Source organism: Harpia harpyja, chromosome 6, assembly GCF_026419915.1.
Source record: "Harpia harpyja isolate bHarHar1 chromosome 6, bHarHar1 primary haplotype, whole genome shotgun sequence".
Lineage (NCBI taxonomy): Eukaryota > Metazoa > Chordata > Aves > Accipitriformes > Accipitridae > Harpia > Harpia harpyja.
Window position 1 is genome coordinate 46,568,424 of NC_068945.1, and position 144,179 is coordinate 46,712,602.

The 144,179-nt window shown below is 37.5% G+C and overlaps 1 protein-coding gene across 4 annotated transcripts; it reads right to left on the reverse strand.

Annotated features, from left to right (window-relative positions):
* Positions 1-22,000: 22,000 nt before the first annotated feature.
* On the reverse strand, positions 22,001-105,118 carry POT1 (protection of telomeres 1). Of its 4 annotated transcripts, none has more exons than XM_052789276.1 (20): positions 105,076-105,118; positions 95,599-95,732; positions 91,177-91,249; positions 89,575-89,666; positions 82,953-83,063; positions 80,913-80,960; positions 79,587-79,701; positions 66,821-66,951; positions 55,396-55,686; positions 51,378-51,533; positions 44,944-45,104; positions 40,956-41,044; positions 39,784-39,828; positions 39,183-39,339; positions 36,022-36,227; positions 33,134-33,269; positions 30,263-30,357; positions 28,568-28,659; positions 24,947-25,052; positions 22,001-23,917 (listed from the first exon to the last, which is right to left on the reverse strand). In XM_052789276.1, the coding sequence occupies exons 2-20, from the start codon at positions 95,719-95,721 to the stop codon at positions 23,805-23,807; spliced, it is 2,340 nt and encodes a 779-aa protein (XP_052645236.1). In that variant the 5' UTR covers positions 95,722-95,732; positions 105,076-105,118; the 3' UTR covers positions 22,001-23,804. The 4 variants fall into 4 exon arrangements, with proteins under 4 accessions (XP_052645236.1, XP_052645238.1, XP_052645237.1 ...); XM_052789278.1 differs by lacking the exon at positions 105,076-105,118 and adding an exon at positions 104,528-104,694; XM_052789277.1 differs by lacking the exon at positions 105,076-105,118 and adding an exon at positions 104,447-104,694.
* Positions 105,119-144,179: the final 39,061 nt, after the last annotated feature.

Here is a 144,179-nt window from a genome sequence, read left to right on the forward strand (position 1 = left end):
GATGTTGCTAGTTAATGTAGTGAATATGTTTCTGTATGTGTTTCATCTCTGTGGTTTAGGCTGTGTTGAAATCACATCAATTTGCAGCGTTAACTGTTATGCAGCATAAATAGGGCCTGCACAGAAATTTGAATTGGGAACTAAATGAAAGGAGGCAGAGAGAATTCCAGCTGTCTCTATCAATATTTCCAAATGTGTTTTTTTAATGCACACTTCTCCCATTTTAAATACTACTTTGGGGCTACATATGGAGAAAACAGGAAACCATTTTTTAACTCAGGTTTTGCTCCCCCAGACACCACACAGGTGGATGAACTGATGTACACACAGAGCGCAACCAACGTTGCCCACATTCTGACTTGCACAGAAGGCACTTGCTGTCTGCCCTGCAAGAAACACCTGTAATTTGCCCAAAGAGTTGTGTGCTCCTGATACTACAGATAAAGGCATTACCAATATACAAACAGCTTCTCCTTCAGCACTTTGTGACTTTCCAACTCATAGTTTAAAGGCCCTTACTGCAGCCTCCCTGTGGGGACAGACCAGCTGAGAGGGCATAAAGCTGGGATGGAAATCTTTTGCCAGGTGCCAACAAATAGCCAGGATTTGGTAGAAGAACTATATATATTTTTTAACGTTATATTTCATTTATGTTGGCAGTAAAAGATTGTGGCATTAATACCATCAAATATGTGCAGACGCAGTTACCTGTGAACAGACCAGAAGGCTCAGCTAAATATTCCTTCCTCCCTAGACGAGGTGGGGATGTAGAGACAAAGCAAGTGGCTGGAACATGCTGTTAGGCTGAAGGTCTGCAGGAAAGAACATTTCCTCTGTTATTATCATCTCTATTTATCTGTTTTAATCTTGGAGGCAGAACAAAACAATATATGTTTCACAGGCATCCTTAGCCTACTCAGCATAGCTGCACTTGCTGCATGTTTCTCTAGCACACTGAATGATTTTTACACATCCACATCCTAAAATATGTAGGGAATGGCTCCCTCCCCTGCAAAATAGAAGGTATTGCTGCAAGCTGTAGAGAACCAATCTTGTACTTATTCCTTAAGCGTTAAAGGGAAAATCAGCCTGTTTAATTGGATTGCAGTGGTAAATTGCACTTGCTGATCCATTTGTACAGTATTTCCTGTATATAGAGCATGTACTTTGTGATTATAATTAGACATTTAGGTTGTAAATTCATTTACAAATATAATAAGAGTCTTTAAGAAACACAATAGAAACAGCTCATTAAGGAAATTCTTCCCTAAGAATAGACAAACTTTGCATGTCTTAGACTTCTCTGACTGGAGAACTTATACATTCTTCCAATAAAAAGAAGATAAAAAAAGCATCTGTTCCATAGTCAGCATGTAGACAGCATAATAGTGTAAGAATACAAATAATACAAGAACTGCAGATGCTGGGTCAGTCCATCTATCATAATATCTTGTCTCAAAAGTATTTGATGTCCAATGCTTTGAGAACCGTGTAAGACTAGCATACAGAGAGCAGTCTTTTCCTAAAAAAAAAAAAAAACCAAACCCAAACCCACTTTCCTGCAAGACCAGGGCTTGATGCTTTAGAGTTCATTTTCACGAATTCTAACATGTCACATGTTTGCAAGAAAACATATGAAGTAGTTTAACAGATTATGCATCCTCTGTAAGAGGTATGGCCTAAGAAGTAATTTAATGGGTTTACCAAAGATGAGAATTGTTTTATATAAGATTTTCTGCTTGCATTTGCTTAACTGGTGTTTGGAAATATCCATACTAATTGGGACCCCTGGGTGCAACAGCAATACAAATAATAAATATAATGTGAGCACTGATCAAAGTCCCCCTCTTCCCCTAGTGCTAAGATTAGAAGTATGAAATTGCAAGAAACACTAGAATGGATTTCAAAACATTTGAAATAATATATACAATAATAAACCTCTATGTTGTCATCCAGCAAATTTGTAGCGGTATTTTAATGCTCAACAAAAGGTGCCAAGGCAGATTCAGACCAGCAGCTGAGAGGAGGCTATTTCCAGTCAGAATTTGGAAATTCTTTTTCTATCTGTCCCTTAGGTCACAAGATACTTCCGCATCTGTTTTTTTAAGGTACATCTGATCTTGGAGAGCTACTGATGTTAATAAACATATCATTAAGAGTCCGTCTCTCCTCCCACATGCATTGATTACACTGTAAGTAGCCCACAGCTGAATTCAAGTCCCTGGCATGCGGTCTGGGGTGGCCAAGAGTTTGTAAGGTGCTAGTCAACTGCTTACCTAAAACCATTCTAGTTCAGTTGTATTCTTGATCCAGGCTTAGTCCCTCATATCAAAGACCTTCCCAGAATTACCAAATTAAATGAGAAGACTATAATCTTGAGTATACTCCACTGATATTTGGGGAAGTTTTGCCATTAGCTTCAAATAACACCAGGATTAAGATCCTAAACAGCCAGAGTCCTGGTGTAAATGGGCAGGTCCAGCTATGTGGCATAAAAGCCTGCCCACCCCAGAATCAAAATGGTCCCCTTCTGGTGTACAGTGGGCAGGAGGAGTGAGACACTTGGATTTTAAAACTGAACAAAGAAGTTTATACGTTGACCTTAGTTAGAAATTAATATGATAAGCTTGCCAGATCTTATGTATTTTGCAGGCCCACAGCTGTAGAAGAATATTAACCTTGCTATATAGCACCTACTGAAGTGTCCATTATTTTTACTCCCACTAGTATCTTTCTTTTGGTTCTGAAAGTATGATTGTAAAGAAGCATTTCTTTACCTTTAGAAATTTAAACATTGGCTTTCAAAACATCCTCCTCAGAGTTACACAAGTGGGAATTGAGTCTGCTTTATTGAAAACAGTTATTAAATGCCAATTTCAGACCCTTTTGCTTGATTTTCTAAAGAGACTCTTACAGTATTTATATGCATCATTCTCAACATATGCTTAATAACAAACAATGTGCAACCCACTAGTACTAAAATGTAGATCCAGACATATGTTATTTTGATAAGAAGCCATTAAAACTGTCTGTCAAATATGAATGTCAATCATTTTCCAGCATTTGATCTGCAAAAAAGCAAGGCATGTTTCGAGCAAAAGCAAACTGCTAAGCTTGTTGTTTTGACCATGATATATGGCACAACAGTCCTTGTGAAATCCTCACTTTTGCAATTGGTAAAACATGCACATTTATGGAGAAGTTAGCAGAAGGAAACTTGACTATTTTAAGAACAATAAAAAGATCGTGATGAGCTAACAGGTTTCATCTCTATTCTCATTTCCATGAGAACTGGCTATTAGGCAAGGTGCAGGATATAAAGCACTTCAGGTCTCCACCTGTCACTGCTGACATGTAACATTCTCTGACTTTTCTTTGCTTCCTGACGAATCTTCCCAGATGACAAAGATGCAATAGGAATTAAGATCGGATCAGAGTCATTACCAAATTATTACTGGAATAAGAGAAGTAAACCTGGCAGAATTAGTAACATGGAGTTCTTGATGGACTTTTCTTTGTTTCCTTTTCTTTTTTCATCCAGCAAATATTTTAAAACCCACAATTACTTTTTGGTGGTGTTGGTACTATTTTAGTGGGTTGCACATCATATTTCTGGAGTCTGATCTGTTGGCCACAATATAGGGCATAACGTTACTGAGATTGATTATGCTGTCCCAGTTTCTTTCACATGACACACTGGCCCATAGCTGAGGACAGTATGTATACATATAAATTTATCTATAGCTTGCAGTGCTGCATATCTGATCTTTCAAAGATATCCCTTTAGCAAAGACAAAATGGTGAGAATAGTTGTTCATACAAGAAGCCAAACACATTTTATAACACAAAGGAAGTCTTTTTTAAGAAGTTTGAATAGATGGATGGCCATTTAGTTTATTAACTGTTGAATAAATACACTATAGTCCTGTAAAAAAAAGGCAGTAATGTCTCATTAAGAATATTACCTTCTTTTGCATTATAAGAACCAGTGGTAAACTCTAATGGAATATGCTGAAACTTACGAGGAGTGGCTGAGGTCACTTGGTTTGTTCAGCTTGGAGAAGAGAAGGCTGAGGGGTGACCTCATGGCAGTCTGCACCTTCCTCACAGGGGGCAGCGGAGGGAGAGGTGCTGATCTCCTCTCTCTGGTGACCAGCGATAGGACATGAGGAGATGGAATGAAGCTGTGACAGGGGAAGTTCAGGTTGGACATTAGGAAAAGGCTCTTCACTGAGAGGGTGGTTGGTCACTGGTACAGGGTCCCCAGGGAAGCAGTCACAGCACCAAGCCTGTCAGAGTTCAAGGTGCGTCTGGATGATGCTCTTAGTCATATGGTTTAGTTTTAGGTAGTCCTGCGAGGAGCAGGGAGTTGGACTCGATGATCCTTATGGGTCACTTCCAACTCGAGATATTCTATGATTCTATGATTGTAAGCAATGTGAGCTAAAGGAACAATAGGTACACTCATCACAAAGTTACAAGGAGAATTGTAAATTCTCAACCTTTTTCAGTTTTCCTCCAGATGTAATTGCAAGACAATTTCAAGTCAATTAACTGTAAAAATCTGATAAGATATAGCATCTGACAAAAACTGAGGAAGACTATAAGAAACAGTGCTAATGAATAATGTCCTTTGATGTGCCTTAGTGGTTTAGGGATATGCTGTGCCAGAGAGTTCATATTTCTAATTAGTCAAGAATAGCCTGGAAGTAGAAACTGCTAAACAATTAACTGTGGGCATAAATCCCACCAGGAGTTAAGCACAGGCAAGCTTTTGGTGAAATCCAGCCCTTCTTGAAATTGAAAGCAAAACACACCTATTGATTTCAGCAGCATCAGCAATGTATTGACTACATCATTTACCAGTTCATCGGCCATTTTGCCCTCAATCTGTTTGCTTTTCTCATCCTTAATGCATCCAGTGTGAAATTCACCTGCCATTTCATGCTAGAAAGGTGGCATGACCAGCGGCTTTTTTAATTCACAAGAGAAAATGTTGAGAGTTTCAACAGATGGCCTAAAATGATGGCTAAATTCACCTAATGTCTCCTGAAGTCAGGTGGTGTGGTTGCAGTGGGGTAACACCAACCTTGGCTGCGAAGCAATCTTCATTACTTGTGGCCTTTGGAACTGAAAAAAGTTAAAACCAAAAGGAACAGGATGAACTTAAGAACTATGTCACCTCTGGTGCGTTGCCTGAGAAATCATTCCCTGTGACACTGAGTAGACGAAGGACCCTGTGCTGGGAATAAAAGGACTGGTGGGCTTGTGTCATGACAGCATTCAACTAAAAGTTGTTGCCTTCTAGTTTTTTTGTTGATGGCAACATCCAGAAAGTCCCTAAATATTTAAAGGAAAAGTGAAATGTGTTACAGATTTTTCACAGTCTTTACACTGGGAAGAGTTATGTGCAACATTAAGCTCAAACTGATTTTCAGTGTTTGAGCACTAGCCTGGACAGTGGGTCTAATTAGTATCTGCTGTTATTTAAATAACAGTATTGAATGCCTGGGTTGCAACAGTTCCCATCTTGGGTTAGAATTATGTTTTGTTATGGAAACTCTTCTTGTTCTTCTGAGAAATGAACTTAATGGGAAACTTTAAACATTGAACAAAATTTGCTTTTGTTATTTAAGCTGTGATAGTTTTGCCCAAGTACTCAGCTTAGAAACAAGCAATGAAAACAGAAGCTGAGCCACAGAAAAACCCGGCTGCCATAAAATACATCTCATGGGAACCATAAATCTATATTTATAAAGGGCTTAAATTTGCCATGATCCTTTGTTAATAGACTTGGCCTTTGGATGTCTTTTTCACCAGCTTTGTGCAAAGCAGGCAGAAAACTGGTCTGAGTGGTTCCTGTGGATCATCAGGAAATGCAAATCCACTAGATCCTACATCACAAATCCTTTCTCCATCCTCTGTAAAGAAGGTATTTTGGGACAGAAAAACTGCTAAGGTGGGGCCTGGGAGGGCTGTGGGTCTCTACTTTATGTTCACCTAAGAAAACAGTCCCATGGGAGCTGGCACATGTTAAATGAACCAGTCGAATCAGAGAAGAAAGACAGCTGTCTCCCCTGCGTTGCACTCCTTAGCCACTAGTCACATTTAGAAAAAAAATTCTATGTGGCCATTCATGCTCATTTCCTTTCAGAGTGTGGAAACACGACAGATTTATAACTAAGTACGTATGACAGACTTCTCACCTAATCCTCCAGCTTCTGAGTACCCTCAGTTCCCATTGAGGGCATGTGAAGTACAGGAGTGATAGCACTTTGCAAATGCACATTAAGAAAGAGTGTTCAGGGGTTCAAGTTCAACAGAAGCACTGACAGAGCTTTGGTACAGAGGTAATACCAGGGATGTCACACATTTTCCTTATGTTGTTGTTGCATTTACTTTCTGAATGAGTCATATTTAGATTTTTTTTTTTTTCCTCTCCACGAGTCATTATGGAATTATAATGGTAGAAAAGTGTAATTTCAGCCTCTGTGCTTTGAGTGATGTTCCTCTAATTTGCAGTCACTTAATTAAGGTCTGACATGGCTCAGCTATTCTTTACACTTATAGTGGCTGGCCATCTGGGCTTCACTAATAAATAAGCACTTTAATGGCTGAACTACTTAATAAACTTTCAGTGAGAGAAGAGGGAAATTAAGTCAATTCTTTCATTATGAAAATATGCTGTGCCATCTAATTGTTCAAAAGCAGATGTCACTCAAATTCAATTAAGCTGTTTAATGACCTGCGTGCTTATTAGTAACTTGACTGAAGGTTTGACACAGTTAAAGTAAATACAAATGGCTGGTAAAATTTTAGCTTCTCGCATTTCTGCTCTTTGCTACTTCCCCAAAATATCCACTTCAATCTGTGTTTTTTTCTTATGATACATGACAAATTTGCACTGTCTGGTCTGAAATCAGGGTTTATGCAAATTGTTAACAAACATATTTTTCTTATTTTCACTTCCAAATGTGTAGTTTTGGTCTCACAAAGAATGTGTCAAATGATTAAAATGTAAGGCAATCATGAATGTTGTTGGTTAGATAGACAGCAAAGCTCCCCAAGCAAGATCTTTGTTTAGTGATTTAGCTTTTTTTTGCTAGTGACAGACTGGGAGAGATATTAAGGCTGCTTTTTCTCTGTAAACAATTTCTTGTAATACGCCAAGTTTTAGAATATGTTGATGAAATCTATATATAAATTCCTCCTGGATTATTAAGAAAAAGACATGCAATATTCACTGATCATTAAAATGTTATTCAGCACTTCAGTTTTTCTAATGTGCTTCCCTCATGCTTGTTTCCCTCATCCTCCTGACTTTTTTAATTAGCTAATTATTGCTTAGTACTTATTACTTACACAAAATTCAGAATGGATTATCTCTGTCACAAACTTAAATCCCTGTTGCAGATTTCATGGACAGATATGCATTGTAAGGTGGCTCACCCAGTCTTTCCCAACAGAAATATCAAGTTGTGTTGATTAGATGCAGGTCATCCTGGCTATGCAGTGGTATAGACTTGAAGAAATTCTACAGATGCTGTGCCTCCCACAACAACATGTACATGTTAACTGTTGCCGTGCTGCATAACTTTACCTCACAGTATTTACTGTCCAATTCCTTTTCTTGACCTTGCCATGGCCAGTAAGGTCAGTTACAGCTGGGCAAAGGAAACATTTGTAGGAAAGGTCTAGGCATATCAAGTCCTGCCTGGAGGCGGGAGAAGGACTGGATGGCCTTTTCAAATCTGATTTTCCACTGGATCCTATGCAAGTGTCTATTTATTATAAACAAATGAAGTTTTTCAGATGTGCTGATATTTCCAAAATGGTGACTTAAAACCAAACAGAAATGCTGAAGTAAACCCTACTGCTGATGCTGTGGATGGATGGCTTCCTGCTAAGGAGCGAGAAGCCTATCCTTCAGACACTCAGGTCAAGGCACTTTTGATTTCCAGACCCCAGGATGGGAAGCAGATAACCTGGGAGCCCTGGAGGCCCAGAGCCTTCCACATGGTGATGCAGCCCTAAAGCAATAGACCCTGAAAAACAAGGCTCTTCAGCATCTGGTGCTGCCAGGCAGCTGGCAAGCCTCCAGCTAAGCATTGTCTACGTTCCAGCAGAAGGGTTTGAATGGAAGGCGTTTCTGCAATATGTTTTTGTTTAGAGTTAGTTGGCATTTTCCATTTTACTAAGCAATTTTTAGCTTACTTTTGCCACATCACAGCTCGTATTTGTGTTGAGTCAACAACCCAACTTCTGTCCATTTCTCTAGCCTTGCAGGAATATGGGGCTACCTGGAAAGCACTGCTCCACCCTCTAATCCTTAAATGTGTCTGTGTGTTTCAGAAAATAGCCAAAGGTACTCCTTGGATAAGGGCTTTGCTACATAGATTTTGAGGCCACGGCAATTTTTTTTTTTTTTTTTTTTTAACTGGCTGTAAGCTGTTTGGACTGGAATTCACCTCTTTTGTGTTTTCCAGTGTTCAGAAGTCATCCATCTCTGTTAGGAAGTAGGTACGTTTATTTCCCTATCAACATACTAAAAGCAAACTTGTAATTGTGAGGACTTTACAGTTCAGACAAGGCTAAAACTTGTGATGTGGAAAATGTTTTAAGTTGCTCTGGAGGAAAATACAGATACTTTAACTTGGAAACGTGAAAGAGCATAGCCAAACCCAACTCACTTGACAACCAAGTACCAGAGATTTGCTAGAAACCCTTCTGAACAGCTAGAAAATGCAACAAATCAAGAGCAACAAATCCAGTGACTCCATCAGTGTATAACATTTTCCTTCACTTTGTCACTTCTGTGGCTACGATCATTGGCTGCAAGTCACAAGCTTTTTTTGGAAGGTGAATCACAAGCACATAAAATGTAATGGTCTCTTTTGCTCTATCATCTCCTCTGTTTTCTCTATTTTGTACAGTTTATACTTCAGTGAGCTTCTCTGAGGTTTAGCCAATACAATCCTACTGGATTATTCTAGGACACAGATGCTCCTTAAGAAAGTTGTTTTTCTTTCCTTGTTTACATTCTCCTTATATATACTCATCTGGGTGAAATCTCGCTTATATGGACTCATCTGGATGAAATCTCACTCTGCCTTCTTCAGAGTTCAATGCAACAAGGCTCTTTTCCTAGGGCAAGGCTACCCACATCTTAAAAAAGACAATGCTTTCTGCACTAAGTGCTGTAATTATTCAGCAGAGGAATCAGTCTTTCACTTGAGGTATTTCATAGGAAAATGCAAAAGTGTCCTGCCAGTGCTCTGAGCTGAATGAAATCCATGTTGGCATAGTTAGTACAGTTCTGAGCTTGATCTGATCATTCACTGTCCTAACATATTCCTGTGGCTTTTGGCCAGCTCAGAGTAAGGCTGGTGTATAGCCTGTGAAGCATTGTAAAACACTGTGTTTTTTCAGTCTGAAGAGAAGGGTTGATATTATCCAAGAATATTCTTTTTGAAAACCACTCTGAAATTAAGAAGGACAATTTTGAAACTTGAACAAATCTCCAAACGTCCTCCAATACAACAGATTTTAAGAACTAACCAGGAGTTAAAACAGAAAATTAGTATGCATGCTTTGTGGTACACTAACCAAGGCTTGCCCTATCTACTTTGTCTTTCTAGATGTGGTTACATTTCCCTATATGCTCATCAGCCAATCCAGTTTAAGAAGTTACCTCCACTATTGCTGTTACTTACTCCTACTGCTTAGTTCTGGTAACCCAACATTTTATGTGACTTCCCACAGCTGCACTTGTGGAATAACATAGACTAAAGTGATCACTTTTTAACATTTCTTTTTAAGGATTTTTTTTTTAAGCCAATAAATTTAAAAATTGTTTGGCGAGTTGCCATGCTCAAATCCAGAGGAGATGATAAACTTTCAGAGAGGGGATATAGGAGAACACAGCTGGGTACAAATATAAATCTGGAAATGGATTTGCTGCCAATAAAATAGCAGCTTGTGTGGAGAGAAAGCGGCTTCCCCTTAGCTAGTAATTCACTGTAATTTAAAAACTGAAAATTCTCAGTTAAGCCCTCTTTTCACCAGGTTTTGATGGGGAAATTCTCAAAATTCAGAAAGAATTTGCAGAACAGAACAGTAAGGAAGAGCTGCCAGGCTCTTAATGGCCCCTGGAAGTGAGAAATAATCCGGCAGGTTCTGCTTATGAATGAACCCAAGACATTAAAGATGAAACCTCTTTCTCTGTAGATTGTCAGGACAACCCTACTAAATATGAGTACCTAAGGAAAAAAAGTCACATTTTCTATTCAACAGTGAAGGGAAGTGCACAGATCTTCTAAGTGCTATTTTGCCCTTCACTGTGCAGCAAAGGAGAGAAGAGGTAGAAAGAAAGAAGATTCAGTATGAAGAAGCTAGAAGTCAGAGGCTAAGGACTAGGCTCAATAAAGAACTTCAGGCCCTCAAGATTATCTCTGTATAAACACTTGCATTCCCACAATCTCAACTCGGAATGGCTCATGGCGGGTGCACTGCTTGCAGCCAGCTGATGAGAACCAGGTTATATGTGACCTCCTGCTCTTCTAGTGCAGCACCAAGAGGGTCCTAATCTCTGCTCTCTAGACTGTTTCTGTTTTTTATGTAATAGTTGTTCAATATATATGCATGCATAGAACTAAACTCCTTATTGAACTTAGCTGTAAAATATTTGTGTTTCTTCCTGCAGGTCAACATCTGAATACAAATATTTTCTCTGATATTCAGTATCAGGTTGTTGAGAGAGTGTCTAGCACAGATTTGCTTTTGGCCTACAAGAGAACTCTCTTTTTGTATTGACCAAATTTTCGCTTTATATTGGTGATGATTTTGAGAAGGCTGTTTTTAAGGTATATTGTATATAACTTATGAGATTGTAGAAATTAATTCAGCAATTGCAGTTGCTGAATCTCTTGCAGACATCTGTCATCATCAAGAAAAACACCTTAGCTAGTTATGATGTCATGAATAAGCAGCTGGGACAGTAGTAAAAGGTTTGCTCTAGGTTAAAACATTCTTTGATTTTGAAAAGTGACTGTAAAACTGGAATCTTGAAGCTGTGTGTGTACTGGGAGAGGACTTTAAGAGCAGAGATGGATTTATAGGTAGCTGCTAAAGCCATTGCAGGACATGGAGTTACTGTGCAATAGCAAGGACAATGCAAGCAGAGTATTTGCCTGCCTGTTATCCTCCAAAATTTAGGTTCTTCTCCCTACCTCCAAAATTAAATAGATAGATAGTTAATAAAGAAAAGAAAATATCTAAACTCTGTAGATGAGAAGTGAAAGCAAGACAAATATAAAGCAGCACAAGAATTGCTCCCTCAGTTTGCAGGAAGACAACGTGAAGTAAAAGTCCCGAGACATGTAAGTTGCACTCATCTTGGCTATGACAAGTTAATGGGAGCAATTTATGGTCATATTCTCAATGACTTTACTGTTGATCAAATCACACTAAAAGGAGAAATCATGTTGCACAGTCCACTGTGAACGGCAAATCTTTCCGGCAACAAGAGGAGGCAAATCTCAGCTTTTTCCAGGAGCTCTGGAGAGCCAACCATTAGTACTATTTCTCCTATAATGGCCCCTGGCTGGACACAGTTTCATAGATTTCTTAATTGCTTAAGTCCTAAGACAGTAATGCTGCCAAAATGGATGGTTGCTCCCTGCATCTGCCTCTTCCCTCCTTTTCTTTCTCCCTGAAAAGATTAGTTTTGAGCTACATCAGGGAGCTGATGAGCCAGATCATGCAACCCTACTACTACCAGCATGAAGGATGGCTTAGGAACTTATGACCAGAGACAAACGCAGGACTCATCATTTTGGTAGCATCATGGACTTGCTGGGTCTTAAGTGATTTATGAAGTTGCATCTTCAGAAAGAATTGTGTCTGTGCACAGCCTGCTGACGCACAGGGCTTTCCGTGGAGATGTTAGAGAGGGCAGCAATTGTTTTCAGGATCCAGTGGTAATATTTCAGGGTATCAGTGGCGGTGTCTGAGAGCAAAGCTGTAAGCTGGATTCACAGAACCCTGATGAAATTCAGAGGACCTACCATCTAACGTTAAACATCAACTAAACACTGTCAGTGTGGGATCCTTGAACCTGTGCTGTCCCTCCCAGACCAGGAAGTGACTGCTACACTTCCACCAAATCGCTTCTCAGAGTAAGGCAGCATTTCAGAATGCAGTCGGGTAAATCAGACAGAGGCAGCTCCACAGAGCTTGCTATCAAGCCAGGGCTGTCAGCTCCTCTTGCATTCAGGTGCACCAATTCCATCCATGTTCTATGTTACAGATGAAGCGATTTTAAATGAATTTCTGCAGGAGCACTAAACCTATTAAATATATACACACAAGCTCCTTTTTCTCAAAAATGTAGAATGTAATGGATAACTTATCTGTTAAAGGGATAAATCTGTTGGATTGTTTTCCATGTACCAAACCAACACATAATAGACTAGAGGGTTTGAGATACAATAGTTGCTTTCTGTATTGGAAAGAATTGAGCTCTAGCCTTTTGCCAATGAAATAAGTTTCAAAGTTCTTTTGTCTGTACTGGTATAATAACTATATTTACTTTCTCATTATGATTTTGGTAACTGTGCCACTCTAACAAGATTAATAATCATAATCATGAAAGCTTTTCTGTGTGTTCACATAAGGTTTTGTTTTTAAGGCCAAATGTCTAATTAGCAATCAGCTGGAGCAGTCTGAAGCCAACAGTAAATCTTTGCTATAAAGGGCAATACGTTTAGCTCTTCTTTCCATTATCTAGAAAGAGCCATACATTGGGGAATCTGATTCACATGAGTGGTCCAACCTATCTGTAGTGTAACTGCTTTAAAATTGCCATAATTACACAAGGGATGAATAAGGCTCACTGAGTTTAAGGATGCAACAAGAGGACTCATCTCCGTATTTCCAAAGATAAAATGTTAAAGATGGTGATCACTCATCAGCATTCAAAGAAGGGCTAAGTCAATCTCAACTCAAAGTCTAAGACTGCTGGCATAAAAAGGTGTTTGAAAATGAAAACCAGTACTGGACACTTTGGGCAAACTTTCAAAAATTGATTCCTGCCTCACTTGGATGTGCACAAAAAGTGATCACAAAGTTGTAAAGATCCAGTTTTTAGCTACTTTTCACACCCACACAGCATTATGCACAAGGTCAAGACTCTGGTGTATAATCCCAGAAGTTAGGAGCTTTTTCTATTGCTTTTAGAAGTATTAAGTGTTGAACTTTAATCAGACTTGGTTTTCTCCACATACAATAGTTTTCCTGCTATATTTCTAACACAGAGGAAAGGTCTATTTCATACTTTGTGCATGATACCCTATTGCTTTAAGTCTGTTTCCTTAGGGAAAAGGAATAATTCACTAGTGTTTCAGAGCTCTGAGTGAAAGCTTTTAACAAAGTCATTGGGCAAAACCCTTGCCACCTTTTCATAAGACAAGCTGAACAGCTCTCAAAAAAAGTGCTTCTGAAAACCTAGTTACTTTCTCAAGTGGGAGATGAGCAGTATTTGAAACCCTGTTGTGTAGCAAAGCTAAGAAAGGAAACTAAATCTCTCGTACTCGGTGGACTTGAAATGGAATGACTCTCCTTCTGGGAAAATGGGCATGATGAGCTGGCCTGTAACTGCTATGCAAGTCTGTTAATTACACTGTTATCCTGACATCCTTTCTTTCACATCCCCCCCCATTCATCTGTTTCATTTATGTGTTGCATCTGATCATAAACATGCACAATCTACAACAAGGACTGTCTCCATATGCCTGTCTGTGAGGGGCATAACACACATGATACCCAACTCTGGCTGTGGTCCCTTGCTTGACTGGCTTAAAAATAATGTGTATTAGTCAGATGTTTTCTGTCCATGGAGATCAAATAGCAAATACTTCAGATACACTTCTAACAAGATAACATGATTGCTCAGGCTGAGGTCTTACTCTTTTAAGTAAGTTAATTACAGTGAAATATGGTTGCTATTGTGATTGTCTAAAGGCAATTTTTCTGACTAATCCCTGTTCCCTTTCAGCTCATTGTGTCAACTCATTTTTTCATTCCTGTTCTGTGTTTGAATCTCACTTGATGTTCTCAGCTAAGTTTGAAGTATGACTACAGTGAATTAAAATGCTTCTCTATCACTATGCTGATGCTGGTAAAAAAAAAGCAAGTGAAAATCTTGCTTTCCAAATAGTATTAAATCTAACACATTTTTCAATCAGAGCTGTTATTGTTTACTGCAGATATTAGCAATGTCTTCAGAAACTGAGGAATAGTTTCACCTTACTACTTGTTTCATTCAACTGTCCTGAATGACTATCTGAATTTACTGGTACACCTTGAAGCTTCTTGTTCAGGTTCACAAAACTCTTTGTATCTCAAGTGGCTGCGAAAGATAATAGCTGAATAAATGGATTGGACTGCCCAGATGATAGCCACCGCCTTAAGAAATACTGCATAGGTTTTGTCTTTGGATTTTACCTAAGTGGACACATGGCTAGCCAAATGAATGAGTCTGTGGCAAAACTTAAAAAAAAGTCATAGTCTTGTTGGACAGTACTGCAGAAGGACTCACAAAAGGCTTACTGGAATTGTATCTATGCTTGTCTCCTCTCTAGAGCCAACTTTCAGTCATCATCTTCAATCTGTGTATCTTTAAAATAGGTTTCCATTTGAAAGCATCTTGATGCAACCAGAACAATAAGAGTAAACAAGAAAAGCTTAAACATCCTCCAGATATATGCCGAAGAGATTCCCATTACAGAATAAAGGGAAGAGTAAAAGGCTCATGCTAGAGAGTTTGTCATGAAGATCTTCTTCACATGAAAAGCACTTATTATACAATATCTGCAAATAATAATAAAATCCAGATTAAGAGAAATCTGTGGAGAATTTCCCAATTCCTTCTTTTACACATTTATAAATGAAACAACATTTTCTGTCAGTGAATACATACGCCTTTAAAGCTGCAGTAGTTCTAGTACCATTAAAAGAGGAGATGTGATAATCATTTGCCCAATTATTTGAAGTCCTTTCCTTCCACTTGCATGTTGCTTAGTACTAGATGAGTTAATGGATAGTAGTGCCGCTGCCTGAAGTACAGCTGGGTAGAAGTGGCAATAGATTGTCTAATTTCTAAGGGGTTGATTTAGCCTTAAAAATATCACTCTGGTTCTGCACTGTACAAGACAGATGGGTTATCTGTACGATTAGACCTTAAGTGTTAAGTTCTTCTCTTGATGAAAATGCCCAAGTCCTCTGTTGCCAACTACCATTTGTGTGCATCTAGTACAGGGAAGAATATACCCTTAAGTGTTTAATAATGTGTTTTTCAGATAGCTGGGGAAAGAAGGGTAGAACACTGCACTTTTCTGTCCCACATTATTTCTGCTCTTCATTTGGGAAATTGAACTATTTATGGATCATAACCAAACATATTTGTGTTTACCAAAACCGCACATCTCATCAAGAGCCTGGCTCTGCTCCATCAGTGAACAGGCTGGAATTTGGGGATTAATAACTTTCCACATTATTTATTATGCCGTCAATTTTCGTGCTGTTCTCTTTAACTAAAATCAGGCCATCTCAGCTGCCAATGGCAAGATGTCAGCTGCTTAGTGTGTGTGAGCCTGCTCCTGTGCCTACAAAGTCAGATGTTGTGCAGGTGCCCAGGCGCTGGCAGCGGGGGCGGTGGGGCGAGCAGCCTGTGTGAGGAGAGGCCGGGGCTGCCCCGTGCCGGACACAGCCGGTTCCAGCCGGCTCCAACCTGCCCACCTCGGGGCACGGAGTGAAAACGTATTTAAGAAGGGGCAAAATGCTGCACGGCCGTGAGGAGTGAGGGGGAGAGAAAGTGTGAGAAACAGCCCCGTGACACCAAAGTGAGAGAAGGAGGCGGGGAGGAGGTGCTCCAGGCGCCGAAGCAGAGACTCCCCCGCAGCCCGTGGAGAGACCGTGGTGGAGCAGATATCCCCACTGCAGCCTGCGGAGGACCCCATGGCGCAGCAGGTGGGTATTTCCTGAAGGAAGTCTGGCCCGTGGAGAGCCCACGCTGGAGCAGGCTCCTGACAGGAACTGCAGCCCATGGGAAGGACCCACACTGTGGAGCAGGTTTATCCCAGAGGACTGCAGCCACACTGGAGCAGTGGGAAAGTGTGAGGAGGAAGGAGCAGCGGAGAGGAGCTGCTATGGACTGACCCAAACCCCCATTATTCCCCTGTGCCGCTCAGGAGGGGAGGAGGTTGAGGAGCCAGGAATGGAGGAGTGAAGTTGAGCCTGGGAAGAAGAGGGGGGGGTGAAGGTGTCTTAGTTTTTGTCTTCGTTTCTCACCATCCAACTCTTTTTTAAATTGGCATTAAATTAAATTAATTTTTTCCAAGTCAAGTCTGTTTTGCCCATGATAAGTGACCTCCCTGTCTTTGTGGTACCTACGAGCTTTTCCATCTTTTTTTCTCCCCTGTCCTGCTGAGGAGGGGGAGTGAGAGAGCAGCTGGGGAGGGCTCTTGCAGCCAGCCAAAGCCAACCCACCACAGCCAGGCAGGGAAATGGGAGCTCCCCACCCGTTCCACTGTGACATCAGCATAGGTGTAAAGGTGTGGAAATTCATACAGATGCAGATTTGGGTACTCTGTATGCAAAGGTGAATAAACCTCTTCCTTCCTAATTTGATTAAAAAAAAGCCTCATCTTTTCAGAGTAGGGAGGCTGGGTCATCAGGACGTTCACTGTGATAAAATCTCACTGTTTAAACCAAATAACTCCATCTCTCATTTCCACCAGCCTCTCCAGTCTCCATTAAGCAATAGTACCAGTCAGACTGCTGTACTGTTTTCAGGTGCCTTTGCATTTGCTGTCAGTACTATGCCTCTATGCCTTATGCACGTCCACATCCACCACTCCAACTACAAGAAGCTTGAGAAACTTTGATGGTTTTTTTTGTTTGGGTTTGGGTATTATTTGTTTTTTAATTTTTTAAAAATTTTAACTAAAAAGGGTAACTAGTGTGAGACAGTGGGGAAACATTTGTTCTTTCAGCCAGGACATTACTGTGGGAGACAGGAAGCACTGGTCCATTCCTGGCTTGAAATAAATTTGTTAAGAAAATATGACTAAGTCATAACATTGTTGGGCCTGAGTTTCACTTGTCTGCAGTGAGAACGCTGCATGTAGCCCATCCCCCCACTCCAGTCTGCAATGTAATATGGTGGGATACTGGGTAAGCTTATTGAAAATATATCTATTACCACTGATCCCACCTGTTACGGCACCTAGTTCTTTACAGTCTTCTAAAAAAATAAGCTCATCAAGACTCAAACAGTGCCAATTGGCAATTGTTTTCCTCTACTCCCTATGCAAAGATTAGAAATGTAATTTTTTAACCAAGGAAATTGGTTAAAAGTAATTTTTTACCCAAGAAACTTCTTTTACAACAAAATAACACCTGGAAGTAAGCACAAATTGAAAAGGAGGAATTAAGGGCTGTATTACCACAGTACCACCTGGCATTACGCACGCTCGTCCATACATGTTTTGCAACTGTGCAGACACAGCTATTGTAAGTTGCGATTTAATCTGCTGCTGCTATTTTGAACTTGTCAGTGTTCTCTTTTTGATCAAGACCAACTGTTGCATTTTTAAATATTCAGGCTTTGTGGATGAATTTGAGGAAAAACTGGGGAGTACTGGTATGTTCTATGAGAAGTGATGGTGTTTTGCACTGAGGAGGTGCCAGTTCTTTTGGGATCTCAGTAAGAAAGGCACTGACACTCAAAGCTGGTTAGATGATTTATTCAGAATGGAAATTATAGAAAAGGTGACAGCAATCTTATGTCTCTCTGGAGGCTGGGAAGTGCATCTGTTGCAGAACCAGATGAGCCCCTCCTTGTGGGTCACAGCATGCTGCACAGCGTTGTGGTCCATGGTGGGATTCACCAGCTCTGTGTTCACTGGCACTCTTAGGTGCAGACTCATCAGTCACTGACAGCTGTCAGGTTTGGAATCTGGACTCAGCTTTGATGAGTCCCTTGGACAGTGCACTCCAATACTCTTGTCTCAATAAAGGTACGGTTCCCAAAGAGGTGCATATATTATTTGAAGTGCACAAGATAAGGCACTATACATATAATTATGATTGAATACATATCAAATATATGCAAATTAGTTACTTGTGTGTTTATTATGTATACCTTCATCAGTTATGCTATTGTATAAAGCAGTTGCATGGTATCCACGGTACAGAGGTATACACATGAGTAATCACGGATTACTCTGTTGGTAAGCATAGGCTATTCAGAGTGCACTTTTATACATGAGAGGTGTCATGGTTTAACCACAGCCAGCAACTAAGTGCCACGCAGCTGCTCGCTCACTCCTCTGCCCGCCTGGTGGGATGCGGAGAAGGATTGGAAAAAAAAGTTAAACATGTGGGTTGAGATAAGAATAGTCTAATAACTAAAATATAATATAAAATAATATTAATAGTAATGAAAAGGAATACAACAAAAAAAAGAGAGAAATAAACCCCAAGAAAAGACAAGTGATGCACAGTGCAATTGCTCACCACTCGCTGACCGATGCCCAGTTAGTTCCCAAGCAGCGATTCCTCCCGGCCCCACTCCCCCCAGTTTATATACTGGGCATGATGTCACATGGTATGGAATACTCCTTTGGCCACTTTGGGTCAGCTGTCCTGCCTGTGTCCCCTCCCAACTTCTTGTGCCCCTCCAGCTTTCTTGCTGGCTGGCATGAGAACCTGAAAAATCCTTGAATTGGTATAAACACTGCTTAGCAACAACTGAAAACATCAGTGTTATCAACATTCTTACGCTGAATCCAAGACATAACACTATACCAGCTACTAGAAAGAAAATTAACTCTATCCCAGCCAAAACCAGGACAGATATTTAAAGGGCACTCCTCATTCCTAGCTGTCCTCTCATGTGTAACTTCTGGCCTATCCGATCCCTTCAAACGAAGCTTTTCAAGCTTTCTTTTCTGCTGCTTTTTCCTGCAAGAAGGACCCAAGCTGCAGCACATTGCTAACAAATGCTTTGACTAACCTGTAGGGGAAAAGCAATTCTTCACTCTTCTCCTTACTTTTAATGCTAGTTGGCTTACCCGCGACAGAACACAGCAAATAGTGGAAGTGTAAAGTAGTCGCCTCCCTTTAAGAGAACTGTAGCTTTATGAGCAGTGAGACCTTATGCCTATCACTATACGTACCAGGGTACCTATGCGCGATGAGAAGCCAAAGGCCAGCATGTCAAGATGACCTTTGACATCTCTTTATACTGTGGATTTATGTCAAACTCAATCACTGCAACTGCTTCATTTTTTTTCATGGGTTTTTGCACTTTTAGCATAGTAAATGGTGATAGGAAAAGAGTGTCCTTCAAGATGGAGTATCATATGGATGTATGCCAGAATAACAGCATTACACACTGATGCCTGGTGCAACCCCCCTATTAAAAACAACAAAAAAAAGTCCCTCTGGTAATACACATCCCGCCTGTGACTGATCATAGTTGTCATTTGAAACATTGCTTCAGAGGGGCTTTGAGTTTCTTAAGGGGTCATTTGTAGACAGAAGAAAAAAGAAATAAAGTCTGCACTTAAATCTGTCCCATCAGCAGATTTCAGTGTTCAGTTTTGCCACTTTTAGTCACAAAATTCAAGCAGCATTCTAAACTGCTGTCATTTAGAGAATTCCTTTCAGTGAAGTAACACCTCCATAATTCAAAGCTACCTGATAGTCAGTCTTCAAAATTAAACACAGACTCAATTATAAAGGTATAGCTTGTACTTCACAAAACTGTATTTTTTTAACAGTGTTTGTCCACAGGCTGTACACACACAGGAGAAGGTACAGAACAAATTTATGCTCAGAGCTTTGCATGTAATAGAACAGTTCTGAGACAAAAAAAAAAAAAAAATCATTTTTTCCTCTCTGGCACATATTTCCATATTAAGCGTATTTCCTCCTAGTTTCCTTGCAAAAATTCAAATTAAAACAAGTTATCTTCTAAAAGTAGATTTATTCCTAGACTTTCAATTTGCTTGGTTTATGCAGACAAATTGTAATATTGGAGTAGTTTTATGGACATACCACTGTATGCATGTGTTGGAGTTGTAGCAGAAAACAAGAAGGAAGAACACATTGTAGCACCATTTTGGGGTGAAGTCCACCCATAGCTTTACCACAAATATGAACTCATTAATTATAGCATAGTTCTGCTCTACATTTTTCAAGCACTTTGGATCTGGTAATCCTTCATCAGATGGATGTTTCCACAAACCATAGTTCTTACTGGGAATTTCACATATAGGAAACACTGTGAACAGCAGCTGCAGCAAACTGTCTCATAAAGACTCTCTATTACCACTTCTTGCCTTTGCTACTGTCCTCTGAAACTGTTCTTTCCCTCTCTCTCCATCTTCTGCTGAATGTCCTTGTTTCCAATTCTTAATATTCACTGCTCAGTACACTTGGAATAATGCTTATTATTATAAGTAAATTCTTATTTGAAATTTTCTCTCTCCTCTACAGAAGAAAATTTTCCGCAGTGCTCCCATTCCATCTGAAGAACTTGAACATATATATTTGCTTAATTTTTTCACAATTCCATTTCTATAGTTGGCCTTGCCCCTTATTGCAGTGCCCCAGTTCCTGCTGCTCAGTAGCCAAAGGATTAGTATTAAGCAAAGCACTTCAAAGTCTTGTCTGTAAATCTCTGGATCCCGTAAGAGCAAAAGCTGATTGCAAAAGTTCAGTCACAACTGAACAGCAGGTCACCTGTCAGGAATGCTTCCTTGTTTCTACAATATATGTTATTTATTTACATTCTGTCTTTCCAGTTGAAGTTTCAAGAGAGTGCGAGGCATCCAAGAGCTTAAATTCAACTGACTTGGGAGAGACTTCCAATCTTAAATTTTTAAACCCCCTTAAAACAAGGACTTCAAGGAGCCCAATCATACAGGCACCCCCGAAACCACTATTCCACATTGTTTTCTGTTTTGTTTTGTTTTTCCTGAAAACTCTCTTTTTTTAAATTACAATTTTACCACTTTTATGGACTTACTTGTGTAACTGGGGGTGGGTGGGTTCATGTTCCTTTATTGTTCTTTTATAGTTTTATTATTTCCCCTCACAGCTCCTCCTTTACCATCAGATATTCTTTGCCCTTGCCCATGGTGATGTTGCTGTGTGCTATATATACTTCACATTCCATACATATTTGCCATTTAGCCCACATTTCTAGTAAAAAGCTGATGTTTTGATGCAGTTACCTGTATGCTCAGATGTATGTGGATAGAGGAAGAAGATGAGACACCAGGATGACATGCCTGGAGTTTTCATTGGATCTGAGTGTACCAAGTACTTATGATCTATGTCAGTAATTTTTTTAAACTATTAAAATAGACATTTAACCTTTTATTAATATTTTAGAAATTTAAATCACATACCTGGTCAAGAAACTGACCAATGGAAATGTGACTTTTCTTTCTATTATGGAGGCTGCCAGTAATGGCTAAATGCCATTGATGCCCGAGATGCTCAGCTTTCAGACACTGGAGCCTCTTGGTGCTGTAAGTTCAGGACACAGCAATCTCAAGATTTCCATCCATCAGTCAGCTATTCACAGGCCTCAGCATTGACCAGGACAAGTAACTAAAGGTCTGAGTCCCATCTCAGTGACTTCCATTGCTCCATAAAGGCTACCAATGAGATACAGACATTTTCAACTGTCTGTGCACTAATTCCTTTCTGTACAGTGATCTTTAGTATTGCCAAACACATAATTTTTAATTACTAATTAAAATTATTTCCATGAATTGTATTTAGAAAGAGAATTAAACATGTACTTTTCAATCCAACAAACTATACAAACATTCATTTGGAACATTTTGTTGGATAAAGGCTACTGATGACAAATTTTTCAGAGTCTTATGAACTAGGAACTAAAAGTCAAGTACAAGAAAAACTCTGTATTTGGAAAAATCTTTATTAAACATTTTAATACAATATTCAATAGTAAAAAAATCAAGTGATGCATATGCAGAGTTTTCTGGCAGGGATCTCAGACAAGAGATGTAGTGAAATTGATTTATTTTACACCAAAGTTCAAAACAAATTCTTATTTATTACTTTACAAAGACTTAATTTAGAAAAAATGTGCAATATCAATATCTGAGTTAACAAAAATCTAAAAATAAAAACATTCTATTCCAATGTTTTCATACACTATTTACAAGAAAAGCAAAAAAGATTGCCTTCAATTTAACCCCTAGATTCTGAAATCCTCTGGATATGGCCAGTGTCTAAAGTTCTGTAATATTAATTTAACAACTTTGTACAACTTTTTTTTGTTTATGCATTTATTCACAGATTCAGGCAAGCTTTCATAAGTCAGTACTGCTCTTTAGTAAGCTGCTTGTTCAATTCCAAAGTTGATTTTTTTCATACTATTTAAAGGAAATATCCACTAAGCACTTTTAATATTGGTTCTCCCTATACACCAGTCAATAAAGAACAATCTCCTGGTTTATGACAGATAAACCCAGTATAATTTTTTTAGAGTACCAGAAAATTATCAGAAGATATTTAGATGAAATTTTAAATGACAAATTGCATAATCTACTTAACAGCCCTGAAAAATGAATAAATAAAATGTCATCTACTATCAAAATAATAATCTACTTACAAGTATTCCATCTTGCTTCTGAACTCCCTTAAAAAAACAGCTGTTGTAAATATTAAGTAATTTTGCTCTGATGGAAAGCATTTGATTTGTTGGGGATTTCTACATTAATTATCCTCAGAGAAATGTCCTGAATTTGTCCTACAGACTTCTGAATGCAAAGTAAAACCATTGAGTAATTTTTCTACTCCAGCAGTATTTTCAAGTCATGATATCACTAGATTAGTTCTGTATCTTTAAATTTAGTCATACAATCTATGTAAGACAGAAACTGCAGATCTGGGCAGTGTAATCTGACAGTAAATTTAGCCAGATACATGAGAGCCTTTGAAAACACAGACCCAGCTAATAAGCGTGCTAACAACTTTGGTACCCAACAGGGCCACCTTAAAAATCATTATGACCTAGCGAATGTCAATACTCATTTTACAATTTTACACTACCTTACTTTCATGGTTTGACTTTAACTTCAGTGATAAACATTACATGGTCGCATTCATAAGTCCATCAAAATCTATAGTAACTGGTACACATAGCAGTTACCTTGGTATGATTAACAGGAAGAGTTCTGTCTAAATGTACCTATCAGTGCAAAATCAAAGAAGCCTCTAAAAACGGACAACAACCCTGTTAAACTGGCCGAGAACAGCAACATATGCTTGCACAAAGTAGTCTGAGAGAAAGTTTACTGAAGAGCTCCTTTTCCGTATCTCTGCTGAGATCATTTAACACAGAAATGAACAAAGCAGCATCATTCTGACTATATTTTCTGAGTAAAACTCACCAGTTTAGAGTAACCTCATCACTGCCTTTCTGAAGGACAGATGGATACCAGATTGCTTCCATCAGCCTGAGCCAAGCAGGCTCCAGTGAAAAGCTTAGCACCTCCATTTGCACTCAGATCATAAGGCTGTACACCAGGAAAGTAGTAAATACATCAAAGCATAATTGCCATTCACATTAATATACAAACTAAAACTTCATACATACAGGTTGAATTCCTAAGAAAGGAACAAAGATTCTTTTTATACAGTCTCTGATTCCCCCAAATCGTATACTTACTGGATTACTTCCTATTAGCAACACATCACTATACAACATCTTCAGCAACTGTAGTGTCAAAAATTTGGTAATAAACTTGATGTTTCATTGCATCTCTGACATTATAGGACTTGATGAAGCATTCCAGCCATGGCAAGTCATCTACAAACAAAACCCAAATTACTGTTTAATACTAATTTCTAACTTTTATAGGAGAGAAACATAACTTGAGCAGGATCTTAACTAGGATATCTAAACGTATACAACAGTTAATGGGAAGAAAACTAAATTACTAATTTTAAAATTCCAATTTGTATCTTAAAATTTCCCGCAGCATCTGAAATGGTGTTCAGTGACAATCTTTCAAGCCTCGCCCTCCTCACTCCAGCGCCCCTCCCAAAACACTTGGTACCAGTAGTTGTACCACAGTATAGCACATATAAAGACTTTCCAATAATAAAAACTTATCTCCATGGGTCTCAATGAGACAATTTCATGGGTCTCAAAGGGAACAACCTTTACAATAGGGCCACTTTTTGTAAGCATGGTCAAGACTCCAAGCGTGGTTGTGGTGGTCACTGACAGCCATGTACTTAGAGGGAGTACACTGCAGAGGTCAGAGCTGCGGCAGAGACATATAGCTACCTTGGACGTGTGTAGTTTAGGCAGAGCTACTTCCTGCCACAACAGAACTACTGCACAAAAACCTCTGTGACTGGATTTGGATTAAGGTTTTGCTCAATTTTCATGGACGTTTCCTGTAGCAAGGGATGCTCTAAATCAGCATGTGCATTCAAAAGTAGAATCTCACCCAAAGCATGTGCCAGAAGCTGAACTCCCTTTCAGTTTTCCCTAACGTACTGTGACATTCAGTATGAAGGTGTTCTGGTTAACTTCCATATGAATACAAATGACATGTTAGTGCTTGCATAATAATGACTGTATTCACACATCACTGCATGCTACATGAGAATTTACTGAACTATTACTTTTCTTTCTCAAAAGGGAGTTCTACTATTACAGAAATGTATCAAAACAAATTAATTGGAACTCTCCTTACAGACTCCTGCATTTCTCTGTTCTGAGTTTTGCCCACACATAAGTTGAATTCTAAGACTTTGCATGTGCAATGGCAGATTGAAAGACCCCTTCCTTTCCCCTTCCCCCCTTTTAAAATAATGGCAATCTGACCTAATTTTCTTCCTGGAGGACAGAGCGTATTCATGGTCATCTGCATCTTTTGCTGAAGAAAATTATTAGTTAAGATTTCAGAGGCAGGAATTTGGAAAAAATTTTCCTGGAAGAGAACAGGAAGGTATGAGGCATTGGAAGAGGGGTAAGAAATCATTAGCCAGAACCCTGACTGCATGTTCTTTTACCATTTAAGGAACTTAAAATTATCCAGATAGGCAACGCAACAGAAGAACAATACTATTTCTAAAACTGTTCAGATACAGAAGAAAACCAAAGCTGTCTGAAAAAATTAATAGTCTGTAGTTCAGTACCCCTAAGTATTCAGGGACTACAGCCACCCAGAAAGCACACATGTAGGTCTGTATACATAACTGGCAGATATTCCTCATAAACCTCCATAACCAGACAATGTTATGGCCAGAAAGGATGGTCAGTCCTCCTCAACAGTCCCTTGCTGCAGTGAGCAGAACATTTTGAGAGGAACAAAGTCACTTGAAAACAAGGGGGCACTGCAACCTGGCTTCATAGAATTGGAACTCCCTTAGTTTGAGTTTCATTTTTTGATAGTTTTAGAAACTATGGAGAAAGGCTTATACTGTGGGATACATTTCTGAATGAAGGAGCAAAATAAAGAATGGAACACTGAAACATTAAGTAAACCTTTTCTGTGTATTTTTAAACCATATACAGTAAGCATGACTGACATAACTCCCATTTTATTCTTTCCAAGTTTGTTACCTGATTTTGTACCTCTAACGGCTCATCATCTTACACCTTGTCAAAGTGAGCTAAAGCTTCTGATAGCAATTTCTCCTTTTTGTTAAAAGATAAAAATACAGAATAATCTGCCTTTGTATAATTTTTGTCTGCTACATTTAATGGAAGTGATCAGAAGTTAGCAGATAATCCAGCAGCAAAATTGACAGAGATAACTACTTTTTCCTCTCACTCTTCCAATTCTTCTTCTGACTATAGAACTTTTCAATTTTTTCTTTCAATGACTTTTCCTATAAAGAGGAGAGGAAAGAAAAGAACTGAGAGTGTTCCTACAGAAGTGTGACTGGAAGCTAGTGTAAAGCTGCACTTCAAAGTAGCCCAGTTCTTTCTCAGGTGGTGCTGAAGGACCCAAGTTAAGGCTTGGAAGGTATTGGCTTGTCTTTGAAGTACCACCAGCAGGAATGCTAGCAGCTGGCACTTCAGAAGATATTGTGGGGTTTTTTTCTGCATCTAAACTGTAGTACTGAGCAGTATCTGATAAGAATCTGAGCTACCATGAAGTAGAGATTTTTGGAATTCTGCATCAAGAGATGGTTTAAAATCTTTCCCCCCACCTTCTTTTTGAAGTTTAGTTTCTTGATATAAAAAAGAAAAAAGGACAGTAGAAGGAAAAGATGACTAGCTGAAATGGGGATTGCAGCCTTTGACCTCCTTTGCTGCTAATACACCATGTATTTTAAGAAAACATACTTATGTTTTTTCCAATATTGTTTTTACTTACAGTCTTAAAATTAAACAAGGAAGAGTACTCCCTTCAAAGTCCCACTCAAAGTCATTAAGTACAATGGTGGAAAATATATACACATTAAATACAGTTGCTGTGGGGGAAAAAAAATTCCCAGTGAATTGTTTCTCTGTCCCATTTTGGACAAAGTTATAACTCTGAAGTGCCACTACACTGACTATTTTCCACTGGGGTAAATAGATTACTCCGAATGTGTATTGTGAGGTCCTGATATTCCCAGCCATGAACTGCTGGAATAAGAAAACACACAAATGCACTTATAGAAGGAAAAAAGGTACAATGTAATACTAATGTATTTTAGATAATAATTCTATTCTTTACCAAGTTCTTCTCACTTTTTTATTATTTTCTCTTTTCAAAACGATTGACATACCATCTCAAAATTTAGGATAGTAACTAAAATGGGTGTGTGTATGTGTGTGTAAAAACCAAAACAAAACCCCCCAAAACCCCCAAAGGTAAAACAAAAGGAAAAAACCCACGAAGTACATAGTAACAGATATTTCTACTGCACGCAAAAATACATGTAAAGGAGTAAATTCAATAAGAAGGATACTAGACTTATACAATTCATATTCAGCCCTAAACTGGAGATGTAGGAAGCAATGGCCAGCTCTTGTCAGCCAGAAATCCTCCACCTTCTGCATCACAAAAAATTCTTACTCAAAGCATCTTTGTGCATTAAACTGCTAATCTAATAATAAAGCTTATGAATTAGAGTAAAAAGGAAAGAAATAAAAAAAATTCCTGAAGACTAATTGGTAGTTTACTGTCAAAATAGGAGATGTCCAAAGTGGATTCTGCAGGCGATTGTCCAAAGTCTGGTGATTTTGAGAATTTTCAGTAGTGACATGCTTTATGGAATAGCAAATAGGCCCACTATGTTTACAGACAAAACCAAGCTGGGGGAACTGCAAGTATACAGGAGTAAAGAATTAGAATTAATTTTTGACAAACTTGAAGGCCAGTAGGACAAAAAAAAAAAAAAAAAAAAAATCCAACGAACAACCAACCCCCCCCCACTTTCCACCAGATACATGTATAAAATACTGCTTTTAAGCAAACCAAATCAACAGCTCAAAGAATGAGGAATAATTTCTTAAAGCTGAGGTTCTACTCAGAGATGAAGGGATTATACCATGAATCAGTAAGCAAGAAATTAAGTGATCCCCATACTGGTTTATACATATAGAAGCATTATCTGGCAATGCCTCATGCTAGGGTACTGTTTTAGCACTTTAAGGAAGATGTGGGCCACCTGGGAATAATCCAGAAGAACAACAGTGAGGATGGTCAGAGTTTTCAAAGAACTCTGACACGTAAGAAAAAACTGATATGAAAAAAACTCATATGGAAGAAGATAGAATGAACGGGGTTTTTTTAGCCTTCAGAAGGTAAAATCATTATACAGTATGTAGTGACAGGAAAACCATCCATTCTTCAGTGTCTCAGGTAGCAGGAATGGTCTTAAGTTGCTTCAGAGAAAACTGAAGATAGGTTAATTCTAAGGTTAGCAAAGTAGTTGAATAAACCGCTTCTGAAATCAAAGATGAATATCTGCATAGCTATAGTTGAGTCCTGCCTAGGTTCAGGGGAAGGAAGGCATCTTCTACCTCATTGTCATATGAAACAAAAATCAAGAATTAGTGAATGGATAGATTCTACTGAGAGTTAAAAAAAAGAGGTAATAAGATTTTGAACTAATCCAGAAGTTACCTGCATAAATCCTGAAACGCTCCCATCATTCACAGCATTCAGGCTGCACAATTTAACATTGCCAATAAAAGAGAAATTCAGCCATGGAAATGTATAGAAATCTATGGAAATACCAAATATCTATCTATAAGCTTCAGTTTTGTCTTTACGCTTTGATATTCTGTACTCTGATATTTGATTGAAAAATTACTAAAAATTACATTCTGTGCATCTTCATTGATGGACAGTATTAATAACATTACAGCACTTGTAACTGTCCCTGCAAAACACTGCAGGTAAGATAGAATGAGTATTTCTATACATACATTTGCTATTTTAAAAACAAATAAAACCCAAACCCATATAATCTGTAGAGTCTACCTTCACCTGGATTTACTTACATAATCAAAAAGGTATACATTTAGTGCTCCTGTTGCATCAACCAGTGTAAACTTCATAATAAAAACATACTGGAGCGGCACAATACCTAAAACTGGAGAAAGAAAAAATTGATCTGTTTCTTAGAGTGAATATGCAAGACAAACCATAACAACTCAAGCTCACAATATCCCTCCTTTAATAGTAACTGACTTTGAATACTGTCATTAACAGTATAAATTGACAGGCCAAAATATAGAGCTTCTGAATCACAAAATGTGGTTCTATTTTGACAGCACATTGCAATCTGCCTAGAAACACTTTAATAGACGAGTCTATAAAAATGCAGAAGGATTTTTAAGTATTTATTCTCATCCTAGTAAAAGAAATGCTAATACTTGCTTAGATCTTAGATCCTACACTGGTAGGATCCTCCTACTCCTTTTCTTTTATCCATGGAAGATTAAAGGAGACTTGCTCTTAATTCAGTGATAATAAGATAGCATTCCACCTGAAAACATATATTCTGAGGAAAACAATTTGTTTCATATGATGTAATAAAAGCTACCAGACAAAGTCTTACTCAGAAAAACTTTGCTGGCAGTTCTGAAAATATTCCAGCTTAAGTAAATGACTATAGTAATTCTCTCACTGGCAGCAGTAACTGTTATGCTGCAAACATAAAATATCTTAAACATACAAAGTTAATGCAACTCTGCATCAGTCTCTTTCGGGTATATTACTTAAATTGGCTAGTCATTTTATGTTCAACTGATCTGATATACTTGCAGGTTACCATTTAGTCTGAAAATACAGATGGTAAAAGAATAATATACATAAAATAGTTTAAATGCCAGAAAGCATTTAATGAATATTGTTTTCATTTTGAGAATTAAATGTCAATCACAGGTGTTGTAACACTGCCAGTTATATATTACTTTACATTTATTTAATAGAATATAATTATGACAGTTTATTTAGGAGAACTACTGTATCGCTTGAATAGTTTTTTTCTTTTATAAAGTCTTTACCAAGCTTAGATACTGCTAGATATTCCAACTTAATGTTAGAACACGAATTGATAAACTTGAAAATATTCTTTCTCCTTCATATGTTGTGAAGTTTTAAGCTCCATTTTACCTCCAGCATTTGAACACGTTGACTACATAAAGTAAAGCAAGGAACACACAAAGCATAGAACACACATATATGTTACGGTATAATTCCTTTCATTTGAATATTATTTCTTGCAGACTCTCTGGAATATGCTTAGCATTGACAAGGCTTGCAGGAGATAAAAGTCTAACTTGTACTAGTAATTAAATAGGACTCTCTTTAGTTCAGGTCAGAAAAACTTCATCTTCAAAAGGGAAAGCAAGACTAAATTCTAGGACTGCAAGCATGTACATAGTTTAAAAATGACATCTGCAACCAAAAATTCATCACATCTGTACTACGATAGATGTTACTAGTGACACCTATGGTAGAAGAAACTATTCAACATATAAAATCCTTTAATTCATACTGTAATGATTTCAAAAGTAAATATGCTATTTCAACTGGTAAAAGGTGAATAAATTTTACAGCTTTATACTCAAGCATAATAATAAATTACATGCTTTCTGTACAAAACTGCAACCCAGAAACCAAACTATTTCATATAAACACTTCAGAATTAAGGCACAAAAGTATTTCAGGGCAATATCATGTCAGCTGACCTTGTGCTATTTCAGTTGGTTCCCATGATGGTCGTTGCTCTGCTGCAATGGAACTTAGACTCTTGATAGGCTTTGGAGTTGAACACTGCTTGCACCTAGCATTTAGAACAAGAAACTGAGACTAACCAAACACTGATTTATTTATACTAGAAGCTTTCTGAAAAAAAAAAAAAAAAAAAAAAAAAAAAAAAATTCTGATTTCCTTAATCAGTGCGAGTGCAAAAATATTTCTATTGCTGTTTAAAATAACTATTTTACTAGACACACAAGCTTTAGACCACATCAAAACCCTTAATGCTGCTTTTGTATTATGCCCAAGAAGAAATAAATCATTTTGGTCTGGAAAAGACCACCTCAGTGAACAGAAAGAAGGAAAACTGTACATCAAGGCTGAGAGCTGGGGTTGTTCAGCCTGGAGAAGGGAAGGCTGCAGGGAGACCTTATTGCAGCCTTTCAATATATAAAGGGGGCTTATAAGAAAGATGGAGAGAGACTTTTTACCAAGGCCCTTAATGACAGGACAACGGACAATAGTTTTAAACTGAAAGAGGGTTGATTTAGGTTGTACAGAAGGAAGAAGTTCTTTACTGTGAGGGTGGTGAGACACTGGAACAGGTTGCCCAGAGAAGCTGTGGATGCCCCATCCCTGGCAGTGTCCAAGGCCAGGTTGGATGGGGCTTTGAGCAACCTCGTCTAGTGAAAGATGTCCCTGCCCATGGCAGGGGTGTTGGACTAGATAATCTTTAAAGGTCTCTTCCAAGCCAAACCATTCTAAGATCACTACATTGCTAAACATATATTCCTATGTCACTGCTAAACATATATTCCTATGTCACTATTTCGTTGTTTAGCAATACAAACAACATTTCACTTTGTAAAAGCAGGAATGAATCTGAACTTGTAGCACACTCTAAAAACACAACAGGGTTAGAGGAGAAATTTGGCTTTACCTATGTTAAAAAATATTAACTATGAGTTATTAAAACAATCTCTTTCATTACTGGTATATTTACACCAGTAATTATAAATTTTACACGTGACATAGTAAGCAAATGCTGCAAGTGGACGAAAATATTGAAAAACTGTTTTCAAAGTTGTTCTTATTTGCCTCAAGGAATAAAATTACAGAACAACTGTTTTTTCCAAATTAAGCTTCTGTGCTAGTATATTACAATTAGAACTTAAAATAGACATTTATTGTCTTTTAGAATTACATGCAAAACATGTCATAAAAATCAATTGCACTAGTTCTGCTCAAGTGATATAAAGGAGTGAAGTTACTTTTTTCCTATAAAAAACCCACCCAAACTCCAATAAAGTAACTTAGCTATGAACTTTGTTTTTTATATGCAAGTGTGTGTGGGTTTTTTTTTATATATATATATATATGAATATACATGCATACGCACACACGCACATAAATATTTATACGGGTATTCAAGCTCATTCCTACAGCAAAAATAACTTTGCTTTTCATTCTACTATACAGAATTTTTTTTAGACTTTGCTAAGTATATGCTACTGATAAAAAAGTGCGTGGAACAAAGCTCTGAAATGCCAACATCCTTGTGAAGTTCCTTCCTAAATATCCTGTAAACAATCATGGAATATCTTATAGAGTGTTGGCTTTTACAGTACAGCCATTTAAACAGAGAACGATGTCTGAAGGCGAGTTGCGCATAGCTGGGGAAATACATGGATTATGAAGTACAAGGGGAAATACTTTGTACTGGTGAAGATCCAGTCCCAGTAGGAATATCCATATATTGCCTTTATTTAAAAAAGCTGTGGACAGCCATATCTGGAAAGGTCAAACAATATAGGACAAAGAGAAAAAATTATCTGTATTTGTTTTATCAGGCCCTTATGGGAAACTTTAGGGTTCACATGAAACATGAAATATTTCTGCACAGAATTTTTTTTACTGCCTACAGGACTGAAGTAGTGCAACACAGTGCTCTGCTTGAACTTATTAGGGCTGCTGAGAGGGAGGACTCAGCTTGCATGAAGTAGACCGTTATTTCTGAGCTCAGTAACTGCATGCTGCTGCTGCGCAGTACTGGGAGAACATACTGCTGCTAGCTCTCATTGAGCAGGAACATGGTATTGCATGGCATAGCACAGATACCAGACCTAGATATGTGTACCATATTCCACAGCCTTGAAACTGTGGAATTCAGAAACCTGATGAAGTCATCTCTACAGTGACTGACATCGACAATCAGGTAAAGGCACTTTGCAGTGTTGTAGATCTCAATAAATGGCAAAGGCTGAGGAAAGGCTGTCCAAAATCCCTCATTTCTTCCAAACCCCAAACTTTCCCAACACCAGGAATGAGAGAGAATGAGACATGGATTGACAGCCTGAAATTATTTTCTGGGTCTCTATTTAAATATTACCTGTGTACAAAAAAACCCCAGCATACATTTTTAAAGCAACATATGTTTTGGCTTTAGTCTAATGAGTAAGACCTGAAAATGGTATTTTTCTGGCCAGAAAATGGAAGATCTGGACTAAAAGAGGAAGATTTAGGCATTTTGCAGCCTAAAGAGACTCATATGTGCACTTCCATCTCTGTAGTATATTGCCCTACCCACACACCACAGGCAAGACTGAACCTGGGGTGCTGTGTAATTAAGGGCATAAGATTTATAGAGCAAGATAGAGCCCAACTGCAGTTAAGTCCTTTGATACGAGGTAGTAGTATGGCATTTCAATCCTGATCTCAGTACTGCTGATCATGTTATGTATTTTGCATCAAAGAATCTTTGGGTAAGTTATCCCTTGAGCACTGCTGTTCGAATTACTGAAGAAAATGATATCTATCTATTGCTGCAACTATGAAAATATCAACAAATACTTTGAACCTACCCATAATATTTTATGTTGCCTTGTAAAAGAAAAGGAGCTGAAGGATCTAATAATTCAAGATCATCTTCTGTGGATCTCACAGGAATAACACATTTAAATCTTTTTGTAAGCTTCCAGACTTCTTTTAGTGTTCCACCTATTAAGAACAGAAAAACATGTCTTTTTAAACTGTAATCAAGAATAAATTGAACAGCTTGCATTTCTTGGCTGATTAGATGTTGATTTCAGGACCTTCAATAAAAATTGAGACCCACTATTGAAAACTGAAAAAATGGTCCATCTTACTCAACAACAGACTCAATAAAGAATCAAAGATAGGCATTTATCAGAGCAGATACCTTAATAGCTATCATAGCCATCACTGTAACAATGAGGTTGTATTTTGCTAGCATGACTTTCATTTAATTTCTCCTATGATTTTATTAGCAATTTTCTTGGGGGAAAAAAAGAACAAACTGACTTTTTGTAATTGCTCCTAAGTAAGTGTTTTTTCAGCTTTTAACCAGCAGTTTATGAAAAAGTATTCAACCACATCATAATTGACATGAGGTAGGAAATGCAGAACCACCAAACTTCATGCTAATTTGAATGCTAGTAAATTGGGGCCATGCTAGGAACACAGCAGAAATTTAATGTATTACAGCTGGAACCCTGAGATTTTCCAATTCCAGTGACAGGAAAAAGTTTTTTCAAATTTATTATAAATCACAGGATAACTTGCCTTCAGTCTCTGTACTATGGACTGCAGAACGGATTACGGAATCTTTTTGACAGTTCACCAATTCAGTGGAAATGTGGTAAATTTATTAATTTAACACACAGAGAACAGTTATTTGGAAATAGTTCAATAAATTATATGATTTAATCAGCTTGTGAACAACAATTAAAAAAAGCGAGCAAACTGCTCTAAAATAAATATATTCTACAACTGTGTTGTTTACCACCAACTATAACTAAGATGTTTCAAAGACTTTATGACAAGTAATTACAACACTGGATTCTAAAATATTTATTGCATATATTTGTTACTTCTATTGCAGAGGTAACTAGAGAAGAAAATAAAATCAATAAAATTGCATTATTACTGGTGATGAAAAAATGCACAACATGAAACCTCCTCAATGAACTTCTAGTAAAAAAAAATAAAGAAACCAGAGGCACAGATATTTGAAATTACTTCCCAAAAAGTTAGAAAACAAAGGTCCTCCAAGTACAGTCACACAGATAACACATCTCATATACATTTCAACTGTCATTCAAGGGATTAACATACAAAATTCAGCATAGTTTTAACTGACATTGCTAAAAGGTCTTCAGAATTTCAACTTTCCTGTAATATGAAGTTACATTGAGCAAATGTATTCTGCCTTCAAAGAGACTGGCATAAAACACAGAGAATTACTAGGGGTTGACAATCAGAGTGATTTCATGCACAAATAACGAGGATATGCAAGGACCATTAATCTACTTGTTAACTGTAACATTTCACTCTTCAGTTCAACTAATCTATAGCAATGGTTATGGAATCCTCTCACTCCCTGTCAAGGGTCACATAAAATTCTGTCCATTATCCAACTACTTCCTCAATTCCAGCCCCATAGATGCCAAACACTCAAAAAGAAGTCCTTGCTTCAGCATAATGATTATGGGGAAGAATAGAGTATTGTGTTGTAGAAGAGCAAATTGCTTGTGTTTAACAAATGAGTAGAATCTAGACCACGTCTGTCTTATAAATGTCATAATGTGTTTGGCCTTTGAAGGTTGTCTATATTTGGAAAAGTGCTGGGAAGATTTCTAGGGAGACTTCAAAATCTCCACATCCAAAAACTTAAAGATAAAAATTAAAATAGCATGTAGCTTTGGCAAGGTTCATGATCAATGTTCTCAGAAAGAAGTGCTAAAACACTGATTATGCCTTTTCCTTGTGCTCCAACATGAAGCACATATATCCACATACACACATACTGAGCTGCTGGCACTTTAATATCTGAAAAAAGATTTATCAAGTTATATTGTTCAGTTATTTTGGGAAAATAGAGTAGAACTAGATTCTTTTTTCTTTTGTTTTCACAAAGATAAGGTTAGATTGAAAAAAAAAAAAAATCCAGTTTGGAACATGTCAGAAATAAAGCAGCTATCAGAACTAGTTGAATGTAAAACAAAGCAGAAAACAGAAGGGGTTTTGTCATTGACCCTTACACAAAGGACCACCTGACTTACATTTGCTTATTCATACCACTACTGGAGCACAACTGAAGACTTTGTTTTAAACTCAGAATGGTACTACATGCAATTATTTATTACTTTTATTCTATGCAAAACATTCCTTATAAGTATTCTTGCTAAATTGCTTTGTTTAAAGTTCAGTGGCTATTTCTCTTCCCTGAGGAAATCTGATAAAAACCAAACCAAACCAAAAAAATCTCATGCTGTGAGAAGCTCTATTAATCTGAAACAACACTGACATCCAGAGGCTGACAAAGTTAATTGTAGGCTTGCATTATGAGAAGCCTTCCAAAACTTTTCCACTTCAATACTAAAAATAGGGTTTTTTTAGAAGACTCCGCAAGTTTTCAAATCAGAACTGAAAAATCAGTAAGCACAGCTTGAAAAAAAACATATTCAGATGTTATTTTGAGCAGAATCAACAATAAACTTATTGGTATGGTTTTAAAATAGACAGAAGCATCTTACAAGACCTTCACAGATGACATTTTTCTGTTTACCCAACAGTAACTTAAAGTTCCAGCTGAGTTTTTCTTTTCTTTGAACACGCCTTTATGATCATCACTACTTACACTGAATACAACTTCAACATATCTTAACTTTGTAGATACTTAGAGTGGACACTGTGACATAAGCAGCGGTATATTTGCAATTTATCTTACCTTCTATCATAAGCAAAGTATCTTCAGGCTGTTGAAGCATTTCATCATGCTTTACAAAATGGATAGCTATTTTCCTTTGTTTCTGGTCTTGTGTAGTCCACATTACAGAATCATACCAGGATGTATTGTGTAATTCTGGGTTTGGGGCAGTAACAGCAGAGCCTTGTAAAATAAAGTCAAAGTCATCTCCATCTGGAACTTCTTGCCTAAAACCATTTCCAAAATGAATAAGTAAATTCTAACAGCTTCTCCTTAGGCAATCTAGCAACCAGGACAACAGTACTCCAAATAAACATTAAAATATAGTCATGAGAGTTAAAGTATATACAGGAAAAATAACTTTGTTGTTATATCAGTTTAAACATTTGGAGCTGTATAGCAAATTACGACAAGATTATTCATTTCCATGTTAATAAATATGCTAAGTAATCTAATCTTACCTAGGAGCAGAGGCAGCCTAGTGGCTCCATCCACACATATGTAAATCCATGGAAAAACAAATATATCAGATTTATGTTATTTCAGTTGGGCCTTAAAAGAGCCACACAACTGCATACCACTTCACCAGAGTGAAAAGACTGTATAAGCTCATATAATTTCAAGTTTTATGTTCTAACCTATTTTACTTTGCATATTTGGGGGGGGGGGGGGGGGGGAGAAAAAAGGGCAGGAACAGAATAGCTTCACGTATGTACTGTAAAGGGAAAACCTGCAACTCTATGCTACAGTTTCTTTCCAGTCCTGCTGGAGTGCACCATTTGTGCATTTCCAGTTGTGATCCACAGAGAAGTAATGCAGGCCATTCAAATTTTACCAGTACTATCAACAACAGGCAAAAAGCCAGTGGTTGGCGTGCAAATTAAAAATACAGTAGAATGTTTTCTCCTAAGCAAGACAGACCTGCTGGCTTCAGGTGGAATATGAACCGCAACAAAAAAGATAATGAAAAAAAAAGGCAAAAGCTTGGGCTGTTTCATAAAACACTGAAAGAAAGTAGGCGCCAAGCGTCAGAGTGGAGTTGAGGAAAAAATACCATCAACTCCTGCAGATTATTCTGATGATTTCACTTTCAAACCCAAGAGCAGCTGCTTCCACCAGTGAATAGAACAATTCCTGCCTGTGAAACCAAACTTTGATATTATTCTGCTATTGACTGTAGAACTGGCACACAAGAAGTCCTACTGAGCATGAACTTTCATTTTATGAACTGTTCACACTAACTCTTTCCACCTGTGTTCCTGGATTACTATTTTAAATGCAAAAACAACGGACCTAACATAACAGGTCATCTTTCCAGATATACCTATTAAACTCTTCCAGCCCCTACAGCCTGCCTGTAGATTTCCCGCAGAGGCAGGAACAGAATGAATTGGTTTGAACTAAGCTACGCATGAGGACTGAAACTTCTGTAATGTGGATACATGAATAAAACTACATACACATATATCAATATTTTGCTATTTACAGGAAAGCTTCCACTTGAAGTCTAAAAAACAAAAATACATCTCTCACAAGGATTTTATACTCCAAGCGTTATATGCATCTTACTGCATACAGCGTTAAAGGATCAAACTTGCATTGAACTTTGTTCAGTCAGGCTCTTCAGCATATGCTAAAACATGAAACAACTTCTTCTGCCACAGCAGAACATGTAGGAGAGAAGGACGCCCCTAAAGCATATTTCCTTTGTGGGCCTCTTAACTCACCCAATCCAGGCTGCAGTACAGCTCCGCTATATTTCACTGATTCCATCCACCTGATACACATGGTTGAGAAAAGAGAAGCTAAATTTCTGGGAAGCACTGCAAGCAGTCCTATCACTGCAGCAGGACAGTGGCAGTAGTACTAGCAAACAGGCTAACTAAAGCCTCACAAATCTATCTGGTTAAAAGTCTACCCTGTTTTTGTGGCAAAGAGAAGGCAGCGATATGTGAAACAGGAGAAGACTCAAATGAACAGAAATGAAGATATTAACAAGTCAAAAATATATAAAAAGGCTATAGTAGTCATGGAAAATTGTGGAATAAGGATGAATTTCATAAGGAACAAAAAATTCTATCAATTGTATCTGCTTATTACTACACAGAGTTGGCAAATATATCAATTATGTGACAAAAGTGGCAGAGAGAGTTGGTAATTATCTCCTTTTTACACTTGGTAATAAAGACCATGTACTTGTATGTTGTGAAGACGATGAAGCACTTCCTCTTACGTTAGCAACCAAGAGAACGTTATAACAACATCTGATAAGGACCACTATTTTTAAAGCTGCAAGCATGCTACTTTGCATGCAAAAGCTGTAAGAGAAGGATAGTAGGGGCATTTTCTTCTCTCAGTGATGTTTGTATCTAATAAACCTTGATTGTGCAAAAAATTTCAAAAGGCCAGGAGAATGTTAATGTGCCACCATATTAAGAAAGCAATAGTTTACACCAGTAACAATAAAGCTGTTTGCATGGGACCGATGCTAGGCAAGTCAGGCAAAAAAGGTGATACAGGATTCAGATGATCATGAATAAATAGCACTGTAATTCATGTCACTCAGTAGTTTAATCAAAAATAGACCGTTTCAAATAAACTTTCTTTCATTTTTAGATGAATATACACCATAAATGGTGTATGATTATTTGACTGAGCATTATTTGACACAATGACAAACTGTATTAAAGTGGAAATAACAATGCTAAAATGGTCAGCGAACTGACTCAGGTCAGAAAAAAGACAAAAATACCAACATGAATGGTGTTTCCCTGATATTTCAGGATCCAGAAAAGATGCCTTCTCTGGAAGATACACTTTAGTCAAAGATATTTTATTCATTCATTTGGAGACTATCATACCTTTTTGCTTATCTTATTTTAAAACTGCAATACAGAAACAGGTACTTAAATACAACTTTGGTATGGGAAAAAACATACTGCTATATTTGAAAATAAAGAAAAATTATTGTTTTGAAAGCAAAAGGTTCTGTAAATGGAACTCTTCTGACGATTTAAAGTTTTCCTACCTATTACCAGTGAGTGTCAAATCTTTGCTCAAAATGAAATGCATTTACATTCAGCTCATTTTACACAAGAAAGGATGAAAATACACTGAAAAATCTAGGCATCCCAAAACATACAGAACAATTTGTAATCACTTTTATTGTGTGAAACACTTACAAAGAGTTGCATTTGGAACAATAAAGTTTAATAGACTGATAGAGCTTCTGGGGTTTATAAGTTCTCAGCTTTGCTCTAATGCGATACTGTTGAGGAGCCGTGCTGTTCAGAATGGTTTTCAGTTCTGTGTTATTCAAATCCTGATGATCTGTTAATACTGCAAAATAACAACACACAGAGAAAAGGCTGTGCATACCTATTAAATATCATAATATTTGAAATATGGGAAATGGCCATAGCAGGTATGCATTCTCCCTTAGTTCCCAACTTCTCTTTCCTTTCCAGTTGCAGCCTCAGTTTTATCAATACATGTTACTGTAGTCTTTAAGATAAATCACAACAGGCTGTGGGAGCATGGTGTACTTCAGTGTACAGAAAGTCAACATGTAGAAAAAAAACAAATGAAAGTACACTATATAAATATGCTCTATTCCTTTAAAAATGGAATAAAACCAAAGTAACATTCATAAACTTATACTCTTAGAATAGCTCTTCCTATAATAAGTAGAATATATTATTTCAACCTTTGAGCTGACGTCTCAAAATTATTTTTGTTCTTTAGTAAAAATAAAATTCACCTTGAGGTCAAAATGTTTCCTACCTGTAACAGGTAACTGCTGACATCTCTGTAAGTGTGACTCAAGATCTAAAATCAAGAAGAATTTCTTAGTTATTTTCCTTCCTTCTTTTTCTTCTTTATCATGTGGACACACAAAACCAGATAGATAGGCAGATAGATACACACACAAACCCAAAAGCTGAACAAAGGAAAATGGAAATCCTAATGTATGAAAACAATATAGCAAAAGGGAAAAGCAAAGTAAGCAGAAGACAAACATTAGATATCAAGAGTTTACATATTTGAGGAGGAATTAGTGTATACATTAAATAGCAATGCTCATCAAAATGAACACTTTTCAAATGTATACTGTGAATGATACTGCTGACATAAACTGTATTCATCCCCCTGTAATCCTTCTGGACAACAGCATCAATACATTATTCTAAAAACAATATGGACTGCCTGGTCCCTCCTCTGAACAACCTCTACTACATATACACAGTGCAGTAAATATGTGCAAAATTCTTTCTAAATTTTGCAGTGTTATGGTCTAGACATGAAGTATTTATTTATTCTTGACTTTTGCACCCTCTTAGAAATATCCTATCAGAGTATGTTAATAATGCCTAAGTAACATAGGATTTTAAATGCTAGAAGCAAAGATGCAGGCTATGTCCAGCCAGCTTTAGAGTTTAATTCACTTTTAGTTATTCTTATTCTGGGCTAAAAATACCATCCAAAGAATAATACGGGATCTGTAGAAGTGCCTGTAAGATACTACATTTCCATGGCACTGCACCTTGCAAAACTCTGCCACTGATACAACCTTCCATCCAATGGCTTTAGAAGGGCTCCTCAGCAAGCAGCTGTTTAGTAGCATTTTCAGTGCCTGTCTCTAAGAAATTCCCCTTTAGAGGGAGGGAATTACGTCACTCTGCTTTATGATCTAATATAATATGATTAAGAACACAGTGTTTAATAATTTATTCACTGCCTCCTATGAAAGTATTTTTCCATGTATATGAAAGGCTTCTGCTGTGAGACAGAAGGACAGGGTAATGTCAGTTTCCAGTCTAATAATCACAGAAGAATTCTCTAAGGCTTTGTATGTGAAAGTAACATTACACACTTAGAGAAGCAGTTAACTGTGACCTTATCTTGACCATACATATGTTAGAAGAAAGAGCAAATCAGCTTTCAATTGCTCTTACCTGTAACATTGTTAAAAGTGCTGTCTAATTCCACTGAAGACATGCTTTCCATATTCTGACTGTCTGCCAGATCCACAGATTCTAAGAATCTAAAAATAAATGACTAAATATTTTATAACCTAGAGAAGTCTTTCATATACACACACACACATATATATATATGGGACTATACGTACACTTACATAAAACCTACTGTTTATCAATACACAGGTATAATGTTCAGACATAAATTTTCCAGCAGACACATAAAACTCAATTGAGCCAGAAGCTGCAGGAGTGTGTACTAATGATGCAGATGAGACACTCCTCTTCAAATCACTTCTGGGACTTTAAACACAATATAGTGCCAAAAGAAGTCTGTACTACAGGAAATGGAATTCCTGATAAAGGAATGTGGACTTTGGTTACTTGGCCTTTCCTAGGAGGAAAAAAGAGACTTTATAACCTTTGGAAGAAGGGGCGGGCAACTCGGGAGGACTACAAGGATGTCGTGAGGTTATGCAGGGAGAAAATTAGAAGGGCCAAAGCCCAACGAGAAATTAATCTGGCTACTGCCATAAAAGACAATAGAAAAATGTTTCTATAAATACATTAGCAACAAAAGGAGGGCTAAGGAGAATCTCCATCCTTTATTGGATGTGGGGGGAAACATAGTGACAAAGGATGAGGAAAAGGCTGAGGTACTTAATGCTGCCTTTGCCTCAGTCTTTAATAGTAAGACCAGTTGGTCTCGGGGTACCCAGCCCCCTGACCTGGAAGACAGGGACAGGGAGCAGAATGAAGCCCCCATAATCCAAGGGGAAATGGTTAGCAACCTGCTACACACCCAGGTCTATGGTGGTGGATGGGATCCACCCAAGGGTACTGAGGGAGCTGGCAGAAGTGCTCACCAAGCCACTTTCAACCATTTATCAGCAGTCCTGGCTAACTGGGGAGGTCCCAGTTGACTGGAAGTTAGCACATGTGACACCCATCTACACTAAGGGCTGGAGGGGGGATCTGGGGAACTACAGGCCTGCCAGTCTGACCTTGGTGCTGGAGAGGGTTATGGAGCAGATCATCTTGAGTGCCACCACATGGCACATACAGGACAACTAGGCAATTGGGCCCAGTCCACATGGGTTTATGAAAGGCAGGTCCTGCTTGACTAACATGATCTCCTTCTATAAGAAGGTGACCCACTTAGTGGATGAGGCTGTGGATGTTGTCTGCCTAGACTTTAGTAAAGTTTTTGACACCATTTCCCACAGCATTCTCCTGGAGAAACTGGCTGCTCATGGCTTGGATGGGCCTACACTTTCCTGGGTAAAAAAACAGGCTGGATGGCCAGGCCCAAAGAGTGGCGATGAATGGAGACAAATCCAGTTGGCAGCCAGTCACAAGTGGTGTTTCCCAGGGCTCAGTATTGGGGCCAGTTCTGTTTAAACTCTTTATCAATGATCTGAACGAGGGGATTGAGTGCACCCTCAGCAAGTCTGCAGATGACACCAAGTTGGGTTGGAGTGTTGATGTACTTGAGTGTAGGAAGGCTCTACAGAGGGATCTGGACAGGCTGGATTGGTGGGCTGAGGCCAATTGTATGAGGTCCAACAAGGCCAAGTGGTGGGTCCCGCACTTGGGTCACAACCCCATGCAACACCACAGGCTTGGGGAAGAGTGGCTGGAAAGCTGCCTGGCAGAAAAGGACCTGGAGGTGTTGGTCGACAGCCGGCTGAATATGAGCCAGCAGTGTGCCCAGGTGGCCAAGAAGGCCAACATCATCAGAAATAGCATGGCCAGGAGGACAAGGGAAGTGATCATCCCCCTGTGCTTGGCTGTTGTGGTTTAACCCCAGCCAGCAACTACGCACCACACACAGCTGCTTGCTCACTCCCCTCCAGTGGGATGGGGGAGAGATTGGAAGGGTAAAAGTAAGAAAACTTGTGGGTTGAGATAAAGACAGTTTAATAATTAAAGCAAAAGCTGCATGCAACACACAAAGCAAAACAAGGAATTCATTCACCACTTCCCACTGGCAGGCAGGTGTTCAGCCATCTACAGGAAAGCAGGGCTCCATCACCTATACCAGTTCCTTGGGAAAATAATGCCATCACTCTGAATGTCCCCCTGCCTTTCTTCTTTTCCTCATGGTTTTATATACTGAGCATGATGTCACATGATATGGAATATCCCTTTGGCCAGTTGGGGTCAGCTGTCCCAGCTGTGTCCCCTCCCAACTTTTTGGGCACCCCCAGCCTACTCACTGGTGGGGTGGTGTGAGAAGCAGAAAAGGCCTTGACTCTGGGTAAGCACTGCTCAGCAGTAACAAAAACATCCCTGTGTTATCAACACTGTTTTCTGCACAAATCCAAAAGAGCCCCATACTAGCTAGATGAAGAAAATTAACTCTATCCCAGCCAAAACCAGCACATCGGCACTGGTGAGGCTGCACCTTAAATACTGCATTCAGTTTTGGGCCCCTTGCTACGAGAAAGACATTGAGGTGCTGGAGCATGTCCAAAGAAGAACAACGAAGCTGGTAAAGGGTCTAGAACACAAGTCCTATGAGGAATGGCTGAGGGAACTGGGGTTGTTTAGCCTGGAGAAAAGGAGGCTGAGGGGAGACCTTATCGCTCTCTACAACTACCTGAAAGGAAGTTGTAGTGAGATGGGGGTCGGTCTCTTCTCCCAAGGTACAAGCAATAGGACAAGAGGAAACAGCCTCAAGTTGTACCAGGGGAGGTTTAATAGGATATTAGGAAAAATTTCGTCAAGTGTTGTCTTCAAGGGTTGTCAAGCATTGGAACAGGCTGCCCAGGGAAGTGGTTGAGTCACCATCCCTGGAGGTATTTAAAAGACGTGTAGACTTGTCACTTAGGGACATGGTTTAGTGGTGGACCTGGCAGTGTTAGGTTAATGGTTGGACTCGATGATCTTAAAGGCCCTTTCCAGCCTGAATGACTCCATGATTTCTTATGCATACAACGCAGTTCAGTAAAGCATTTATATTATATGTTTCATTTTGAATATCTTTAAGTCTCACCATTTCCAAGTAACAGATATGCACATGCTTAAAATGTGCTCAGTTTATTTGCTTAACCTTAGCTTTTATCTTAAGAGATTATATGCCAGTATAAAACTGAATAAGTATGTTAATGTGGCCAGGCCTTATTATTACAGCACTATAAAAGAGAAATCTAAATCCCTACTGTACTTTAAATTTGAAAAATTAGCCTTTATTTACCTATCCCCCCAAACACTTACTCTTCATCTTAGTGGTGCTAAAGACATATTCTGTTCCAGAGTTTCTCGTTCTTACATACTGTCCTGGTTTGGGCTGGGATAGAGTTAATTGTCTAGTAGCTGGTATGGGACTGTGTTTTGGGTTCTGTATGAGAAGAATGTTGATAACACTGATGTTTTCAGTTGTTGCTAAGTAATGTTTAGACTAAGTCAAGGATTTTTCAGCTTCTCATGCCCAGCCAGCGAGAAAGCTGGAGGGGCACAAGAAGCTGGCACAGGACACAGCCAGGGCAGCTGACTCAAAGTGGCCAACAGGGTATTCCACACCATGTGACATCATACCCAGTATATAAACTGGGGGGGTGTGGGGCCGGGGGGAACTGCTGCTTGGGAACTAACTGGGCATTGGTCAGCAGGTGGTGAGCAATTGCACTGTGCATCACTTGTATATTCCAATCCTTTTATTATTATTGTCATTTTAATATTGTTATTATTATCATTATTAGTTTCTCCCTTTCTGTTCTATTAAACTGTTCTTATCTCAACCCATGAGTTTTACTTTTTTTTCCCCCGATTTTCTCCCCCACCCCACTGGGTGGGCGGCAGGGGGCGGGGGGGGGAAGTGAGGGAGTGGCTGCGTGGTGCTTAGTTGCTGGCTGGGGTTAAACCATGACACATACGTTTACAATTCTAAACTGTACAGTTGTTACATTAGCCTAGAGTTTTCCAGAATCATCTAGGAAAAAAACCTACACATAGAACTTACGCTTTTAGTTCCTTAACATCCAGGTTACTTTCTGGTAAGACTCCTATTCCTCGACCATAACAGGTGCCACCATGAAGATGAAATTCTATATGTGAGACATCTTCATCGACAGCACTTGCTTGTTTTGTATGAATACTGTAAATTCTCAGAAAACTTCCAATCTTAAAGAAAAAAAAAAAAAGATAACACAAAATTAGCTATTTACTTGGAAAAATCTAGGCCTCATAAACCTTCTTCACCGGTTTCACTGAATCACAGAATAGCTGACATTGTCAGGGACCTCTGGAGACTGCCTAGTCCAACCCCCGTGCACAAAGCAAAGTCAACTAGAGCAGGTTTCTTAGGGCTGCCTCCAGCTGGGTTTTGATATTTTCAGAGATGGAGACTCCAAAACCTCTCTGGGCGACCTGTTTGTTTTGCTTTATCAGACAACATTACTGGCAGCAAAGGCTGATTCAGAACCAGCATAAGCCTTCTTTACTAAATCTGATTCTCAAGCAGACTTCACAAGACAGATCAAACGAGCCAATATATTCCTTTCCTGAGGGCACAATTTGTCTTCTATATTCACAACACAGCCCTCCAGAGACTGACATGCTGTGATTTGTCCATGTATGATTGCACTCAGCAACTGACCTCATGTCCATCATCATGCATGGCATATTGTCTGCTTATGTACACACATAAACACATCTGCTTACCCAGATTTGTTTATCATATCTTACTCTTACATTACAGTTAGCATTTTTTCAGCACCAGGACAAAAGGCAATGCGTGTTAGAAATTCAAAAATTTTGGCACTGTTCCTAAGTCTGTTAGATTTTCTCCTCAGGTACATGGAGGATATGCTTCTTGTTTTGCTTAGAATTATTTTGTGTTCTCTGAAATGGTTTTGTCCAGTTACACAAATGGACTTAGGCTAACTTATACAAGTACCTGTTAAGAAAGAAGTTATGGAGTGCTGAACATCGAACGCATCTTTTAACTTCGCTTTTATTTCAAAATACCACTCCTATTATCCCTTCCCCCCACCGCCCTGAAAAACCCAAACTAAAACCAAGGTTCTAAAGGTAGATAATCTGGAGACTTAATTATATAGTTAACTTCCCTTTGATGTGTTTTAAAGGCCTTTCAATCAAATTAACTAACACCCAAATATTTTTTTTAAAGTATAATCTAAGATCCAGCTGATAGCTGGCAAGCTACACATATTCAATAACCTGGATTTATGTTCACACTAAGTATCTTTTAAATAGCCCTATATAAATGATAAATTATTTTAAATTGACTTCAATTAACATTAATATTACAGCAGCCAGTCTGTTAAGTCTTATTTCAGCTTCAGCTCCTGCTTTAACCAGTAGAAACCTAAATCCTATTAGACTAGATTGGCCAGGTCTTAGTACAACACTTATAAATGTATGTATATATGCAGAAAAGCAGAAAAGCAGATAGAGCAGCATCCTTATTCTAGAATCCTCCTCTGTGTCAAGGAACAGACTACAACTATATAATGCTGGTATCAAACTGCTCTTTTAAACAATAATCACACATGGAAAAAGGCAGCATATTTTCAAATTCAGGCACCAGGGACATAAAAAGTGCACTTCAGGCTGCACCTATTTTGCTCCTGGCATGGAGCTCTCACCAGAGTTTTAATTGATCTGCACCATTAGAGGGCTGCTCATTTTGTTCATTTAAAGCATATCAACAGGACAGCTTGTGCATTTAGATGGCAGTTAAGAGGCTTATCAGGAGGCTTTTTGTTTTTCTTCTTTCCAGATGCTAAATTTCACTTAGTTATGTTGAATATCCAAAAATACAAGGGACAGTCATATTATAAAACTAAACTAATGACTATGACAAATGCTTTTGGAGAAAGTTTTTTTAGAGTTCTTAGCTAAGTTCTGCTTATCGAATTACCTTATATAAATATAATGGTGCCAAACCACTTTTTTTTTTTCCCCAAGAGTAATTTGTATATAAGCAGGAAAAGGTTGATTATAATTGAAGAATTTCTTTCTTTAGAAAACAATGTATGAAAAAACTAAGCATTTGCTGTAAGTACAAACATGAAACATTAAACATGGGAAAGGAGAGCCCAGAAGCCAAGAATACAAAATGCTGGTTTTGCCTTCTAAACTTGTGTGCTGAAATTCATGCAAAACTCAACTGAATTACATGTTTTAGTGCAATACTCAACTTCCCAACATTTATGATTACTATCTTTCTATATATGCATTTTATTAGATGCCTTTTCTGAAAATGTTATTATTTTATATATTTTAATATCACTTAGAACTATACTAAAAAGGTCCATTATAATCGGCATTGCCAAATACTGAAAAAGTACGGAAGGTTATGAATGTCACCACAGACCATGAGACCTGACTGTGCAAGACGGAGTGCAATTTCCGTGAATTCCTTTGGGAGGCAGCATTGCTTACTGTTAACAGTGGCAAGCAAATGTGGCTGTTGCGGCTAAAAGTGTTACTACTGTATTTTCTGTTGTTTACAGAAAGCCTGCAGACCGAGCACACTTTATATACTTGACTGAGAAGAAATTATAATCTAAATTAAAGTAAACACCATGATTTACAGAGCCATCACTAAAATCTCGTACAAAACCAACTCCTTTCTTGACTTTACAGCAGTTTTGTTTATGAGCTACCTACCTCATTCAGAACAAGTTCATTCAAAATGAAATTAAAGCAATAAGAACACGTCTTGCAGTAATATAAAATATACTAATACTCTATTTGCAGTCTAAATCAAATATGACTATTTAAAAATACATATTAAGGCTAAAAAGAATTAAAATGAAGAAGTTACTTATGCAGTTCCCTGGAACCAGCCAACTAAAACAACTTTTTAACATAGCAAATTCTCATAGTTATTTCAAAACATACAGGATTGTGTTCGCATTTAAGACACTAATGAATTCAGAACAGTCGTTTATCATAGCAGTTAAACGTTCACGTTTGGCCAGAAAGACACTCCTGACAAGAGGCTGTCTTGACCTACAGGAATCACTTAAAATCATCTGTACTGATTTTATGCCTATTTTATGGCTGATGATATTAAAAATGAGATTTCTTTGTCATCATTTTATCACATAAACAGTCTAATCTTACTGAGTAAATTGTGTACAACTTTTTGCAAATGAGGAAGCATATACGCAACATTTGGGTGTGGTCCTTTGCAATAAAAAATACCAACTTAAATCCGTTAAAGGGTTTGGAGGACTTGGGGTGGGATGGGGGGGTGTTGTGGTTTGTGTTTTTTTTTTCCTTTTAATGACTACAAAGACAGAAGTGGGGAAAATACCACTGACACGTCAAAGGAATGCTACCCAGGCCTGAAAAATATAAGGCTAGATCTTACAGCCATGTAACTCATTTAAGTTGCAGGTTGGAAATGCGACTCTAGACACTAGAAAAGCAAGCAAGACTTCTCAGTCCAAACTACTATCAAAAAAGACAGGACATTGTATACAGCGGGAGGAACAGCTGAAAAATATTCAAATTCTGCATCTGAAGATACATAACGCAAAACGAATACTGTGAAACTATGGACCAGGACTTGTATGCACACTCAAGGTTAATTGTTTTAATTGTAAAATCCAGAAAATGCATGGCAACACAAAATTGATGGTATCAAGCCATTGGAGGAATGCACAGTACCACATATTCAATGAATGACAGTACATAAGGAAATCTCCAACCAGCTGTGGACAGCTGGACCCCTACCGTGCACTGACTGACCACTGATGCTCTCTCACCTTGATGCTTACCACATAGCAAAATACCCCAGATGGAGAAACCCATGTCACAGACCTATTCCTGAGTTGTACAGCAAGGTCTGAGCGAATCCTGAGAACCTCTGGAAAAACTGGAATAAGAAGGGCTGAAAAATAACAAACTATAACCTATGGGGAGCAACTGTACTCTGGAGACTTAGTTGCAGGCTGGGGTTCCTAGAGTAACGAGAAAGCCTCATGCACCCCACGTAGCCAGAGGAAGAGGGAAATTCAAGAAAAAGCAGTGAACACCATTGTCTTTGCTTAGTTGTAGCTCTTGCTTGTGTCTTTATGCCCCAGGAAATAATCTACTTCAGAGATTAGACTTCTGAAAATTCAGTTTGTGTCCTGCTAAGGCAGCAAATGCTGAAAAGCCACAATCTTACCCAGCAGGAAATAGAGGCCAGTAAATATAGGGGACAAAAAGTCTAGTTATGGTATCAACTGTAGCATACCTTCAATATTACTGAAGTTCTCTCCATTGAAAATTGTAAATAATATTTGACTGTCTTGGAAAATGGGATAGAATGCTCATATCTTCAGAGTTCTCTGGACAGAAAACCCAAACAAGAAGCTTTTAACAAACTTTGCAGGAATATCCCCGACACTACGCTCCAGGATTTGCTAAAAATTCACTGTAATACATTACCCACTTTCTCCAGACTGTAGTGCTTACTCAGAGCTTCCTTGTCTGAACATGTGCCTACAGATACAATTTTAAAATAAGAACAAATATTTCAGGGGTTTTTTTGATCTGCCCTTCTTGGTATCAGGGCCATGTAAAACAGATTGTTCCTACATAAAACATCATTTCAGAGCTGCAACTGTCATCACAAATGGTACATGACAACATGGGTGAGTATAACCTAACAATTCCATGACAATTTACATTAAAAAAGGCAATTCTAAGCTACTGTCAAATGCAGAAGAGATGGCTGAAAAATAGTGCACTTTTTTTGTTTCTGAAACCATAAACTGGCAAAACATCTAGTGCAGTTTCTGTCCACACTGTTCTCATGTTCACACTCAGGAAGGTGCACATCCATACACTAAACGCTCTCCAGTTTTATAAGTTTACATAAATGATTTTTTTAAAAAAATCTTTGCATAACAAGACCCTGAACTAAATAAAATATTATACAGATTAATATAGAGTATTTCAATTATACTTTCTTATGATATGACATGATTTCCACTAGTATTTAAAAACAAACCTTTTTTAAAATCTTCCATTTTAGGAAGAGTCCCACAAAATTTTATTGTCTTTGGGTTATTCTCTGAAATAAAATTAATTGCATGTATTGCAACCTGAACTTAACAAATCCTCCTGAAGTTTAATTGTTAGGATATCAGCACTTTTTCTTCAATAATTCCACTAAGACAATCCACTAAAAAGCAGTGTTCAAAAATGATCTAACTTAAAACTTCTACAGCTTGCATGAGTTAAACTACTGCAACTTTGGACATAGCCAGAAGGAAAAAACCAGCCCGTGTTGCTCAGTAGGTCAAACCAGGCTTCCTAACAGTTTCCTTTGACATTAGAGCTTCTGCTACACAGTGCAGTATCCAGCAAAGGCACAGATGCTTTAGAGATAAGAAAGGAAGGGCTTATAGGAAGGAAAAAAAACAATTGAGAGCTGATGAAGACATCCAGTGTACCACACATTCAATAGGAATTCCTGAATATAAATAGGAGAGAGTAATAAAGGGAGTATCATCAGCTACTCGAGAAAATATGTTTTATTAAAATATATTTTTCCCTTAATTTTCAAAACATACTGCTTCACTGGAACATCAGCAGTTATTTATATCAATAGATTACACCAGTTAGCAAGAGAACAATTCTGGAAGAAAACCTGTAAGTAATGAAATACTTCTGTGAGTAAGTTTTGTTATGAATTCTTACACAAAGGCAAGTTATTTTGCTATCTGCCATTTACTTATGAGCAGGCATTAATACATCAAATTGATTTCATGCCTGCTGATAGCCCCAGCCTAACAAATGGCTATCACTTACCTTTATTTTCTGGTAAACACTTTCTTAAAAACGACGCTTGGGTATAGAGGGCAAGGCATAAAATGTAAGATGTATTCTTTGCTAATTTACTGTATTCAGAAGCAAGATGGCAGTATTGCTGAAGATCAAATGTTTAATTATGTTGTTGTTTTCTCTATCTAAGCATAATCAACATTACTGACCCACTAAATGAAGATTGCACTGCAAATTGTAGAAGTTTATAGAACAGAAAATCTTTTATTGACTTTAGAATTACAGGCCTTTAATGGGACTACAAGTTTAACCCCACTTTATGTAATTTAAAAAATAATTCTAAAGTATAGAATACATTTTCTGAGTGCATAATTTTCACAGGATTATATATGATATTACAGTGACTGGAAAGAACTGCTTAATTTGGAAGAATTTTTTCGTGGCAATTTTAGGGTAATGAGGCTGTTTTACACGTGTTGAAGGAGTTTTGCTTTCAAATAAAAGGTATGGAAAATACAATGAAAGATAAAGAGGAACATTTGAAACTAATTAACAGCAGAACTGAATTGATACATTCTCTGAAGTGAGTTCTAAGCAGAAAATAGGCCACAAAACGAGAGTTAGAAACACCAAACTGTGCTTTACCTTAAGTGATTTTGCCAGTTGTACATGGTTATCATAGACTAGAATGTCCACCGTTAGATTTCGCAGCTGATGAAGAACAACTTTTTCTCCTTCCAGGTCTCTTGCTTCCACAGGCACCTTCCATGTTGGGTAGGGACATTTTGTGCCATCCCATACCTGCAATGCAAATGAACTATTTCGATATGCTCAGAATAATTTAGATTGAGATTTTAAATAACTTTTTTTTTTTAACAAATTTGTTGTTTATTTAAAAATCTTAACTGGAATCTCAGTCTTAAAGTCCTTAATCCCTTTTTTGGGATTTTTTTTTTTTAATTATTATTCCTCACAGAGTATAAAATAACCTCTAGAGAAAACATGATCAAGTGTTAAAACCTGGGTTTTGTTAATATTTAAAAAAAAAAAAACAAAAAACCACCAGCGCTAGCAAAACCTCAACTCTTTATCCAGCAGTTACAACTATTAGAATTCACCATATGCAGAACTGTCTATATTTAATATTTTAATCCTGCTATAGGTTCTTTTTAACATTCCAGCTACAGTATGTGAAGACTGAGTACACAGCATATACTCCCTTAATTACTGATGATCTCCTACATCAGTATACACTGCTAGTTATCCAGAACATATTAGAAAAACATCAGTATTTAGCATATACTTAAATAATGAGTATTCTAAAAATTGTTTGCCTAAAGCTAAATTTCTTGATACACTTAAGTACTGAAATATCAACAGAGTTATTTTTGAGCTATCAAAGTTATTGTGAAAAAGTAACATTACCAACAGACTTAGCACTTTGGAACCAAAATCTTACTACTGAAACAAAACATTAAAATTTCAGTGATAGCTGCTTACAATATATTCTGTAAACTATGGTTTCCTGAGTTCCTGAAGATACACTCTTCTCAAACACAACAGAAATAATGGTCTCAAATCCTGGCATAGAAAAAGAAAAATCTAGAGGCATTTCAACTATAAGACTGAAATGCTGCATTTCATAGGATTTCATGCATATAGGTTCAACAGAAGCTAATTTTCAGAAAGTTTGTGATACCAAGGCATTTTGTCCCAAGTTAGGCACTGCAGAGGGGGAGAAAAAAAAGACACCAAAGCTTAATTTTTAAAGGGTTTCTACCCCTTATGCTTAACAGCTGTGGAACAAAGGACCCACAAGAAAAGATCTAAGAATCAGCAAAGCCATGTGTAAATACACTGAGAATAACTCATGGTTGAAATACTCATCTCAAATCAAGAGATAAAGGGAAAAACTGCTCACAGTGAAAATGACCCATAACATCAAATTAATGTTCCCAAATAAGAGTGTATTCTGAAGGACCCAGATAATGACGTGGTACACGCTGCCACAGATTAAAAAAAAAGCCTATTATCTTCCGATCCTGTACCATGAAATACTTAAAACCACCTTTGAAAGATAGGTTGCCCATTGCTTGAATTATCAAACCTTTTCCAGACCTGAGCTTGAGAAACATAGATTTAGTGCATATATATTATGAATTTAGCCACTTTATTTTGTCAAAGAACCTTAAGTTTGCCAAGTTTCCCATTATTTTTCAACTGACTTTACTTGGGATACGTTGGTAGTTCTACACTTAAGAGATGGGTCTGACAAATGGATTAAAATAACCTGAATGCTCCCTGTCAGATACAAGGATGACTACTTAGCTTTAAAATGTCCTTTGCCAGAGGAACTAATGGGACTAGCGTCAGGGCACCTTTTGGAGGAATTTGTAAGCCAGTAAGCTTTCTTTACAAGAAAAAAAAAATCCTTAGAAGAGTAGTTGCTTTTGTTTTTCATATGCACAAATATGAAAACAGATCAAGCTGTCTACCTCAGGAGCTTGCAGCTTCACTTTACTCAGATGAAAACACAGAAGCCCTGGTTTCAAAAGCCAACACTGATTAAATTAATTCTGGATAAGAAACAGCAAATGGTTCCATTACTAGTCATGAACAGACTGGAGCTAAGGGTTAGTAGCAACCTTTGATCACAATGGTCAGCAAAACACTGAAAAAACCTGTTTCTCTCTTCAGCAGAGTATGGCACTTGTGTGACATAGCTTAACATAGACAATTTAACCAACAGACAGAAGGAAATAAAAGAATAATAGTAAAACTCCTGTGAAAGGCATAAATGACAGAAAAACTTCTAGTGTGAGTTTTTTAGTCTCCATCAATTTGAATAACAAAATTATCAGAAAAAGGTAAGCACTAACAAGTTAGTGATACTGTCTTTATGCCATGTCAGCCTCAAGTGCTGTACATATCCCAATTAATTTATCAAGTGTAATATTAAAAGTTACGCTATGGGTGATGCACAGAATCACTGAAATTCATTTTACTTGTCTTTAAGCAATCCCCAGTACTTACATGAGCTCAACGCTTAAAATAATCATTATATTTTATATTATAACCAACCATTAATATAACTAATACACTTGGAATGACGTGATTCATTTAAATCATTATTACAAAACATATAACCAAAATATCATAATCACCATCACTCCATTTGAGCTGGTATTGAATTGTTTGCTTGTTTGTTTAGTGGATCAACAAAATAATCAGAGATCTGTCTACAAATTTTTAAAAAGGCTTCTCTTCTATCATGACCAACTTTTCATATGAGAAAGGGATTGTGCCATGCTTGTAAAATGGAGGAAATTAGCAACAGCATATCAATGTTAATCTACCATTTTTAAGCTTGTCTGATATATTTTAATACAGATTTAAGTTTTTAGTATTTTATACTACTAAAAAAAATACACAAAGGAATTACGTATCAGAAAAATTGATCTACCATTATTTGATTTCAAACTTTTACCTTCCTAAATCTATCCTAAATTTTCCCCCCCCAAGTCATTATCTTTACTATACAAAACTGACAAAATTGACTTCGGACCTTAAAACACAGAAAAGAGTGTAAAGAAATATTAATAATTTAAGAAAGCACTTGTCTCTGTCCTTGCAAAGGGTCCTTCAATGCTGAACATATACTTATTAATGAACAACTTAATTACAGCCCACAAAGTTCTGAAATTTTACTGGGTGTCATTTGACATCTATTTCACAAGGGATAATTAAATGGAAATATTTGTAAGAGCTGCAAAGTATATTATCAGATGACAGTTAAGGTTCCTTTCTGTGCAGTGCATGCATTGCTCTGCACAAGAAAAATCTTTGCTGCTTTAATGAAGGAATAATGCAGTGTGCTGTTTCTAAAAATGTTGTAACAATACAGTTTAATACAGTAGAACCAATAAATAATTTTATGAAGTCATAAAATGGAAAATAACAGACTGTTCATCACTCACATTTTAACAATCAACTTATAAAAGAAAGAAAAAGAAATACAGAGGAGTTTCAGAATAATACCAGACTGATACATCTGGAGCTAAAACCAGGAGAATTATGCAGACCTCCTTTTTATTTAGCTCATGTTAAGGATCACCCTTGGAAAGTACTCTCCTGTTGTGTGGCACTATGCATTTTGTACTTCCAGTGAGCACTGATCCCCAGAGCGCTTATGTATAACTAAAATAAGCTACCTAAAATCCATCAAGATAGATAAAATAATCCAATCATTCATTTTCTAGATAGTGCTACTTACTGCATTAATTATATCCAGCAGATCTAGAAAAAAGAGCAATAATTGCTGCTAACTAAAAAACGAGGTTAAAATTTCAAACTAACAATATTTTTCAACTTAAGAAATCTTGCAATATTTATCTACAATTGTTTGTGAAACGATGATCCATACCAATGCCATCTTATAAAACTAAAGAAATAAATCAGATGAACAACTTTAAAGAGAACTGGGATTTCTGTTTTGTTTTCATAGAAATAATTTGGTCAAGGATCATAAATTTGCTTAACCTCAAAATATTTACCTACATAACATTACTTAAATCAATGAATATGTTTGTTTCAGCAAAAAACTGAATCACAATGTCTTAATAAATAAATCTAACAAATTACTTTAAAAAAAAAAGAAATCTACCTTTAGAAGAAAAGAAGATCCATCCACTTTTGCTTTTCCTACCAGCTGGCAAGTGAGATCAAAGAACAGCATTGGCCTAACACCAGACAATTTTGCTGCTGGTCCAGAGATGGAAAGATTACTGGCTGCCCAAACACGCAATTCTTCTATTGTTTTCTGTTCTTCATCCATGAAAGTGTACACTTTGCTAGAGGATCGAGGAACTACTGGCGCTCCCACAGTTCCATCAAATGTCAGGGATGCAAATCCCGCACCGGTAATTCCCTGCATCTGTCCATTGTATTCCCTGATCTGTAAAAAAAATGAGGGAAAAAAAAAAATGGTTGCACTGCATCAAAATACACATACATTTTTGTTTTAACATATGCATGAAGAATGGACCATTTATCATTTTTGTTCCTGGTGCTATTAGGAGAACAGAGTCAAAATAAAAACAAACAAAAAAAAAAGGAAATTAACATTAACAAGAAAACAAAGTGAATAAGCACAAAATCCAACACACAAAAATTTTTAGAGGCAGACTAGTACCTACCTGTAAATATACAGCATCAGTGCAGAGTATTTTATTCACAAAACTCAAAATGTTTGTGTGGGGAACACATCAGGATTGCTTTTACAGATGGGGAAACTGAGGCACAAGAGAAATTCATTTTTAGGGGTCACACAGCAGAGCTATGGCAGAGCAAAGTTATTATGGATTCCTGTTTTCTGCCTCTCAATAGCCTCATTTCCTGATATGGAACTTAAAAAGAAAATATCAGTTCTAGGAGGTATTTTTTTTTTTTCTATAAAGCAACAGTGACCAGCTTTCATCCCTTGAATTATGAATACAGCTTTCATAATTACTCTTGTGTCTGCTGCCCTGCACATGGCAGGTCCCCTGTATCCTGCTGATTTAGCTGCGTATCTGCTACCATATAAAACACAGTATTCAAAGTCTGAAGCATTCCTTCAAGGATCTAGTCTAGTTTTACTGTTCCCTGCACTTTATATATATATATCAAAGCACTGCATGACTCATTATCCAGAAATCCCAAACTGTCTGCTTTGATCCATCCTTTTTTAATTAAGATTTGCTTACAAAAAAAAGCAACAAGACTTCTGAATATAGCATTTGTGAGACGATCTAGTTTAGGATTCCCAGTGCTCAGTTTTCAAATGGTTAAAAATCCTACTGATTTAAAAGTGCAGAAGCTGAAAGATGTGACTGAAGTTCTAAACAGCAACATTTTTTTATGAAAATATTGCCAATGGTTTAGGCCTATATTTTATAAACACACTGAAATTTAAAAAGCACACAAATCAAGTATTCCTTGGAAATTCATAAACAAGGCAGTTCAATCTTGGTGACAGGAACTCCTTTAATCCCTGATACTTTCACATAATGCATAAATGCACTAAGGATCATCTCTAGGATAAACTTTCATTTACTTAAGCATTCTCCAGACCTGATCAACGGAGCACATCAATTCATGATGTAGTTGTTCTTCATCGTAACACTGAAAAGCTTTAGTCTTTTAACGTTTAGGCTTAAATATTGAAAATACAAGAAAACCCAATGGACAAATCAGGAGAATACATAGTTTCATAATCAATTTGTGCCCATTACCCATGATCTGGAAAGAAATGTTCCACTATGACACTAAGATGTTATTTAATATAAATACACAGATTTACTTCAGGTGCTGCTACTGGCATTGTATTCCACAGCTTCTCAAAATAGGTAACATACAGAGGGGAGAAAACCTTACTTATTCATCTGCTATCAAAAGATACTTCAAGCATATTTTTAAGTATCTTGTCCGATGTCAAACGTTTCTCAAAGTGTTTTAATTTCCAATTTACCTATTTATTTATTTCTCCACTAATTCTTTTAAATCATCATCAAAATATCTTGACTTCTTCCTTACTAAAAATTCTGTCCTAGACCTCTAGCCTATTTATGACAGCTCTAAACCTTTCAAGAAACCAGTTCAAGAAACTACTTTGTCTCCATGGGCTTCTACTAATATTTCACCAAAGACTATTTTCCCCATTTCCCAAACCCTTTATGTCACGTTTTAAGCATTCATGAGGCTGTGCTTGAACATGCTGTACTTCCATCATCTCTTAGTACCCTCATTTAGTGGATTTGAAATCAGCCTTAATGCAGTGAAAAGCAGTTATAAAATAACAAAAGAAATAAAACACATAAGAAGGTAAACCTGAAGTGTCATGATGAGAAAATTACCAATGGTCTTGAAGCAAAACCAAATGTCCTTCGGCATAAGTATGTGGAGAAGCCACTGAGTGGTCTCAAAGGTAAACAGCATTCAACAACGTTATTTAGTGAACAACAGAACAAACAGGAGAACTAAATGTAGAATGGGTTATAGAACAAAATATTTCATACCTGGAAAATTACTTGTGTCAGACCCATAGAACAGATGATGGTCAACAGAAATTCCCTGGGCTTGTTCTTTAAAAACAAATCATTACTAAAGTGATGAGGAATCACTGGAGTGTAAGATGAACAAAATCCATGGGCAAATGTTGTTTCATTATGGCACTCTTAAGTAGATCTCAGATCAAGTTAAGCAGTGATACTGTAAACTAGTTATATTTTCCACACACAAATGATTTTGAAATTGAATTAAACTTAGGGAAAAGAGCTAATCTGAGACTTTTGTATATGATGACAATTCCCCCTCAGTAGATTTTGTGTCATTCTAGAGGTCTTGGGGATTTTTTTTAAATATCAGCCTGGGGCAGGGGGGGAGAACAGGGAAGGGGGGCAGATGGCTATCACTTCAAAAATTCCCCGAGAATTTTAAATAAATTCAATAAATAATGGTTGCTAAACAAAAATATATTCTGGGACAAACACAAAGCAGATACAATACATTTGGCTTGTTCTAAGCAGGCAAGTAAACTCCAATACATATTGCAGCAGCCTTTGGCACAGTTTTTATAAACTAAAGAACAAAAGGTGAAATGCCACCTCAACAAACTGTGTGGACAATAAACTCTAGTGATTTCTATGGGGTACAACTCTATCCTGAATATGCTCATTGAAAAGAAGCTAATCTTGAAATATTTATAAATAGATTTACAAGAACCTAAACCACCTGAATTTTATTTTTTTTTTTAACTGAAGCCGGTTTTATTCACCTCACTCAATGGAAAAGTGCGATAGTAAGTAGGGTATAAAGCTGGAATAATAGTATCTCCAAGGTAGTTTTCCATCAAACCTGATTGTTAAATTACAGAAGGAAAGGACTATTATGAAACCACTGCAGTCACAGATCATCTTAGAATATCAAAAAATGCCTTGTAAAACAACATATACTAAGCTAATGTCCACGTTCTTATACTAAGAAGAAAGACTTCCTAAAATAAATTTAACTATTGATTTATGGAAGGATCAGGAATTCAAGATAATATTTTGAAACATTAATACATTAAGCTTAAAACTTCTTCATTATTTATACATATAAAATTATTTCAAGACGTCAAGTTGTGTTGTGGTTTGGTTTTTTTGTTACTTGAATTATTGCATCATCTGAAATGTACTGTCCAAACTTCTATGTCAATTTGAGTATACATTCAGCTGAAGACCTCATTGTAAGGTATCTTTTACCTAAGCAGAAGTCAAAAAATTATGATCCCTGTGATTCATGGTTGACAACAAAAATAATAGAAGATCAATGTTCAGATGCTGCTACCCAGCCTTCCCGTAACTGCAGAAATGTAGTATATGTGAGATGCTAGTGAAAACAAAAGAAAGAGTGCAAAATTGTCTACAGGCAATGTATCTGTAAGCATTACAGTTACTGTGGTGAGCAATGTATTCCCCTCAGTTAAACACATGTATATAAGCACATGCCACTCTGTATGACACAAACAGGGTTCAGCTGACACAGCAGCAGTGACAAAAAAATCCCCTCCTCCTCAAACACAGCATCTGATCACAAGCCTCCAGGAGCAAAAAACTTTATGAAGGGGTTACAGCTGGCTGTCACAGAACTGTAGGAATTTTGGTTGGCAGGGACCTCAGGAGATCATGAAGTTCCATCTCTTCCTCAGGTCAGGGCTGTTGTCAGCACTGTGTCACATCAAGCTTTGGCTAGTTGAGCCTTGAAAAATTCCGAGCATGGAGATTCCAGAACCTCCCCAGGTAACCTCTTTCAATAACACACTACTCTTAGTCCACAACTGTCCACGGAAATACCCCCTTTGCCATCCTAAGTCTTATCACGTCTAGATGCATAAGGTTCCCCAGCACTGATTACCAAGTATTTTGATTGTATTGAACGTTTAAAAAGATCTGTAGGAATTTGGGGAAAATACCTAATACATGGATTATATTTCAAGTGAAACTCCATGCGAAAACCTAGACGAGAACTTGGGACAGTGCCAAAAAAAAGAACACAATATACTAGGTGCCACACACTCTTCTAATTTGTTCTTATAAATGATGGCTATGAAAAAGGATTTCCTTCTAGAGGCTGGATAAAAAAATTTACCTTATGCTAGGGGATGGGGGTTCCAAGTCACAAACGGATGACCTTTAATTCTCCCCATTCACTCACCACCTTACACAAAGTTTTAGAGACAGATCACTGCAATTTAACTTGAAAAATGGTCTAGAATAGCTGGACCAGACACTTGATGGAAAAACACAAACAAATAAAACATAGGTTTTCCATTGTGTCAAGACAAAAAATTAGTTCACTTAGGTATTCAGCTTATTTCCTTGGGTTCTTTCTTTTCTATTTTTGGCTGCACAGGTAGCCAACACAGAATGGAATAGCATCTAAGAGCCACTGGTCCAAGACAGCATGGGTTTCAGACCTGTCTGAACTGAACCACAGAGCTTTTAAAACTTGGAAACACTCCATAAGTATTGTTTGCCATCTGAGCAGTGATGGGTTATAAACAAAGGTTGCTTTCTCCTGTTAAATGCTATTACTTTATCAGTGGTTCTGACATTTTAAATAAGAAACAAAACAGAAGCAGGTTGAGAAGGTGTCTTGTTAAGAAATTATGTTTATATGCCTCAAACTAGCTGAAAAAAATCCCAAAAGAACTGTCCTGAAGTCTTAGGGTATGAAAAGCCTCAACAATTTCATTCCTAAACATCCTTTCTATTAAATGGGAGTTGCTCCTTTGTGTTATGGACCTCTTAGAGAAAAATCAAAATCCTGGATTTATGATGATGTTTCTCACTAGCCCTCTCCAGACTTGGCAACATGAGAACAACTTCAGTCCTACAATCTGGAAACCTACATTTTTAAAACTAATCTGGAAACAGGAAATGCTTGCTTTCCATTCTGAGTGTCATGCAGTGCATGAAGGTGGGATGGGATGGAAGGCAAAAAACCCATCACAAACACTGATGACATACTTCCAAGCTAAAGCAAAGTTGCAGATCAAGCATTTGAATGATATACACATCCCATAACAGAACATGCAAACAAATACTCCCAACACCAAAAAAAATGACCACGATTCGTTAAAATTGTTATTAATTTAATAACTTATTGCTAAAAAATATGCTAGACAACTGAACTTGAGCCTTAACACTGTATCAGATCCAAAGATTAATTTCTTTGTAAAAGTTTGATGACTATCACTGATGCTGTTTATATGGAAAAAAAAAAAAAGTTTCCTGTCAAAAAACCACCCAAAGTCACTTGGTGTATTTCCTTATATCTTGTAAATGTTTTCTCACATTAAAGTAAATCACAGTCTAAACAACTTTGGATAATATGGTATGCTGATTATATTTTCTTGTATTTAATAATGTAATCCTACTGTATGTGTACCTCCAGCTGTATGAACAGAGAGGTAATAATGAAATAGAGAAGCAATTTCAAGTAACTTAGTAAATCTCTGTCCTTATATAAATTAAACCATTTTGAACATGTTTAAATATAACAAGAAAACTGAACTACAAAAATTATCTGCAGGCACCTTCCAAAAGAAAGTTAACAAGGCTAGTCATATGGAAGTCAAATTAATTTTTATGAAGACATGAAAAATACACCTAGCTATTAGGACCGTAAATTATAGCTTATCCTCTACTATTCCTGAGAATTGCTGCCTGCAAAATAAGATTATCAGAAACATCTGCAGCAATAGAAATACAAATTAAAGAAGAAAATGAACAATACATTGTACATTTTGTTTACCAGTTCACCTGAACATATTGTAACTATTTCGTGGAAAAAAAAATTGTATGCAAAAAGTGTATATAATTAAACCACCTGAAATAATTTGTTTTGATAATAATTTAAAAAAAGCCAGCAGGCATCGTAGTACTGCTTTAGAAATATTCCTCAGAAAAAGTGGCATAGTATATTTGAGAAAATTCTAGTAAAGTAAAAAACTACTATTTTGGAGTATTTCCTACATATTTAAGACATGATCAGGTAACTTAACCACAAGTACTCAGATGAAAATTTCAGAAAACATATGTGCAAAATTCTAAGACTTCAAATTATGGAGAAACTCTATCACTGTCTACAGTCAGTATTTCCTGACATTATTTACTTTAGGACAAATATGTGTTTTTAATTTAAATTCCATCAAAACTTCAAAGTGAGTTGCATGCCTTACATAATTTTTGAAGAGAAGCCAAAAGCAATAGTAATATTGACATCTCTGAGAAAAATCTCTGTGTTAAAAAGAATCTCATAATTGTTTAGTAAAAAAATTTTAATTGCCTCCACTCTTCAGAGCAAGAATTGGAAAACAGGGTTGCAATGCTGCAGACAACATGTTCTTTGACATCCTTTTTAGCAAAAAGTCTCAAACCTAACTTTGGCCAAGTTTTTATATTTTGGATGACATTTACTCAGAGGACACTAGAAATCTGGCAGCTAAATTCTGCCAAAGTTTAATGTTCACGCAGTATGTTCCGTATCTAAGCTCCAGACTTTCCCCTCTCATCCTTATCAACCTGACAGCTATGGCCAGAGCTGCCTAGGAATAAGAAGTGAGCAGATACTTCTCCTGTGTGTCTCTCTCAGTGCCTTCCATATTGCATCAAGTAGAAAGAAAGAGAAGGAATCCACTTTCATGGGACAAATTGGATTAAACTAAAGGAGGGAATACACAGAGACAAGGAAACCGCTAGCAAACTGCAGAAGAGTGCTCCTAGAAATAACAGCAGACTGGTTTAAAGATCAGAGTAGGTAACCTAGTGGAACAAATGCTAGGTTAAGTATTATTAGGTTAAGGAGCGTGATGCACAAAAAGAGAGACAGGACAGAACTGTTAAGGATAACAAAAAAGGGAGTTTGATTGAGCCTGCTATGTTTTTATGATGCCACGTTCCATATGCTTGATATTCAGATTCCCACTCCTCTGTGGACAGGCAAACAGCTTAGAAACTCACTAGCAAAATATATATCTTATACTTGTCAACTGACTGATCTATGGAGGGAATAACCATCTATCATGACTATAAAGTACTTATGCTCAAAGCAGCAATGCATTTCTATTGTAAATCTAAAGAGTTTGAAGCAGATGAATATGCAATTGGTAGCATGCAAGAAATTTGGGGTTTTTTCTTGCTGTTTTTCTCCATTTTGTTATTCTAAAGGTCTAGGATGCCGCATCTAATTGCAAAGCTAAAACACTAGAATTATAAACCGTAATTATTCCAGAGTTAGTAGATGACACAGTTACTGTTGTCTGTGCAAACACAGTTCAGCTCATGGTGCATTTCTATCATGATACCCCATTCCATTACCCTGTTTTTCTACACGACATTTTCCTATTCAGTGCACGACTTGAGAATTGCAGTGGTGATGAATTAGTGCTGTGTAACAAAGAAGCTGTCATCTTTAAGACTCCTACTTAATTTGTTACAGCAACTAGAGCCTATGTAAGGAAGGAGTTAAGGCATGAAAGTAAGAGAGGAGAATAGCATCAAGATTACTATAACAAAAAGCTAGAGAATTAAGACTTTGAAATTGCTACAAAGATTGCATTATGCTGAGGAAGTCATATAAGTGAATTTTATGAGAGGTCACTCCTTTGCTCTTCATTCTCCAAGTGTTCCACATGAGTCACACAGCTCTATAATGCTGTGTATTCAGGAAAAAAGACCCATCAAAACACATCCTAGACAGTGATTCTATCAGACAACTAGAGTACACTGAACAAGACGAACACCTAAATAAGAAAGTGCTTCACTTTTCTCCAATTCTCAAACATTAAAATGGAAATCAAATACCAATTCATTTCACTGGGAATGAGGAAATAAATTCTTGTTTGCAAATCACTAAGAGGTAATCAGGAATACCAGAGAAAAGCCAATGAAGAAATTAACAATCCTGTCATCATGCAGGGTTTGAGTAATACAAGAAAGGCAGAATACATGCCAAAACTCCTAAGTCAAGCGAGGATAAAATATTGCAGATTCAGTCAGTACCAGCAGGTTGCCTCTTCCCTCTCTTTAACAGCTTAAACATTAGGCATTAAGTCTTAAGATATTAAGAGCATCCACAGTGAATCATAAAAAAAGTTCCAAGAAAACTCCACTTGAGATAACTCCTTCTTTGCCATGAAGATAGAGGGAGGCTAGACAATTAGGCCTAGCTTTTACACTGGGGGGTGGGAGGATCTCCCCCATCATCTCTGCAGAGCAGTGACTGCAGTTCAAGGCCCAAATACAGTACTGCAAATCCCTAAGTACTGTAACTCACGAGAAATCATCATAAGAAGTCATAAAAATGCACTTCAAGAAATATTAACAGAAATGTAATTAAAACTGGATAATCTTTCAGTTCTGTTACTAAGACACTTAAAATTTTCATTCTCTGCAACAAATACTGAGCAAATAAAATTATTCTCTATGCAGAGTAATCCCAACAGAATCCTCTCCATTAAGTTATTACCTCTGAACCATCAGACCTTGCCAACACCTGTGTTACTATGAAGAGAAGTTATTCATTAGTAGCTGAGAGTGTAGCTGGGAGCAGTCATTTTTAAAATGTGTTTGCTATCAATGTCAACTGGACATTGGAAGCCTCTCAAAAGCATATTTGGGACAGGGAAATGTGAATACACACTGTAAGGACTATGCATATCTGTCACCATTGGTAAGCACAGCTCTGACAGACTATGGCCTCTGCTACTCTCAATTGCTTTCCATTCAGCAAACTAAGAGAAGGTGATAAGGCCTGAAGAGAAAAGGAGAAGAGAGCAAAGGAGGAACTGCAGACAGTGTAAGTAGGACTCTAATTAGAGCTGATTTCTTTTTTTAATTGAAAACTGTGTACACAGCAATCACACACACTATGCTGGTTGCAGGTGAAAGAGATGAAGAGGTAACACCCCTCCCAGTTCACTCCCAGCAGTTGGCACCAGGCTTCTACATCAGATTTTTACCTCCTCAGATCAGATAAGAAAACTTCCAAAGTAACTGTTTGTTAGTAACTCTTTGGGGTAGTCAAAACATCCCCATGCAGAAAAAAGACAACTTAGTGACTCTAGATCATTCTGACATAGAAAGTAATTAAACAAGCTGTCAGCTTATGCATCTGAGGAGATATGGATTGTGAGCAGCTGGAGGTCAGTTAGGGCTGGAAACCACTTAAAACAGCTCAGCTGCAGTAAAAAAAAAAAAAAAAAAAAAAAAAAAAAAAAGTAGTGTATTTGAGGAGGGAATTAACAGACCCTATCTTTAAATACTGAAACATCATCTTGGAGAATGATGAAAAAACAATTGACAAGGATTTTAGAATTATCTCCTAAAAAATTTGATGCCAAATCAGGAGAATGGTGAGGTTCCTTACATGTGATATATCAATAGGTTTCCTTAATAAGTTTACATTAAAGATAAATAGTGGAGCTGAGACACTATTATGTTTGCATAAAGTGAATACATAACTTCCCTGACAGTGGTCTTGTTTGTTTTTTTTAACCTGTACTTCCCACATCTCAAAAAAAATCCAATATTAACCTACCACAGATGTGCAACTTCTCAATTCTTTTATTTTGACCAGGCTCCTTTCTACTTGCTCCTTTTTCACACATATATTATAAAATATGTATTTTGATTTCAGAAGCAATAAACATGTTTCTACCTCCACTGAATTTCAGAAATGGGTATATCTGTGTAACACCCACCCTGCTGGATTAAGAGAGAAGTTAAAATATAGCATAAGACTATCCCATCTGAAGTCAAATCAATGAACTTCCAAGACTAACACCACATCTCAGGTATTGATTAGCAACACAAGCTTCAAAATCTAAATACATTTTCATTCCACTCTAATTATACATAAAGATGACCTTATGGAAGCTTTATACTAACCCAGAATAGGTTAGCTAATTTCTCCCTCAATTGTAAATATTTATACTATACAGGAATAACTGAAGACTGTTTCTGAATCTTAACAAGTTCTTTCTTAATAATCTCAGTGGTATGAATTTCAATTACTGGCTAAATCTTACCACTTTTTACATTTATTGTCATGGTTTTTTTTATTTTGTTCTCCTGCTACAGCGTATCAAAACATATATGCTTAGTACTACTCATCTTTATCCCTTTCATCATCCTTTTGTACAATACTAAATTTTCTAGATCTCTCAAGAGTGTTCAAATATGCAAATAGTTTTTTTTAATTGGCCTCTTTCAGGACATTTACTCATTTCTGCTATAATTATTTTAAGCAAAAAAAAAATATGTATGGTTATCTTGCAAATTAATATGTAACATGGTATAATGATGTCTTTGGTACTATTCTGTACCTCTTTAAGTATGGTCCAGCATTACAAGACTTCCATTCTGTCTCTGTAGTGTGGTTCCTCTTCCCTATACAGTTACAGCAGGCATAAGAAAAACATCCAGCAGAAGCAGTACCAAAGCTATAAACACTGTTTCCTTCATGGCCTTTGATACAGATAAATATGGGGTAAGGCAGGAAAACATCAAAGAAGCCGCTAGAGCATATTGCACACTAACAACCCCAGGTAGATTACATTTATTTGAGTAACTCTCCAGCTGATCTAAACTGCTCCACAACAGAAGGTCTAAAGTGATCCCTCAATTCTATTACTTTGAAGAGGAATAAATTGTGCACATTTATGTCTGTTAAATTCTGTTCATCCAGAAGTATTACCACGTGATTTTTGCCAACTATTTTAACAAATATTCCAAAAAAATAATGCTGTTCTGGAGTTATCATAACCACATCTAACACTTTTTTAAAGAGAGATATCAGCTTAGTGCTCTGTTTTTGTTTAAAACATTTGATAGTTTATTTCCACTTTTGGTCCATACCATACCATAACCATAGCTGTTTTATCAATCAACTGCTTTATCCAATGTCTCCACGTGTTAATTTCAGTACATGAAGAATTAAATTATTCCTACAGTCCTCTCACTGCAAAAGAGAAGCACATAAACCACCCACATTGTAGTACATACCTTTATTCTATGAAATCGAACAATATCTCCAACTTTGTAAATTTTTGGTAGGGAATCTAGATTTCCATTAAAAAGAGTGCACGTTAACTTCACATTTGATGGATCCACAAGTGTTACAACTGAGCAATAATCTGTAAAATGTAAAAGTGAATGAATAATAGGCATTATGGAGTCATTAATACACAGATATTAAACTTGGGATGAACAACCACATGGCCAATTTTTTTCTGCTATGATGTGTGTAACTCTTCCAAAATCTATTTAGTTACAGCAGCATAACAACTGAAGCGTGGCCCATCTTGCTGATAATTAGCCCAAATAACTGAAAATGAAATGGGTGATTAAGCACAGGTCTGTGAGCCAGGAACACACAAAACTTTTTCTTCCGTCTGCAACAGGCATGATATTTTTTCAGGTTTCAGTTACTTTCTCTATAAAATGGGGACCATATGTACAATCTTGTACAATCTTGTACAATCCTTTTCTAAGATTTATTTTTGCACTGTCTTCTAAAGAGGTAAAGAGTTCTACAAGTTCTAAAAGGAAATTAAAGCATAAACTACTTATCTTTCACTTCAACACAATATGCAAGATATATACTGCAAGGATACAGTCACACTGTGGTAGTTAGAAAATATAGTAAGAATCTGAAATGTGCCCTTCTGAAGTTAAACTTCATTAATAGAATTTTGCTTCTATTAATGACCTAAAAAGTAAATTCAAAACAAGACACAAATATGACAGAGCAAACCAGCCCAGAATAGAGCAGTATTTGCAGATGACATAAATGAAACCTGTGTTTTCCATTTCAGCTTACAGAAGCATGTGTGCTCAGATACCTTACAAAGGTAAAAATGGAGTGAGAGTAAACTTGCTCTTTCACAGCATGGTAGCTGGTTAACCTGCTTGACAACTTTTCAAATACCCAATATCAACTTGGTTGTATGTTTAGAACGTCAAGCATCCACACATCTTGTCCTAGTTGCTTTTAATCAAGATATAGGGCTTCTGTTTTCTATACTTATTATGCTAGCATTTACTGAAAATTAAAGTTCAAGGCTGAATTACAACTTTTTCAGCAGATCAGTAGAGCAATGACATCATAACCTATTATTTTTACCTTGATGACAACCTTGATAAATTTACGTACACAAAATTTTGGCTTTTAGAAAGTTAGCAAGATCCTCAAGCAAAAAGCAGAATTTTTAGGCATTAAATTAACAGTACTCAATGATTTATAATTTAAAATTTCTAAAGTTTGAACTCTTGCAATGGTGAACTCTCCGTTGGTTTTCCATTTGAGCACACCATTCTTAAATGTCAGAATGAGAAAGCACAAAACCAGTACTGGTAAGAGTGGCAAAAAATTTTAAACCGAATAGTTTTGTACTTTCCCCCACTAGTATAACACTGATTTACTATTTCTCTTAGCATTTTTCTGTACTCTGAAAAGAGTGGATATATCTAAACTGTTTGCAATGCGCACAGTGCTTTCAGACTGGAATCATAAATTAAATGATTCTGCTATTATTCATTCTGACTAAAAAAGTATAAATCACTAGATCTGAATTACCCAAAATGCTTCAGCAACTCTCCAATCTTCTAATGCCATCTCACATTTTAACTCACATTTTTGCTTTCACAATCCAATTTTAAGAATGTAAGTTTTCATTGTAAAAGTTATTCACTGCATATAAAATGCAGACATACAGTCTAGAAGCAGGAACAGTTCCTCTATGTACAGAACCCATTTACTCCCGCTATAATCTCACTATTGTGGACCCCCGTTTAAACCAAAAGTTCTTTGCCAATTTTTGCATTGCATTTTGGTAACAGCCAACAACAGAATCTCAACTCTGTAAAAAGAGAGCAGTTGTAATTCTTAGAAACAAAGCTGCATGAAGACTTACACCCATTCTCTTGAGGTACCAAGAATGGGGACACTGTTCAAGATATAAAACTCTCAAAGTAACAAGCAAAGACATGATCATAATTCAGCAGGCATTGAGTCAACAGTAAAGCAGCAAAATTAACAAACAACAAATAAACCTGTTTATTAATTGTATTGCTGATATTTGAACAAACTACAGAAACTGACTGTAAAAAACTGAAATTTGAAACAACTGACCAGAACCTTCTTGTTTGACAGTGTGAGCTTTCTCAACCAGTGAAATTAAATACTGGAAGTCTATAAATGAAGGTCAAGGTCGAAATGACTGTGGTTTGTGGGTAAGCCCATGCCACAGCAGATACGCCCACAGAAGGACTAAGGGCCATGGAGGAACCCACATTGGAGCAGAGGACACCACTAAGAAGGAAGGTACAGTGGGGGAAGGAAGGAGAAAACAACAACAACAACAAAAACCCAGTAAGGAACAAGCAGCAGCAAAAAGAAACTGCTACCTACTACCTACCCCAGTGTCCTGTGCCACCCTTTGCCCCCCTAAGAGACACAGCGTAACCTGCAACAATAACAAGGGTTGTGGAGACTAGGAAGGGGGAAGGAGAGGTGTCTGGAGTGAAGCTGAGCCTGGGAAAGGTGAAGAAAAGGTGTTTTCCCTAAGCATTTAAATGTTTCTCTTCTTTGTTTCTCAATACTTGAAACAGTTATTAAATGTTTATGTTAACTGGCAATGAATTAAATTCCCCAAGTCAAATCTGTTTTGCCCGTGACAGACAAATTCTCAACTCTCAAAAATAAAACCCCAAACAAAAAAGCAAAAAATCCAAACAAATCAAAAACCCCAAATTCTCTTAGCTATAATTCTACAAGGCAGTTAGTGATAATGACACTAAACCAGAGTTTACATGTCTGGAACTGAACAAAGGTGCCAAAGCGCTAAAACAAAGTCAATAAAATCTCCATCACGCATTTTATAAACATACAGACACATAAATTGTTGCTAGACAGCTTTGAAAGATAATACTATAGGTCTACTAAAACTGACAGATTTGCCTTACATAAAAACTACAGGAAGGCAGTCAAAAGAAGACAATAGTCATATGTAAACTCTGTGAACAGATTCCCCCCCAAACATGAAGACAAATACATTAGACTGGATTAAAATCCATGCTTCTACGTGCAACTGCCTATGCCCTCAAAAGAAATATTCTGCTGTTTCCAGCAAACACAGCCTTAAATTTAACTATCATTTAAACTTAAAAGTTTAAATTCTTTAACGATTTGAGTGACTGAAGTGTTGAAAAGAAATCCAGTGATGGCTTACCAAGAAAAATAAAACTACTTTTCCTACAGATATAAAAACCTATAGTATTTCTATAAAACCACCACTCTTCTTCCTCCCCAAGATTTTTACACAACCTCAATAATGATAAATTCTCATCTACTGCACTCAGAAGTTACTAAGCATCATTCTTTTGCACACTCCCACCAAAGGCACAAGGTCAAGTGTCGTATAACACCTATTCTGACATTCTATGCTAGGATAAGCAGACGTGAATAAAGTCTAGTCAGTGGCTGACGAAACTGCAAGTATTCACTACTGTAATCCAAAGACGGACTGTTGTATTTCTTTGGGTATGAATTCTAGAGGTTAACTTAACAGCTCAGTTGCAAAGCAATATGAGCAAAACGAGCAATTAAGAGGAAGAAACCATATGGTTCATAGAGTTACAATCCTTTCAGGATACAGGATGACACATTACAGTGCATTGATATAATCCAATATACAAATCAAGAGTCAAATAACAAAAACATTCCACATTAAAATTGTGGTTAATCTTTGAGGCTGTGATTATGTAACCTAGTCAGCTTCATGCATGTGCAGCTACTTATTTAAGGGGGAAAAAGTTAACACACTCCCTCTATTTTCTGTGCAATTAGCATACTCAAAAGACTAATAATCATCCTACTCAAAGTAGTATAAAATATTATACTTACTTTATATAGTCGGGGAACACTTTCTACATAATATAGACAGTTCTCTGTCTGTGATTTTAGACTTCCATTCTTAACTATCACCTCAAAACATCACTTCTACAATAAACCTAATTAAAATAGAGCTTTTCAAGAGCAAAGCATAAAGACTGATTTTCTTTTAAAGAAATCCTCACCCAGCAAGTCCTTTTTGAAGGTAAAAAAAAAAAGCCACCTGTCTTTACTTCTCTGGCTGGAATGTGAAAATTGCTTTCTGCTTTCCATAGCTGCATTACAGTTCAGTGATTGAATTCACTTTTCTGTACAAATCACAAGTCAAACTCTAAACAGAATTGCTGAATTTAAGTAATGTCCCAGTGTTATAGGAAACAATATAATAAATGTCATTGCTCAAACTTTTGATTTTTCACAATATACAAGTTTACATATTGGAGTAAGTTTTCCTTTACTAGATAAATTTACTCCACTGATTAACTTTTCTTAAAGAAGAGAAATTTTACCACTGGTAATTTTTACTTGTAATACTCTGGATTAAAAATATGACATAATGGATGCACAGTTTAGCAAATTTATATACTATACAAGAAAGTTTTTAATTACAAACTAGATTGACTCAGTAAAAGCACTGGTTTTAGGCTGATACTACACAGAACTCCGAACTGCACCTATTTTTTTTTTTTTTAACATACTTTATTATTACTATTATGAAGAGGTATTTCCACTCAGGCTTAACATCATGGGAGGGACCACCAGCAGTGGACAGCTATCTGTAAGGATGCTTGTAACACCTCAGAATTGGTGTTCATGAAAACAAGCAGAGAGAAGTGACAACTGGTTTAAATGGAAGCATGGAGTGATATATCTGTCTTACCTGCTTCTTATATCCTTTCAGACTAGTCCTTACTGTTCTTTAAAAATAAAATTACTTTAACTTGTTACTTGTTTTTTTATTTCATCTCATAAAAACACCACAACTATTTGTTGAAGCAGCTTTTTAGAAAAGAAATTTATGCAACAAAAGGAATTCATTATTATTGCAAGGACTATATTATAATCAGTAAAATTCCAAGTCAAGATCAGTAGAAGGTTACATTAACTACATGGAGAACGCTGATCTCCAAGATTCTAGGTCCTGACTTCAAACAGTTTGAAATATGAATGTTTTGTAGCCCTGTAACAGTCACTGAAAAGCTAAAGTTTCCTCCACTGTGATGACAGCTTAGGTTCATTCTTCAGGTTATAGCTTTCTTTTTATAAATGGCATAGCATTTCCACTCTTTTATGGACTGCTACATCAGTCATTAGCATGCTCAGAAAGTCATAGTCTCTCCACAGTGTACAGATACATATTAAAAAAACCAACAAAAACCCCCAAACCCACAGCTTCACTTAAAAATTCATTTTTCAGTCATCATAAGAAAACCAGAATTACTACAAAAGCCTTCTAGATTAGTAGTTAGTGATGTCGTAGGAAGGCATTTAGTACTTAATGATTAAACATTTATTTTAGTTTTACTGAGGACTTCAGCAGTTCCTAACAAATATGCTTGTATAAATTCTTTTGGCAGAAAGCACCAATCTAATTACGAATCTCATTTTGGGCAATCACATATGTATTCCTGACTAACATTTAAGTGGAAAACCCACTATCCTGAATCAATAACTTCCCCCTGCAAAGAGGTAAAAAGGGTTTTGGCAATGCTGTTGGCAATGAGGGGCTCTAATTAGAGATTGCCTTCTGTTTCTTACATTTCGATACACACAAAAAAAGTTTGTAGCAGATTATTCTCTCTTCAAAACTACACCAAACATTAATACTGTTTTCAAGAATTACCGAGGCCATTCAATATACAAGTGTCTTTGTACTAAAACCAAGCAGTTGAACCAGCTAACTTACCAAATATGTTCAACAAAACACAGGAAGAAAAATAATACAAAGGTACACACAATCTTATGTGTGTGTGTATATGTATATGTACATATAAACACAGATATTGCAGAAGCCCAAACCAAAACCTCTAAAAAAAATCAAACTGAAGAAGTTTTATTACAGCTTGTTATTTCTAGCATGGCAATACACTTAAGAGATACAAACATTCAGTAACTACCAGAAGCATCTGGCTAAACAGATGCTTTAATGCCATCATTTGTAAATTGTAGATCAAAGTAACCATCTTGAGATTTCTTTATATTAACTATTTATTCAACTGTTTAATTTTTCATTTCCTTTTAAATTCTTTTAAACTTTTATTTATCTTCAGTATTAGATGATAGGAAACGGCGATTATTTAAAAAAGAAACACATACAGAAGGGAAAAGAACACTACTCCCATCTTTAGGCTTCAGAAATGAAATCACTATCTTTACAACAGTTTTTATTCTGTTGTGCAAAATTTAAATACACCCTCAATATTTTGATTTGGAAAAAACAAAACAGAACACAATACTTTAAAAAACAGAACTACTGCAGACTTAACTCTGAGTCTGCTTCCTCCCAAATAGACTATCAGAAACCACAACAGCCTGTGATTGGTTTGTTTTGCACTCTAAAGTTGGTTTGCTATTACTTACTAAAAATTGACTTTTAATTGAAGTTGTCCACATGCTATAGTTTAAAGTAATGTTTTTTCAGCTATATAGCTTTAAACAAATTCTGGGCTAAGAACGTTGATGAACTTGGCTCAAGATCAAATAAAAATTGAAAATAAAAATAAAACTTAGGGCTTCAAAATACCTTTAAGAATCCGATTTATGGTTCTTAAACTGTGTTTTGGGCATGAAGAACTGCTGACCTGGAACTGTTCAAGGTTTTTAGAAGCGTACTTTCTGAAAATGCTACCCTTTATTAATTTTGATTCTAAGAAATATTTTGTAAAAATAAAATAGTTACCCTCCACATGCGTGTCTAGGTAGGCTAAAATAAGATTTTAATTCAACACATAACATATGAATATACTGCATATATCTAAGAGAACAAGCTAGGTGGAGGTTTCCCCAGGAAAACAGGGCATTGCTCTTATGCCTTACTGTTAACCAGCAGCAAGGATTCTTCTTGCCATAATTCTTCCCTGCACTATGGAAAACACTGACTAATATCTGCAGGAAAAAAAGAGAAAGACTTGGGGAAGCAGTAGCATCACATTGTAATGTCCCAAAACTTTCATGGTCAAGCACATAATCTCTGTAATTGGACACTACAGAGACAGAGGCTCTTTTTCTTTTATATTTACTGTTTTTACTCAGGCTAAATACTTGAGATGTCCTTAGGCTTAAGGGAGGGGAGAGAGAAGAGAAACATCTTTGTTAAAAAAAATCTAAGACTCTTAAACTATTCAGGAAAGAAAGCTAGAATATAATTTTGAACACTTCCAACAGACCTTCCAGCAGACAGAAAACCCATCTGCCTGTTGTACCAAGCAGGACCTGAAGTACTTCCCTGAACAGTTTTCACAACACATAGAATTTTCATGTATAGGCATTCCAAACTACACACCCTGAGCTGAGGCATGCTCAGTTAAAACAACTTTCTCTGGAATAAATAATAATTTATGATCATACTGAAACCCCACTTCATTCATCAGTGTTTTAACATTCGTCTAATGCAGTAATCAAAATGATGAACATTTAACTATAGATTATATAAACTGACAAGGCTAAATTAGGTACCAATTGCTTTCAGTGCGAACACAGTGCAAAGCTTCAGCCTTAAGCTTTAACATATGTAAGAATGAGCAGTATCTCATATCTAGGGGTATCTATATAGTGAATAAAGACCCATATGGATTAAATACAGTGGCTCCACTACCCATGCTTGCGGCAGGTACCAGCTTAAAGCTATATGATTCTATTAACACAGTGTCAGAAAGAGAATGTATTAGTGCAGGATTGTGCCAGATCTAATGCAACTACAGAATTTTCTGACAAGAGCCATTTCATGCCCTGGCAATTCAGAGCAATCATTGAGCATTTTGCACCCTCTCAAGCAGACATAACTCTGGATTGTGTAAAAAAACCAAAACCCAACACTGAAATATTTAACTGAGTAGTGAATATTTTTATACTAAAACCCAAATCAGTTAAAACTGTTCCAGAGATTTTCATGATAAAGTAGCAAGTGAATCACAACTATCTTCATAAATAAGAAACTTTTCAAATTGTGTCCCTGATCTCCACTGATATTGTTGGTTTGGTTTTTTTTTTAATATTTCCAACTGAAAATATATAGGGAAGATACATTAGGAAGTTATTAATGACATCTAGGCAAGGACTCATTAAGTGAATCATCATTTTCCCTACTAAATTTCTACTATTTATGAAACTGAAGTGATTAACTTGACAAATAACTCAGTTGCAAAAATCTGTCCTAGTTGTTTCAGAGACATATTACCTTGAAAGTCAGTGCATTTAACTTTATTGTTTTTACATATCTGGAAAGAATGGCTTAGACAAACACTGATTGCTGGAAATTAAGTAAGATGTTCAAAGTCCCCAGGTGCCCAAAGTCTTGTTAAAGCAGCTGGACAAATGACAAATCAAGAACTGGCCTTTCATGATTTACTCAAACAGTAAAAGTAGTACTTTCTACATTTGATTCATTTCCTTCTTACCCTTTTTGTTGTCATCAACGTGAACAAAGAAAACAAAACCTTTAAAAGATGTATGGGGTTTGTTTTGCTTGTTTCTTTGCTTTTAAGCCTGAGTTTTAAACCTACATTAGTTTTCAAGAGGAAAGTACCTCCATTCACCACCGGCAATATCCTGAATTATTACAGATAAAGCTAATCTTTTCAGTTCCTTATAAACACAGCTAAGAAATCTATTACAATTGCTGGCTGAGAATATCGGTGAGAGCCTGAGTTTTCAAATAAATATATATATCTATATACTATACAGATATGGTAAGACTGATAGCTTTTGACCAGGTCTAGCATAAGCAAGCAATCACCAGACACCACCACAAAATGAAGAGTTTGAGAAGCTCACTACAGTGACAGACAGATGTTGTTTGGCAGCCTGTGAAGAGAAGACCAAATAGAGTAACTCAATATTGAAATAATTTATCAATCTTTTACATTAAAACCAAAATACCGTTCTCTGCTCTGTACAGGTCTAGATTACACTTGCACCTTTACAATGAAGTTTTTTACAGATTTTAGTGGCACATCAAGCAGGAAAGAATATCAGTGATGAGATCTCCCACCCAAAGGAAGTGTTTTTTAAACTTTTTAATTTGGTCCTTCCATTTGAGAAAGCATAAAGAGTATGTGTTATTATTGTTCTTCTTTTTAAGCTAAAGAGATTTTTCATTCTCCTGAGATTCTTATCTTCAAAGGAAACTTGTTTCTCAAGGTCCCTTCTCCAGATTTATCCTCATTTTATTATAACCCAAAGAACAGGAAAGTCTGAAAAACCTGGAGAGTTCCAGCATGTGTGCTGGGTTGACCTTGGCTGGCTACCAGGCACTCACCCAGCCACTCCCTCACTCCCCTTCCTCAACAGGACAGGGGAGAAAACAAGGTGGAAAAGCTCATGGATTGAGATAAAGACAAGGAGATCACTTGCCAGTTACCATCATGGGCAAAACAGACTCGACTTGGGGAAGTTTAATTTAATTTATTGCCAATAAAAATAGGGTAGGATGGTGAGAAACAAAGACTAAAACACCTGTCCCCCCTGCTCCTTTTTCCCAGGCTCAATTTCACTTCTTCATTCCCAACATCTCTACCTTCCCTCTTCTTCCCTCGAGCAGCGCAGGGGGATGGGGAATGGGGGGCTGTGGTCAGTTCATAACAGCTCCTCTTCTCTCCTGCTCCTTCCTTGCCACACTTTTTTCCTGCTGCAGCGTAGGTCCTTCCATGGGCTGCAGTCCTTTGGGATAACCTTGCTCAAGTGTGAGTCCTCCATGGGCTGCAGTGTAGATCAATCTGCTCATCCAAGGTCTCTCCACGGGCTGCGGGGGAATCTCTGCTCCGGCACCTGGAGCACCTCCTCCCTGCCTCCTTCTCTGACCGTGGTGTCACAGGGCTGTTTCTCACACTTTCTCTCCCCCTCACTCCTCACTGCCGTGCAGCATTTTGCCCCTTCTTAAATACGTTTTCACTCGGTGCCCCGGGGTGGGCGGGTTGGAGCCGGCTGGAAATGGCTGTCCCCGGCACGGGGCAGCCCCGGCCTCTCCTCACTCAGGCCGCCCGCCCCGCTGCCCCCGCTGCCAGCGCCTGGGCACCTGCACCCAAGCACAGCTTGCTTTCCCATTTTCGATCCTTTTTTATGCCTGGCAGCCCCAAATCTTCTCCTTAAGCCCCCAGCAACCTAACACCTCCCATTCACTACTATGTGGGAATCTATCTCCAATCTTTGAAGAGCTCCTTCTGGAGTATTTCTCTGAATTAATACTTTTTAAATATTAACTGTAGCTAAATCACACAACAGTTCCATAAGTATTCAGCTCTAGGGGCAGAATAATTTTTATTACTTCTAAGCTAGCAGTATAACTTGATTTGCTATACACACAGCAACCACGCACACACTTAATTTAGTATTTTATGAATGTTTGCATTTCTAATTAGATGCCAGAACATTTTTCTGTTTCTAGTCTAAATGCATTGAGTTCCTGCAGATACTTTCACTTACTATTATTCCTCATCTACATCTAGGAGTATCTGTTGTGTTGTAACATTCATAATGCAAAAGAATTGTAATTTGTACTTTTCCACTCTTACTGGGGTACAGTATTATCAAAACCCAATTATCTTCTGAAAAAACAGTGACATCCAACTTTTCCACAGCTTTCTCTAACAACTACCACTTGCTTTTTCCTATATAAAACAATATTTCATCTTAAAGATTTGCAATTCATTGTTTAGCAAAATAACTTTAGTGTATCAATGACTATGTAGAATATGATAATATTCATTTTAATTTAGTCTCAAGAGGAAAAAAAAAACCCAAACACGCACTATATTTGCTATAAAACCAGATGGACCATTACTGGCTCAGTTCCCAACTTAATGACTATATCTATTTTTAAATGTTAACATTTGAATTAGATTATCCCATATTCTTCAGATTTGTTTTTTTGTTTATGTTTCAGAGTTCTTTTGAGGAATGCTACTGCCTTCTCAACATTGAGTAAGAACATAGAGCGGAAAGGTTTTCTAGGAGCAAGCCTTGTCACCTGCTATAATAAACACCACTGGGAATACATTGCAACAACTAACTGCATGGGAAGCACAGAACTGCTCTCCTGCAGGCACCAGGTCACTGAGCCCTAGTGCTGCGGATACCTTGTTTCTTCTGTTGACACGGTCAAGAGTATGTAAAAATGCTGCTGAATTCCCAAAAGCTGTCCATTAGCTTGTAGACTCAGTTAATCTCATATATTCTTGAAAAATCCTACCTTGCTCTGCATAACTTAACTATGACTGCTGAGTGGGATGGTGGCTGCCTTTAGTACAGCTGACACTTAGTGTATGATAGCCCAGAGAACAGCACACACATCTTCTCTTTTCCGTGGGCAAGCGTTAGACCACACTTTAGCTACAAGTACAGTGAAGCCACACTTTAGCTACAAGCGAGAGCAAAAATTTCCTGTCAATAGCGTCTTTCATACCAGTATGTTTATCTAGAAGAATACTACATGCACCAAATGGAAGTAACTAAGCATGCCCACAATACAGATTATATCAGTATGGTTCAGTTGAACATACCACTAGCATACACACATTTGCACAGACCTCCCAGATGTTCCTCCCACTCATACACTCTAAACTGATTCGAACAGAGGCTGAAGATTGCTTGGTCTTCAAAAAGTGAACCCATTAGTTGAACCTTAGTTGGACTTGGAACTTTTTTTGGGTGTGCCACCATGTTTGCACAGCTTTCAGCTATTTCACTTATGTTTCAAGCTACCTAACTGTAAACAAACCTCATTCTGGAAGCCATGGTACTGCGGGTATAGCACTGTGCTCTCACAAAGGCATTTACTGCCTTGTCTTGAGTGCATCACCTTCAGACTGCTACTGGCAGTTTTTGAGCGAGTAAGATCACACAGATCCGTTTGCAAAAGGTTTTGCTGACAAGCCACTAACTCTTGTTTCTGATTTAATGCTCACTTCTTAAATTTCTGTATTTAGAAGCCAAAAATCATGGCTATTGACATTATTCAGGAAACTTGCATGCATAATTAAGACCACAAAAATCAGTCACCATCATAATCTTTTCCTTTTTGTTTGATTAAGAATACATTTAGAAGGGGAAAAAAAACCCAAACTTTAAAATGCACAGTAAATTTATAATAAGCAGAAAATACTTTGATTAACTCTGAATCAGAGAAGAAATTCTACTTAATCAAATTCAGCAGGAGTATCACCTAGCTGTATACTTACTAAGCGCCTAGTGAAATGGTACAATCTTCTAGCGAAACTAGCACAATCAGTAAGTGTTCACCTCACAGAAAAAATGATTCAGTTGTTGCACACTTTCTACAAGTAACAAATATGCTGTCACCGCATTTATAGCGTATCATAACACTTATTGTCAAAATCTCAAGGAAGAATTGCACGCAGGTACACAACAACCCTTTCCCACAAGGACAGGTGTAGGGCTTTTGTAATTTTTTCTTTGTACAGGTCCTTCTCCTTGTTTTGTACTGATAGTATTAGCTTGATAAATACTTTCTTCATTTGCTATCTCCACCAGTCTGCCTAAACCTACTCTGATACCCCTTACCTATTCGTTGTTCTGTTTCCTTGATGTTAGCTGAGAACCATGGTCAAAGGACCACCTGATTTTGTTGTTCTCATTGATTTTTAACAAACATAGTAAGAACAGTTCTGTTTGGAAGAGGAATCTCTTGAATAAAGTACATACCAGTTCCTTTGCTTACATACGGAGGCTTGAAGAATTTCACAACGCCATACAAATTCACTACAGTTCCATCTTTAAGATGATTCAGAGGAGTATACACATATTTTGGTGCAACAGACTGGAAAGGCATGATAAAATTAGGGAACAGAAGAAAAATTATTCAAACATTCACCCAGAATTTTGTCTTTTAACACCATCCACCCTCAGATATGCTTTATTTCATCTTAAAAAAAAAAAAAAAAGTTACCTATTTCTTTCTGTCTTATTCACTTTAGACTCTAAAGCTAAATATATATACATATATTCACAGGCAATAAAGCGCACAAGACTTACTTCCATTTCTTTTTGTGATTGCATCTTCCTTACGATAAACTAACCAGCCAGTTCAAGTAAGTTTCAATACATGAAATAGGTGAATAGAAGTCATTATAATAAAGAATGATGGAAAGTAATTTTTTTACTGATTGATTTTAACATGCCCATCCAAAGGGCTTTTGAAAGCTTATACATAAATAATTTTGTAATTCTTATTGGCAGTGTCACTGCACAGAATCACTGTCTTGGGGGGGGGTACCTCTTACAGCCATTGTGTAAGTCTTCCTATTAAAATACCACACTTGTTGAAGTATTCGAGAAATTAAGGACTACCTACTACTGTTTAAGGACTACTCTCCTCTTATCTTAAGGTTACATTATAGGCTGATTAGTCTCTTTTAAAGAATACAAGTTCTGCCAAACTGACTGAAAACTGTGGTTTTCAATTGCTATATCAGGGAAAAAAAAATGAAACTCTTCATAAAATTAACATGAAGCCAAGCTGTATCATCTTTGATACTAAATCTTTAACCTTATGATAAAGAACAATAAAATTTCATACCAATTTCTACGCCTTTAATATACTGTTTCCTGTAGAATTTTAATTTAGATGCATAAAAGCTTATTCCAAACAGTCATCAAAAGAAATGTTAAGACCAGTACATGAAGTCTGATTTTAAATCAAAGGAAGATTCATATTTCCATTTTTTTAAAGCACAAGCATACAACCTTCTTTAGAACAACAGTTACCTTTCTAGTTCATATTTCCTAAACCAACATGCAGCCTATTTTGAGATCAAGATGGGAACTATATGGCAAGTATAGAAAAAGTACTACTTTTTAATATTTTATCCTGTTTTGTGGGAATATTATTTGCAAAATTAGAAGCTGAACAAATGACTGCAGGGATGAGAGTATGGAAGTAAAATAAACAGGAAAGAAAAAGAATTCCACACATTCTTATTTACATGCAGTTAGTCTCACATGGTTTAAAAACATCCCAAACAAACTCACCAAAGATGCAGTTTCTGGAGCAGCAGTTGTTCTTGGTTTAGCATAAATCTGAGGACAAAAAAACATAGCAAACTTTCTGACTACAAAATCGAAGGCACTGCAAATATAACAACATTTGATAACTCTAAAGCAAACATAACTCTATAAGCAAATACAAAACAGCACTATAGACACTTTTGCTATGTGAATCACCTCTGAAACTAGTAAAATTTTATCCTACAGAAAAAAATAAAATCATATTTACTCCAATTACACTCAGACAAAAGCTACTTTAAATAACACACACATTTTCTAAAGTAGAAATGCACTTAGTTGAATGTAAGTCAGATCACATTAGTAGAGTCAGCATTTGAAAGTTAAAGGCCACAAATTTAAAACTGTACTTGCTTAACAGAGAACTTAAATGGGTTTAGGTTTTGTACATGTTAATGCTTAGAGCAGATCTACTTTCAATGACTCATTACTCTCCTTTGGTGTAAAAAAAAAAATTAAAAAAAAAAAAAAAGTCAAGGCAAATTCACCAGAATGGGATCAATTCTATTTAAAGGTAGTTCCTAAGCTTTTAGAGCCATACTTACCAAGCCAGACTTATCTTCAGTGTAAGGTCTTTTAAAGAACTAATCATGGTGATTTGACATAATACCAACACATACCCACCTTATCAACAGATAACGTCATGAAACAGTCTGCACTATAATTTAAATTCATTTTGTTTCTCATTGAGGTGCATGTCAATCTTTAATTATCTATAGAGGTCAATTCTGGAAAAAAATGCCTTTCTGAAATAAAAAAGCATATTTTCTTAAATTTAAAATTATTGTCAGACAAAATTATATAGACAAAAGTTCAAAACTTGTCATTGGCACAGAATTTATTTTAGTAAGTCTCTTTTATATGTGATTTTGTGTTTAAGTTTTCATAATTATTTCTAAGTTTGTTTCAAAATCTGACTGATAGGTTCAAAGCAATCACCATATTGTATAAAGTTATATTGTTCTCCATGGAGGTGCCTTTTCCTTTTCACTGACTACAGAATGGAGTTTACAGCATCGTCACTGAGAGTTCAGTTCAATGCTATCATCCTTCATTTTAACAGTAGCAGACAATTACAGTGATCAAAAATGTACAACATTTTCTCACCAGATGCCCGTAACTGTTGGGATAACTTTCATAAGAAATATTAGAAATATTCCACTGAAATGTCCAATGAAGTTTTTGAAAGCTTAGTTTCATTCCACACCCAGCCCCTCTCCCCACCCAACTACAGGTTTCCAAATGTAGAATAATATCCTAAATCCTTAGGTATTTAAACTTCTGTAATTTTTGTTAGTCCTATAACTTTTAAAATACTAATGCTTAGGCTTAAAAAGGGTAGCAAATGTTTCTTGAAGCAAAGACACAGTGGCTTCAACAAACATGTACTGCTGATGTATTACCATAAATAGAAGCAGCAGCAGAACAGGGTATCTCCACTCCCATACCTCAACAGACAGAAGCATTTAAGATGAACAGTATTGATGTGAGAATAGTACAAAAGAACAAAGGAAAACCCCTCAGAAAAAAGAGGTGTAATTCTCTTTTAAAAATTAAGAATCTAGGAGTCCACGTATTTTAAAGGCAAAGTGTAATGATGTGAATTAAAGCAGTACAAAGTCATAGACCAGAGAAAAGTAAAAATGATAGACCTAAGACCACTCATGCACCCTCTACCTTGTCTGCATTATTGCATTGTGTTATGGTTTAAACAGCTCTAGGGATCTATCTAAAGCCAACTAAGGTCAAACTTCTGCACTCAACAAGTAGAAATTTACCTGGGAGGCCTGACATAATTTGGGTCTTGCATGGTTAGGGTTATTATAAAATTGTATGCACACAAACACACAAATGTGTCCTAATTGTTTCCTGATGAACGTGCGAAAATAATCTGTAGCACTCCAGATTCTAAAAGATTTTATTGTTTTTTCTGCTGTAAAGCAAAATTTTAATTGGAGATTTAATTTGGAGAAAAAAAAAGATAAAAAAAGTTGGGTACCCACGTACATAAATGGCTGATCCAGCTTCTTCAGACAGCTCTAGGTGGCAGCCATGTCTACCATCCAGTCCCGCTGTAGGTGATTTTGCCAACTTAAATCCTGCAACTATGAAGGTGTCCTATGGAGACAGGGTGATAAACAGATGATTACACAGGCTGTATCATGTACTCTATTTTAAGAGTATGTGATGTGAAATTTCATCCTAAAGTCTCAAGACTTTCAAGAAACAAAAATCCTGAACAAATTCTAAGCACTGCCTTTAAGTTTCTCTTTTTAGTTTTTCTACCCATGGAATTCATATTTCCAACCAATGCCAGCAAGCATTTTTTTTCAAATTCCGCTAAAATTGTCACATTCTTGATGCTACTGTGATGGAGTGCTAATTTTGACAAGGGCTAGAGGGGAAGAGTTGCACTGAATAAAGCAAAAGGAATCATTACCCTTCAAATATCCTGAAGACTGACTCCTTTCTGGGTAAGCTTAACTAAGCTAGAAAAGGAATCACACATCGGATCAGCAGTGACAAAACAATCTTTTCTCAGAGCTTATTTCTTATTGAGTTACAATTGCACTTTGAAGAGACTCTCCTTGTAGATACTTTCTGCTTTGGTTGGATCAACAACTTCCAGTTTCTTCATTAAGGGTCAAATAGGTAAGTCAATCAATAGGTAGGTTTCTGGTAGCAAAAGAGACATTACAAACTTCCCTGGAGTCACTCCTGAGATTCTGGCACAGGAAGCCATTGCATTCGCAACTGCACTTTTACTTTGGTATAAAGTTCCTCAGACACCAGAAAGTGAACAAGCAAAGGATTATTTAAGGGGTAAATGATTTAAGTCCCTGCAGCAGCTCACCTTTTTAGTAGTAACCTTACAAAAAAAAAAAAAAAAGGGGGGGGGGGGGAAGATAGAAAATACATATAGGAGACAGATATGATAAGAAAGGTATCTGACCAAACAATGCTGGGAACTCTGATACAACATAAAGCTCCTTTATAGTCACCTCCTTTGGTATCAGAACTGTATAGCAGGGCTGTACCAATGTGATCCATTCCAATAAACATATTAGACTCAGAACCCTATTTCTATTCAACCTTCTACCGAAGGCACTTCCATAAGCTTTTACTGAATGACTTTTGTTCATGTGTTGATTTGATTACAACAAATAAAGACTCTTCTGATTAAAGTTGACAGTTTTAGCCAAATATTGCACTATGATGGCTCTTTTTTGCTATTTCAGCAATATAACAATGCTACTCTAAATGATTTAAGATCCAAAATCTTAATGTTTTGTGCAAGAAAAAGAAAGGCTGCTAGCTTAAGTGACAGTGATATATTTAGTTATTAAAGCATTTGCCAAAAAAAAAAAAATTACTGCAGAAAACATAAGTTTGATCAGACAGTTTAATACACAACAAAACTACTTAGGTCATCATGATTTTCAGGTAGTGTCATAAATGGGAATAAAATATATATTTTGACTAAAAGATAATATGTAAGTCACCTACCTGTAAGCCATACCCAGAGCTAAGTTAAAATGGGTCAAAACGATTAGACAACTCAGTATTCCTTGCACCTGGAACCCACTGCCCTGCTAACATACATGGCTTCTGCAAAATAGCTGAGTTTCCTGAAGCATGCGTTTGTATCTGGAAAGACTGAAACAACTTTAATGTGTTAGCACGTGTCTTTCCTTTCACTGTTGCTGATGCTACTCATGGTGTTCCTTCAACAGTGCAATTAACCTTCAGCTAAAAATCTAAGCCCTACTATACATTATTCCCATTTCAGCATTTTATGATTGCAGGCTGCACACAACTCTGGGACTTGGTTGCTGAGTCAGGATTGGAGCTCTGTACAGCTGACTTGACTTGTGCTGTTCTCCTGTGTCAGAAGGAACTTTAGAATTAAACAAACTAAAACCTTTACACAGGTTGATAACAAATGGAAACTTTTTTTGTGAATAATATTAGATCACTGGTGATTACTCTCATGTAATACGCAATGCGTAACATGGCACTCAAAAAAAACCTGTGAAAGGACTATGAAATTTCAATGAGGAAAAAAGACAGCACTAACCTCAAAATCTGGTTTTACACGTAGAAAGAACAGGTATATTCTCAGATTTGTTACAAATCATAGTCAACTTTGACAGGTTGTGACTCTCAGTTTCTAAACATGCAAAAAATTTAAATAAGGTTGCACAGTGCTTTGAAATTTAATGCTATATTAGTTTTCAAAATAGATTAGTTTCCATTTCACCTTTAGCTAAGAATAATTATTAGAAGTTCTCTTATAATTGGCTTGGGAATCAAAGCCATTTACATAAATTGGTGGATTTTCACTTCAACAGACATGTATTATATTGCATACATACACAAACTATAAGAATCGACCAACAATTTTAAACAGCAAAAAGAAATCCTACTCCCCTCATTCAAAAGAAGTGAGAAATAAAGGAAAGAATATTTTCCCTATGCTTATTTTGTTACAGAACCAGAAGACTCTCAGGAGATAACAACAACATTGTTATTCACATTTTTGGGAATAGCCTGCTCCTCCCCCCAGGCAAATTAACTGAAGTTGTTACAGTATGGGAAGTACAATACGGAAATCTACAAAACTGTGAAGTTTGAAATTGTAAGCAGCAAACAAAAAGTATTGGACCTTACTGAAGTAATTCTTTAATGGCTAAAACTTTGGTTTTTTTAAAAATTAAATCTACTTCATAACTGCCAAATTGCAACTCTGCTAGTTTCAGAAATCATTCTGTTCCCTCAGATTCTTCCAAAATTAAAATCTCATTTGAGACATGTGGAAAGTACCATGAAGGTTCAGTTCACTGGGGAAGACCAAACACTGGTTTTAGCCCACTCTAGCTGCCTAAGGGTTGCTGCCTGTGGGTTGTGGTTTCCTACTCAGCTCTTTAGTACTGATCTTTCTATCTTCTAATTGCTGCTCAGGGCCTTGTTCAAGATTTGTATTTTTATCAGGACAATAAAACTGGTTTGTTCTTTGATTCTGCAGCTTGTATATTTAGCAAATTAGTTCAGGAACTTCCCATCCTGGATTTGCTGTCAAAATTCTGTGGAATCGAGAAATTTGTATACTGTCACTTCTTATTTTATACATATCTGACAGTTGTAAAAGATATTTCTGCCCTAAACAGACTGAATGGATTTTGCTGATCTTCAAGACATGTTTCTCTCTTTAACATGGCATACGACAAACACTAAAACAAGGCTTTGATACACAGCAGAATCCAATATAAAATGGAATACTCTCTGACCTGCACACCTTACTACCCAGTCCAAAGCCCCTCCGTGTTGTTCCCTCAAGGTCACACATATCAAAGAGCTGAAAAGGGCCATGCACCAATTTTGAGGTCAAATTAATAGCACAATCTCTAAACCGTCTCTACTAAAAGGATCTAGGTAATTTTTATTCCTTATGGCTAAATTAATTTGAAAGAATTCTGTGAAACCTTTCCTTCATGGTCAGGAGGTGTTACTGACCTTTCCTTCACATAACCTATGCTGGTTGGAGGAGACACTAGATGTAAATAGAGGAAGATGTCCTATAGAATTTCTTTTTCCTCTCACCCAGACTTCTATTTAATAGACTACACACCACAGATAATGTATACTTCCCAAGACCTACCACCATGCTATCTGTCAGAGCCAGCACCTTTTGCTGGAAAATGTTTCTTAGACTCAGTGATTTCTTCAAAAACAAAGTTTTAACCTGTTCAGTTCAAGACACATCTGCTGATGGAAGCCATGTGGTAAATGATGCCAGAAAAAAATCCTCAAAGTACAAGGGATCACATCGCTAAGCAAGACTTCTGAAGTATTTTACATATTCATTAAAAATATAGTATGCATTTTTAATATGTATTTAAATTTAATTATTAATGTTAATATTATTTATCATTATTAATTTAATATTTAACAAAACAAATTATGTGACTGGAAAAAAGGCAAGGTAAGAGTGACAAAGAGAGAAAAGGGTCTACAAAGATATATCCCAGCATCTTTTATTTCCATAGGAAGTTTTCACCTCTACATGATCCTGCATTTTTTTTTTTTTTAAATGCTGCACTAGGTGACAACTATAACTTCAAATAAATTTCTTCAACTATTCACTAAACATTTATAAAACTGGTATTTTTTTAGCCTTGCTTTTTAGGGATAAATTTCACTGTCAGTCAGTCTGTCCAACATGTTCTGTAACCTCCAAACCTCTTTACTGACTTCAATTAAAATTTGCAAAGTGATAAAAATCTCAAAACAGTTCATGTGTTGAAAAAATAGAAACACTAAACTTTTTTGGGGGCAAGATACTTTTATTTTACCCATTTGAAGAGGCAGCCAGTGTATGTCACCTGCTGTTTGAGGATTGTCTACGTGGTAAAAGCAATAATTAAACATTCAGTTCCTTCTCTCTCACTTATACATATTCACCAAATCCATATTAATTTAGTCAGATTAACAATGTTGAAAACACAGGGATACAAAAGTTTTCAGTGTCTGAATATTTATAAGCACATAATTATATAAAAACTATAATATAGGTCACTATACATTATATAAATGCCTCAGCTCTAATTATAGGTGTAATTCTTGAAATTAGCAGCTCTGGTCCCATATACCTCATGAACTGATGCATGCATCTTTGAAGCTGATACAATTCAGGGTGTAAGCTAATATCCAGAAACAGCAAGATCACTCTCAAGGAATATAAATAGATCTTTCTCTCTAAAAAAAAAAACCCAAACAGCTGGGAACCAAGCAAAAGTCATTTAACCTTAGGTAGAATTACATAAAAAGAATACACATGTCTCTGAACTGAAATTAAAATGCTCCATAAATTCAGAGCAACTTGGACTTTAAGTGAAATTTTCATGACACGCCCTGAGGTCTGCTATAATTTTTACCTTTTTTCAACATCTAGATCACCAGAGTTCAGGTGTACTAGTCCATTTGAGCTGAAAAATCCTGACAGAATTCTAACTAAGCCATTGCTATTTCCATATTTAAGAAAGCCTTTAACTTTTGTACATAACAAATAATTCTAATTACATGAAAACAAAGCCATATTTTCTCCACTAAATAACTTTCCATCTTTTTCATGGAGAAACACTTTTTACCAAGGCCCATAGTGACAGGACAAGGGGCAATAGTTTTAAACTGAAAGAGGGTAGAGTTTAAATTAGACATAAGGAAGAAATTCTTTATGTTGAGGGTGGCGAGACACTAGAACAAGTTGCCCAGAGAAGTTGTGGATGCCCCCTCCCTGGAAGTGTTCAAAGTCAGGTTGGATAGGGCTTTGGAGCAACCTGATGTAGTGAAAGATGTCCCCCTGACCATGGTCAGGGGGGTTGGAACTGGATGATATTTAAAGGTCCCTTCCAGCCCAAACCATTATATGATTTAGTGTGAATTTATATCGCAAATGAAAAAGCACTAACATGAGCTCATAACGTATTGTACACTAACTTTAATTTGATATCTGGCTAATATTAAAATGTCAGCAAACTGACAGGCAATCTAATAAAAAATATTAAGCTGAGGTAATTGTTTTCAGCTTGTTTTCCTTCTTTAGTTGCAACACACTGTCTCACAAACTTGTAGGGTGACTTGTTAATGTCCTTTACCCCGGAGCTAATCAAACCAAGCTTTTATCTCTAATGAAGCAAGACCCCAGCACCCAGCCAATAAGGAAGACCATGTAGGTAGTTTTGAATTAATTTTTTTTTTTTTTTAAAAAGCTTTTAGTGTACTTTTTAAAATCAATTTAATTCTAAAATCTATCTTACCAAATGGCAATAGACATTCAAATTATGAACATAAATGGATGACACCTTGTCCTGGTTTCAGCTGGGATAGAGTTAATTGTCTTCCTAGTAGCTGGTACAGTGCTATGTTTTGAGTTCAGTATGCGAAGGATGTTGATAACGCTGATGTTTTCAGTTGTTGCTCCGTAGTGCTTAGACTAAAGTCAAGGATTTTTCAGCTTCTCATGCCCAGCCAGCGAGAAAGCTGGAGGGGCACAAGAAGTTGGCACAGGACACAGCCAGGGCAGCTGACCCAAAGTGGCCAACGGGGTATTCCATACCATGTGACATCACATCTAGTATAGGAACTGGGGAGTGGGGGCAGGGGATCGCTGCTCGGGGACTAACTGCGTGTCGATCGGTGGGTGGTGAGCAATTGCACTGTGCATCATTTGTACATTCCAATCCTTTTATCATTACTGCTGTCATTTTATTAGTGTTATCATTATTAGTTTCTTCTTTTCTGTTCTATTAAACTGTTCTTATCTCAACCCACGAGTTTTACTTCTTTTCCTGATTTTGTCCCCCATCCCACTGTGGGGGGCGGGGGGGGAGTGAGTGAGCAGCTGCATGGTGCTTAGTTGCTGGCTGGGGTTAAACCACAACACACCTCTATCATCGAGATTCATACATAAACAAATACTTTTTGGTTTTTTCTAGTTCATATTTATAGATTTGAACTGAATGAATAGGCTACTTCTAATTTTGGTGATAGCTATGCAAAGACGAGATAAGAAGTCAAAATACATCCGTGGAAAACAATTCCTGAAATAAGAAATATATATATATTTTACCCCATGGCGTATAACTTTTGCACAATCTTCTGCCATTTTTCCATGTATTAAAATATTGATGCTGTTGGTCCGTGAACACAAGTTATCCAAACCTAGAGGAAAAAAAGCAGAAGTGATTCCAATCACCATACCTTCTCCAAAACAAAACAGCAATGGGAAGAGATTTCCAAAATAAATTTATCTACGGAGTCTAACGCTTTTCATTCCAATTAATCTACAAACAGAAAATCTTTTCAAATAGTTATACAACTGCTTTTATGTGCTAACTATAGGTATATCAAGCAGAATATTCTTCATAAGAGGACCATTTAAGATGTGCACATCGTACATCAGTGTACATTAAAAAGAAATGACAAAGTTTTCCACTTGGACAATTCAGTGTATAGTGTTAGAGAGGAAATATTATCCAGTCATATTTGATTTTTCACCTTAACACAGATCATATTGTAGAACTACATAAACTGGAGATACTCCAGTACATAGACATATCAATAAATAGCCTTCCAGGAGGACTGAAGCAGAAATTATGTTGTTATTTTAAACAAGGTTTCTACCTTTTACTGTTTCAGAAACCATGCTAATGATTTAGATGCGCAAACTATTTTTTGAGGCTGTGGAGAATGTGCAGAAACTCTCAGCCCTCCTTAACAGCCACACGAAATTAGCAAGACTCAAGGAAGTTTTGCATCCCTCTTTGGGAACCCTGAAACCAGCAGGGAAACTGACTCGGGTCCCATCAACTTCATTCATCTGTGCTAACACCAGTCACAAGCAGTATCCTCAGGTAGGATCTGTATCCCCCCAGCCTGCTATTTGGTCACAGTCACAGAATTCGTAGAATCAGGAAGGCTCAGAGGGAGCAAGTGATGATTCTCTAACCAGTGTAAGGAAGGAGCTGAGAAGAAAATGGAAAGAAATAGGAAGTTCCTCAAATCCAACATAGATTCCTGATTAGTGACATCCTCCTCCTTCCTGGCTGGAAGGGGTGATGAACTTTGGACTTAAAAGGGACATATTATTTTTTTGTATCACTTATTACATGATGAACAACTTAAGTCTTTTAATGTGTGTCTACTGATACTCAAATACCTGAGCAATCAGGTGAAATTCCATTTTTTAACTGCTTAGATTAAACCAGAATGAAACATGAATATTTTGCTCCTAATCAAGATACTGACGTATATTAAATGTCCACTTACACAGGAAGTGTATATATTACGTACATTATATGTATATATTGTGTATATTATATGGTAACTATAAAGTGTGCATTTTTCTTAGTCCTTCTTTATGACAAGCAGTTTAAAAATACACTATTAAAGCTGTACATATAGCTAATGCATTTCCAGGACAGTATTTTAAAAGATTCTGTAACAAGAAGTCTACTGAAATATAAAGACTGTATTGTTTCCATTAACTTACCTGGCATAAGTCTAAAATAATCTATTTTTGTAGAGAATGAACACTTTTAGAGAGTATTTTAAACATAACCTTTTAATGAATACTAAAAAAGCAGGTACTAGTGACGTAATAGCATGATGTCAGAAAAAGTGTCAAGAAGTTCAACAGAATAAATTTAAAATGTATACTTAAATGCAGTACCTTGAAGAACAACCTTGAAAAAGTCTGTCCCATCTCCAAGCTTTGTTAGTGGGTAGGAAAGAACAACTATTCCCTAAAAAGTAAATAAATAAATAAATAAATAATGTGAACTAAGACTACACACCTCTGTTACTGAAACACTGATAACAGCTAAAACATCTGTAAGCTAAAAAAATGTAGAATTGAAGTGATAAGTGCAAATTACCATCTGAATTTTTAAAAAAAAACAAACCCCAAAAAACCCAACCAAGACTGCTAAAGACAGCATTGAAGAGCAATATTCTTAGGATATAATAAAGGAAATACTACATGTCAATACTACTTAGATGCTACTGACTAGACGTTGAGCTTAAACAGTGAAATAGTAGTTACAGAAGTACCTTTTGCTAGTTACAATAATAGCACAAAGGCTACAGTTTTAGCACAAAACCTGAAAGGCAGCTAAAAAGGTAGCGTAATCAAAATCTTAAAAGATGCAGCAATTTCTCCAAAAATATTGGCAAAGGTTTACAACATAAATATCAAAACAAAATCATAGTCAAGAGATAAAAGATGTATATTAAGATAAATAATCTTCTGTGAAAATTAAAAAACTGTACAGCTGGGAGAACTGTATTACAAAGTTTTGAAACTGTAGTAACCTGTTAGTTTGTCAATAATACAAATGGTCTAAAAGATGGAAAGGTTCTATTAATTATGTAAAAATACTCTCTTTATAGTGAAGTTCAAGTTACAATGAAGCAAAAATCACAGCCCAGCACCTTCAGTTATGTTAACACCTTTTTGGCACAAATGTGTTTTGCTAGAATAATGATATCTCATCAAAGAAGGTTCTCCTTCAACAGTAGCAAAAATGTCAGTCAAATATATTCTTCCACAGTATGGCAGGTAAAGCACTGTATCCTTCTCAAGGATAAAAACACAGAAAATGGTTCAATAAAGAAAAATACAAAAATTTGAAAACAGACTCTATAAAGTGTTTAAGAGTACTACACAAACAGCACAGAAAATAAAAGGTTTTATTTTTACAAAAGGTTTCTTGTAAAAAGACAGCAGGGACAATCTGTCTATAAATGCCCAAAAGCAACATTAAGAGGATTGTCAGGTAAATCATAATGATTTTACAGTACACTATTCAGTGGGAAGCTTGACTTAAATGTTAGTAAACGCTTCTTAAACCAAATTAGGATAAAATACACAGCAGTGAATTGTTACTGTAGAGAATTTTCAGAGTAAAATTAGTCCTAAAACATGTTAACTAAGGAGGAATCTAAATCAAATTCAACAATTTATTTTACTATCTGTTTTATAAAGAAATACTAATACTCCACAAATCATCCTTTTCCAACCCAAAGTATATTTTAATTTTATTACACTAAACAAATAGCCATGTTAAATTAAATTTAACATGTACCATATTGCTTTATTGCTTTCGAGACAAATGCTTCATTTAAGACCAAAATGAAGGTCAAAAATCTACAACCATGTTTTTAACAGGTAAGTTCTACTTCTCACAGGGAAGACTAATGAGTTTTATAAGAAGACTTAAGTATCAAAGACTTATTTTAACAATCAGCATCTGCAGAATAATGTTCTGAGATTTGTCCATGAATATTTACAGAAAGGTTTGTTTTCAAAATCACAACTTTGTTTAAAATTTCAAGTATTATCTACAATTATTATTGTTGAGATTGTTTGTCTAGAACTGTACTCACAGGTAAATCAAATACTCCAGAATTTTTCTTGTAATAAAGTCTTTGCAATGAGACAAAGTTACCTCTGTACTTACATATATATTTCTTCTTACTAAAGAAATTTCAATCTGCACAAGCATGCTATTTAAAAACAGAATACACTGATGAGGTAGAGACTCTGCTTTCTGACCACTTTTACTTTTTATTTTTCCTTTTACATCCTGCTGTCTTCCAATGAGTTTTCAAATTCTTCACTGTAACTGTCTGGCCCCATCACTTTCCTTTGTATCCCAAAAACCTACGGTCTAGTTCTCTTCCTCAGCAGAAATACTACCCACTGCTTTCTCAACATACCTGAAACTCTTGGGCTCCAAACTTCAACAAAACCCACCTTAGCAAAACCTGCTCACATTCACTCTTCCCCCAGAAATCCTGCACTGCTTATTGAGCCCATAGACAAACTTCTTCCAAAACCCTCCCCATTCCATATGCCACTAGACTCACTCTAAAACTGACTATGTGGAATTCCTCTGGTGAATCTGTCTCCTTCCCTGCCGCAGCCTCATTCCTCAGTCTGGTCCAACAGCTGATTTGGCAGCTGATTTTCAGATTTGGTTGAGTCTTGCCACAGCAAAATCCAGAGGATGATGAATTAATGTGAGAAGGCATCAAGTTCAGTTAATGGACATCATGACTGAGGATGTACAGACATTGCTTATGCTGTGCTCCCACAAATTTAAATTAAAATTTTTATTGTTCAGAGGGATGCCAGAAAGCAAATAATTTCATAAGAATGAAAGGACTGAGGCACACAAGCCAGACAGAAGCGTCCTGGATGTTTTTTGTTGCTTCTTCCCAGAACTCACTTCAGAAAAATCCTCCTCTCCCCTTCCTCCCTCCTAAGAGTAGGACCTGATCCCTATTTTGGCAGGTCTAGAGTGACCAGTGTGCCGTGCCACCGCTAAGATAACCTAACATCAGTGCATTCTAAGGTTCACTTCAAGCTCAGGCTGCAGAACTGGATTTTCCTACATATTTAACGGTGCACTAGCACCAGCTTTATCAGCTCTCCAGTCGCACTGTTTTTATGCCAAGCTGTTTTAGTCACCTACTAATCCACGTCAGCAGCAGCATGAAGTTCTCTTAACATAAAGCAGAAGTCTGAGAAAGAGATTCTATGCACTTTCAGCAGTCAGGTATAAAACTGCGTGTATGCTTTAAATCATAGCCTGGTGATAATTGTTCCGCTTTCCTAATGGAAACATTTATTTTGCCAGAAACATTTTCTAATTTATAATCCGTTTTTGCCTGCTTCAACATCTCCTTTGTGAACAAGAAGCCCTGTTCTTCCGTGTCGGGGGTGGTTGCAGACATAGCTCTGAAAAGCAGGAAAGCCTATATGCCCTGCAGGTGAATGGGGACAGAAAACTACACCCTGAGGAACAAAAACCCTGTTTACTAGCAGCATTGGTTATTGATGTTTCCATTTGTTCCTTTACAAGACCTAAGGGAGGTTGGATCATTCTCAATCAAATCACCTCCTATCACACTGTACTGCTGCCTGCTTCCAAAAAGGGCAGTTTTGCTCCTTCGCTTTACCTAATTGCACTACTCCTGGCATCTCTTTGACACCATAATGAGCCAGTTCAGAGAGTGAGAGCAGCAGAAAACTACACTCTCTCCATCAATATGGATAGTCTTCTGCCAGTTTATTTCTCATGAATGGACTCAATCGCAGGGTCAGATTAGCACTAGAGCTGGAACTGGGAATATACAGCTGGGGAAGCAAAAATGTCTTTTGGATACAGAAAATAATTAGGCCAGTTCAGCTCATATTTTTAAAATATTTGTGCCATTTTTTAAGGATTCAAGCCACCTAATGCTTTCTACAGAATTAGCTTACTTCCCTTTCCTTCCCCCCCCCCCACCTTTTTTTTTTTTGGTTACAGACTGAAGACAAGACTGGGATGATGTTCATTTCCTGCCACTTAAGTGTCAGGATTACTAAAAGGATTTTCAGAACCATTCACAAAAAAAGTTAAACAGGTTAAAAAAGAAAACCCTCAAGAACTGACACTGCATTTTACAGAGTATACTTGTTTTAGGGATTAAAAAAATATTTCCGCATTTCACTAGTACACTAGGATTGTACTTCCAATCTGAAATATATTTGGGACACTACAGTAAAATATAAATGCACACTTGGTAATGATAAAAACCTAACTGTATCCTGATGCAGGTAGTTGCTACAGAGTCCTCTTTTCATAAAACTGGATGCTGCATTGCTTCATACAAGAAAGGAAAACTGCTTTAGAAGTCATTACTCTGAAATCTGATCCTTATTAGAATGGTGGTGCTTATTACTATTTTTTTAAAAACAAAATACCACTTAACCTCCCCCAATCCTTCCATTTTCAGCACAGCCTTCTGCATATTAATGTGTTTATAAATGGGTCCACAGTTCAGAAACTAAGAAAAGAAAACCTCTTATATAATTTAAGTCTGGCAATGTAAGAGGAAGGGGCAGAACTGTCAATCAATGAAGTCAATAGCAACATGCAACAAAGTTCAACAGGGTCATAATTCTGTGTTGCTTAAAGATATGCAACAGATGCACAAAGAAACACAGCTGCAGCAAGTCACCAACTGAGCCAGAATATGGAGGTCCCTTATAAATATACCATGAGCTATTTCAAAGTAAGCCAAAATTCTTTTATTAGTAAGTTACCTGAAAGTATTTGTTGGTATGATCAAAGCCTTCTTGCAAATGCTTCAAATCCTCCTTCTGCAAATGTCTTGGTAGTGGAGTCTCAGATTTTCCTTTACCGATCTTCAGCAATTGAACAGGCATAGCTGCTTTATCTAAACAAAAATGATAAATATAGTCCTGAAGCTACTGATCTTGTTGAAATTAAGAGTTACTAGAAGTTGCAATTTACTCAGAAGGGCAGTACTCATCTATTTCATAATAAGAAAATTTAATTACGCAAGACTAAAAATTTTCAGAGGGATTGGCCTCATCTTTTAGTACCATGAATAGCAGGAAGAGAGAAAGTAACATTTCCTTGGCAATAGACAACCATCCAAATGAATGCAAATATTCCAAAACACTGCAAATGTCAACAAAATATTACTTTATATATGAATGCAAAGGGTAATGCAAACAATGTGAATATTATATGTACAGAAATGCACGTTAAAAACCAAGCAGAGACTTTGAATGACTCCTTTCCCAGCATAGGTCATGGATAAACAATCTCTATATTCAGCTGTTTTCCCTATAAGACAACTTGACTGCATCAAAGTAAAACATCTGCCATTTTGACTTATAATGAACAAAAAATGCTTATGTACAGATTAAAAAATTTGGATTGATATGTCAAGTAAGGAAAAAATAATAAAGAAAATAAGATGGGCATCTACAAATGCTAAACACTGAATGTACTGGAAAAAAGCTAAGAAATGTATGACTGCTGTCTACTGTTTGTTGTCACTGTGCTAAAAGTCAATGAAATAAATCCTTGGTGATATCTGTTATAACATTGAGAACTGAAGACAGGAAGAGTAGTCTATTATAGTGAAGTTACACATATGAGAAATATAAGTGATCTAGCCATAAGTAGTTATTGCTGTATTTTTTCATTACATGGTCATCTCGTTCTTCTTTGGGTATCTTTTTGTTTGCTGTACAATTTTTATTTAAAGTAGGTATCTATAGAAAAGTCACAGCATTATCAATCTTCTGTTTTCAGTAAGTTTTAATAAACTAAGCAAAAAACGCTTTCTATTTTCTAAAAACCCAGCTGGCAGTATTACAGCCACAGTCCTAATTGCACACAGGTTTAGCAATTTTATACAACAGTTAAGAACAACAACAAAAAAAGTATTTCCTATACTTTTGGGTGGACACAAGGACATAAAAACTTGGTATTCTACTAACTAAAAGCTTAAACTGTGATTTCATTTCAGTTCAGAAGTGCTTTTTCAGTGCTAGGCAGACCGAATTCTTACAAAATATTCACTTACAATTAAATGCAAATGGGAAGCCATTGCAAAATGGAAAGACAACTGACCATAAGTTATGATTATAAGTCAATGCATATAAGTACAGACACTCAGCAATATTATAGATATTCTTTAAAAAAAAAAAAAAATTCTTCAGAAAAATCAAAATTCCACCTTACTGTCACTCCAGTATCCAAAGATATCCGACTTCACTTATTACTCATGACTATTTCTCTAGTTGTGAATGACCATTGTTTCTTCTTCCCCATATTGCAGGAAACTCCCCAGTGAAGTTATTCTTGTCTAACAAATATTGTCAAGAATTCACATTCACTAATGAAAATTCTATAAAATAATATACTTTGGTTCAAGGATCTCTCAGCCAAAAGGACTATATGTAGGATGACTGGCTTTTGTTTTTCTCCTAGTTTCCAGTGTACATACCTCTCTCTTATCACTTGTCCCAGACTGCACCTTTTACTTTGTCATATAGAGTAGCAAGTGAAAAGTTGGCCATAATATACATAAATTTTAAATCTCCAATTCTTAGAAGACTAGTTAACCTTTCAGTAGCAATATGAGCTTTTTCTCTTAACATTTAAGAGTTAAAAAGCAGTAATAGCAAAAGAACTTCTGGGTTCTTAAGCTATTGTATCTAGGCAGTAAAGTGTGCATTTGAAAGCAAAATATATTCCAGCAAGCCTGATAAATATCATATCCCAAATAGGAAAAACACTAGTGCCTGACTTGAGGGTCTCATTTTAAATTGCAGCTTAGACTTTGAAAGCCAGTCCTCATCTACTCCAAAATACTACGCAGCCCCAAGAATTCAGGAGACTCAGGAGCAGGAGAGTAACAAGGCAACACTGCCATGCATGCATCTTACCTGCTTACAATGAATATTCCCTACTTTACAACGTAAGTCAACAAGCAACTTGTTTCTCTGTAACTTCCTCCCCAGTATGCATGAAATAAGGAGGCCTTACGACGTTCAGAAGACACAGAGGCTCCAGGAGGCACTGTTACTCAAAACACCATAGATTTTGAACAACAGACATAGCTTACCAAATACTGATGAATAAATTTAAGAGCTTGACTACTAAGAAGAGACGACTTAAAAAGTTTATTACCTGGGATAGGTGCAGAAAGAATTTATATATGGACAGGTAACTGGACAAGAATTAGCTACAGTTACAAATCATCAACCTTCACCTCAGCAATTACCTGTGTACCACGTTAACCTGTCCCAATTGCAGAGTAGAACACGTTAGCTTACACCTCGAACAAATGACAAGCTTACACCTCAAACAAACAACAAATTTAAGCCTAATTACTTAAGCCTTTGAGAGTATTTTGCCTCATTGAGAATTTTACTCTTATGAAACAAACTCAGAACACACAAACAAGATCAAGAACTACCTGGAATGGACAACAGGGCAGGGAGCTTCAACACATCATAAAACAGAAAAAATCTCACTCTTTTACTAGGGTAAAACTGAAGTATTATCAAATGTCAGTTACTTGATATGAAACAGTAGATACTAAATTCTTAGAAGGGTTCACAAATGTCTAACTGGAATCTCAATACCCTTCTCCTTCATGACATCCAATGGCCGAGGAGCTAGAAAGACATAACATCACCCACAAAATTCACCAGTAATGGTGTTGACCAAATTTGGTTTCAATGCTGGTACTTCTGTTTTTTTTTTGGCCAGGGGGGACTGGGGGACACAACACATTAATCAAGGGTGAAGCATCAACATGCATGACACATTCTTCAGTCCTGCCATAATCTCACCAGTGAGCTACAGAGCTCCTGTTCAGTGCTTTATACCTTCTGACTGCCTGTGCTATTGTGGTGGGTTGACCCTGGCCAGCCCATAGGCACCCACAGAGCTACTCACCCATCTAACCACAGCGGGACAGGGGAGAGAATGGGAATAGTAAAAACAAAAAAATTCAACGGTCAAGTTAAAGATGGTTTAGTAAGTGAAGGAAAGATGAGGGGGAATAAAATAGCCCCCTCGAAAACAGAAAAAAAAGCAATGCAAAGGCAATCACTCACCACCTCCCACAAGCAAACCCTGACAGTCTCTGACCAATGCCTCCTGTGGAAGACGAAATAAAAAAACCCCTGTTTTTATTGTTCAGCATGACTCTATATGGTATGGAATGTCCTTTTGGCCAATTCATGTCAGTTGTCCCAGCTGTGTCACCTCCAAACTTCTTGTCCAACCTCAGCTTACTCACTGGGGGAAAGAGAGGGAGAAAGAGAGAAAGCCTTGGTGCTGTGCAAGCACTGTTCAGCCACAGCTGAAATACTGGTCTGTCATCAACACTGGTTTAGTCACAAATCCAAAACACAGCACCATGTATGCTGCTATGAAGACAGTTAACTCCATCCCAGACAGACCCAGTCTATATCTTTAAAACATATCCAATAGGATACAATGACACCTCACATACATACTGGAGCAGTTTGCAAAGAACTGCAGCCTGTGGGAAGAACCAACATCAGAGAAGTTTGTGAAGGACTGACTACCATGGGTGGGACCCCACGCTGGAGCAGGGAAATAGCATGAGGACGAAGGAGTGGCAGAAGCAAAGTGTTATGAACTGACCACAACTCCCACTCTCCATCCCCCTGCACTGCTCAGGGGGAAGTGGTATAGAACTCAGGAGTAAAGATAAGCCCAGGAAGATGGGAGGGGTGGGGGAAAGGCGGTTTTAGATTTGTTCTTATTTCTCATTATCCTACTCTGATTTTGTCAGCAATAAATTAAATCCATTTCCCCAAGTTTGAGTCTCTTTTCCCTGTGATGGTAATTGGTGAGTGATCTCCCTCTCCTTATCTTGACCCATGAGCTTTTCGTTGTATTTTCTCCCCCTGTCCAGTTGAGGAGGGGGTGACAGAGCAGCTTTGGTGGGCACCTGGCATCCAGCCAGGGTCAACCTACCACAGCACAGAGCTGGGAGGTACAACACGAGACAGATTTCAATTTCTACTTGAGCTGAAGGAGAAGCAAAAGCCTGGTGCAGAGATGCAGATGCTGTTCCGTCTCTGTTGACTGCTTTAACTAGTGAAATATTAGGAGTTAGAATTTCTATAAAATATCACTAACTGATGCTAAAAATGATGCCTTTATCTGTATGTTTTCAAACATGAACCAGGAGAGCATTGTCATTAGCTTACTAGGATTTCAAGCCTCTAGTGAAAAGAGCAACTAGAAGTCTCACAAAGCTTTTCACAGTACCTACTTCACAGTATATTCCAGCAGGATGAGAAGCTGATCTATTCCACCTATAAACAGTCAACTTTCAAAGATAATCAGCAATATTGATCTTCATCCAGCAACACTATAATCAGCTAGGAAGATGTACAACATAACGGATTAACACTTTTTTTTTTTTTTTTAATTTCTGTCTGTTACAGTACTCCAGCAATTAAATAGACTTTTCTGGGATTTTTTTTTTCCCACAAAGATGTCTAACAGCAAGATGCATTTTGTTACAATTCAAGCACCATTGTTAAAACAAAACAAAGGAAGGAACTGGGGTTTAAAAACTCATCTTTCTCTGATAACTACCCACAAATTCTGCAGCTCCCTTGCTTTCATTTAAAAAGAGCCTCTGCCATTTATTTCAATGGGACAAATATTCCACATGTGCCTTCAAGGTTACAAAGGAAAATTTCTAAAAAAGAGCTATAAGTAGGCTGATGCAGTGGGATCTGCCCATATTACTTACTTACTGACTGTATAATCCTACAGTTTAGGACATTTATGTAAATAACATTCAGGTAGAAAACAAGATTTTTTTTTTTTTTTTTTTCAGATCTTAAAATTCTGTACATACAAAACTAAGGTCTTGCATTTTAACTGCTAACCACTGAAGCTCCCAGATTCTTGTTCTCTGCAATTAAAAAACAAAGACATGAGTATCCAGCTCTCAGAGCTATAAAAGTAAATTTTCAAAACCAAACTGATACAGCACTGGCTTCCCAAATGTACATGAAGATATCTTTAGTGCTGTCCTTGGTGTTCACAGCTCTCCTGAATAGCAGCTAAGCAAAAATAAGTCTGTCAAGTATCTTTGTTGTTCTCAAAAGGCTGACTTCATAACACTGAGAAGAGTCATTCCAACTTGAGTCTGCTGCTCAAGAAGTCTGTATGTGGCGTAAACAGAGCTATTCATAAGGATGGGTAGTTAAAAAATAAAGAGGCTGCAAGAAAGGTAGACAGCATCATGGGACACTCCTGGAACAGGAGGGACACACAACACACACACAGAGTAGAAGGAAGAAGGCAGTGAACTACAAATATCTTTTGCCTTCCAGTAGCTGAAAGTGACAAAAATATGGAGAGTGACCAAAAAGCTTAATAATTTTAACAAGAAAAAAATTATATGAAAGGACGTACACTGTATGAGAACCCATGTATGAGAACCCACAAGTAACACCCTGAAAGAGAAGGCAATATATATCACTTGCTTAAGCAAGTGAAATATAACACTGAGGATGACTATAGGCTGAATTTTTATGTGCTGCTCTGCCCTATCCTTGATTTTCTACCTATGAATTTTCTAGGCCTTAAATTTCTGACAGTGGAACAATCTACTACAATACACTAGTTTTATCTTTATTGCCTACAGAATATTAACATGTATTCCAAAAGCATAAAAACCATCTTAAACCACAGTACACCAGAAAACAATTGCCTAGTAGAAATGGTTTTGAGCAAGGGTTAACATTCAACAGAAATAAGCAGTCATTGTAGATTTTTTTTTTGTTCTGGAATGAGGACTATATTCCATCAAAATATTGCAGTCACAGAATGCCTCTATCTCTAGGTCCAGAAGCAAGACAAAAATTCCTACAATATATCTGAAGGACTTTACCTCATCCTTCTCACTTGCAGCTTGAGAGTTTAAACATACACAGACCTGAATTGGGCAGCTAGGTATGGTCTGTGGTGCATGCACAAGAAACAAGAAAAGCTTTCAGGCTCACAGTCTTTTCATCAGCTCACACAGCAAAATAATTAGCATTTCCTTTTAGGTGCAGCACACCTCAGATACAAGCTCTGAGAGCCTGGTAACTTCAGTGTTCAAGACAAAGTATACACCCAAAGCCTTATGCACTTACAGAATCAGACAGTGGCTCTACAAGAGGTTTAAAGACTGTAATTTTTGAGCTTTGCACTGAAAAATAGTGTAGTAGGAAGAACCTGACCATTAAAGTCTTTTTGTGACAGCCTTGCATCTTTTTTCTCTAGGTTTTTTAAACTTTCGTTATAATTAAAAAAAAAAAAATCTTAAATTATGTTTGGAAAAACACCAGAATTTAAACTCTCCGATTAGTTATATCACCCTTCAGTGCACACTGAAAATCATTAAGAAACCAGAGGCTGTAGTTCCAAGTGAAGTTAACACCACACAGCCACAAACAATACAGAACCGTTGACACGAACACCAGCGCAACACGACTGAAAGACAGGAACAAAAGAAAAATAAGCCACATAGGAAAGGCAAATTTGTTATTATCATCAAGACAATTCATCACTGTTCCTCCCCTTCCTCCATGCTTCTCTAAGCAACATTAAATAGCCAAATTTTGTATGGCAATTAACATAGTAAAGCAGTACAAAGTTTCTAAAAGATTTCAGTACAAAAAGCTGCAGGTAGCAAGCTCAGTATGCAAAAATGTTCTCACAGGCTGTCAAAGTTAAACTAAAGATACCAACATGACTTATAATAGTCTAAAGCCCCAGGGAATGTTCTAGCTGTGGAAAACATCTTATTAGCCATGACTGACGGACCAAGTCAACCTCCTGTTGGAACCAGAAATCACTCCATGTACATTCTGAATATACAAGTTGCTGAATTCTTTTGAGCAAGAACCTCTAGGATTCAGTGAAGATCAACTGAACTTTCACAGATTATAACAAATCAGAAGAAAACTCATTTCACTAGTAAGGGAATGATGTCCCATAGACCTCATATATCTGAGGCCACATGAGGAAAAGCAATATAAGGAAAATAGGGTAATGACAGTCAGAGTTAATATCTTGGGTTTTTTCCTTCCAGATCCAGAGAAACAAGCATTTTCTGGAAAAGGACAAAAAGATCAGAAAGCAAGACTTTTCCCCATTGTCTTTATTTGATGGATAAGTCCACCATATTTTTCCTCCATCATGTCTAGTTCTCTAAAACATTACAATTCTGCTATTTCCTTCCAAAGAAATTCATCGAGACATATGTAAAAGACAAAAATAAAAAAAAAAAAACAAAACAAACTGAGCCCCTAATAGCACCCTAAATTACAAGTAAGATGCAAGACAAGCTTTACCACTTTTAGTTCATACTGCCAAAAATTCAAAATATGAATGAACTACTCTAGTTCTCACTACAACAAATGGACTATTCTTCTGTAGCCTTCTCTAGAACACAACTTTTCTTCAAGAACTAATGAGAGATTAGATTTGGAGCAGAAAAGCAAAGAAAACACAAGAAGTGAGGGCTAAATTGGAAAGATTACTCCTTTCTCTACAACCCAGAAATACTTCAGCGACCCAGAAATACTTCAGCCCAGAAGTGAGGGCTAAATTGGAAAGATTACTCCTTTCTCTACAACCCAGAAATACTTCAGTGACACATGAAAATGACATAAAGGGGATTAATGTCAGTTTGGGAAAAGGAAGCTGTAGCAGTCAGAGGCATGAGGAGATTCCTTATCTATCAAAGCAGATGCTACTTGAAGAGACATGTAAACTCATTCTCCAGATCAGAGAATAAAACACATGATTGTGTAGACCTCTGGAGGAAACCTCACCAAAGTTTCATGAAGAATGAAGGAACAGCCAAAAGCATCAGCACCTTATTGATTTAGTCAGTCAAAATGGTAGATAACTGAAGCCCCTGTAAACACAAATACTAGGCAGTGCAATATTTGGGCTAACTGTGCAAGTTAAAACAATCATGAAATAGGTAATGCCTCACTTTAAATGCACACACATATGTAGACACAGCCATATGCTCTTTGTATAGTTTATGCAAAATTTTCTCATAAGAATGAACATTCACACCATTGAACAAAGCAGACAGTACAGAACTACTGCAAATTCAACCTGCAATCATTCACAAGAGAAATCTTTTGTCATACAGCAGTCTTAATGAAATCAAGAGGGCCATTCATAAAGAACAAGGCCTGTAGTCTACAATTTTTGTAACAGTCTAATCTTGTAACTTGCGACTTTCTTGAGAATTCTCAGGAGAAGAAAACACCATGTCAGCTAACTAAAACAGAAGGAGAAACCGACTCAGCAGTGTGACACATCTCATTCCCTTAGCTGCAAGGCTTCAGCTTGCTGTTGCTGCAGATCTTCACGCACTTATCTTCTAGAAATAAGTCCTAGGCTATTCGTACTCTTAATACCACAGCTGGTACTTATTTTCACTAGAACACAACTACAAGTCTCAAAAAACCCCAACCAAACCCAAAATCTCCTTTACTAATTTCAGGTTAAAATTTACTAATCTGAAATTGTGCAAAGGAGGCCACAATCAAGCGTTACCTGAGGAAAATGGATTCTTACACTGCCATTATCTCAACCATATTTCAGCCCTAGAAAGCAGTCACCCACGGCAAAACAGACCTCAGGAAGAAAGGGCTACAAAGCAGATCCTTTCAGGACGTGAACTGCAATCACTTCAGAGAGCCAATGCAGCAATTACAAGAAGCTGAGACCTTTAAAATTAAGAGCTTAGATGTGTTAGCACAGGCGTATTAACAACAAAAATTTCTTTTCAGTACACTCAGTGCCTACAAAGGAAAGGGAAGGGAAGGTCATTTCTAATGCGTAAAGCACTGTGTTTGTCAAAGCGGGGACTCAATTCCCGTAGCAGAGACCATGTGCAGGGTAGCTCAGGGAGGGAAGGACGGTGCAAGGCAGGACTGCAGGTCTCACAGTGGAAAGCACAGCCTAGCAAAGCGCCGGGGCGACCCAAGGCAATGGCACGGGCTCAGCTCGCGGGAGCAGCGGCGACGGCCCCGAGACCAAGTCGAGGCGGCGGGGTCTCCGGGCTACGAGAGACCCCCTCTTCCACAGCCGGACCGCCCGCCCGCTTCCCTCAGCCCTACGGAAGGGGCAGAGCATCCCGCCACGCCTCGCTCCTGGAGAGCGGCCCACAGGCCCGCCGGTACCTGTCTCCGAGCGCGGGGCGTGGAGCGACCGCCGCTGCCGCCGCTGCCGCCGCCGCCAAACTCACTTCCGCCCTTACTGCACGCCCGCCGCCCACCGAGCATGCCCGGGCGGCCCGCGCATGCGTACCGGCGGCACCAGCCACCGCTCCCGCCCCCTCGGCCGGCCATTGGCCCTGCCAGAGGGCGGAGCGAGCATGCGTTCTGCGGGGGTGTGAGGAGCTGCCCTCGCCGGCTGCGCGGGCAGAGGCCGGGCAGGGAGTGGAGCGGGGCGGGAGGGGACGGCGGGGGAAGGAACGCGTCCCGTCGGCCGGGGCCCGCCGGCCTGGCCCAGTGCCCCGCGGTAGGGCGGCGAGGCCCGCCAGCCGCCATGCCGGTGCAGGCCCGCTTGCAGGAGCTGTGCCGGCCCTGAGGGCGGCTTCCTCCCCGCCTTCCCCCACCTCCGCTCGGGCCGCCGGCGAGCTGGGGGGGAAGGTGCGGGGCAGCGCCGTCTCCCAGCCCTCTCGGAAGGGAGTGCCGGGTGTCGGCAGGGCCCGGTCCGGTGCTGGGCAGCCGGCAAAACGGGGATGCCGTGACCCGGTTCGGGCGCACTTAAAAGCTATCACCAGTAGAAGGTTAAAAAATACGGGGCGGGGGGCGGAACCTGCTGCCTGCCGGTGTTTGTTTGCTGTTTCCATGGCAGGAGGCATCAGGCCAGGCTTTGAAAACCAGTATTCATCGCTGTCAGAGAGACAGGGTCCCTCAGGCTTGCTGATTCTTGGATGCTGCAAGTTGACGCTATGCCAAGATGCTGCTTGCAGTGCTTGCCAACTCAGAATTGCAGCATACATGGCTCAACATCGCGACAGCAAGGCTTCTTCCTTTTGAGATTTCAGCTTTCTCTCTCCAGTACCTCATAGATAAGTCTTCTGCCAGCCTATGCTCGCTCTCTCCCCTTTCTCATCTCTGCAGTCCTGGATATCTGGGACAGCTTTCCTTTTCTTGTTTCTCATCACTTAGTGACTTTTTAAAAAGTCCCACTGGAAATAAATTTCTCCTTCCTCTACCTTTAAATCTTTTCCTTCACAACCCTCCCCCTGTTTTGGAACTATTTAGTTAAGTCTCTGAAGTGTTTTAGTTACACTTTGAATTCAATTCAAAAATTGGAACTTAAATCCATCCATGTTCAGGAAGCCTCTGGAGGGGAATTCACTGACATTTATGTTTTCTACTCATTTTCATTGTAGACAACCTTTTCTGGAACAGGTTTCTTTGATCATCACTGTTCTCAACAAATTTTAATCCTATACCTTCCATTGGGTATTAATGTAGCATGCTTGGTTATAAGCAAAAATATTATTAAGACCTTGTTATACAGGCATGACAAAAATAGCCCACAGTCAGAACTAAGATGGAGCTGGCAATTTAAGCACACCTGGTTACCTGGAGGACTGATGATGTGGCCATCTGAAGAGCCAACTACAGCAGAGCAGATAGGCTGAGGAGATTGGTGTCACTTGCCCATGTCCTTTGTTTCCATCAAAAGGTTTGAAGAAATCAACCTTATTTTAGACTATTAAGTTCTGTCAAGCAAGCATTTCTGGTCGAATATTGTCTGTCCTCTCTTACAACCTCTATTTTTAAATCTACATTTTGAAAACAACAGTTTTGATCACAATTAAAAATTTATCATCAGCAAAAACAGTTGGTAAAGCGGTGAAAGATACAATCAGGAATGAAACATTTTTAGAGCCCCTTATTGACTAAAAAAAACCTCTGGAAGATTTGAAAGAGTGCAAAGTGAGGGAATTCTGCTTTAACCTGCTGATGGGCTTCTCTTCTTTTTTCATGTCTGTAAAAGATCTGCTTAGCAATTGTAATTATGGTGAAGTGAAATCATGGAAAGCTTATACATTATAGATGAATTAAATTAAAATCTGCACTCCTGAGTAATTTAAATGGTTACTTGATCTTCTCATCTTACTTCTCTCATCTTTTGCTGCCTCTGTTCCCAGCTACCTTTTCTAAATTTACTATTTATTTTATAAAGTCATCTCAAACCTAGAGGACTTTGAGTTTTGTATGTGCTGTCCTGCATGTAATCAAAAGAGAAGAATGAAAGCGAAGCTGTATTTAAGCAGAATTTTGATAAAAGAAGATAGATCCCAGTTTTATGTGTTGACAGAACAGTTGTTGGGTCTGTCAGAAATTTGGCCTGAAATACGGTTTTCTTTAATTTCTAATACTGTTTTTTTTATGATAGTCATCTTCCTCTTCAGTTATTCATTTTTCTTCAAGAAATTATCCAGTTTCTGCCAGTAGAATATTACAGTCAATATGAGAAGTTAGATGAACAATATATTGAATTACATCAGAAGGTGATTTTTAATGTCCAGTAAGTATATACTGTATGTTCTCATGCTACTTGCAGTAATCTTGAAATGTGCTGCAATTTGTACGTATCATAGTAGAAAATACCTCTGCAGAGGAAAAAAGAAACCAACCACCCCCCCCCAAAAAACAGAATCCTGATCTTAACATTGTTTTGCTGTGTGACTTTCAATAAAACCTGTTTAAAGCTTTTACTGCTAAATGAAAGTTCATAAATAAATAACAACATGGTAGCCTTAATTCTTGAACTTGCGTTTTGAAATGGGGGGGTTGCAAAGAAGGTCTACAGGTAGCGGTTGCCAGTGCTTCTAACCAGTTTGAAAGTCCCAAATACAACTGAAATTCTGATGCCACTGAAAATAATTAAAATGTTCCATTCACTCCAACAAGACCAAAACTTCCCCCTGTGCACTGAAAATACATGTAACATAAGACATTGAATCAAAGTTTTCAGAAATAGAAGCCTTATACATTAAATCAATACCTAGTCATGGGAGCTCCTGAAGACTGTTCTCTTAATGAGGCAGGAAACTAAATAGGGGTTCAGGAAACTAGCCTCAAGCTCATGTTTTTTCAAATTTTTGGGGCCGTTTTTGAAAATACTGGGCAGGATTTTCAAATGTGTTTCGAAAAACACACATTGCAATGACAGTCAAGTCCATAAGCAATACTGAAAACTCTATCTGTTCAACCTTATTTTCCTCTGATATCTTAGTGAACAACAGCAGGAGAATTGTCCTATAGAAATACAGGCTATCTACGTTAGCAGCTGTCTTGGTATAAGGTTTTCCAAGTTCAGCAGGAGACATTTCACAGGCTGCTGATACAATGTTAAATATGAAGTATATACTCAGATTCTAAATCATGCAGCTCTCAAAAAGGATCAGCTTTCACGTGAGAGCTATTGTAAAACTATTTCCAAATACCTCCACAGCTAAAGGCAGCCCTTTTCTACTCCTTTAAGTTTGCTTTGATGACAGTACTTGATTTTTTAGTAGACTTTTATGGGTACAGGCCAAATTCAGTCAGTTATGGGGCAGAGATCCTTTGCAGTATATCCAAAATGATGTGTTGCTTGTTAGAGTTGATAGGCTAATAGAAGTTAAAAATCCAGATTTATTGAATTACTGAAATTATTACAGTATATATGTTTAATAATTTCTAGATGCTTTCCAAGAATGCATTTTGACTAATGGCATCTTTATAAACATAGTTCATGTGCAATGAATCAATAAGAAATCATATGATTATAGCATGCTTCTCACTACAAAGTGCTGTGCTTAAATGATTTTCCTTCTGTAAAGGACAGTCAGATCCATGAGTTTTTGTTATCACTGCTGGCAAACCTGAAATGCAGAGGCCAGAATTAGAGGTTTTTTAAATAAGTATATATGAAGTACTAAAATAAGTAATTCTCCATTATTTGTATTATATTAGTGTTCTATGTATTTGAAGCTCACTTACGTGGATATAGCTTATGTAAAAATAAAAATAACATACATTTGATAAGTATTTAATGGGTACATTATGATAATTTAAGAAGCAAGATTTGCAGGGGAGGATAAACCTTTTATGAGACCAAATTTTATAGGTTATAGATTGTACAAGTTATGTGATAGCAGTGGAACACTTTCACAGACTATTGCTGGTATTTCAGTAGCTTGCTCACAGAGCAGATTCATGACTGACTCCCTGACCAGAAGAAGCCAGCTTTAAATAAATCACTAAAGGAGTAGTGCGTGAAGAAAGACTCATTCTGGGCAAGAGACAATTTTTTCCTATCTTTAGAGGATAAGGAAAAGAAACGGGAGAGGATCCTGGGAAAAGCAAGAGACTGAATGTAGGCAAGGGAGTGCAGAAGGTCTCCACTATTGTGATTCTGGAGACACCTCTGCTTGTGGCAATTCAGTGGTTCAGCAACTCTAAAATATGTCTGAAAATCTCCAAGTTTTCTTGTAAAAGAAGTTGATATACGATACGTGGAGTCTCTCACAAAGGAATAGTTCTTGTGCCTACTGGCTACTTCAAAACTTACTGGGGTTTTGAGCATTAAGATGACAGATGTTAATAGAATATAAAGAGTTATTACAGTCAGTGTAAATTTTGGAACCTGACACAAAGCTGTTTGAAGTCAATGTTAGTCTTTCCATTGGTTTCAGGGGTTTCCTATTCATTGAATCATCACAGATACTGCAGACAGGTTTTTATTTGCCAGTATTAAGTCTGCTTCTTTGTTTAAAACAAGACATTTTTCTTTTCTAAATTTAATACGCTCAATAAGTGTGCTTGCTCTGTGGTTATGTTCTTAGCTAATTTGCTTAGCAATAGGATTTTATTTTCTAATGAGGCAGCTACCCAAAAGCCTTCTGTAGAAATCAACAATAATGGATATTTGTTATCTTTTTGTGTAGTAGTTTTTCTATATTTTAAATTAAGTACTCCCTAGTTCTAAGAATGTTGAAATACTGTTCTTTATTATAAAACCTTAGCTGTCTGACTAGCTATAGAATTTTGTGCTTCCTTCACTGATGCTGATAAGCTTATACTGGCTAAGAAGGCTACTGCAAAAATAAATCTAATTTATATAATTTCCCAAGGAGTTGATGTGTTAGTGTGACACATATCCTGGGAGTAAGATAATGAAAAGAAATCCCAAGACTTCAGAAGCACTGGATCTTTTCTTTTATTGCAAACACAGGAATAAAAACAGGAATATCTTAAGATATTTCTGCAAGAAAAGTACAACATTCATAGGTACATGGTAATTAAAACCAAAATGGCATCACTGAGGTGTTTAATCTTTTAAGTGCTTGTACTTAATGTTGGAGCATTTGTTTGTACGTCCATTCATTGCATGTGAATTTTGGTAAGTGTGCTGCAGTTGTAGACAACAGCGGACAAGAACCTAGCCATATATTTTCAAGAAAGTCATTAAAAGAGCTTATTAAAGGGTGCAATTGTGTGAGGACAGATAAATAGAACTATTTCTATAAGAGTTATTTAAGTATTACTTGTAAAATGGTAAAGTGTTTCTTGCTCTGTTATTTTCATTAACTGAAGCAATTGCTTTTCTATGTTATATACTAAAAACTGAGAAATTTTTTTCTGATTTTTTAAATAGAATTCTTTGTGAACCAGTTTATTTGGAAAATTCAAGTTCTTCAGTTTCAGGAATAAAAGAAGTCTAACTATGGTTATTATCACAGGCATCATTGTCCTCCCAGTGAAATCTATAGATGCCATAATGAACTGGAATCCTTTCCTGTTTAACAATGCCATGGCGAACAAAAAAGCCAGTCACCACCCTGCTAGGTTTACAGTCAAAATACACTGAGACAATTAGAGGTGGAGTTAATTTATAATGTAGTGAGATACTTACTTTGAAACCAAACAATACATCAGGAAGCAAGAGGAGACTTGGGAAGAGGTGTTACTGGAGAGCCGCCCTTAGCTTTCACTGGTGTGATAATGGTGCCAGTTTTCTAGACATCATTGCATTCTCCAACCTGGAGAAAACTTCAATGCATAGAATGAATTATAATTTAAGAAAACCCAGACTTTTTGGTACATATCAGATACCCCAAAAGCACAAAAAGCATTTGTTCTTTTTCTCAAAAAAACTTTAGCTCTTAGGGCTCAATTCTGATAATTCGATCTTCATGGACTGTGGTGGGATTATTCTATATATATATATATATATATATCTATATATCTTTTTTTTCCTGCCTTTTTATATTTAATTCTCACTTTGACTTTACATCAATGTATTTTTTTTTAATTCTATGTTTCTTTTGGCTTTCAGTAAGATAAAAGTAAAAGGAAAATTAAATGAAAATCAAAACTAAGTAAATAAAGGAGGGGAAAGACCTGTGGCTTAAATAGAATGACTTTATCACCAGTCATGTTCACCTCCTATCCTGAGATATCCTGAATATTTTCTAAGAGGTCCTTAATTCAGGTTTTAACTCAAAAGGCCTTAAGTCTTTTTCGGTACCCTGAAGCTAAAGCATCGGGCATCCAGTGCTCTTAACCTCTTTAGCTTCAGTGTTCTGTGAAAAACTGAACAGAAGTTGTTCTACCATGAATGACAGACCACCTTATTTCAAAACTTTTATAACTTTGAAGATGGTTGTCTTTAATCTTCCAAACATTTTCATCTGTTTATTTTATTAGGCTAGATGATTATTTTTTGAAGCTTCTGTATTACAGAAAAACAGAAGGAGCATTTTCCAAAACATGGTAAACATAAACATTTTTTTACATTTGGAAATAGCCAAAATATTCAAACTTAAGCAAAATATGCCATTTGTTTTTTTACCATGACTGAAATGAAAAAGTGTCCTTCAATAACTGAATAAGGGGGAAGCACAGTAAAAACTTCTGACCTCTGTGATACTATTTGATATAACAGTTTAGTGATGATTTTGCACTCATCTTTACTTCTAGAATTTGCTTAACTCAAGAGTGCTTGTGATTTCATCCATTACTGGCCACGTCTTTTTGAGTGCACCTGTGTGGTACTTGATGTCTTGCATTCTTGTGGACTTCAATGGGACTTAAAGCCACATGGAATTTTGTGGAAGTAGCTGTTCTTCAGCTGTGTTAAGACCTTATTTAACAGACTACTGAGCTCTGGATAGGTACTGCATGAGCAAAATTTCCATAAAAGTGTTACAACAGATATTCAGAACCTCCAGAATTATGAGGATATGCTGGTATGTTCCTACAACCTTGGCAATGGAGTTGTTGCTGTGGTGTCTAAAATATAGCACACCTGGGAAACACAGTAATCTAAAGAAAGACTCTTAAATAATATCAGATACTGAGGGTGTCAATTCTTTGTTGTACTACAAAAATATTCTGTCAAACTGAAGAAAATAGTTTTAAAAAAATAAGATGCAGTCAACGGGGACAAGCAAAAGATACTGCACTTAAGCAAAAGTAGTCAACTGCATAAATACATGAGGGTAAACAATGGGCTAAGTGGCAGGTCTTCAGAGAAAAAATGAATGACTCACAAGCTGATTGTGAGTCAGCCATGTCATTCTGTTCTGAACAAGAACAAATGACATAACCTGTGAGATACATAAAATAACCTTTCTGTTCAAGAGCTCTGATAAGCTGAAGTAATGTGTTCAGTTTCTGTCATTAAACTTCAAGAAAAACATAGGTCAGTTGGAGAGGTTCTGAAGGACATCAGCAAGAATGATGAAAGGCTTAGGAAACATGACCTCCAAAGATGGATGGAAAGACGTGGGGTTATTTAACCCAAAGTCAAGAGTATGTTTTTCTCATGTGGAGTCATGTGGTATATAAAAAACAGAAGCAAAGAAGAAATAATTGTTTCTGTGTGTCCATGGTACATAGGAGAAGAAGTAATAAGCTTAAATTCCAAAATGAATTATTCTTATTAGACAATAGGACAGACTTTCTGAACAAAACAGAAAAAATGTTGAGGCATGGAATAATTTTTCTGAAATCTGCATTACTGAATGGATTTTTTTGGACCAGGTTAATAAAATATTAGGTTAACTAGCTGATCTGTCTCAGAGTAGATGGATGGATAAGATATGTTCTGAAGGTCATTTCAACTCTATTTTTCTATGGTTCTATAAGATTTGGTATGAAACTTTTACTTACTTTAAATTTATTCACTTCTTAAAGCTGTATTATTCTCAGTTAGACAGCATTATTCTAAGGTGTTTATGTGAACCCAAAGCAATCACTACCCAAGGATGGAAGTCTGTTCATATGCAGACTGTGAAATAAATATTTACAATTTGTTGCTTTTTTGTGGCTTAGTATATGTTCATTTTATTTGATTGGATGTGGTTAATACATGCTTAAAAGCTGTCATTTAGTTTCATTTTACACAATCTTGCATGATTGTTCATTGCCACATTTTCATGCCGCATTAGTTCTTTGTTCTTTTTTGTATATTGTCAGTGTCATTCAGTTTTGTGGTTTGTGTGTTTTAGTGTTATTGGTTTAATTGTCATCTTTTAGATAACTCATAAAAATCTAAGAAGTGCTAAGTGGTGTCAAAAATAAATTTTAAAATTTATTTGATAATTTGATTAGTAGCAAAAAGGAATAAACATTGTAAACACTGTTTTCTGATATATCATAATTACACGTGCGTTCAACTGAATTGACTAAAACTAGGTGCTCGACCAAGCATCTAATTATTTTGAAAAATTGCAGTTGAATGCTGCATTTGAACTGAATACAGACAAGGGTTCCCGATACTGATTTCTGCATCTTTAAGAAAGCAGTCAAGCATGAAGGAGCATAATAGCACACCAAATTTGGAGCTTGCAACTCTTGCTAATACAAATAGTCTTTTCTTAGAGGAGAAGGTCAATTTATTTGCATATGATTATTAATGTTGATATAATTTATAGCTGTAGAGAGGATGTCCAAGATGGCATTTTTTAAGAAAACAGGACATTTTTCCAAGAGGACACGTTAGGAAGAGTCACGTAGATCACATTTTTCTCAACCTTGGTGAATATGAGTATATCTTTGCTAGTTTTGTGTGAATCTTTTGTGTGATTCTGTTCACAGGACAACGTTACAATTGATCAAACGCTACATACCTGAATATGTCTTCTCAAATGTGAATCTTTCTCTGAAGTATTTACAACAGTGAGGATTTCAGGAGTTTAGCTTCTCTGTCTATTCAACAGATACTGCTATGCACTGACGAAGATAATTTATCATTTGTATTGTCACCCAGCTCTAAATTTCTCTCAGGGTAGGCAAATTTTATTCTTATTTATTAGGTTTATTACTGTAGCAAGAGGAGCTTTATCAAACACTAATACTACATTGTCCTGAAGAGAACAGGTGCTGACAGTAAGTGCTTTCAACCAGTAGAAGACAAGAGAAGGCCAGCAAGGTAATAAGGTCAGCTTGATGAGAGGTAGTTTTAGCACAGCAGCTAATTAAGCATTGCCAAGGTCAGCAGTCCAATTTCGTGGTGAGTCGTCTGTCCATTTTCCTGTTGGTCTGACAGAAGCCAGTCTCTATGTGTGAGAAAAAGTCAAGAGGGAAAAAAAGCCAGAAGGCATGAACTGTGTTGGACAAGATTTTAAAAAAAGGATCATAATGAACAGTGTAGATCATTACCTTCACTGGAGAAATATTCAATAACCATGCCAGAGGATTCAAATATCCTGCAGCTAGTGTATTTGGCTAAATGATAGTAGAAATGACAAACAGAGATAATTAAAAAAAAAAAGGGGGCAAAAAAAGGCTACAGTAGTGATTAAATATAATTACTTTGTACATCTCTTAAACTCTGAAAATGCCATCACTACCTATTAACTCTGCCTTTTTTCTCATCTACCCTTCTTCATAGTAGTTTCATGAAACTCTTGGGATCAGAAGAAGAAAACGAGGAGATGAGGGTTTCTGTATTCTGTGGGTCAACACCTCTGGCCCCTATGGAGAGGGCTTTCTACAGAGTTTTCTTAGGACAGTGGTACTGCAGTTTGGCACATATCACAAATGGGAAGATACAGAGATGACAATCATGAAGGTCGTAGGCAACATAATAGTAAGACATTGATTAACTCTAAAGTTAATAATCACTGAAATATAGAGTAATTTCCCACCTGATGTGCTTGCAAAACAAAGTATCACACACTGCTCAAGATATTAAAAATCTTCCTTTCTTATATTGATGTCAGGAGTCAGATAGTTCTGGAAATGTTTATCAGGTGGTACTGGTAAAATGGAAATTTTATCAGCACTGCCTCAAATGATAATGTGTGACAGAGCACAGCTTCCACTGATATCAATAGGTGTTGCATGCAACCATCTGAGAATTGATGGGGACTCTCTATGTAGAGTGATACTGCAGAAATTAATGGATATTTATGGAATGTCATGAACATCCTTATATGAATTATTTAACTGTCATAGGCATATCTACATAGAAAACCAGGGAAAGGTGATATGAAGAACTGAAGTGGAAAGCAAGATAGAAAAGGAACAGAACAAGAAAAAAGAAGGCTATAAACCCAATAAAAGTTACATTTACCATTTTACTGTCTGTCCAGACATCTATAACTTACTGTAAATCTATACCATCTCCCTTAGGACATAAACTAGGATGATTAAGAACTCCAAGAAAGGGGAGACTGACAATTAGGTCTTAGGTTTATTGATAGCTAAGGAGAAGTATCCCTACAGTAGACTTTAAAATTTTATAAGGCTCTTATAAAAGCCAAAGGATGTAAGCTATTGGTGGGTCTTGTGAAACACCAGAGCTCATCAGGTGGGACTATGAGTCTGACATAATGCTTGTCCTTTAAATCAATGCAGTAATAATTATACTCTTTTCAAATACTGCTGAAAACTGTTCACAATTTTCCACAAAAAGGGGAAACATCCTCAGAAAGTAAGAATCAGTAACTGGCCATTGGCTGTTCTACCTGTAAGAACAGGAAAACAGTCTGCAAAAATAAAAATTGGTCTGAGAGAATAGAAAACATGATCATCTGTTGGCTGTTCCAGGTGAAAAATAAAAATAAACTGCACCTATTGGCTGCTCGAAGCGGGGGTGTCCTATGCCCTCTTACGTTTCTATGATATAGAAATGAGTTAATGTTTACCTAAAATGGAGCCTCTCTCTGAGAACTTCCCATGCTGCGCATACTTTTCCTTTCCTAAACAGGCTGAATTTTCCACACAAACTTTCTACAAGATCTTGGACTCTCACTGGGGATGCCTGGCTGACTCCAGACTCTATGACATGGATCGTCTTTGCAGTGAGACTCTGTCTGTTACTCTGTTGGTCCCCCTCGGGGCCCACACTTTTGGGGTCGGTTCAGTTTGTCCTCCCATCTCTGGGATGGTTGGTTCCCCCTCTGGGGTGGTTTGCCCCCTTCTGAAATCTGTCCAATTTGCTTGATACAGGTATTATATATCCATATAAGTAATCTTTCATAAGTACATGAGCATGAATGTTATATTGTTGGTAAGTTTGCTTCACTAATGATGTTTCTAGTAACCTGTAGTAGTACATACCTACTTGGTTGTTGCTGTTAATGGTTGTTGCTATTATATTGGTTGTTGCTATTTTATTGATTGTTGCTATTTTATTGATTGTTGCTATACTATTGATTGCTGCTATTATTGATTGTTACTATTATTGATTGGTGCCATACCATTGATTGATACTGTATTACTGATTGCTGAAAATAATTTGTAATAGCTCGATATCGCTCTATGTATTTTTTCTTTATTAATCACAGGTATACTGGCTAGTGGTGATTTTTGTGGTACGTGTGGTAATCCATAATAAAGTAGAGAAATTTAGAGGAAAAAGCCTCCATGTCCTTGTCTATTGCGGACTCCTAAGAACCCACGGTCACGATCTCTACACACCCACAGACTGGGTAACCCTTTAGGTTGTGACAGATGACTGGCTTGGAGGATGAGGGGAGAGCAGTTTATCTCAATTTTCGTAAAGCTATCAACTCTATTTCTTATAACAGCTTGTCTCTGAGGACAAGCTGATTAAGTACAGACTAGAAAAGTGGACAGTGAAGTAGACTAAAGACTGGCTGAAGGGCTGGGCTTAAAGGGTTGCAATCATCAGGACGAAGTCCTGCTGGAGGACAGTTGCTAACGGTGTGCCCCAGGAGTTGATACTGGGGCCGTTACCTCTTCGTTAATGGCCTGGACAACGAGACAGAGTGCACCCTCAGTCCGTTTGAATATGATGCAAAACTGGGAGGAGCGGCCAATGGCTGTGCTACCTACCTTTCGGAGAGACCTTGACAAGCTGGAAAAGTGGGTCGACAAGAACCCAGGAGACAAGCCATTTGAGAGTGAATTCATGAAAGGAGACTCACCTGTGATCTCTGAAGGAGTCTGTGGAAGAGCCTGTCTCTCACCCCTGGCTGGGAAAGGAGGAACCTGCATAGTTTAGGCTCTCTTGCCTGAAGTTACACTTTGTGAATGTGCACCATTTAAGCAGCCAGCCTGTAGAGCCCTAGCACATAAAATCAATTTGACAGGAAGGATATTTTCTATCATATGACAACTGGTTCTCAAGAAGTGGAATACAGAGCTGAAATGACATGAGTTTCCTCACCATTGTCACTGTTTCACTCCTGAGTAGTGCTACCCGGTGCTTGTCCAACCAATGTCCTGACAGCTTGTCAAAAGGCTCCTTGGAAATTGCTTTCACATGATTTACTGCATCAAACAAGCTGTCTTTACATTCCAGTTCAGGCTTGACAAATTTGTCAGTTCCTCCAATCTTTTCACAGTTCATAAAGTCAACATTTCTGTGAAGCAACCTATTCTGAGAGATCTGCAAGGAAACCCCTGGTGATTGCTTCAAGTGTGACTAATTTAGAAATAGTGTAAGATATTTTTAAATCTCAACAAAAGAAAGGAGCTCGGAAGGTAGCAGAAGGGCTTCATTAAAAATTGTCTAACAACATCTGAGAGTTTGCCGTGCAGCAAAGATTTATTTCAGAAAATTCTCACTGGTCTACGAAAACTCAGTGCTTCCCTCGAGGAAGTATTTGGTCCATATTTGTAAGCTCTTAGAGTGTGTGTTACAAAAATGATGAGGATACAACCTTTAAACACTTGGATGAGCAAAAAAACCCACTTATTTTGCTGGCTAGGTAAACAATTTGAGTCCTGTATTCCTCAAATATTGTAATCCTTTTGAAGTTGTGTTTGCAAAGAAGTTTTCCACTTAATAGTTTTGCTATTTTTATTTCCCTATTGCAGAGAAAAGCAGGGTATTAAGCTGTTACAATACAGATGGCAGTAAAACAAAAAAAGGTCAGTTAGATCTTAATAGTTCTCTCTCCTGCTTCCTTTTCACACATGTGATTTGTGTCATTCTAGTGAAATTGTTTTTTGCCATGTTTTAACAGATGCCACAAGTTAAAGGAAGCAAAACTATCTAAATTACTAGGGCAAAAGAGAGTGAAGAGGAAAAATAAAAAGGCAAACATATCAACCAATTTTGACTGTATGGAGTTTTAAGCTGGAATTAAGTTTCATTCACATCATTGTACTTTACAAATGATATAGCCTATTCACAGTAGCATTGCATGATGTGATGTAGAAATTTTGAGGGATTCAATTTTTTTACTGTTTTCTGTACCGATTTAATCTCTTGCCTGAAGTGGCGAGATTAGTTCAGATTTTTGAAAACTGCATTGGCTTTTTCTGAGTAACAATAGCAGGCTCTGATCAAAGACACAGCAGATTTGTTACTTAGCAGAGCAACACATATGGTGTTGCTTCAGAGGACAAGAAGTGGTCTTTCAGTGCTGGCCAAAGCAGCAGGACTCTTTCAGTTGTTAGCAGAAGTATGAGCTCGAGATTACTTGAATGTGTGGGCAGAGATGTGTAATTGATATTCACAAAATCACAAAAGTCCTTGGAGGATTTATGGCACAAGCAGGACTAGAAATGTGACTTTCAATCTTGTATACAATTGCTTCTGCCTCACAGTCTCAGCACTAACCAGTGTGCTTAGCTCTGCTGTGACAGTTACATGTCAGAGAGCCCAGGGTAGTAACAAGCCCCTTTTGTTCTTGTTACATGCATGAAAACATTACTTGAGGTAGTTTGATTTGTGCTACCGCACCTGACATTTTCTCTGTCAGCAGAGAGAACTACCAAATTTGACAAATAGAATGACTCCTGCTCGAAACACTTTTCTGGAAATCAATTTGACTGTTTCACCTGGCAGGTTTGTAAATTCCCCAAACCTGATGTTCCGTCCTCAAGATGAAAAATGCTTCAAAATAGGAGGATGGTTTTTGACTTTCTTTGGGTCCAAGACATTTGTCGCAGCCTGCAATATGTGAAGCAGTTTGTTCACAAAGCCTTCAAGAATTTCTTGTGCCTTGAGACAGTGTTCACTCTGTTAATCTGGAAACAGCTACAGGAGATGATCATGGCTGAGTTTGGCCAACAAGAGCCAAGTTCTCCACAAGCCAGTGTTCTCCTTTCTATTTTCTGTTACCAAGAAGGAGTGTTTGGTAGTCTCCTGCAATAAGTTTCCTCTGCTTGAGGTCATGATCTGTGCACTCAAAATACCTTCCAGAGGCTGGACATAATAGAATAGGTCAACTGCAAGTAGCTAGTTGTAGGAGTCGGTCAGAAAATCAGCATTGTCTCAACACTGTCATCAGGAACATGAACAGTACATTTCCTGACAACAGCCTGTTTGGAGCGCAGTGGCCGATCCCAAGAACGGAACGCGCAGTACAAGGCTCCTGGAAGGTACCTGGCTAGAGCCGTTAAGAGATAACCGCATAGCTACTGTCAAAAAGGATGGATTGCAACTGTTGCCATAACATTGATGAAGAAATCATGAACTTTAGACAAACTTTGCTTCATTATAATACTAAAACACACCTCCTGGTCGAAGGCTACCCGCCTCCAAGACTTACCACGTCTCGGACACTGACCCTGCACCTGCGTGATAGCCTCGCTCGAGAAGGGCAGAGACTCCTGAGGCAGAGGTGGAGCAAGGTGTGTTACTAAGCATAAAAGATGGCTTCTGAACAATGGAAATTTGAAGCTTCCCCACCAAGGACCACAACGATCGACTACGCAGCATTAGCTGGACCCGGGACCGTTAGGACGTCTTGAGATCAGCGGTGGTAGCTATAACTTCTCTTTCTCCTCTCTCTAAACTTAACTTTACTTTTCTCCTTTCTTTCACCCATTTCTAACTATCGCGTGCCTCTTCACAGGCAATACAATAAAGTTTTACTGTGTGATTATTGCTATCCCCTTTGGTGTTGGTCACCTTAATTTTGCACTTTCGAGATCGTAGCAAACGAACCGTCATGAGTCCACCGAGTGGACCGTGACACTAGTGCAGCTACATAGTTCAAGGCAGGTTGGATTTGGTTGAAGCTGCATGGAAACAGTTTTATTTGTCTAGTCCAGCTGTGCTCCTTGCATACATTTTTTTGCTAACTTTACACCAACAGAGTTTTCCTAGACAGGGGAAATTCCCTGTTTCTGTATGTTATTGTAGCTTATACTTATTGTGGAGCCTGTTAATAAGCTACTGGTCATCAGCTCCGTATATTCCAGCCTTGCTTGTGTAAGATGCTGTTCTACTGAATGGCAGAAGGGTCAGCTGAACCAGCTTGTGCGTGCGCTGTGATCATGACACAATGAGTTAGAGGATTTTCTGAAAGGATGGCAGAGCTATAAGCAATGTCAGAAGATACGTGAAAAAAGGAACGTGTGCACTGCAGGCATCTTGTGTTTCGCCTCTGTGCTGTGCTCTGTGGGTTGTTTCAGTGAAAATGCAACAGGTTCCCTTGCCAGGGGACTGTTAGCTGTAACTTGGGGCAGAAGAGCAATGCCTGAGATCAATAGTGAATAAGAAAACTTAGCATTAGATTAATCTGATGTAAGGACATGATGTAAAATAGAATCAGTGATGAGGTAAAATTGAATCAGTGTGACTAGACATAGTGTTTGCAACTGTAACATATGCAGGAAGCCACAGGAGCTGTTGTCCCATTATATGGCTGTTATAGCATTTATTTTTTATATGTTTATTTTATGTATATATAAAATTTTATATATATATTTCATGCAGTCCTAGTACTGGACACAAACTATTAGCTCTTTATGCAATGTATAGTGCTCTTTCTGAGTGTTGGAACGCAACTGTCTATGCTAGTAAGCTTTTAGCTTTTTAGCTAGTGTTTTTGGCATGATTTTTTCATGTGCCTTGAGTAACTTACCCAAAGAATTCCTGCTGGAGTTGGAAAGTTCCAGTGCGGGCTGCCAATAGACAGTTTGCATGCAACCACCCAATTTCCCAGGATAACAGTGATTACTAGCATAGTAATCGGCTTTTCTGCGTCAGCTGGTTTCAAGACCCAGGAATACTCTCAGTAAATTTAATTTACTGGCATAATTCTCAGGTGTCTCATCTTTCTTTTCCCTTCATTTTTACTTGATCTCCATAAAACTCCCTCTGATCTCTTACAACCCAGAGTTACTGAGACTGCATTCAGAAAAAGTAAGTTAGGTCTTTCATACTTAGGAAACCAACTGAAAGGTTGATTAAGAAAATAACTTCAGGTTTCTTTTATTGCTTCAAGTTAGCATAGGTGTCATATCTCAGATGTTCAAACTTTTCTCTGCAACTAACTAGGTCAAGGAATTTAATATTTTTGCCCCTCAGGAATCACCAGAATCCATACACTGAAGCTTGGGGAAAAAAACTGTCAATAGACTTTCCTGTAAATGCAATATGCAACAAAACATCATAAAATGCAAGAAGTGCATAAAATTAACTGCAGAAGTGCTTAAAGGCATACAGTAATTCATCTACTACATTATTTTAAACTCTCTGTCGTAATAAATGCACGCATTTAATATTACTGACATAACTAATCCTTGTGAAATCAGTAGGACATCTCACAATGGCTGGTATTAAGGACAAACATTGGTAATTGCAACAGTATCACATATAGGTAACATAAAACTTTTTTTTTTTTTTTTTTAAATTCCATCATCAGATGGAGCAGGCTTAGTAAAAAAATTCAGAAATTTTCATGACCACAAAATAAAAAAAACCCCAAAGATCAGCTCTCTTAAAAGGTAGTAACGACTTTGGCTTCTCTCTTCCAGTGGAAGTTCATATAAGAAAGAAAAAACTATCCCCTCAGAATTTTACCTGAGGTTTTTAAAATGTAATTTATAGATTCTTATACTGTAAAATTGTAATTTCCATCAAGGGAAAATATCAGGATTTTATTAAGGAGCAGAGGTAAGTTATTACAAGCCCTTCTGGCTAGCCTGGTGGTTTTATCTTTTTTTTTACTATACCAGATTTCCTGATGGAAAAGTAATTGGCAGGTATTCAGAGAGGTGTGGATCCAGCTTACAACATCCAAAGTTAAAGCTAGCAATTGAAATAGAAGAAGCTATCCTTTCTCCGTGGGACATGTACTTTTTAAAAATTCTGTATAGCTGTATTAAATAATACTCAGCCACTAAGCCAACACCAATGAGTAACTGTTTGAGCCCAAACAGCTTCCCCTGAGTTCTGGTGAACTATGCTTAAAGCCAGATTTCTGTTTCTATGATCCTGGTAAGCCAAGAGCCAGTTCAACTTTTCTTATGAATAAGAGTAGCTTGAGGTTATCCAAATTTACACAGCAAATCCACTACTCCAGCACTCAAATTGTTTTGCCAATACTAAGGCTACTCTAATGACCTTCTTTCACTGTTCGTAGTACTATTGTAGCCACAATAGTAAAAAGATAAATGAAATATAAGATAAATAGAGAGAGGCAACAGTCAGATAGTTGAAAAAAATGGCAGACCTGGAGGAAAGAGGATTCTTTCAAATGTTATTCCATTATTGGGCAAGTATTAGCAAGTCTTTACCACAGACTGGATAAAAGTTGGGGGAAGGGATAGAGAATGAAGCAAAACTGACAAAAAATAAATCACTATATAGTTTGAACTATCTTGAATTTTTATCAGGTGGAGATTCCCTCTACCACAATTACTTGCAACACTTCAGTGCTGTATGGATGTCAAGTGAAGCTGTTAATTCTGATCAGATAATTTATTCAACTTGTTTGATAAACACATTTGAGAGAGGCTCAGTGTTATTTCTGAGAAAACTGCAATGATCCGATGATCCATCCCTGCCCTGCAGGACAGGACCTTGTTTACTTATCAACTGTGTAATGGTTTTTCCGCTTCCATTCACAGATCCAGTGAAGAATAAGAATTGATCAATTTTTGTTGATAAAATACATAACTTGATACTGCCAGTCATAGAATTAGCCATTTCTTTCTAAAATCTGTCGGGAACAGTTGATTGTAAGACCTACTAGTGTTGACAGTTGCACATCCTGACTACAGGGTATGCAAAGAAACAGCTTGGAGTAGCCTTCAAAAAAAACTAGTGACGGCAAAACCACCAATTACTTCAAAGACCAAGCTTAGTCATTTATTAATTGTATTATAGAACAGAAAGTAGGGGGCTAGAATTAGAGAGCAAGAAGGTCTCTTTTAATCTATACTTCTAGGGTTTTATTCATTTTAAATTTAACTAACACTAATCATGGGTGAAACAGGCAGGATGGGCAATGCTGTTGCATCAGGAGGGATATGTGAAATAGACGGTTTGTGTACTTTCTGCCTTCCCACGAACCAGTTGGCATCATAACCCAAGCACTATTTTTTACGATACCAGGATCAATACTGAAAATGGGAGAAGTAATAAGCAGCTTTAATTCTTCCCATAAAGTCAGAATACCATCTACCAAATAATAAATAGGCTCAACCATTGCTCTGTTTTCTGGAATGCTACTTATCCACAAGGACCTATTTAATTATTTCTTTGGTTTTATAGGTCTGTCTACAGTCATTTACTTTTCCTTCACAGTCGGTTACCCAAGGTAATTCTAACTCTAATGAGACTGGGATGTTTTGCTACAGAAGTAGGAGGACAGATTAGAGGCCCTGCTGAGACCATTTTCCTCCTGCTAACACCGAAAGCCTCTTCTGCCGAGGCTTCTGAATCCCTTTGTGAAACAGCCTTAGTGCCCTCAGTGAGACGCCTCACCTGAGACCCCCACCCATCCACTCCGTCCGTGGCCCGGAGCCCCACTTCACCTCAAGCCGGGGCCCCTACTCTCTGCCTCACCTGCCTCTCTCCAGCCCCGTCCAGTGCGTTCCTGAGCTGTTGATTAGGTTTCCTGGACTGGTATTAGACATGACTCGTTACCTCAGCTTTGTCTGGACTGTGGGTGGGACCTGCTGTGGTGGGCACCCTGCTCCAATACCCTGGGTCTGTGCCCTGCTGGCGAGGACGCGGTGATGCCTGTGCTGTGCGTGACCTCAGCTGGGATTTTCCCTCCCTGTGGAGCAGCCTGCCTCTTGCTGCTCCTCAGCAATACTTTTAGCAAGGAATGGGACTTAGTCGTGGGGACCTTTGTCAATCCAGTGGCTGTTCCAGTTTTGCAAAGACTAAATTCAAGAGGTTGCGGGGCCTGCAGCCGCCTGGCAGATCTGCTCATACCCCCGGAGCATCTGGGTTCCCCGTGCACTGTTCTGCCACATCACGAGGGCTGAGGGATCTGGACCGGAACACATCCCAAATCCCACTTCTGTCATTTCATTTTAAGATGAAAACCCTGCTGAATTCTGTTCCAATGGCCTATTATTCTTTTGAATTATCATTACAAAATTATTTATCTTAACCACCAAATGCCTCAAAAAAGGCATCTATATCAAGTTAGCACCCACTGATATCCACGATAAATACCTGTTGTTTCAATGGGAACATAAGCTAAAGTTTTGCGTGCTGTTGAAGACTTCATCTGTACTAGCAGTCATGTAATCTATTAGTTTAAATTATCAACTAGATGGTAGTGGTACCACAGAGGGGGCTGAAACAGAGTTTTTTGAATAATCTGCCCTGGATCTGAAGAAGAACCTTAATTTGGATGACGTAAGTGCAAGGGTGAATGTGTATGTGTGTCCTTTAACCAGACTGTCTATGTGCAACAATTTCTGTAGCATGACAAACAAAAAAATTTGCTTAGCATAAAAGCTAAGCATGGAATCATCCTTCAACAGACCTATTTTTAAAAGATAAAATCAAACAAGCAACACTAATGGAAGGAGCAAGCAGCCTTTAAGACAGGTGTTATATTGTATTTCTTTGTTGAAAGGCAAGAACAAATATGTAAGTTTTACACATTGTCCTTTTGCTTTGATTATATTTTTGTGTTTCAGCCCTTTCAGTTTAAATACTTCAACATCACTTCCGTCTCAGCATCATTCCTGTTTGCTGTTGGCTTAAATATCCTCCTTTGAGACAATAAACTGATAAGTTCTAAAGTGAGTCAATGATCCTAGGCAGGCTGTATGGGAGAATGATTAATCATAACTAATAATTATATTTTGAGAGAAGTAGCTCTCCTCAGACTAGGGGCTGGAAATTGTTGGTACTAATGTTGTTCGATTGTTGCTTTGTTTCTTAATTACCTGCTGTCCTGGAGATGGCTGAACACCTGCCTGCCCATGGGAAGTGGGGAATGAATTCCTCATTTTGCTTTGCTTGTGTGCGCGGCTTCTGCTTTACCTATTCAACAGTCTTTATCTGAGCCCACAGGTTTTCTCACTTTTCTGATTCTCTCCCCATCTCGCCGTGAGGGGAGTGAGTGATCGGCTGTGTGGTTCTTAGTTGCCCGCTGGGGTTAAACTGCAACACTTTGTCTTGGTGTTTACTTCCCTTTCTTAAATACGTTGGCAGAGAGGCACCAGCAGCTTCACTGATGGCCTCAGCTGTGTCCTGTGGTGGGTCTGGTGTGGAGCCAGCTGGAACCAGCTGCAAGTGGCACAGAGGAGCCCCTTACCTCCTCCCACAGAGACTACACATGCAGCCCTTCCTGCTCCTGAAACCTTGGCATTTATGCAACACAGTTAGAAAGAGTGTTGCCAGCAGGTCAAGGGACGTGATCCTTCCCCTCCGCTCAGCACTAGTAAGGCCACACCTGGACTACTGTGTCTAGTTCTGGGCTCCCCAGTGTTAGACAGAGATGGACATACTGGAGCAAGTCCAGCACAGGGCCATAAAGATGATTAAGGAACTGGAGCATCTCTCCTGTGAAGAAAGGCTGAGAGAGCTGGGACCATTCAGCCTGGAGAAGAGAAATCACAGGGGGAATCTTATCAATGTTTGTAAATACCTGATGGGAGAGATCAAAAGACAGAGCCAGACTCTTGTGAGTGGTGCCTACTGACAGGACAAAAGGCAATGCGCACAAATTGCCTCTGGCAGACAAATTGTTCCCTTGCAGACAGGGGACACCATTCCACAGAACTGAAATGAGAAGAGGAGAGCAGATCTGGTGATGGTAACCAGGTTCATCGAGTGGTCACCAGAGAAGTCTGTAGTGACAAAACATGTTTGAAGTCAAGCCAACAAGGCCAGGATCAACAAGATACAAGGCCATGCACAGCATGCATACATTATAGCTCAAGGAAAGATGAAAAGCAAGGGCCTGAGGTTAAATGCAGCTTGTGAGGCAATGTGCACGGAGTGCATGGTTAGAAAAGCCAGATGAGGCTTCTCACTGCTCTTCTTCACTACTTAGTTGTCTTCACAGAAGTCTGAACCAAGGTGTCACAGCTGTGCTATATCATAGCTGACTTTGACCCAGGCAGCTGATCCTTGGGCAAAGAGGTTACAGAGAATGACAGTTACAGAGTGGTCAGGGCAATTAGAGTCTTCAGGTGCACATATGTACCTGCTTGGAGGAGGCAATTGGACTAGATGATGTCCAAAGGTCCTTCCCAACCTGAATTATGTTATGATTCCATGACTGATAAGTCAAATCCTGTTTCTTCTTCTTCAGATGGATTATTTATTTTTGTTAAAGTACATTCACAGTCTGTCCTTGTTGATGATGGTTTATTTGCTGGAAGATCAGAAGATGAAAAACGATGTGCCATTTCTGAGTGGTAAATTCTCCTCAATTCTGGGAAGTGGAATCTGGGGTCTAGGAGATATGCCTCATAGACAATACGCCTGAAAGTACCAAGGCCATGTAATCCATTTGCTACCATCTTCAATGCAGGATCAATTAGAGCTAAAGCATTTCCGACAGTGGCTTGATTGACCACTTAAAAACCTCTAGCGATGAAAACACCTGAGCTTACACTGGCAGTACTTCATCATCTTTATTGTTATGAAGTGTTTCCTTACTGTCTACCCTAAACGTGTCTTGCTGCAACTGGAGCCCATTATTCCTATCCACTGTAGAAATGGAAAATAAATTACTTCCTTTCTCTTCTCAACAGTGTTTGATGTTTTTAAAGACTGCAAGTATGTCTGTTCCTTTTTTTTTCTTAGTTATTTTTAATCTAAGTAATCCTATGTCCTTCAGACTTTTTTCACATGGCATGTTTCTAGATGTTCTCATTATTCTCCTCTCATGTCTTTGTCTGGTCTGCATCTTTTTTTGAAGTGCAGTGCTCAAAGCAGAACATAACACTATGGCTGATGGAAGGCTTAATTCCCATATTTTGGAAGTTATACTTCTGTTTACTTGAAAAAGAGGTGCTAGAAATTGACAGTGAAGTATCAGAAGCTTTTAAAAAACACGTTCATACTAATGGAATTGCAGAAAATCAGTCACTCAGCATGAACCAGTGTTCATGTGGTGAAAGTGTGTGCTTCTTAAAATAGGTATGTTTTCTATTTCTTGTTTTCTCACACGCATATGTGTGCACATACCACTCATTTCTGTTGTATTTGGAGCTAGAATTCATCACATTCTCTTTAGGTACATTTATAATGTAGATATTCCACAGCAGGTATCCCATTACCATCAAAGGAAAACACAAGAATTATTAATCTGATTTATTTTAAGATACCTTCTCTAACATGAGCCATACCACAACCTAGAATTCCCATTTTTTCACCACTGCTTATAAAATGAGTCTAAATTTCTAGCTTACATATAGACAGTGAAGGAATTTACACATGGTCAGATGCATCTCATCTCCTATGCTTCTGATTATTTCCAGTACACCAGTAACTTAACAGTAATACTTGTCCATAAAGGTCAAGGTAATCAATAAGCTTCTTTTCCCTAAAGGCAGTATTTGTTTGACTCGCAGGCCATTTAGTAGTCATGCTGCAATGCTGTTACTAGATGCTGTTTATTTTTAACAGCTTATGTAAGCTAGTGTTACTGCTGTTGTCCCAGGCCTCTTTCTCACATCTACAATTAAAATGATTTTTATGTATACTGTTTACTAGTTTCCTATTGACACTGTAATATATTTCATGTATCCAAAAAGACATAGGTCAAATTCTCTTTACATCCATATATTGCACAACATCATTCAGTCCTAAGACTTCTCCATAAAATGTAAATAAGGAGTCCTAAGAAGATGAAACAGTGTTCTGCTTTAAATCTTTTTCCCCTGGTGTTAGAAATGTCTGGATAACTAGTGAAACATGTCTTTGAGCTTAGATTAGTTATGTCATGCTTCTTTATTGGACAAAAAGGTATGTTTTGATATGATAGACAGCTTTTCTGTTCACATTTCTGTCTCTATCATTGCAATTCCAAAATGAAGAGGCTTTTAATTGATAGCTTGCATCCTCTCACCCTCGGCACAGCTGTTGCTGGTTTGCCAGCTTGCTGCCTTTCTCAGTCATTTTGTCAATACCTTTCCTACCAAGTCTGGTAACAACCGACTAAACAGCACAAAGTCAGAGGGGTTAATATTCTGTCTTGCATTCATAACAACATGTACCTTACCATCTAGTACAACTGAAAGGCACAGAAACTGAACTATAAAGCATGGGCTGTCAATAAAATACTGTCACCTTATACTTACTATATACTCTTTGTAAGAGCCCAAGTTTCTAAAAAATCACTCTGCGTGGAGGGTTTTTTTTCCAAACATAATATAATTTCTATCTTTTTAATTTAGTCCTCTTCAGTAACTACTGTATTTCATCATTTAACTCAGAAATTGGATGCCTTAGGGCTTGACTTTATCATGCACTGATAAAATGAAGAGAAACAGACCTTTAAAAATAATTGCCAAAATAGAGTCTGTCAGCAAGCATTAGGCTCAGCTGTGGCACTGGCTTGAAAAGGTTATTTTGCTTTAGAATACATTAAACATTTATTAGCTTCACCTCAGGTAAACATGCAGTTGTTTACATATCTGCAAATTTGTATAGACACACTTGTAAATGAATTTAGAAAGGAGCACCACATCCATAAATGTATACCTTCCTTATCTATGGTTTGAAAAATAAATAATCAAAGTGTTCCATTAGCAATTGGCCAGGGGTAGAAAGGTAGGGTATTTGGGGAGCAGGACCCATTTCCTTAATCCATCTAGTAAAATGTGCTACTACTCATTTGATTTGTTTTGTCTTCCTTCTGCCTCAAACTTCCTCTCCACAAGCCGTGCAGATTGGCTTACGACAACAGTACATGAAAGTGAAAATGAATTCTGGTTTTCTTCATACTTACCAGTAAAAGAAAATGGCCTAAACCCATAAGAAATGTCTCTGCTGTGATCAAAAGAGATTTGTGAAACTGAAGGTCTCAACAAACTGTTTTTAAAATCTTGCTGAGGCCAGGTAACATTCAGAGGGTTTTCTTTGGCACCTAGGATAGGTTTTTGGTGGAATGTGGACATGTTGCTGGACCATACAACACAGTTATTAAGGAAGCTTATTCCCCAGAACTCGTCACTTAATTCGGTGTCAACATTTTGAACTTCAGAGTTCCTCAGGTCTGTGAACTTAGGCTCCTACTTACGTAGAGAAGAAGTCCAGTGTGGGAAAAACAGCACCTAGCTCATGGCCAGAGTCCCCAGATTAAGCAGTAGACAGAGAGCCTCAGAGCATAGCAAATGCACAAAAAAAGCGAATGAGAAAGAATTGAATGCTCGAATGCAGTATAAGAAATCTGGGTTCCAGCCTGAGTTCTCAGGACTATTTCAATATTCTGGATAACTTAAATGAATAAATAGTCATAGGATTTGAGACAGCACCAGTATTTAAAGTTGGTTCGGACCTCGAAATAGATTCCTCCGTACTATTTTCCAGTGCTTGACTCAGTTTTATCTGCTCTATCACTTCTCTCTGTAACATTATTTACTTAGTGTTTCCTCAGCACTTTTATTTCTAGCTATCTTTAATAATAGATACCTTTCAGAAACTATGTTTTATTATTCTTGCCTGTCTGCTGCTTGTAAAATAGAAGTTTTTTATGTCCTATGGCAGTAATTCAGATTCTTCTGTTTTGTTCCTTGCAACAGTGCACAAGTTTTCTGAGCTTTTTACTGCCCTCACCAAATTTTCCAAGTAGATTAGGTTTCATTCTATCAATGATTGTGTTCCTAGCACCTTTTTCCTATAAATCTTACCATTTTCCTTCTCTTGCAGTCCTTCTCTTTCCTGTGTCTTTGATTGTCTGATTTTACTTTTCCTTTGTACTGAAATCAGACATGGACTCTACATGATTTTTTACAACTTTCTTCAGTAATTTAGCAATTGAAAGTTTGTCTTATCTGTGTATTTTCCCAGCTACTTAAATAGATTTCATCAGTTGAGGGAATTAATCCTTAAATAAAGTCTCCCAGTGCTAAGACATCCCCAGCTTTTCACATGATTGAACCACCTTTTCATTTGCATTATCCTGTCCTTACTTCTCTAGAAAAAAACTCCTTGGCCTGCACTTCTGTAAGCCTCTTCCACAGATCTGTGTAATCCTCCATACACCCTTCCCGTGGGACACTGGCAGTCCTTCACTGCAGTGTAAAGGACAGTCAGGACACCTCTTGTAGTTACCTTGTCCTTCAGTCCCTTCATCTACAATGCATCTCCTCGGTCATGGCAAGCAACAAGTAATTTTAGAAATATTACAGTGACAGGCTGAAAAATTATTTCTCAATATGAAGTTTCACTCACGTAGGTATGCTTCTGCCAAGTGTCAGTGTTCTTCCTGATCTTCTCCTATCCAGATTTCTTTCCATCTACAGATCTCCAACACTAAATCCTTTTGGTTCTTGTACCTTATTGAGTGATTTTTTGACCTTATTTTTCTTTACATTTTCCATAGATTAGTATAACTGTCATTTAGGATTGACAAGCTGACTATCCACTGTGGTGAAATGCAAGAGGTTTCATACACTTTCTCAGCTTTCGAGACATAGTCCCCTCCTGCAAAATTCCTAAGCTTCAAGCTGGAAAAAGTCACCAATACTGTCAGCTGTGACCAAACAAATCACCAGGAAACAGAGGAGAATTTTTTTGTCCCCAAGGAACAAAGCCCAGGTTCTTGATCTTACTGGCAGTCATTTCAGTTAAGCACTTTAATTTCTTTAAGGAATGTCCAAATTACTGTGAATAATAAAATAATTTAAAAATGTTAATAATATTTTACATACACATCTGCATTTGTTGCTTCTAAGTAGTGTGCTATTCTTTAAATAAAAAATGTCTGAAAGGTAGCTAAAGCTTACAGGAATTTCCTGAAACCAAATAGAAAAGCTATTTTTTTAATACATTTGCCTGTTTTAACATTAAGGTACATAGTGAAAATGTCTCAGTGTTCCCCAGAGGTCATAGCTTTACCTTTTATTTAGGTTCTCTTACAATGATCAGTTTCTCTGTTTGCTGCAAAAGGCTGGAGCACATATCACATTATAAATGTACATGATCTGATACAGTGACAAAACCCTTTCATATTCAGATGCTCATCATGTCTAAGGACTAAAACTTACTCAGCCTGTAAACACTGTGAAAAAGCAAGCTTCTGTCCTTTAAACTGTAATCTGTATTAAACTCACTGGCGCCTGCATCACATGGGTACAAATAAACAATGCAAATTTGTAGAAAATACTAGTGCCACAACATCATAATAAGTAGAGACTCCTCTGCTAAAACAGTTAAAAATGGTGGCATTATTCTAATTGCAGGATGCTTTAGCCATTAAAAAGACTTGCAAAGTGTGTCCAGCCTCCTCTGACCACTGTAGAGAAGGACTACCACTGGGGTGTCTTTCTCTTCATATTATATTAATACATAGGTATGCCATATCCATCGAAACGGCATTAAGACCTCTCATTCCTCAGCAGGTGTAAGCTGAAGTTGATATCACTTTGTTCATGTCAGTTGTATCCCCTTTGAAACTGTTGTGAATACGACCTATGATAGGATTTTGAGTCAAACTCTGCAGGGTTTTAGTTTGTTAAAGTGATTTGCCTTATGCACACATAATTTGAGCAAATTAATGGTTTTGAAAGTATACTTTGAGGAAAACCTATTAATATAAGCATTCACACTGTGCTCATCGGTGTGGTATGTCTGCTCCTTGCATTACGAGCAGGAAATAAAAAGGAAAGAACAGATCGAAGAAGCTTCTTTCAGCTTCAATAGTGTGCATACACACTGTTGTCTGTCTTTATAACATCTACTTTGCTCCCGCTATCCCAAGTCAACAGAAAAACATTTACTGTGTGGGATTTTTTCTATGAAAGGGAAGAATGTATGAAACACAGTGCATGCCAGTTCTGCCCTATATAGTATTATACCCCTTTGACATGCCTCAGACAAACTAAATGGAAATTGCACTTTTGTAGCTCAGGGCAGATAAAATTTCAGAGGATAGGAGGCACCTCTTGACAGCGCGTGGCTTGAAATATGCATGAGCATTCTTGTGAGAGTCTTCTGTCTTCTGGAATTAACATAGTAAGTATTTTAGTAGGTCCATCAGGTTGAAAGAGTAAGAAAAGGTTTTCAGCCCTTGGTGTAGTCTCTCACAGCACTAAGCCTTTTATACATAGTGTGCAAGTAGGCACAGGAGGGGACAATAACACTCTAACCAGTGTTTTTTGCAGTTCCAAAACATTAAAGAACACCATTTCTTTGCAAAATCTCATCACAAGCATTTCAAAGCCTCAGTTCTTGGTCCTCTCCATCCTCATTGTTGCCATAGCCATGACTCTCTGACGCACTAAAATCCAAACTGGGGATTTTCAGATGTGCAATCATGAATCAATACAACTTGATCTTAACTGTCTGCTGTAATGACTCTAAATACTATGTAGATCAGGCACAGAAAGCAATACCTAACATACATTACCTAGTGGGTAACAAGAAAACATAATAGAAAAAGAAATTATTCATAGCATGTGTCATCATCTTTGCAGAACTGTGTTGACTGGTGCATTCATGCCAATAACATGACAAACATTTCACATTTCTTAGCTAAGAAACAGGTTTGTGACATGGCTGTCACATACAAAAAAGTACTGTATCTGCCGCCTTCCTTTTTGGCAGCAAATCTCATAGTGACAGTGCAAATGATTTGACAGAGGGACTGGCATAAAAATAGCATTGTGATCTCTCTGGGATAGTTTTGCAAAACACTGAGATAATTTCAAAAAATCTTTTGGCTTACAAATTGCAACTTTAATCTTCTGGTATAAATGTAAATACGTCTCAGATAGTGTTAGTCCCATTTAAGAGGATATTATGTATAAAGCTAGGTTAGAAAAAATATAAGAAGCTTGTTCTGTGTTTGGCAGTAAGAACAAAGTACCTTGAACTACCGTTACACACTGCTTACATACAGAAATGCATGACACTTGAAAAAGATATCTCTGGATTTTCTTAACAGCTAGAAATTACTGTATGTTACTTGGAGGATTTAGTGTCAGGATAAATTAATTTTCTTTAACAGACGATCAATAGATTTGTATTATACTTTGTACTACAAATGCTGAAGTGAACCAAAGGGGAAATTAAGAGTTTAATTTTGCCTGGCTTACATTTCTGGAAGCAAGTATTTTAGCCTTTGTCCATAATGACTGTACAAAAGGAGGTACAAGAAGGTAATTAAGGTCCACCTTTAACAACAAAATATGTCACCTGCCCTCCTTCAAGAATCCAGGTGTTGTTAAGTACAATTCCTCACTGTATAGGTGATATTTTAAGAATCCAGAGCAGTAATTTTTTATAAATTTGCTATAGCCACAAAGCAATGGCTGTAGTTGATGGAAGACTACACACTTCCAAAATGGATGCTAGCATGAAAGTAGGTGGCTTGATATGTCCTTGACAACTAGTGAAAACTTTAATTAAAACCACATTATTTGTTGATAACACAGATTTGTGCATGTGAAATTTGTGGATAACCATTTTCTTTTAGCCTGGAAAATGGTATGAAGATGACTCCGTTGACACTTTGATAGGATATGTCTCACCTAACTTTAGTTATATGAAAGTAACATGTTTAGCCTGAGGTGGTTGTCTAGACGGCTCTTGAGTCAGTGGGATATATTCAGAGTGTGGGTCATTATATCCAGAAATAGATTTCTAATACAGAATGGGATTAATTTCTCTCTGGGTATGCTCGTTTCTCTCCACAGGTTAGAGAACAATGACAAGCCCAAGCTAGGCACATAGTTAAGTGAAATAAATCCTACCACTAAATGAACGAATCTCACATTTGGTTAAACTAAAGGAGAGGATGACATTTTAACTTAACTGACCTTCCAAAATTACTTTGAATATATATTGTCCTGAGATATTTGTTCACCACAACCCCTTAATTAAATTATTTCATGAATATGTATTTATTTACCACTGAAAATGAAATTCTGTCCTGTGTTAAACAGAAAGTATGATCTGCAACTACAGTAAACCAAAAGTGCTTAATGGTGGAGAAGAGATGCAGAACTTCTGCACTAGCACATGCTGAGTGGCATTCTCCCATTACTACAGTCAGGCAATGAAATCCAGTCCCATAGACTTCAAAGCAGGTAAAGTTTAGCCATGGAGACCATTCCATTATCCCCACTTTCCACCACACCACAGAAGAAAAAAACCCATCAAAATATACCCTAAATGATGTCGAATTATACTCAGTCCTTTCCTACTGAGAAGCAGAAGCTGAAAGAGTGGCAATGCTTTGAAACAGATGAGAACTGAGAAGAAATCTTGGCTAATGACACCCCACTTTGTTTCAGGTCTCTTGATACTTTCTCTCCATTGTATCCAGAAGGAGAAAAGGAAGGAAAACTGAAGGATCCCATTTTCTCTCCCTGATTCCTGAGCCTGCTCTGTACCAGACTTTGCATAGCGTAGTTTAACCTTGGGCTTGAAATGATCTGTGCTAGTTGATAATAGGCCTTAAGAGATTGTTAAACAGTCAGAAGTTGCATTAGCCTTGTAGCCTTCCAACATCTCTCCACGCAAAGCAGGTAACCTACAGAAAAATTAAGAAAGAGATGACTATATAGTCATATATCTGCGTGATACTGAGAAAATAGATGGAATAGAAAGAGAATATGATCTTTTATATCCACATCTGTTGCAATTTCCCTTAAACTGAAACACTTTAAAATGCATTTATAATACACACTTGCTCCTGTATGGGTTCTTTTATTCAAAATAACAACATGGAGTAGGAATGGCTGATCACACTCATGATATACCATAAAACATTAGGAGTTGTTAGCTCATTCAGATAATAAGGGATATTTTTTTTTATCTTATTACAAATGTTATGTTCAGTCATGCAGTTGCCTTTTCCTCTAACTGAAAATAAATTGACCTCATCAGGTGGAGGAAAGGATAAAACAAAGAGACAGCAACAAGGCGTTTACCCCCTGTTAGCACCTCAAATCCAAAGGAAGAGCACTCAGTGGCCCCTGCCTGGCTCCTTGCTCTAATTCTTGTTCTCCCACAGAGAAATACTGCAAGTAATTTTTATGTTGTCCTCCAAATCTGTATTTTGATTTTATGATGAAAATTAAATAACTCAGCATTTAGACAACTCTTTCTTAAAAAATTTACTAAACCTAGATTTGGCACCCCAGGTTTACTGATTGCACTACAGGTGGTGAAGCCGAGCCACTTGGAGGCACCAATCCATCCACATGCGTAGAATCAGCTCTGCAGGATTGCTCTAATTCTGTCTGGGTTTTCTTTTGGTTTGGGGTTTTCTGTTTTGTTTTTTTTTTTTCCTCAGTAGACTGTATTTTACAGACTCTTCTGCCTCTGCCTGATGTGTCAAAATCCAGACACTAGGTACTAATTGCTGTGATTATGACATTAAAAATGAAATGTCTGACTCCTCAGCTGCAGTGGGGTCAGCTCAGCAATCTCTAGTGGATGAAAGACACATAAAAGGTTTGAATATAGTGTCATATTTATTCCATAAGTGTCACAGTCTTTCCTCATAATTAAATCCGGTGGGTATTCCTTTGTAAAAAATATGCTTTACTTACAGTTAATTTTTATATATTTTTGGAACAAAAAGTAACATTGGTTGATGTCCTTTGACTGGCAGAGGAGGAGCTTTAAAAGTAAAATGTGGTGCTAATACCACCCCTTCCCTCCCCTTCCTGATCTTTTAAGTGGAATTTCTTGATCCTCATTATAACACTGCCCCACAGGGATGTTGATGTTTGCACATAGTAATGAGTTGTAAGCAGTACTGTAGATAAATCTTGGAATAGAAAGAAAACAGGCTATAAATGAAAAAGAGAAAACTCTACTAGAAATGCAAGACAACACAGTGGGCTGGTTTTGCTGCTGTTTGAAACCAATGTATTTAAACAGATAGTCTTAGGCTGAAAATTAAAGATTAGAGGAGAGAAAATGTAGAGACACAAACATATACATGGCTACCCTGTAAATGAGATTTTTACTAAAGAGAGAACTTTCATATTTATTTCTTTATGTTTGAAATGGTGCCGAAAATGAATGAACAGAGGAAAGAACTTCAAGAGAGATTAGAGCTAAGAGCAGTGTTGCTGGAACTGATCCAGGCTCTGGCCTGCAGCTTTCTTCTTTGACACACTTTCTTTTATGCAACAACTATACAATAATTTTCTTCCTACTTCCGCTTCCATAGTAAGACTGGGAATGTAAAACCAGACTGAAGTCAGTGAAGTAATGAGAGAAACATTTGAAAGCCTTCAACATAAGAACATAACAGATAACAGGGAGAGTTCAGGCTGGCTTCTTGTAGGACTCTTGTCATGGACTTCAATAGGCACTGGAGCTGGCCTAACTTGGCTGAAGATGAGAGCATTTTCTTGAACATTTTCAGAGAAACATTAAGTATATATCTGCTGAAGAGAAATGCTCTGCTCAGTGATTGCATTGTGTCCTGCTGCATGTTGGAATTTTGTGGCAATGCGCTTGCTCTTTGATTTCACAGTCAGTGGAGTTATTTTGAGGGTTCCTCCTGCATAGCAGAGTAGCATTTGATCCCTTACCATCATTCTTCTTCTGGCTGTCAGCGCTCCCAGCAGCACGCCACACGGGTTGCAAATGGAGTCTGGCTAATAACTGTCCTAACGAGTTAATCAGTGGATGGCAGTGTGGAAATGTGTTTCCTCTGCCTTGTTTCATATTCCAGTGGGGAAAAAAATAGAAAAAAAAGGCATGTACTGTTTGTATTACTGAAATGACAGGCATGGAATGGAATTGTGTAAGTAACTATGATTCTGTTCTTTTCTTCTAGTTATTAGTATTGAAATATATATATGTCTCTCTCTCTATCCACATATATTACATACTGAGGAGAGTCAGAAAGGACTTAGAGAAAGGTCAGTGTAATTCAATTCCAATAAGTTAAATTTAAGAAAAAGCAGAAGTGAACAAACATATACGTATGCACACTGTCAAATGTCATCGTCTTCTGCACAGGGCTATGTGATTGCACTGTATAATCTGACCTCCATATTTCTCCTTCCCCCAGCAAATCCACCCTTGATAGGGCACACACAGAGAAATATACAGAAAGATGATCAGCTTAATATTTTATTCTGTTTACACAAATCCACAGGATTTCTGTGTTAGCTGTATTAACCCCTTACCGACTGATTATACAAAAAGAAAAAGAAAAAATAAGGAAAGGTGGTGAGGAGGCAGGGAAGGTTCTGTGAATGTGCCACTGGCACTGTATGGCTATACTGACACGTGGGCACTGGGCTCCCCATCACTGCATTAAGGCCCAGCACATGGCCACTTATCTAAACCTCTTTTGGAAAAGAGACCATATTTGGAAAATGGCTCTTGGTAGCTAATGAGCTAGATGGGTTTACTAATGTGATTTTGCCAAAGGAAAGCAATCCCTTGTCCTCAGTATCCTGGTTTATCTGGTAAAGTGAGTTCAGTAAAGGAATTCTATCAGTTGTAGAATAGCATATTGTATGATGGATACCAGCTGGAGCAAAATACTGTAGCATGGATTTGATGTCAGAGAAATAGCAAAGTGAAGACCCTAACAGGCTTAGGAAGGGGAATAGGATTACTGAAGTAAAAGGAGTTGCACTTATGTAGAATAAAGTGTAACTTAAATCGTGATCCTGTTCAGAGATAGCATTTATTGTGGTATAAAGATGTCCTGGTTTCATCCCTTTATCCTGGGATAAAGTTAATTGTCTTCCTAGTAGCTGGTACAGTGCTATGTTTTGAGTTCAGTATGCGAAGAATGTTGATAACGCTGATGTTTTCAGTTGTTGCTCAGTAGTGTTTAGACTAAAGTCAAGGATTTTTCAGCTTCTCATGCCCAGCCAGCGAGAAAGCTGGAGGGGCACAAGAAGTTGGCACAGGACACAGCCAGGGCAGCTGACCCAAAGTGGCCAAAGGGGTATTCTATACCATGTGACATCATGCCCAGTACATAAACTGGGGGGAGTGGGGGCGGGGGGAATCGCTGCTCAGGGACTAACTGGGTGTCGATTGGCAGGTGGTGAGCAATTGCACTGTGCATCATTTGTATATTCGAATCCTTTTATCATTACTGTTGTCATTTTGTTAGTGTTATCATTATCATTATTAGTTTCTTCTTCTCTGTTCTATTAAACTGTTCTTATCTCAACCCATGAGTTTTACTTTTTTTTTTTTCAATTCTCTCCCCCATCCCACTGGGTGGGGGGGAGGGAGTGAGCGGCTGCGTGGTGCTTAGTTGCTGGCTGGGGTTAAACCATGACAAAAGATAACAGAATGCTCAGAAACATGCCCACTTCTTGCTTACCTTCGTTATTAATTTCCCATTGCTGGCTTGCTTCTTAGTATGGATATTTTTTTCTTCAAATTAGTTTAGACGACTGGAGTGTGCTGTAGTCCTAACAATGACATCAGTGATACCTAGCCAACCATAATTGTTCAGGGTTTATTTTGTAGTTATCTGACACTTGCTGCATCTTTTTTCTACCCGTTCGCTACTCTTAAGCAGAACAAATAAATTTTTCTCAGTGAAGCTGTTTTTCCTTGGAAGAAGATAATTTGATAGAAGTGGAGCTTTTCTAAAAAGTGACTTTTTTTAATGTATCTGTCCAATGATATATTTTAATCTGATATATCATTCTTGTTTACAACATTTATATTAATGTTTTCGGAAGTACTTCTTTTGTTTTGAGAGACTGAGGTTTCCAGCTCAGCACAATTCAGTACATTTCTGGCGCTTGTGTCCCCCACCCCCAGCCCCCTGGCTTGTTTCCAGCAAAATGCAAGGATTCTCTGAAAACCAGTACCAACGGGGTAGGAAAGCCACTGAGACACAAAAGCTAATCGCAGAATGACCTCTCCATACCAGAAGACTAAAAGTTGTATGAAATGTACTGCTGAAAATTATAAACAAGTAAATTCTAGGGCAAGAAAGTAAGAATCATGCAGCTTGTCAGGGCCCATCCCTGTCCCCAGGGAGGTGCCCGATGCACGGGGCTGGGGCTGCTGCTTGCTGCCCTCCTGGTTTGCCCTGCTTTTGGCTGGGGGCAGGCAGGGCAGGACCCCAGAGGAAGAGCCTGTCCTACCGCCAAATGGACCCTGGCTGCCAGGTCCTGCCCTGCCCACCGTGGGGACAGCAAGTGAGAATACAACTGAACATTATAAACTCCTGTAGATTCTTTTTTTTTTTTTTTTTTTAACAAAACAAATAGCTCATATATCGTTATGATGCACCAGAATGATGTGAAGGAGCTTGACGTGCCACTGGGCATGTCACTTGACAAACTGCAGGCACCTCTGATAGTGAGGAGTGGGAGGATGTGGGGAGGGAGTCAAAAAATACAATGAGATTCAACAAGAATAATCCAGTCCAAGGATAAGCATAGGGGAAATAACAACATTTTATAGTCTAGGAAAGAGAAGGCTCAAGAGGAACATGATCACAGTCTATAAACACCATCAAGGTAACGATAAAAATGAATGAAGGGAATTACACTGTCTCAGAAGACAGCATGATGAGAAGCGATGGCCTGAAGACAGGAAAGGAAAAGCTCAAGTTAGACATTAAGAAAAAGTCTTTAACAGCTAGAACAATTGGACAGTGTGGGAAATCACTGGGGATGGCAGTCAAGTCACCGACACCATGGGGTGTATTCAAGAAAAAAGATTACTTTTAATGCTTCTGATAAAGAAGTGCAGCAGAAAGTGGGGTGGCAGACTAGAAAACAAATTCACTTTTTTGTAACTGAATTTGTGAGATTATGATTTTTTATAGATATGGCTCTGTATATTTAGAAGAACTAGACATGGTCATTGATTTTGAAAAAGAAATATCCTCTTTTTATTTGCTATTGATTGAAGTAAACTTTCATTTAGGACAAAGAATCTGATTTTTTTTTTTTTAAATACTTTGGGGGGAGAGTATCTTTATATTAAGAATCCTGGCTCTAAATTTTTGGAGATAGGTAGCCAATTTCTTTAATAAGACATGGACTATGCTATTAAATAGGAACAAATGACAGATGTGCTAATAAATGCCTGCATTCTCTTTCTGCTGATGTGGGACATTAAAATACAGATCATAATCATCTAGAGTAAACCACAGGACTGCAAGTTATGGGAACAAACTGATTTTTTAATAAAGAAAAGTTGACAACTGTTCATGATTCTGGAGGGGCATTAAATAAATCTCCTGTTAGTGAATCTGGAAAGGCATAAAGTGAAATTGTGTATGCTTCTCAGAAATAGTGGCTGAGGACTTGATGGATTAGAAAAAAAAAAGACTGGAAAAATCTTTTATAGAGCTGCTCAAGATTCCCACAACATGGTGGTGGCTGTAGCTGTTACAATGCCAATACTGCCAGAATTACGCCTCGGTATCTTAGCTTCTTTCCATGCAGGGAGTTCTGGGGATACACAGCGTTATTTTCTTTGGATGATAATGCACCTCATTCAGATAGTCCCCCAGAAGTACGATATTTTTCTTTCACTCTTTCCTTCCACTCTTTCTCCAGTAGCCCAGTAGAAATCTTGAATAAGTAGTATACAGATTATCCAGGATAATCTAGTATAAACATTTCAGTGGCCTATGAGATCTAGCATTAGAGTACTGGTAAAGCTTTAGAGCCGAAACCTTGGATTTCTTTGTACTTCACTTGAGGTAATTTAGGATTTTCTTTTTGGAGTCCCAGCTGCAGAGATGTTTCAGTATGCAAAATAAAAAAAGTAATACAAATGCCTGTCTCCAGTTTGTCAAGAGGCAAACTACAGTGATTCTTAAGTGCTTCTGCAGTCCATATGCAGACTTCATACAGAATACATGTTTTCTGTCTAAGACCTATTTTGATCTTGGTAACAGACTGGTATTATGAGGAGCTGAATTTGTGCTCTAAGGATGACTGAATGCTCTGTGTGGAAGATAATGGTTCTGGAGTGTCAGGATGTGTTTGGAGTTGGCCTGATATATTTTACTATGATGGTTGAATTGACTGATCTAGATGTTAAAAAAAAAAAAGCAAGCATAATGATAACTTCTTTCTTTTTCTTTTGCAGCTTTATTCAGAGAAAATTCAGGACTTTTAAATTGAAGATATTATTAGGAGCACTGTATTATGATTCTTGGGATGGCTGAAGGTTTTTTTTTTTTAAATCAATGATATCAGAGAGCTTTTCAAGCAGTAATTAGGTGTCGCAAATCCATGGATATATAGGTAAATAGGATTTATTCACCCACTACAGGAATACAACCATATTCAGACTGGCATACAGCAGCTAAGAACAGACAGTAGAGTGACATGCAATTTTGCTCTGAATTAATATCAAGTAGCAGTCACCAGGGGGACTAGACAGTATGAAAACTGAAATCAGACTACTATGAAATGAATAATGGCATCTATGTTTGAAACATTTTGATAGACAGACTGTAAGCACCAGTAGATTCCAGCTAACTGCGAATCAATAAAACCGCTTTCCTATTCCCTTCCAAATACATTACCCTTTCCTCTCCCAGTTCCCTTTTTATCTCATATGCTTGGCTTTTAATTTTGGGAATAAATAATGTATGTTGAATACAAGCAGTATTTCTCCAATATTCAGCCTTTCTGGAATTCTGTCATTTAATGGTGACCCTGATTAACTTCTGACATTTTAAAGGATCACCATACAATCTGGTAAGCATGCAATATCAAACAATAAAACTAGCAGAAGGGCTCAGAGCAGAGGCTGCCTAAAAACTACTCCTGAGACCAATAAACATGCTTTGTGCCCTGCAAGGGAACTTTAAATGAATGAAAGAAGATCAGTGCAAGATTTGGTGCACTCATGAATGAAGACTGGAAGCATTTTATATGAAGAGAAGGTTGGCAATGACTGGGTGAAAATGTTAAACCTGAGTAGGCTGGGATACTGATGAATCGCGTGGGAAGGACAGGGGACATCAGAGATACTTGGAAGGGAAGGCTCTGTGCTATCTATCAGGGCACCTGTGGGTGAGAAGTCTATTGATTGAAAATACTTCAGGGGCAGAACTTAGTCCTTTTACTTTTTCATGTATTATAAACATAGAACATTGCAAGCCAGATTCAGACACTGACAGGTTGGTGGCAGTAGAAGCCAGCCTGTGGGTCCCAAAAGGGAAAGAGGTGCTACAAAGAAGGACACTGCCCGCAATGCCAGGAAAAATCTGGCCCAGAGCTTCTGAGGGTATTTCATACCCCTAGGGAGGCCAGCCTAGCAGAGGATCAAAGATGCCTTTGTTCAACACAACTCTCAAGCAGCCTCTGCTTCTCAGGGCTAGAACTGAAAGCTAGTATCTGGCCAGAATTGTTGCAAGAAGGGCACTGGAGCTTGCTTCTCCCAAAGTGTAAATCCTGTATTTGTAGTTTGTATGGTAAGTAGGTTGTTGTAATGTCTTCACTCTGGCAAACTGCCTCGTCTTGTTTTTACAGAGAGACGTGTTTCAGTCAATAGTTTGATCCACCTCTTTCACTATGTCTCAAGACCTGCCTGATGCTTGCAGACTCTGGAGAGGAGGCTCTGGGCATACTAGAAGAATTTGAAACAAATATACTAATACTTGCACAAACTTCAGTGTAAATTTATTTTGCATGATTATTTCCCAGAATATAACTTTACCCAAAGCAAAAAACTAAAACACTGGTACAGATAATAAAGGGGACTTAAAAGAAGGGGAGGTCATCAAAGTTGCTAGATATTACTTCCAGTTAAGTAAATGACAAATACTTTTGCTACCTTTACTCCATTTTCTTTATCATGCTTGTACTGAAAGGGGTTTATCTGGGAAACAGTTGCTTGTACTAGGTTCATTTATCAGGAGGGCATTGGTGTAAAATAGCCTTCTCAAATGTGCAGTGGTAATCTAAGGAGGAAAAAAAAAAATGAAAGAACTGAACCAAGGTAACCACTATGAAGCCAGCAGACCTAAGCCTACTCTTAACTCACAAAGCTAGTAAGAACTTTATTTAAAATTAGCATAGGCTAACATACAGAAGACAATAGTGGTCTTTTCTTTGACTAATAATAGCCACAATGCTTTTTTTTTTCTTATCAGGCACTCCAGAAGACTGTGCTACTTCTAATGGATTATTACAGTTGAAAGTTTGGTGGTGAAGAAAAAATGAAATCTTGTGTGGTTCCCTAAATTTAGAGTTAGTACAACATGAAAGTATATTATAACTTTGTCCTCAGTTCTACAATGAAATATGCAAGCTGCAGTAGTTTCACTGCAGGATTAACAACTTCAGTTATGGATTTTTTTTTTTCTTTAATGAAATCTTTTTCCAACAAATTCAATCACTAACCTGGCTTACCTCAAATATTTGCCATGTAGCATGTTATACTTACTGTAAATTTACTTTTTCTTGTTTCTGAGGGAGCTGCAAAATGTGTTAAAAATTTATATAAGTTCATTTTAATTTCACCTGCAGACAAATCA

Bases quoted from the DNA above. Each gene is read 5' to 3' on its own strand.
- POT1 (XM_052789276.1), bottom strand. From the start codon at position 95,721: ATGCCTGTTCAATTGCTGAAGATCGGTAAAGGAAAATCTGAGACTCCA. The intron at 39,340-39,783 runs GTAGGAAACATT...GTTATTTTGCAG, and splicing joins TCAGCAGTTACCTGTTACAG to TATTAACAGATCATCAGGAT. The intron at 23,918-24,946 runs GTCAGATTGCCA...TTTTGTTTGTAG, and splicing joins TCCTCCAGGAAGAAAATTAG to ATGACTTGCCATGGCTGGAA.